Here is a 113834-nt window from a genome sequence, read left to right on the forward strand (position 1 = left end):
CTTCATAATAATAAAAAAAACATACAATTTATTGTTTAAATAGCTTAGCTCTCGAGACTACATCTTAAAACTTACTAACATTCTTCATTTGTAAAGTGGAGGTTAAGTATTTCGAGTGTTTACGTTTGTTGCACTATGTGATAAGAATACAAATAACATTGGCAGATATATTTGTTATATAATGATATCATTACTTTGAGAAAATCAAATACATGTATTCATTATATCATAAACTTCTTATACATACCGTCATATTAAAATGTATTGTTGTTTTGTCATATGAGTCTTCTGGATGAAAATGAATAAACATGAAACTTGGTAAATGTGTTTTCATGGTTTAACCAACAGAAACTATTTCGTTATTTACTTAGCTTCGTGCGTCCTTAAATTTCAAAAATATACACTAGGAAATTTTAGTAAGAAAAAACTTCGACTATTAATTCGAATCTACTGAAACATTTCTCTAGTATAAAAAAAAGAAGTAAAATTGTAAATTAGAAAGAAAACAGCCCACTCTCTTTTATGAAACTTCCTTTTTATGCACTATGAGATGATACAAGTGACACCGAGCAAGCATTAAACGCCTATATGAAATAAATTCCTTTGCTTCATATGAGCAAATTAAATTTTGAAAGTGTGAAATTGTTACCAGCAATATTTCTAATTACCAAAAAAAACAACTATTTTTTGTTGGTTTTATTTTTCAAATATTTTTGCAAAAGTGATCGTAAAGAAAACCAAATAAGGACATCTTACGGGTAAAGCCACATTCCAAAACCCCAGCCTCCCCAAAACACAGTATTACCTCTACAGCACAATACTACCACACAGCGACAAAGACAAGGCAAATGCAAGAGGACAAACGAACAAATAAAGGAACACAGTAGGGGACCGCCTCGGAACGGTCAGTGGCAAAACCGAAACTCGGGACCTTAAACCGGTTTATGGTGCACAACTACCCTCACTCTTATGTTTCAAAAACATAGGGCAGTGTAAATAAAAGAAAAGTAATAATCCCCGCCAGGTGAATCCCTACCACGCAACAGAAAGTACGGCATGTAAAACAGTGGCATTTCAAAACTGCCTATCATAAAGTCTTCTGCCTGTTCCGTCAGAGAAATCAAATAGGAGGGAAGAGTAGCGTTCAACTGTAAAAGGACTGAACACTAAACATGTGATGTGTCTCAAAACAGTGGTGTCCAAACTTTTTTTAATTAAACGTTTCGTAACTTTACCAAATACAGTTTGAAAATTACCACGACCAAAGTCGTAAGAAGTCTGTTGATCACATCTCCATAACAATCCGGTTTTCATATACCTGTACCTAGCACAACATAAGACAATCGAGAATCTTCAGTCTGTCTGGTGGTAAACAGGAGTGACTTGCGAGAAAAGAAACTGGAACGAGAAAAATATTTAAATTGCAGCACAATCTAATGATCTGACATCTAAGGCCTAATAAAAATTCTTTGTTTTTGGTAACATGCTCAAACGATCAGGGTAGGTAGGTCGGAATTTTTTTTATTATTATTATTATTATTATGGGAGACTTTTCTGAAACAATTTTTATGTCAAAAAATGAAATGAATGCAAATAAGGGGGTACTGCCTTTAGAGCATCAGTAAGTTGATTTCTAACATCACTGGACATGTTTAAAGCATAAAAAGTGCAGTTTTGTTTAAAAAGTTGAAAAAAAAGATTCTCCAAGGCCAAAAAAAAACGAACATTTAGGGTCGTGCCAAAAATTTAGGGTAGTTCAGGATACAATTTTGTAGCCTAACAATGATGTCGTACAATATTGTGCAAAATAGTATTATACAATATGTTATGACGCAAATTGTTTGGACTTCAATTTGCATATCTAAAAATCTGCAGTTGTTAATTGCTATAAACTGTTTTAAATATAAAAACAAATGTAATAAAGTCTGAGAAAATATCTTTTGGAAGCATAGAGCGCAACAATAACTCGGTTTTTTAAAATTACTGAGTCTGTTCATGAGAAGAAATGAAATGTGTAACACCCCTCATGCTTCCTACAACTTGCTTAACTGGAATTCTATAATAGTGAAAATGAGTACACTGCATGATCCAAAAGGTCCAGAAAATATAACAATACTATGTCCAAGAGTACGGGAAGACTGTTTACAGCCGCCACACGGCACTTAAACAATGTTGTTGATAAAATCTGTGCAAAGATGAAAGTAATTTTGGGGAAAACACCAATAATTTTTCAGTTGTGTTCATATCAAACATCAACTTGCGATGCTGAATACTGATACTTCTGATTAAATATCAATGTGTAGATGAACACGTTACAAATTGGACGCAAAAAAAGAGATTTTGTCTCATTATTTTATGCATTCATGCCAAATGATATCAAAAGTTCGGTATATTGGGTAACTTCACTCAAGCTATGTTACTTAAATCAAAACTCAAGAAACTATTCTAAAATTAGTAGTACGGGGGCCAATGAGGTCTACCATGCACGCCCCCCTAGACTTTTTTCATAGGTACCAAATTGTTCGGCAGGACCAACTCTTTCAAAATAAAAATGTTCCCATGAAAAAGACTCTTTTGAACTATATATGATTTCACTGTTTCCATGGCAACCATTTAATTTTGAAAAGGACGACTATATAGAAGATAAAACAATAAAAATGGTGTCAAAATGGAGGTAAGACATTGGCCTTTGAAAAGCAGCATTTGTATGTTAATTAACTAATTTGCATATTCTTGAATATTAATGAGAATGTTAAAAAATAGCAAAATTTTGTTAAAAAAAAGTTTCAAATCAATTTAAATGTACTAATCAGCTTTGTTCTGGTCTTAAAGTCTCTCGATGTTTTGTAAGATATTAGTTTGTTACTTTTATGGCACATTTGTTTACTCAAAACTGGATGTGCTCAGCTAATTTGCATAAAATGAACCAGTGTCACAAACAACGAATAAAACTCTGAAACCTGAAACCCCTAAAACTGAATAAAATGATAATATTAATTGTTATCAATGAAAACCCAACTTTTATGTGGTCTATAATGTTTGTAGACATAGAATTAACACTTTATTAAAGAAAGAATAAAAATGTAACATACGTAACATTTTACGTTACCATTCAACGACGTTGTTGTGTTAATTCAATTATTCAGAAAATATTCCATAAACATGATTAATATTACTTATTTTGTACTATGATAATACAGTATACTTCTTTACTTGTCCGAGAGTGTGATATTTTTTCCGTAACACACTTTAAAATACGTTACCACTACCATTGCTTTTTAAAAAAGATATTTAAAAAGAAGTTGAAGCCCAAATTGTCGCATACTGATTTATTTAAACTGTTAGTTGTTAGTTTTAAAATGGTTTTCTTCTGTTATTTCAGAAATAGCCTAAATATATATTGCACCCTCCATATAACTCTAATTGTAGATGGAATTTCAATAAAACACGTAATAATATCCATCTGTGCATCCATAATATTATGATCATAGAGCTGATATTTTCAGTCCTCCTGTTAGTAAAAGTCAAGTTTTATAAAAAAAAAAGTACGTTTTGAATTTTAGAAAAGTAGCATTAAAAGAACATTTACAAAACCAACACTAGCTTTATAGGATGAATCATAGGGTCCTGAGTCAGATATCTGGATGAGACCCTTGCTCTCCATGACGATTAAATAAAGACATCGTGTCTGAAGTCAGCTTAGTAGAAGAAGACTTACACCCACCTGTACAATACGGAGAACTTAGCACTTGCCTGCAGAGAACTGAGTAGTACAGAATCCATGGACACTTGTTAGGTTAACTGCTCAATATTACATGACTGAATTTCTTTTACAAAGTGGTGCTAAACCAAAACTAATAAACAAAAGAAAATATGCTGGTATCTAAAGTAAAAACTTTAGATTTAAAACTAAAACCAGCTGGACAAAATTGTTTTAGTGATACCAAATCAAGATAAAAGAAATATATATAAAACTTTTTGTTCAATACAGCTTTTCAACAGTGAATATTTTACCAATAAGCCCATGAATATCCCAATGCGATCCATGTGTTTCTGAAACTAAAAACAAAATGCAGTAAATAACTGCATTGATGCACTTCACAATAACACAAAACGAAATAAATATTCCATTAAAACAATTTCCATGGCAGGAAGCCCCAAATTGTAACCCTGTTATCAGTGTCTGAATGTTAGCAGGGATGTATACATTATTAATATATATAGAATATATAGTTACATAAAATATATAATCAATGTAAAATGTAAGTATTGACAACAATTTTGAAACCATCAAATCAAAGAACAACATATTTAAGAAACAGATATTAGTATAATTAAACTGATAGATGCATTAATTCAAAATGAAAAAAGGAACATTGTATGAGTAATGAATGTTTCAGATGATTTCTTTGTTCACAAAAGTGAAGAAAGAATGTTAGAATTAATACTTTAAAGTTATAACAAATCCATGATATCATAATATTGAAATCAATGGTTCAGATTTCTTCATATATATTTCTAAATACAGCAAAGTACAGTGGTAACGTACTTTAAAGGGCCGTTATGGAAAAAATCTTATTGCTTGGAAAGTATGGAGCTGTACTATTTTGTAGAAGACTGAGTATTTAACAACTTGATAACTAAATATCCCTTAACCATTTTCTGAGAAAATTACGATGCAATAAAACAAGATTACTGGAATGGTAACGTAACATGTGTTAAGTATGTTACAAATAGATTCCTCCTTCAAATAAATATTTACATTATATTTTCATGTGCTTCAGCTCAAATAACACAAGTTTATTGATCACAGTTTAGTTCATCATGTTGTTCAGTTTTAGTTATATCTTGTTTTCAGAGATGTCTGTTTCAGCATTGATTAATTTATGCAAATTTTCTAAAATACCTAATGTAGAAATATTTTTACCTTCACAGTAATAAAATACTATTCTTGGAAAACACCGAGAGACATTAAGACCAGATCAAAGCTGTTTGATCTATATTTTCTAAATAATTGATGTAACAAAACAAGGTTATTGAAATGGTAACGTAGCATGTGTAAAGTATGTTACATACTGACTCCTTCTTCAAAAAGGTGTTCAAACTTCATTTCCAAACAATATAGCACACATAATTGTTATTTCATTGATAACATTTAATTATATCATTTTATTAAATTTTAATGGTATCTTGTTTCCTGAGATGTTGGTTGTCCTTATGGTTAATATTATGCAAATTAGCTAAACATACCTATTTTGGAGTAAAACATTTACCATTAGTGTAACAAAATAGTATTTAAGAAAACACTGAGAGACTTTCAGAACAGATCAAAACTGTTTGGTACATTTAAATTGATTTAAAACTTAAAAAATATTATTTTCTAATAAAATTTTGTCATTTTCTAATATTCTCATTAATATTCATGAATATGCAAATTAGTTAATTAATATACAAATGCTGCTTTATAAAGGCCAATGACTTAACTCCATTTTGAAACCATTTTTATTGTTTTATCACCAAAACTGACCAAGATATGACTGATTATCCTCTATATGGTCGTAATTTCCAAAAATGAGCGGTTGCCATGGAAACAGTGAATTCTTATATAGTTCAAAAGAGTTTTTTCATGGGAACATTTTTTATTTCGAAAGGGTTGGTCCTGCCGAACAATTTGGTACCTATGAAAAAAGTCTAGGAGGGGGGGGGGGGGGGTTAGGGGTACATGGTAGACCCTATTGGCCCCCTACCTACATGTACCTCGTGATATAACTTACTCCATAGAAAATATACCCGCACTAGGTATACAATATACTAGTATCTAGTAAAAGGTTTGCTACTAAGTTAATAACAGGTAACATTACTCATTTTATACACATTGTAAAGTTATTATAATCAAATTAGTTATACATCTTGTATTACTAAACTACCTTAGTTCATTAACTTGAATCAGATTTTTTTATACATTAACAGTATTTACTATTCATTAAACTTTTCAAATTGTGACTTTTGTCAGCTCAGATTCCAAAGCGTTGTACCTTCAAGTAAAAAGTTCCAATTCTATATTCATTTTGAACAGTCATAACAGTTTAACCAAAGATAGCAACTGTGCTTATTTTTGAGCAAATTATGGTACATGAAACTGATTGGTTGAAAACAAAATCGGAGATGCTTTCAGCTAAGGTGTCTGGCAGACGTAATTAATGGTATCAGGCCTCTGTCCTCAGATTACCTATGTTAGAGATTTTTGCACTAAATTAGCAAAATAATCATCGATTTAAAGTGCTTTATGGCTCTAGAAAGACTTAAAAGATTGGAATTTAGTTATGAAGATAAAGGACCTAACAAAATGAATAAGGGAATACTTTAACAATTCATTTCAATTCAATACGATTCGTTTATTTCTCTCAATTCATGACAACATGACATAATGAGGCAAAATACATACTATACTATATTTAACTTTTTGCATTGACAATCAACAGGTATAATATTAGTATGAAGTTCTGAAACATGTATGGGAATCATAATTATGATATTGTTTATGTTTATGTTCATGCGGGAGAGTTGCACTTTTGCAACAGTGCACAATACAAATATGACTTAAATAAAATGATAAGTCCGCAAAGGGGGGGTGGGGGTCCCAGTTAGGTGTCTGCGCAAAATGTTTTGTTATTTTATTTATACTTTTTGGTAATATACCTACATGTATTAAGTTGCATTAACAAGTGTTACTGTTACCAGTTGTGACTTACTTTTATAGATATTCACATTAAAAGCGGGTAGGGTAATCTGACATGTAACCAGCCAGGAACACAATTTCCGTTATTTTTTAAAAAATGGTTTTAACTTTTTACCTGAAACTTTCATGGTAAAATAACTATGCAATGGACATTCACACAACATGTTGCTTTTTAAATTGTACTGAATACTTTTTTCATCACAGAGCCACAAATTGGTCCAATCAAATTTACTGATTTTCAATGGACGAACTTCACCCAAAAACTAAAACATTTTTTATTAGTTGAGATATTAAGGTGTTATTTTCAGCAGACATTGTAAATTAAATAAACATAAAAATGACAGAGTATCAGTATACTCTGATTAATATTGGAAGAGAGGTACACTCTCAAACTGGGTAAAAGTGGGTGGGGTAAATAAATATTCGAAGCAACACTACAAAAATTGTACAGTTGTTAAGAAATGGCCTCAGATTGTCTATTTCTATCTTAATTTGTATTAAACACAGACTTGGTTGATAAATTTTAACAAACAAATTTTCCTCTTTATACATGTGTGCCATGGAAAAATCATGGACCTTGAACATGACATGTAGACAAACAAATTAACCCTAAAAGCTCAAAGTATTTAACAAGAGGTTTTGCCTGAGGCAGTATATTTTGAGGAAAGCTATTGTTTAAATTAAGATTAAATTTTCTGCATTTGCAATTTCAATGTAGTTTAGAATATATATGAATATAGGTCTTCTAACTGGTAACTTTGACAGTCTCTTTCAGGTGGCCTCAGTGCATGTAGTTTTAGTATTCTATCTGTTTTGTCAATACCTGCATAAAATATGCAGTACAGGCACTGTTAGTTCCAAATAGGAACATATTCATATTTCAACGAACGGAACAGTTTTTATCTGTTCCAACCGGGAACTAACAATAAAATATACAGTACAGGCACTGCAGTCAGTGGTCATTTACCTGCATGTACATAACAGACAGGACCATACAGCAATCTAGGTATTGCTAGTCCCAGGTAGGAACATATACCAGTTGCACTCAATAAGCAACTATAAGTTCCAGGAAGGAACGGACACTGTAAGTTTCCAAAGAGAATGGACAGATTATTCAAAACAAGCACAAAAGTTACATCACACATACAACTAGTCTTGTTAGTTCCAAACAGGAACATACTCATATTTCAACGGAACAGTTTTTATCTGTTACTACCGGGTGCTAACAGAATTTACTTTATAAAGGATATAAGTATGTGTTCCTGTATAAGATTTTAAATTCCTAGGGGGAACAACTGATTACCACAAGTGACCTTCATTTATGAGTTGATAGTTTACAGCAGAAACAAATACTTAGATATTGTATATAGTTAGTACTGTTAGTTTCCGGTAGGAACAGATAAAAACTGTTCCGTTGAAATATGAATATGTTCCTATTTGGAACTAGCAAGGATAGCTATATATATGTATGATGTAACTTTTGTACTTGTTTGGAACAATCTGTTTGTTCTCTTGAAACTTACAGTGTCTGTTCCTTCCTGGAACTAAAAGTGGCTTACTGATTGCAACTGGTATATGTTCCTACCTGGAACTAACACTACCTAGATTGCTGTATGTTCCTTCCTTGGAACAAGTGTAGATAATGTGTTTGTTCCTTCCTGGAACCTACATGATGAGTTCCTTCCTGGAACTAACAGTGTCAAAGTACAAAATTTAATTGCAATTACATGTATAAGTATTTGTTCCTTCGTAGAACAAAAGTACTTGAGGCTTGGTGCAGATTTATGTTTCTGCCTATGAATTGATAATTTATGTGTTATGTACACAACTGACAGCAGCTACTGACAAACTAGATAGAATATTAAAACTACCTGCACTACGGCTACCTGAAAGAGACTGTCAAAGCAACCAGGTAGAAGACCTATATTCCTGTATATTCTAAACTACATTGAAATTGCAAATGCAGAAAATTTAATCTTAATTTGAACAATAGCTTTTCTCAAAATATACTGCCTCATGCAAAACCTTTTGTTAAATACTTTGAGCTTTCAGGGCTAATTTGGTTTGTCTACATGTCATGTTCAAGGCCCATGCTTTTTCCATGGCACACATGTATAAGGTGGGAAATGTTTTGTTAAAATTTATCAATCAATGCTGTATTTAATAAAATTAAAATAGTAATAGACAATCTGAGGCTATTTCTTAACAACTGCACAATTTTTGTAGTGTTGCTTCGAATATTTATTTACCCCACCCACTTTTACCCAGTTTGAGAGTGTACCGCTATTCCAATATTAATCAGAGTATACTGATATATTGTCATTTTTATGTTTATTTAGTTTACAATATCTGCTGAAAATAACACCTAAATATCTCAATTAATAAAAAATGTTTTAGCTTTTTGGTAAAGTTCGTCCATTGAAAATCAGACCACTTTGTGGTTCTGTGATACAAAAAAAAGTATTCAGTACATTTATTATGCAACATGTTGTGTGAATGCCCATTGCTTAGTTATTTTATCATGAAAGTTTCAGGTAAAAAGTTAGAACCATTTTTTAAAAAATAACATAAATTGTGTTCCTGGCTTGTCACATGTCAGATTACCCCACCCACTTTAAATGTGAATATCTATAAAAGTAGGTCAAAACTGGTAACAGTAATACTTGTTAATGAAACTTATAGAACAGAACAGAAAAGATATTTTAGTATAGGTCTACATCGTCTCAACAACTCAACAATACAATGTACATGTTCCATGATTTAGTGGATTGTTATTTTGAATTTCTTCATAACGTCCAACAATTGCATCATTCTTAACTCGGCAATAAAAGGGCATTGTCTGACAACTTTGCTTACAACTGTTCTTTCATTCGCAGTTCTTCCTGTTCGTCTACAGATAAATAAATTTCGGGTTATTTTTTGTAAAATGAATGATACCTAGCCTAAACGATTCATCAGGTCATTTTATTTAAGTTTATATTAACTTATAAGCATTCATAACGCTAATTTTGCAACTTTATTAAACTAACGAAATCAACATTTTATGCTAAAAGGGTGTAAGTGGTAAATATATATCACTTCGTTTTCACTGTTCTCGAATTTTTCTAGGTAATATCTGCTACTTATTACCTTTTAGCATGATTTTTTATGCGTGTAAAACAAGAAGTTGAAGACTGCTTGATGGATTTTCATCATATTTGGTCTGTACCGGTATCATCATTATAATGTATATTTATTTGATCGAGGGCAAATGGTCCCGTTTTGTGGGCCATTGGAGCTAAAACTTTAAATAATTGTGATCAACTTCTTCTGATGAACGTTTGATTGATCTTCATCAAATTTGGTCTGGTTTTTTGGTTAGGTCTTCTCCAAACATTGTTCAAATTGGAGCAATTGGCACTTTTTTGTGCGCCACTATAGTTAAAAATATAAAATTAATATGTCTCATGAACTGTTTGGTACGTCTCCAACCAGCTTGGTGTATAGCACCATTGTAAGGTTCTCTACCAAATTTGTTCAAATGGAGTCGATTGGCCTCTTTTTCAGGGTTTCTAGAGCTAAAAATACAAATACCTTTAAATGACTTTTTTTTTTCTTTTTCTTTTGTAGTTTCAAAACATTTGGATTGAGCTTTTGATTAACATTTTAATTACAAATCAAAGGATGGTTTAATGTAAACTTTAATTTTAATGTAAACTTTAATGATATATGATATTTAGTTTCTTGCCTTCCTTTTCTTATGAAATCGTTTATTGTATATTCTAACACGATCAGCAAATAATCTATATACATGTAGAGCAAAATCTATCTCGGGTTAGTTTGCAATAAACCACTCGCGTGCAATGACGTCATCCGATCCAGGTGCGTAGCACGGTCACAAAAAATAGTTACCTTTTTTTTTCTAACACTTTTGATACTAGTATGTCGTGTTAGAATCGAAATAAAAAGTTTCGAAGTGTGAATTATCGTAGAATAAAATCTGCAAAAGGTGATATATTCTTACGCATAAGAACTCAAAACCCGGGTTATTCAACGATAAACCACGTTTGGGAACTTATTATTTCTTAAATATGTAAGACAAAAGAAAAAGAAGAAATGACACTTTTTCATAACAGGTAATATTCATATTAATGTCACTTTAGTAACCCTATTACTCATCAACGGTTATTAACAAATAACATATTTGTTATATAATTAAACAGATTGCGAACAGCTGACTACATTTTTATTAGTAGTAATCGTTGAATATCATAAAGAAAAATAATTTCTCAACATTTGAAAATTGACAAACAAGCGAATTAAAAGAGCGTATTAGGTACCGTATTAATTAAAACAGAGTAAGAAACAGATGTTAGTAAACACATTCAAAACTTTGTAATTTGTAACGTAATTGTTAGAAGTCGCGCAAATAACATTGCAATCAATGAAAAATGGGATCGAAATATTATACGCTTGGAAATAACCTGAAAATAGAAAAAAATCTTGAAAAGAAAACAAAGAAAGTAACTTGAATTAAACGTTATAGAAAATGTAAAACAATATGATATATGCTAAACATATGATCACCGCCGCGACTGACCGTTACGAGAGTGTGGACGAGATCTATAAATATTTATAAGTATAGTAAGTAAAGACATTTGGTGCATTTAATCGTACAAATTATAAAAAAAATAATTCTCTCAAAACGTAAGAATTAAATAGACACCAGGGTGCCTCGTGGCCGACTTCCAGGATCCATGGAGTCTGTCCATCGCAACGCGCGGTGTTCGCTGCCTTCGGGAACCACCTGAAATATTCGGTATGAGCACCCGTTGCGGGGGTCAATAAAAACGGACACGTTAAATTGAATTGCGGCGATGGATGTTCAAATGAAGGTTGAGCGCTGGCTGTACTGTAGTTCTGAGAATAAGGCTCATCGCTCCTGGTTAATGGGAATATCAAGAGTAATACCTCTTAAGCCCTTAACAATATCGAGGCTGGAACTGGTTGCCACTACGCTTTCAGTAAATACAGGGAATTTGTTACAACAAGAGATAAAGTACGGGAATGTGAAGAACATATTTTGGACGCAGAGTGACATTGTTATTTGCTACATCGGTAATGTAGCTCGCCGGTTCCACATTTTTTGTTGCAAATAGGGTTCAGCGAATTAGAAACCATTCTGAGCCATCTCAGTGGCATTACCTTGTAACAGAAGAAAATCCTGCGGATATTGTGTCTAGTGGGATCTGCCAATGAGCTAATTGGTAACAAACTTTGGTTTGATGGTTCATCTTTTCTGTGGGAATCAAATTTGCAACTGACTTAACGGAACTTAATTAGAATGACATTGAGGTTAAGAAAACGCAAAGTTTCCTTGTTATTCATACAAGAGCAAACCAGCTGTTTCGCTAATGCACTTTGTTTGCGACAGAAAACTAAACTGCGCCAAAATGCACGTCATGATAACATTACAAAGTATGTCTCTTCGTTACCGCCATTCAGTCTTCATAAATTACAAGAGTCAGAACTAATTATTTTCAAGGCTGTTCAATCAGCTAATTTTAAGGACGAAATTGAGCAATTGGGGTTGCACAGTGTTGCTAATGTTCCCTCAAGAGTAGATGGTCGGATTCAAAATACAAAGGAATCTAGGTCTTTCAAACATCCAATGTTGCTACCTAGAAGAGGGCAATTAACGGAACTAATTTTTCGACACTTACATGAACGGTGTTTTCACCAAGGACGTGGCTTGTCAATAAATGGAATACGTCAAAATGGATTTTGGATAATTGGTAGCAGTAGTGTCGTTTCTACTATTATTTCAGCATGTCGTATTTGCAGAGGCTGAGCGCAATTACTCAAGACCAAACAAATTGCAAATTTACCGGATGATCGGTTAGAGGCGGTCCCACCGTTTAGTTATTGCGCTGTTGACCTTTTTGGACCTTTCATTATTGAAGAAGGCCGCAAGGCATTCAGCCTGTATGAAATTTTATACATGTAAAAGACCTGTAATTTTGTTCTAAATAACAGTCATGATGATTTCAAATTTACATCTGTAGCTTTTATATAACAACATTGATTTTACAGCTGTATAATTCAATTTACAGCAGTAAAACGACTATAATAAAGTTCGAATGATGCAAATGAGGTACGGTTGTAGAAAGATTTACAGCTGTAAAAATGAAAAAGTTACAGCTGTGAATTTCCCTGAAAGTTACAGCTGTAGAAATATTACAGGTGTTGAAAAAGAAGGCTTTATCTCAAGGGACGAAATCAGGTAGGACGAATTGTATTTCTCTAGAAAGGTTAGCAATTACTACAAAAAAAATGCAAAATAAATGATCTAGTTAGTAAAGAACGGTATGAAATAAATATGTGTACAGTACAAAGCAATTGCAAAATTAATTCAAGAATAGGATACAAAGTAGAAATTACGCATCAGATCTTGTTTATAAAGCTTTTGTTGTCATAAAAACATATGACAATCTTGTAGTCATTTCTTTTTAACTTATCAGCCTCAAATATATAGAGTAAATAGTTAATGTATGTACTTATATATGTCCTGTTACAACTATATTAAATCATTAAACATGTGCACCTACTCCATAACAGTTAAAATTCCAATATTTTAGAAGACGTGGTGTCTCTGTGAATTACAGTTATATCCCGCCAAAATGCATTCAATATGGGTGACAATACTCATGTTTCCCTCCAAAAAAGTTACACCTGTAATTTTGAGACATGACCATTTTACAGCTGTAACTTTCAATTGTATTTTTACAGCTGTATTTTTCAGACCTGCATATTTTACACCTGTAAATTGAAACTGTATTTCTGGTCATTTTCCATTAACAGGTCTTTTACAGCTGTAATATCTAAATACAGGTCTTTAAAAGACGTTTTACAGCTGTAAAACAGGTCCTATTTTCGTACAGGGAAGAGATACGGTGTTTTGTTTACTTGCTTGGGGTGTTGAGCGATTCATGTCGAAACGGCAAACTCATTAGAGACTTATTCTTTCGCCGGATAGCTGCGCCGTTTTATTTCATTTTCGTTGTCCTATTCAACAATTTAGATCTGATAGAGGAACCAACTTCGTTGGTGCTGAGAATGGGTTGAATCAAGCTAATAATATTCTGCCATTTAGATAATGAGAAGATATCAGTTTTTTCTTTCACAAAATTGTGATTACTTTCTATTTAAAATGAATGTATCTGCATCCAGCCATGGGCAGCGTTTGGGAACCGTGAGGTCAACCCGTTCGGTACTGATGTATCTGCTGGAAAGTCGTGGTTTGCTACTGGATGATGAGAGTTTAAGGACATTCTTATATGAGGCAGCAGCTGTAGTTAATTGTTGCCCTCTTACCGTAGAAAAAAAAAAACATGATCACCTTTCAGCTACTCCTCTAACTCTCAACCACTTGCTCCCTCTGAAATCCAAGGTTATTTAAGATAGTTTCCTTTAAAATCTGGATCTGTAATTTGGGTCAAATTACTTCTTATTTAAAATTTTCATAAAAAAGATTTAGCTCATTCATGTGTACAGAACTCGGGCAAATTACTCAACACAGAATGTATACAGTATCTATATAAAAAAGAAATTATCTTTGGTTTACTCTGGAAAAAAATATTCTGAAAAACATATTCTGACTTTCATAGAAGGCAAAAATTGTTTGCAAATCTATGCGTTTATCTACAAAATCTGTTGGTTTATCTGTGAAATACGATTTTAGCTATATAATACCGGTCTAGGTACGGTTACCTCCCTTATAAAACTCGGTTGTATCTCAAAAACTTCTTAACAGACAGACAATACTACCTAAAGGTTAACGGTTACATATCTGAAGAGCGGACATCAAAAGTTGGAATACCTCAGGGATCTGTTTTAAGTCCTACATTATGCAATTATATACAAATGATTCCCTTGATGCTGTAGAAGGAAAACATGTGGAATATGCAGATGATGCAAGCTTACTGAATCAAGCATTAGAGATAAAAGATGTGATACAGAAAACAAATGAGGACCTAGACAAAATTTGTAAATGGTGCAGTAAATGGAATATGAAAGTTGCTCCTGAAAAAACACATGCCATGATCTTTTGCAAAAATAGAGATGAAATACAGGATACATGTACAGAAATTAACATCAAACTAGACAACAAGAAAATTGGTATTAAACGCAGTGGCAAACTACTTGGAGTTACCCTAAATGATAAACTGACTTTCCAAGAACATATTGCTGAAAAAACTAAATCAGCATATGCAGCACTGAGAAATATTGATATTTTCGTCAATCAAAATACAGGTTGTTCACAATCTAACTATATGAGATTGTACAAATATTTGGTATTCCCAGTAATAGACTATGGAGCACCTTTACTTGTTACAGCAACTGACAGTTATTACAGACAGTTTAATGGAATCCAGAAAAGCGCTATGCTGAAAGCAACTGGATGTGTATCAAGTACCAGAACAGACACACTAGAAGTCCTGACATTGAACTGCATATGAAATTAAGGCAGTGTCAAGGGTTGATAAGAATAGCTGAGAAACGAGAGACAGATCCTTTGAATTTAATGCATGGATGGCAGAATGTCATAACCACAGAGGAAGACCAAAAATATTCCAGAACTTTACTAGTCAGTAGATTTAATGAGGTTAGAGAAGATGTGAGATTAGAACATTGAAAAAGAATTTGAACACAGTAAAGAACATTTTGGGCTGTCTGGAGCCAAAGAATATATACATGTAGAAACATTTCATGACTAAGGAAATATAGGTGGCCAATATAAAAGAAGTATTAGGGTCTTGTAAAGACAATTGTATTTTAGCCTTCACAGATCGGCAATAGGGAACCCTGGCCCAACAGGAGCTGGAGCAGCAATTCCTCACTGTAGGTAAAAACACCTGCATCAAAAAATATTCACATCTTCACTGACTGTCAGGCTGCAATCACCTCAGTATTTTGTAAAGAGGTCCCTACTCAAATGATTGAAAATATTCTAACCATCAAGAAATATTTGTCAGTCCTACAAGACAAAAAGTACAAAATTGAAGTTAACTGGATTCCAGGCCATAAAAACATAACAGGAAACGCCCTTGGGCGTAAAAAAAGTCTTGTTTCTGGTCACCTGACCGACCGTAATTTTTTACCCCTGACCGTAATTTTTTTCGGCCAAAAAAGATCAGTCTACGTAAAAAACGAGGAGCCACAGACCCGCTAAAATTGAGAAAAACTGGTATATGTTTACAGAAATTTTTTATTTTGTATTTCATGGTAAAAATGGACACATTGAACTGTTTTCATACCTACATGTTATTTTCAGTACTAAATTTAAAACATGCTTTTTATGAAAACTCGCCAATAATCGGTACATGTACACACTTCATTAAAAACAACTTGTTTTATAGGTTAGAAAGCTTGTTTGATCTGTAAACCAGTAAAATGCATGTTTGTATTCATTTGTACACAAAAACTTTTCACTGTATCTAATATCATGAATATACTATTACAGGGTTCGAATTCAGCCAGATTTTGAAAAACCCGCGACTTGTCACTTTATTAGAACATTAACACAAACATCCACGTGACGAGTCCAGCCAATCGTATTTGCGCTATATAAATAGTAACTTATTATAGATTACCAAAAAACCCACCGGATGCGGTAAACGTCATCAAAATTGGTGCAGGTACTTGTTAACAGTTGAAAAGACATGCGCACGGGACATGTATCGAGTGTAAACTTCCGTTTATGACGAAAGATGAAAGAGTGCTCCGAAATCCGTTCTGCAAATGACAATGCGCTGCAATGACCGCGAGTTGTTAAAGAAAGAACAGTGTAATATCAAGACGACCGTTAGAAATGCACATTATTCGGCCAAAAATTTTCACTCACAAAAAAATGCTGGTGGCTGAAATCTCACCTCGCAGTTAAAAATTTGCTCGCGCATTTCGCGAGTATGCGAGCTTAAATTAGAACCCTACGACTGTTACTAAAAAAAATATAAATTTAGTGTATGCCTGGTTAAAATGCTTTGATAAAATTCTGAAATAGTCCTTCCCTAGATCATAATAGTCAGGGGGCGTTGTTTGATAAAAAAAAGTCTGAGTAGTTAGCCACCATCCACTTACAATTCTTGATATAGGCTTCATTTTTAGCTTGACTTTTCGAAAAAGTAGAGCTATTGGGCTATTCCAGATAATATCTGAACCCCCCCTATGGAAGGCACTTTTTTTTGTCCAAGGGGGGTATTTCCTGGCAGTTGTCCAGGGGGGGGGGTCTGTCCAGGGGGGTGTTCTGGAAGCGGTTTGTCCAGGGGGGTCTTTTGAGATGGCTTGTCCAGGGGTGATGTTTTTCAGAAAAAATGCCTTCCATAGGTTGTCCAGGGGGTGTCTGTCCAGGGGGCTCTTTTGAGACTGCTTGTCCAGGGGGGTCTTTTTGAGATGGCTTGTCCAGGGGGGTCTTTTTGAGACGGCTTGTCCAGGGGGGGTGTTTTTCATGAAAAATGCCTTCCATAGGTTGTCCGGGGGTGTCTGTCCAGGGGGGTCTTTTGAGACTGCTTGTCCAGGGGGGTCTTTTGAGACGGCTTGTCCAGGGAGGTATTTTTCAGAAAAAATGCCTTCCATAGGTTGTCCAGGGGGTGTCTGTCTAGGGGGGTCTCTGGAGACGGCTTGTCCAGGGGCGTGTTTTTCTGGAAAAATGCCTTTCATAGGTTGTCCAGGGGGTACACTGTGTAATAATTTCTTTGTCCAGGGGGGTGCTTTCCCTACTTATGCTTGTCCAAGGGGGGTGTTTTAGAGGTGTGTCCAAGGGGGGTATTTGGGGGTTGAAATGCCTTCCATAGGGGGGTGCGGATATTTTCTGGAATAGCCCATTGCACTTGCCCTGGTCACTGCTGGTGTTGCCATTGGCGTCGCCATTGCTTAAAGTTTTTGATAAAGTCAAATATCTCTCTTACTATCAAAGCTATTGACGTGAAACTTAAAATATTTATTTACTATCAAAGTCTGCACCGGGACAAACAATTCGCATAACTGTGATTTGAATTTTGACAGAGTTATGCCCCTTTTTAAATTAGAATTTTTTGGTTAAAGTTTTTGATAAAGCTTTTGGCTTGAAACTTAAAAAAAAGTTATTTATAGGGATGGGAATGAATATTCGAATATTCAAAAATTGATCAAATATTCGAATATGAAAATCAAATTCGAATATTCGTGAATTATTGTATTTTTTTTTCAAAATAAGTATCATTGATTTGGGTACAGAATAAAACCATATGTCATGTTTGCTTATCGCGTATCAAAAGATGTCCAATTAACAAGAAAATAGCAATTAATGCATAATTGGCAGGGGCAATTGTTACGGATTAATAGTTTGCAACAGGCGTCAATGTGTCAGATGCATGTCAAAAGATGTCAAATTAACAAGAAAATTGCAATGCATAATTATCTGGGGTCATCGTTATGGATTAACAGTTTGTATTAGGCGTAAATGTGATACCTTTTTATCTTATGTTCATTTTTATTGGCGCCTGTTTTATGTAACAAGTTTTAGAACTTTTTTTTTTTGAAAACAATACCAAACTTGTAGATACTGTCGATCGTTTTACAATATTTTGTACGACGTTTCAGACCATCCGCAGAATCGGTTTTCATCCGCAGTCGGCCGTATTAGAATTAAATTTTGAAGTACTTTATTTATAATAAAATCACGAAATAACATAATATTATGATTGATGCATATGAGGGGCGTTCAATATGTAATGTTACTCCATATGTAGTTCCGTAACCACTGGTTATATTTAGATGCGGTTTTCGGCACATTATAGAGCAATTTATTGGAAACACAGTGCTATATAAATTATAAAAATCGACATGTTCAAAGTTAAAATTTAATCATTTTAGTGAGGTGTACTCAGGTATACTGGACATTAATTAAAATTTAGGTTTGTCCTAGGCATACAGAGTCTCAGAGAAATATAATAACTTGTAAAATCACAAAATTCTATCATTTTTCTACGAGGTATAGCAATTTGTGATGAGTTTGTGTTTGTTTTAAACTATTTATTGCATTTTTAATTTTACAACAGAGCTAAAAATATCTAATAACTCGAGGTTGATTCCATTTGGAATGGGTGTTGTGACCGATTAATCAAAGTTGTAAGAACTAGTTTCGCAATCGAGAAGTAAGATACTAGTATCAACTTACGATACAAGATTTTTTTAAATGATGATTATCGCGCCTGACAAAATTGCAGAGGCTTATTGTACTCAACTTATCATTTTTCGAGTAAAAATATACACACTCAATTTAATACTGTTATAAACTTTTTTCTTTTAGTTTTCAAATATTATTGTGAAGATCATGATTTGTTTTATCTGTTTAAACTGAAAATTGAACTATAGTTCTAGTGTTGAATAATAGAATCAAGGAATTGCATATTACAATCTCAATATTTTGGACATAAAATTGCCCAGTATACCCGAGTACACCTCACTAAAATGATTTTATTCAGGCTTTCAAGTGGCCCTAAAATTCCTAAAAAATCCTAATTTTTTCAGGCCTCCCTAAAATTCCTAAAAAAACACTCAGAAATGGCCAAATTCCTAAAAAAGCCCTTATTTTTTTAAATTATCCCTAATTTTTTATAATTTCTGTCCGAACTTAAATTCTTAAAATTTAGGCTCAAAAAAACGCACCAGAGGTCAACATACTATACCTTTATTTAAAAATTAAACCCCTCCAGTACCTCAAAATTTAGATGAAAAGTGCACCAGAAACCACCATTTTATACCTGTATTTCAAAATTTTCCAGATGGAGAGTCCCCTCATCCCCCACTTAAAATTACAAGGAATATTATTATTATTATACCAGATTTGTTGAGCGCCCTTTTCATATGGAATATACGTTCAAAGGCGCTTTACAATTAAACATGGGACACATCGCAGATATGTAGGAAAATAACAAAACATGACATATGCAATCACAAAACTGAAACTGAACAATTTGATTAAACGCCTTTTTATGCCCTCACTTTTGGGGGTGGGGGGAGGGGGGCATATAGATTTGCTCTTGTCCGTCCGTCTGTCCGAGCTCACATTTGCATACTTAGGTGGCTATAGGAACAATAGGTAACTGTACTTTTTCTTTGATGTCATTCATTCCGTAAGGCTTTTATGTGGCTATTTTTCTCTTACGTGGCTAAAAGAACAATAGAGAGAACAAAAGAGTAGCCACATAGGTATCCATATGTAGGAACGTCCGTCCGTCCTTCCGAGAATTTTGTGTCGCGCCTAGCTCCAAAAGTATTTGACGTAGAGTCACAAAACTTTACAGGAATGTTGGTCAGCATGTGTAGTTGTGCACCTGGGGTTTCGCGTCCGGATTCATTCAGTCATGTAGAAGTTATGGCCCCTGACTTTGTAAAAATTGGTCATTTTAGTGTTGTGTCGTGCCTAGCTCCAAAAGTATATGACATAGAGTCACAATACTTTACAGGAATGTTGGTCAGCATGTGTAGTTGTGCACCTGGGGTTTCGCGTCCGGATTCATCCAGTCGTGTAGGAGTTATGGCGCCTGACTTAGTAAAAAATTGGTCATTTTAATGTTGTGTCGCACATAGCTCCAAAAGTATTTGACCTAGAGTCACCAAAGTTTACAGGAATGTTGGTCAGCATGTGCAGTTGTGCACCTAGGGTTTCGCGTCCAGATTCATTCAGTCTTGTAGGAGTTATAGCCCCTGACTTAGTTAAAAATTGGTCATTTTAATGTTGTGTCGTGCATAGCTCCAAAAGTATTTGACCTAGAGTCACCAAAGTTTACAAGAATGTTGGTCAGCATGTGCAGTTGTGCACCTGGGGTTTCGCGTCCGGATTCATTCAGTCGTGTAGGAGTTATGGCCCCTGACTTACTTAAAAATTGGTCATTTTAATGTTGTGTTGCACGTAGCTCCAAAAGTATTTGACCTAGAGTCACCAAAGTTTACAGGAATGTTGGTCAGCATGTGCAGTTGTGCACCTGGGGTTTCGCGTCCGGATTCATTCGGTATTGTAGGAGTTATGGCCCCTGACCTGGGAAAAAATTGTCATTTTAATGTCATGTAGTGGGGGCATCTGTGTCCCATGGACACATTTCTAGTTTTATAAATGATATATTCAATGGCGTTGTACATAATAATAAAAAATAATAGTTATTACAACAATATCATAAATGAACAATCATAATATTTACAGCCTTATTGTAACAAACAGCCATGACCGCACCCCCACCCTTGAGGTCTTGTTACCCCTATTGCCAATACCAGTGCTTTAAACATCTGGTACGCCCAGACGGGCTGCATATAGCGGTTCAACCTCCCGGTAACTGGTGCCATCATGTACTGTATTAGATAGAAATACCACACACTTCAAGTGAAACTCAAGTCCTGCGAAAAACACACACACAGAACGTCATAACCCTTAAAATGTGACATGATGAAATAAAAGCTGGATTGTCAATTTAGTTAATTACATGATGAATTGTACAGTTAAGAGATTTTCGTCAGCGACGAATGACTTGCCGTAGTTCCGTATTACAAAAATAACAATGGCACATTTATTATGGGTAGAAACAGTCACAGTTGGTATCTATGTGTTGTAGAAAATTTTGAAAAGGTGTGTTTTGAGAGCTCTTTTGAATGAATTAAGTGATGAATCTTTTCTGAGATTGTCAGGGAGAGAGTTCCATAGTTTTGCGGCGGCAACCCTGAAACTTCTATCCCCGTAGGTAACCACTTAAACCAGTCGACTTTTTTGTGGCACAAGGGTTGTTGCTGCACTTGCTGACCTCAGATTTCTAGTTGGCACGTACACCTCCAGTAAGTCTCTCATATACACCGGCAACTGTCTATGCAAGGCCTTGAATGTTTGAATGAGAATTTTGTATTTGATTCTATCTTGTATTTGAAGCCAATGAAGATCTTTAAGGATTGGTGTTATATGTTCAAAACGGGTTGTTTTCGTAATAAGACGTGCAGCTGTGTTTTGGACATTTTGCAGTTTGCTCGTTGTTGATTTTGGCACGCCGTACAAAAGAGCATTGCAGTAATCTAATCGTGAGGTCACAAGCGAATTTATCAGGGTTTTTGTGGCTTCAGTTGTCAAATATGGTCGAATATGAATACCCGCTCCCACACATAAAAATTAAGAACAAAAAATACACCAGTGCCCACCATTTTGCACCTGTATTTCAAAATTTTCCAGCGGGAGAGCCCCCCGGCCCCCCCCCCCCCCCCCCCCCACCCCCAAGCTTAAGAGGAGTACCCCATTAGTACCTCAACATTTAGACAAAAAAAATGCACTAGTGGCCACCATTCATACATGTATATCAAAAGCTGTTAGGGGGAGACCCAATTCCTCCCAACACTGGCAGAGGCCTTACTCCCTGTACCTACCCGCTCTCAGTGCTTATGCACCTAGTCGGTGACGATCCGGACTGGGTGATAATGAAAAGCAACAATATATATGGTCAAAGGGTGGGCTCGACATGTTGCCTGTGGGCATTTAGTCCTAATTTAACCCTTATTTTTGGCAAAAATAGCCCTAATTTTTCACAAAAAGAGCCCTAATTTTGAACAGCCCTAATTTTTTTCCAGATAGTGCTTGAAAGCCTGTTTTATTTTTACTTTAAATCTACCGATTTTTATAATTTATATAGCATTGCGTTCCTAATAAATTGCTCTATAAGGTCCCGAAAACCGCATCTAAAAATAACAAGCGGTTACGGAACTACATACGGAGTAACATTACATATTGAACGCCCCTCGTAAGTTCATGTTGAAGGAGGTTTAAGTTTGCCTTACTTGCGACGATTTTTACACGCCGATTGAAAATTTTCAAAATGGCGGCGATAATACAACAGTGCGTCACGTGTTTACGTGTTTAAATTGGACGACATGCTATTTTTAGATAAAATTGCGACAGTCTTAATTATAATCGTTTTGAATTTTTGTACCATTTTGAAGCTGAGACACTGAATAAGTTAAATATGTTCATAATTATACAGACAAAATCGTGAAATAAAATGCTAGGGTCGGCGGGTTTTACTAGGTAGGGTCTGGTTACCTGAAACAAAAATTTTTTGGCCTTATTACGTACGATGATTCACGCTTTAAACAAATGAATACATTGTGCATATGCCAATCACTTAATATGAATTTAAAGCTTCCATTAAAACAAACTGAATATTCGAATATGGCAAACTGAATATTCGAATATTGGTTTCAGTATTCGTTCCCATCCCTAGTTATTTACCATCAAAGTCTATACCAGGAGAATTAATCCCCATAACTCTGGTTTGAATTTTGACAGAGTTATGCCCCTTTTTAACTTAGAATTTTTTGGTTAAGTTTTATAAAGTTTTAACTGGCAAAGCTCTAATCCAGAGTCAGACACTGAGACTTGAGCGTTTACTGCTTGATTTGAAGAAATAGAAATCTCCGACACTGGGTGAACTTGGTATGCAATAAACTACATGCATGTGTTATTTTTAGGACATTTGAGAGCCATCAAGTCTACAAATATTTATTATTTAATACCTTTTTGAAAATAAAAAATGTTTCTGAAACATTAATTATAATAAGTGAGTATTTTTTACATTACAGTGAAAGTACTGAATGTTATGGCAGAATCTGAAAGACATCACATGAGGGCATGTTTTGGTCCAAGTGACCAGCTGGTTTTAGTTCTACCAAATAAGCCATCTAATGGGCAGCCTGCAACTGTAGAGATTCATGATGCTCAAAGACTTGAAGAGCAAAACGAGTTTGAATGTCGGAGTCTATTCGCTGGACCTTTAGTGAGGTAAGTTCAAAATCAACTCTTAAGTTCACTCAGGAGACAATTTAATTTTCTGTCTTACCTACATGAAACCTATTCAAAATACAAAATGCCTGTCTAATAAAGTTCAGAAGTTGGTCATCTGGGCTTAAAATTTAGGCCATTATGTCAAGTAATAGAAAAAAGCTTTGTTTACATCCTAGAGCTGATCTGCATGATCAAAAGAAGTCAGAATGTCTGTCTAAAATGTGAAATCTAGATTAATTTTTCAGATGGGTCATCAGAGGTCAAAATTAGGTCAGATGAATGATACAGCATCTAAATAGCCCTGTTGTGACAAGGTCTTAGTAGCCCTTTTGTTGTACTTAATTTTTAGCTTGACTGTTTGAAAAATAAATAGTACTAGAGCTTTTGTAATCACTGTTGTTGTTGTCAGCTTCCCTGTCACGAAAGGTTAAAGTCTTTCATATAAGCAATATTCTCAGAAACTACCAGGCCAAGCTTTCAAACTTCCCACATGTCTTTGGCATTTTTGAGTTGAACTCCTAGAATAAGTTACATAACTCTAGCTTTTATTTTGTCAAAATTATGCCTCTTTTTAACTTAGAATTTCAGGTTTAAGTTTTGCATATAAGCAGGTTTCTCAGAAACTGCTAGGCTAAATGCTTTCAAAATTCACACATGTCTTTGTAATCTTGAGGTGACTTCACAGGACAAGTAACATAACTCTAACTTTTATTTTGTCAAAATTGTGCTTTTTTAGCTCACCTGTCATATAGTGACAAGGTGAGCTTTTGTGATCACCCGTCATCTGTGCGTGCGTCCGTCCGTCAACAATTTCTTGTCTGCACGATAGTGGTTTCATTTATGATTTTATGTTAACCAAACTTGCACACAACTTGTATCATCATAAGATCTCGGTTCCTTTCTTGAACTGGCCAGATCTCATTATGGGTTCCAGAGTTATGGCCCCTGAAAGGGCCAAAATTAGCTATTTTGACCTTGTCTGCACAATAGCAGCTTTATTTATGATTTGATTTTTACCAAACTTGCACACAACTTGTATCACCGTAAGATCTTGGTTCCTTTCTTGAACTGGCCAGATTCCATCATGGGTTCCAGAGTGATGGCCCCTGAAAGGGCCAGAATTAGCTATTTTGACCTTGTCTGCACAATAGCAGCTTCATTTATGATTTGAATTTAATCAAACTTGCACAAAACTTGTGTCACCATAAGATCTTGGTTCCTTTCTTGAAGAACCTGTCAGATCCAATCGTAGGTTCCAGAATTATTTTATATCTTACTACCTCCCCTGATTGTAATCAAAATGGATTTATATCAGTAAGTACTTATAGGACTTATTTGAAATTTCATTATTGTTATTAGTTGGACTGAGACAATCAGGGTAGATAACTATGGACTGATTTTATGTCAAATTACCTCCCTTTATTTCAAATTAAAATGGGTATATTTTCATAACTAATGAAGATACTGATCTGAAATTTCATTTATGTCAACAGATGGACTTGGACAATCAGTGAAGATACATATTGACTGAATTTATGACAGATTACCTCCTTTATTATTTATCTAAATGAATACACCTTAGCAGCTTCTAATGAGATTGGTTTGAAACGATCATATCATTTTGAGCAATAGTACTCAGGTGAGCGACACAGGGCCATCATGGCCCTCTTGTTTGGAATTTCAGTTTACAGTTTTGCATGTATAAAGGGTTCTCATCAATGACTAGGCCAACTGCTTTTAAACTTTAAACATGTCTATGGTATCATGAGATGACCTCAGAGGGCAAGTTAATAACTCTAGCTTTTATTTTATTAAAATTATGCCCGTTTTTGACATAGAAATTGTGTGACAGTTTTACATATAAACATGTTTCTCTGGAATCACTCAAATGTTTTCAGACTCTCCATAAGTTTTTGCCAACATGAGATTACATCATGGGACAAGGTACATAATGCTAGCTTTTATTTTGTTAAAATTATGCCTGTTTCAGCTCTAATATAATTATGAAGTGTGGAGAGCTGTCCTACTCGACGCAGTGTCAGCATCGGCACGTGAATCAGCTTCCCTCCGCATCCACACATTAGTTAAAGTTTTGATGCACTTTCTCTATATCTCTGTAATCACTTGATGGATTTGATTAAAAGTTAAAATAGTTATTCCTTATCATCATCCACATCATATGGTACAAGGATCGTAACTCTTGCACAAATATTTCATGTATTGTGCCCCCTTTTTAGCTCACCTGAGCAGGTGAGCAATGCTCAGGTGAGTTTTTCTGATCGCTCGATGTCCGGCGTCCGTCATCAGATTCTGTCTGTCTGTCTGTCGTCTGTCATCTGTCAACATTTAGCTTGTGTATGCGATAGAGGCTATATTTTTCAACTGATCTTCATGAAATTTGGTCAGAATGATAGCCATGATGAAATCTAGGCCGAATTCGAAAAATGGGTCATCTGGGATCAAAAACTAGGTCAAATCAAAGAAAAACCTTGTTATGCGATAGAGGCTGTATTTTTCAACTGATCTTCATGAAATTTGGTCAGAATGATAGCCATGATGAAATCTAGGCCGAGTTCGAAAAATGGGTCATCTGGGATCAAAAACTAGGTCACTAGGTCAAATCAAAGAAAAACCTTGTTATGCGATAGAGGCTGTATTTTTCAACTGATCTTCATGAATTTTGGTCAGAATGATAACCTTGATAAAATCTAGGCCGAGTTCAAAAATGGGTTATCTGGGATCAAATCTAGGTCACTAGGTTAAATCAAAGAAAAACCTTGTGCATGCGATAGAGGCTGTATATTTCAATTGATCTTCATGAATTTTGGTCAAATGATAAAATCTAGGTCAAGTTTCAATATGGGTCATCTGGGGTCAAATATTAGGTCACTAGGTCAAATCAAAGAATAACCTTGTGTATGCAATAAGGGCTGCATTTTACTCTGGATCTTGATGAAACTTGATCAGAATGTTTGTCTGAATGAAATCTAGGTCAGATTTGAATATGGGACATCTAGGGTCAAAAACTAGGTTAATAGGTCAAATTAAAGAAAAACCTTGTGCACACAATAGGGGCTACATTTTACACTGGATATTCATAAAATTTAGTCAGAATGATTGCCTTGATGAAATCTAGGTCTAGTTAGAATATGGGTAATTTGTGGTCAAAAACTAGGTCACTAGGTCAAATCAAAGAAAAAGCTTGTGTATGCGATAGCGACTGTATTTTTCAATTGATCTTCTTGAAATTTGGTCAGAATGATAGCCTTGATGAAGTTAATGTCGGTTTCGATTATGGGTCATCTATGGTCAAAAGCTAGGTCGCTAGGATAACTCAAAGAAAAACATTTTGTATGTGATAGAGGCTATAATTTTCAATTAAGGTTCATGAAATTTGGTCAGAATGATTGCCTTGACCAAATCTAGGTCAAGTTTGAATGTAGGTCATCTTGGCTAAAAAACTAGGTCACTAGGTCAAATTGAAGAAAAAATTGTTTACACTTAAGAGACCACATTTTTGTATCCCCCGACAACAAAGTTGTAAGGGGGGGTATACTGGTTTCAGGTTGTCTGTCTGTCTGTCCGTAGACGCAATCTTGTGCCCACCATCTCTCCTTATCCCCTTGACAGAATTTAATGAAACTTCACACAAGTGATCAGTACCAACAGTAGTTGTGCATGGGGCATGTTAGGTTCTTTTAGAAAAAAAATTTGCAGAGTTATGGGACTTTGTTTTTTTGTTACTATACTATATACATAGACACAATCTTGTGCGCACCATCTCTCCTCATCCCCTTGACACAATTTAATGAAACTTCACACAAGTGATCAGTAACAACAGTAGTTGTGCATGGGGCATGTTTGGTTCATTCAGCGACAAAAATTGCAGAGTTATGGGACTTTGTTTCTTGTTAACATACTATGTACATACAGTCTGCATATGCAATCTTGTGCGTGCCTAATCTACCAAACCCTTGCACACAATTTAATGAAACTTCATACAAGTGATCAGTACCAACCCTAGTTGTGCATGGTGCATGTTACATTCTTTTAGATAAATATTCTGCATAGTTATGGGACTTTGTTTTTTGTTACTATACTGTATACATACAGTCTATATACATACAGTCCACATAATTATGCAATAATTATGTGGACTATATACATACAGTCCACATAATTATGCAATCTTGTGTGCGTCAAATTGCAATGTACTGTGTCAGTGCATGCGGGGGGTACATTCATCACCTTTAGTGATAGCTCTAGTTGGTCCAATCTTAATGAAAATTGGTCAGAATATTTGTTTCCACGAAACCACTAGGTCAAACATGTTTACACTGTTATGATGTGTTTCTCAGGTGAGCGACCTAGGGCCATCTTGGCCCTCTTGTTACTTAGAAGTTCAAGTTGTGATGGATTTTTGCTCTATCTCAGTTATTACAATATAGATTTGATTCAAACTTGAAATGGCTGTTCCACATTATTAGTCACATGACATGTGATGCATTACTTGCAGAAATTTTCTATGAATTATGTCCCTTTTATACTCATTTAATGTTTAGGTACACTTTATCTCTGTAATTACTGAATACATCTGACACAGACTTATCTTTATCTCTATTATTACTTAATAATACATTTGATACAGACTTAAGCTATTGTCCAATCTCTTCATCAACATTGGAGTCATTGAACACTTAATTGACAGCTCCAGCTTTCTCAGACGTGCCCAATTTCACTAACTAGCATTGTATAGTCGAGCGCACAGTCTCCTGTGAAAACTCTTGTTTATCTTATTTAGTGTAAGCATTTTGCTTAAGTTTTTAGTGTAAACATGTTTCTCAGGAATGACATGACCAGATGTTTTCAGATTCTCCACATGTCTGTGGCATCATGGGATGACATCAGCTGGTCAAGTTCCATAACTCTGGCTTACATTTTAGCAAAATTATGCCCCTTTTTCTACTTAAAAAATGTTGCTAAAGCTATTGTATATAAGCTAGTATTAAGTGGAAGGGCCTCAAATAGACAGCTTTTGTTTTATTTTTTGCACTAATTCTGCTGCAGTTAAAAGATGTAAAAGATATTTTACATAATGATAAGTAGTGAGAGAAAGTGGCAGATTATTTGCTTTTAAATTTTTAGCTGGGACTATTCTGAAGAAATTGACTTGTGTCTGCTCTCTAACAGTTCTTATCTTATGTTCACCAAACTTGGTCAAAATGTTTAGGGGCATGATATCTCAGCCAGTTTCGATAACCAGCTAGATCATCTAAATCTTTCTTGAGTTATGGCCCTTGAATTACTCAAAATTGTGAAAATTGACAGTGTCCTCTCTCCAACTTGTTCCACCCAGTTCTTTTCTGATGTTCACCAAACTTGGTCACAATGTTTATGGGTATAATATCTCAGGCAGCAGCTCAATACTCTTTAAGTTACGGCCCTTGAATTGTGAAAATTGACTATGTTCACTCTCTGAATTGAGTAGTTCTTATCCAGTGTTCACCAGACTTGGACACAGTGTTTAATATCCAGCTGGATACTCTTAGTTGCTCTTAAGTTGTGGCTCTTGAATGCCAATTATTTAAAATCACAAAAATTGACAGTGTCCACTTAATCAGTTCTTACCCAATGTCCATCAGACTTGGTCACAATGTTTATGGGCGTAATATCTCAGACAGGTTCGATAACCAAGTGGATACTTACAGTAGCTCTTGAGATACGGCCTTTGAATTTGTTAAAATTGTGAAAATTGACATTGACCACTTAATAACTTATGTAGTTATTATCCAGTGTTCACCAAACTTAGAATGTTTATTAACATAATTATTATCTTGCCAAGTTCATTATGTCTCCCACCACGCAGTGGTGTGGGAGACATATTGATTTACTCCAGTCGCTGTGTGTGTCTGTGTGTCTGTCACAAAGCTTGTCCACGCTCTAAGTCGAACATTTCTCATCTGATTTTCACCAAACTTGAACAAAATGTGTTTGACCATAAGACCTCGACCAAGTTCGATAACTAGTCAAATCGGTCCAGGCATATTGGGGTAATGGCCCTTGAATTACCAAAATTCGGGCCTTTTACTCTTGTCTGCACTCTTAAGTCGAACATTTCTCATTCGATCTTCACCAAACTTGAACAAAATGTGTTTGATCATGAGACCTCAGCCAAGTTCGATAACTAGCCAAATCAGTCTAGGCATTTAAGAGTTATGGCCCTTGAATTACCAAAAATCGGGTTTTTACTCTTGTCTGCACTCTAGTCAAACATTTCTCATCCAATCTTCACCAAACTTGAACAAAATGTGTTTGAACATGAGACCTCAGCCAGGTTTGATAACTAGCCGTAACGGTCCAGGCATTTTGGAGTTAAGGCCCTTGAATTACCGAAAAATCGGCCTTTTTACTCTTGTCCGCACTCTTATGTCAAACATTTCTCATTCGATCTTCACCAAACTTGAACAAAATGTGTTTGACCATAAGACCTCGGCCAAGATTGATAACTAGCCAAATCGGTCCTGGCATTTTGGAGGTATGCCCCATGAATGACCGAAAAATCAGCCTTTTTATGCCTCCAGCATCTACTGATGCGGGAGGCATAAGTTATAGTGATTGTCCCATCCGTCCGTCCGTTCGTTCGTCTGTCCGTCTGTCTGTCCATCCGTACAAGGTTAAATAAATGGGACCGTTTCGTCTAGCATCAATACCCCTTACTAGAATGACTTGATACTACTGCAGATGTAACCTGTGACCATTCTTCATCTTCAGACATCACCTGACCTCAGTTTGACCTTGACCTCATTTTGGACTTAGGTTGCTTTATATGAGCCATCTCTTGGTTAACCAAATGGGACCGTTTCATCTAGCATCAATACCGCTTACAAGAATGAATTGATACTAATACAGAGGTAACCTGTGACCATTCCTCATCTTCAAGGATCACCTGACCTCAATTTGACCTTGACCTCGTTTTGGACTTAGGTTGCTTTGTATCGACAAGGATGCCACCGGGGGGCATCAAGCATTTAATGAACACAGCAGCCCAGCTCCTTGTTACTCTTGTCCGCACTCTAAGTCAAACATTTCTCGTCCGATCTTCACCAAACTTGAACAAAATGTGTTTCAGCATAAGACCTTGGACAAATTTGATAATGAGCCAAATTAGTCCAGGCATTTTGGAGTTCTGGCCCTTGAATTGTAGTGAGTAAACAGGTTATAAAGGCTGACTTGCTATTTAGATGATTAGGCAGTTGTGGGAGACATTTGCTTTTCTCAAAAGCAGCTCTAGTTTAATAGTCAGATTCATTAAATAGCCAGATCTGATCATCTGTGTTGCTCTTGAGTTATGGGCCTTGAATTAGTTGAAATTGAGGAAATTGATAACCTGTCTGCTTAATAGGTTGTCAAAAGTAATTTGCTGTGATTTGTGTCAGTTTTCCACTTTTGCTGTCTTAATGCAAATATTCAGGGTTCCACTTTTAGCCCTTTTCTCATTCCAGATTGGATGCACCAAATTACAAGCTTTTCTACCAGTGCAAGAAGTGGATGACAGGTACACAAAATATTGTTGAAGAGGACAGAGACTCTTTTGAACTAATTGGGAATTTCCTGGAACATCATATTAAGCAAAATGGAGTAAGTGAATATTTGTATTGTAAATTACTTTTGATTTCCTCTGCATAACATTTTGGGTCTTTGACCAAAGTGGCTACTTTGTGGATATATGAATTTTTTGATTTCCAATTTTCTTGATCAGGTTAAATTAGTAGCAGTTTTATTGTACAGTTAGTTAAAAATGTCGAACTCATTAAAAATGTCACTTTTAAGCTTACCTAAGGACACAGGCAGTCTTTGGGACTGTGGCACAACATGGAGAGCTCAAGAGTTCACTGTTGTGTTCATCCTAGATGACTGGTGTGTCTGCCTTCAGAATGAACCGTAGTGTAGCATTTAAGGTCTTGATTATGTCATCCACATGTAGTGTGGGGGAGATATATAGATTGACTGCTGTCTGTGTGTCTGTATGTCACAAAGTTTGTCCACTCAACTTCTCCGACATCATTGGGCAGATTTAAACCAAACTACACAAGAGTGATCATTGCCAAGCCTAATTATGCATTTCATCAGCACTTCCCTGTTTGGTGATTTTTAGCAAAGTTATGGCCCATGATTCATCAAAAGATGTTTTGGCCACTTCTCTTATATAATAGGGTGGATTTCCACTTAACATTAATACAGAAATGATCAGTGTCAAGTCTATTTATGCATTTTATTAGCAAGGTCTGGTTCAGTGATTTCCTTAGTAGTAGTTATGGCCCTTTATTTGTCAAATTTTATGATGTTTTGGCAACTTCTCTTACACCATTGGGCAGGTTTCCGTCAAACCTTACAGGAACCAAACTAAGTTATGCCTATAATTGGCATATTCCAGTTCAGTGATTTTCAGCAAAGTTATGGCACTTGATTTGTCATATTTTACAGTGATTACACTTCTTGCTATATATCAGTAAGTTGAATTTCACCAAACGTCACAAGTGATTAGTGTGAAGTGTAGTTGTGCACATGATCAGCAGATTATTTAATGATTTTCAATAGTGTCATTGCCCATGATTTGTCAAAAATTCTTTGATCTGTGCAACTTCTCTTATACTACTGGATGGAATTCCATGAAACTTCACAGGAGTTACCACTGCAAATCCTTGTTGTGTATATCATTAGAATCTTTTGATTCAGTGATTTTCCCTTGAGTTATTGCTTTTAATTTGTGGCATATTTCAATTTCTGCATGGTATTGGTAAGTGGTGGGAGACAGACATTTTTCATGAAAAACAGTTTCTAGTTTTAGAAAAAAACAAACTTATGCACCAGTTGCATTAATAAGGACAAAGTACCGTACTGCATTTCATTGCATCAGTACCAGTTTTCATTTGTCAGTACTTACTTAAACACTCCAGAGAGAAAAATTGGATGAATGTACACTTTATTATTTTAGGTAATGGTGAGAAAGAACCTTATTGACCTAATTTTGAAAGGTCATGAGACAACCACCACCATACAGCCCAATTCAGATGAAGAGGAAAGTGATGACCGAGTGAATAAGATATTTGCACAGGGCTTGGAAGAAATTGATCAGCCATTTAGAGTGGATAGATCAATAATGTCACTTAAAGAAGTAGCAGATCACTTCAGACATCTATTGATGTATGGCTGGAAGAAGGTATACTGTATGATCTTATTTCTGTACAACTTGAATTAAGAGACCACCTAAAGCAAAGGGGGAAAAGTGGTCTCTTAGTACAACATAATTTATTCTTGTGTATTTTGTGTTGCATATGTTGTCTTGTTTGTCTCGAAAACTAATAGGCCAAATCTTTCAAACTTCACACATATCTTCATAGTCATTAGAAGATATCACAGGGCAATTTGCATAACTCTAGCTTTAATTTTTTGTTCCCCTTTTTAACATAGAAATTCTGTGAAGTTTTGCAAGTGAGCACTTTCTCAGGAACTACTTTACCAAATTCTCCGTACATTTTTAGCATCATTAGATGGCTTCATATGGCAAGTTCCTTAACTTTGCTTACATTTTGACAAAATTATGCCCCTTTTTAAACTGAGAAAATTTTGCTAAAGCTTTTGTATGTAAGCTAGTATTAGGTAGAAGGGCTTCAAATAGTGGAGTGTGCTGTCATTAGAAAGCACTTGTCATGAACCAAATGACTCCTGGCCAGTTTGTTCAAATAGTTTATGTTTCAAGACTGTTTTGAGCAATCAAGAGTTTTTATATAACATTATATGTAAAGTGTAAACGTTTTGCTGCGCATATAATGTATTGGTCTTATTTACTTACAGGATGCATTGGACTGGGCTGTTAAAAGTAAACTTTGGGGTCATGCATTTCTTCTTGCTCACTTTATGGGCAGACAGGCACAAGCGTATGTTATTGGAAGGTAATATTATAGCTATGTAAGCCAGAATACTATAAATGTGCTGAAGGCGACTTATTGTGATACCTATCTGCCGTCAACAATTTAATTGTTTGCTCTCTACAGATCACAATTTTAGCCCAGTCTCAATGAAACTTGTTCAGAATGTTTGTCTTAATAAAATCTCAGAAAAAATTGAAACAGGGTTATCGGGGATCAAATTCTTGGTCACTAGGTCAAATCATGGAAACCCTGTTAACACTTCTCTACTAACAGGTTGTTACAGGTAATCAGATTTTGGCCAAGCAATGAATTCATTTGAAACTTAAACATATTATCTTTTCTACTTACTTTCATTCACTGAGCATTTCATACTTGAAATACTTGAAAGTTAGATACAAGCATAATCAAATCAGACAGCACAGAAACACTCTGCTTAGAGGAGAGCAATGTCGAACATTTACAGAACAAAGAAATTTTTATTTATTCAGTCTTTACTTATTCAAATAGACAATAATTCTCTTTTACTTTATAACAATTTTATTTCTACTGTATCTATAGTGCACATAACATTCTACTTAGTTTTTGTAAAACACTAAATTCTGTTTTTAGCTCACAGTCACATGACTAAAAACACAGGATTTTTGTATCTATGATTAGATGATATTTTTGTACCCAGAAGAAGGCTCTGTAAAAGCCGAAACATTGGTTTTATAGGAAAATTGTTAAACTAAACCAGCTTTGGTTGTGTGGTTACATTACACTTCGATGTCTTATTTTAGCTGAAAGTTAGATTTTTACTGGAGGTATTTTTTAAAACTTGATTTACTTATCCTGCTTGCCCAGGCAAGATAGAATTACTTTATCCTAATTAACTACAAATTTTTCATAGGGAATAATATGAATACAAGATCTATCGTTTTATATAAATTTTGTTAAATATCTACATTAACAACTGTACATCTAGCTAAAATTTGTTAGAAGCAAAAGTTCAAATAATATTACGACCTTTATGCAGCCAAGATGTATTGAATTTATTGGAAAGAAGTGAATTCAGAAGCTGCACACAATTTTAAAATTGCATTTTGGTTCAGATCATTGAAATATCCTAATATTTGTCAAAAAATTAATGCAGATGTAAAGCTTCAACTTATATTATTGACATAAAAAGATATACTCAGCTTTTTAAAACTTTCCTAATAAAGGGCGAGGGATTGTAATTACAATATCTTATTAAAATGAGTAAAACAAACATTTTTAATTTCAGTTTAATTCTGTGGAAGGGATCTTTTGTTTCTTAACCTTTAGCCTGCCAGTTGTAAATAATTCTGCCTTTGCAACCAGTGCAAACCAAGATCAGCCTGCATGTCCATGCAGGCTGATCATTGTGAGCACTATTTGTTATTCAGTCAGTAAAGTTTCAGTGAACACCCTTTTGAATAATGAATGGTACTGCCCAAATTGAATGATGGACCAGTCCGCAGACTAAAGGTTGAATAAACCTTTAAATGCAAAAGCAAAATATAATTCTAAAAAAGATATTGGTTGATAAAATGTAACATGACACCAGTATGGAAATATGACAGATAAAAAAAGGGTCCCATTATGAAACAAAGATCTACATGTAGTATTATGAAAGAATTCTTTAACTTTTTATTTCAGTTCAGAACTGAATATGCATATCTATTCTGTGGAAATGGAGTTATAGAAAATTAATATGTTTTATCATGTCAACATGGTATTTGGAAGCACTGCGCATGTGCATATTCTGTTAAACCTTTACCCTGCTAAGTTATAAAATGGACTGGTCTATCAGTCAATTTGGGATAGCATAGGTGAAGAGTAGGGTCAAAGGTCAGCATAAATTAATTTTGATGCAAACTTACATAAAAATTACATCATTGTACAGTAGGCATAAATGATGTTGAACACAGGGGTCGCAGTTCAAATCCAGGTCCTGGCCTTTCTTTTGTTGTAATAAAATAAGTCGTTTTTTTGGCAAAGGGTCAAGGTCAGAGTCACAGTTTTTAAAAGTAGAATTTTTTATCCATCCCGAAGGGCAAGCATATACTTACTGCTTTGTCTGTCCGTCAGTCAGTCTCTCTGTCACACTTTTGTCAAGAGTATAACTTGAATATTTGTTGGGTTTAATGTCACACCGACACAGTCATAGGTCATATGGTGACTTTCCAGCTTTAATGGTGGAGGAAGACCCCCGGCATGTGCCCCTTCGTGCATTATTTCATCATGAGCGGGCACCTGGGTAGAACCACCGACCTTCCATAAGCCAGCTGGATGGCTTCCTCACATGAAGAATTCAACGCCCCGAGTGAGGCTCGAACCCACATAAATAAGGGGCTTGTGATTTGAAGTCAACGACCTTAACCACTCGGCCACGGAAGCCCTGAGTATAACTTGAAAAGTATTAATGGCATTTGATTGAAACTTCACATAATCATAGAGCCCATTGAGATAAAGTGCAGTGTCAGGGAATCATAACTCTACTTTACCTAGTTTTTCTGATCGCTCGATGTCCGGCTTCTGGCAACAGTCGTCTGTCAACATTTAGCTTGTGTATGCGATAGAGGCTATATTTTTCAACTGATCTTCATGAAATTTGGTCAGAATGATTACCTAGCTGAAATCTAGGCCGAGTTTGAAAATTGGTCATCTGGGGTCAAAAACTAGGTCACTAGGTCAGATCAAAGAAAAACCTTGTGTATGTGATAGAGGCTGTATTTTTCATTTAATCTTCATGAATATTGGTCAGAATGATAACTTTGATGAAATCTAGGCCGAGTTGAAATTTGGTTAGAATGATTGCATTGATGAAATCTAGGTCAAGTTGGAATATGGGTCATCTGGGATCAAAAATTAGGTCACTAAGTTAAATCAAAGAATAACTTTGTGTATGCGATAGAGGCTATATTTTTCAATTGATCTTCCTGAAATTAAGTCAGAATGATTACCTTGATGAAATCTAGGTCAGATTTGAATATGGGTCATCTTGGGTCAGAAAGTAGGTCACTAGGTCAAATCAAAGAAAAACCTTCTGTATGCAACAGAGGCTGTATTTTTCAATTGATCTTCATGAAATTTGGTCAAAATGATTGCCTCGATAAAATCTACGTTAAGTTTGATTTATGGGTCATCTTGGGTCAAAAAGTAGGTCACTAGGTCAGATCAAAGAAAACCCTTCTGTATGCAATAGAGGCTGTATTTTTCAAGTGATCTTCATGAAATTTGGTCAGAATGATTGCCTTAATGAAATCTAGGTCAAGTTCGAATATGGGTCATCTGGGTCAAAAGTAGGTCACTAGGTTAAATCAAAGAAAAACCTTGTGTATGCGATAGAGGCTAATTTTTTTTCAACTGATCTTCATGAAATTTGGTCAGAATGATAGCCTTGATGAAATCTAGGTCAAGTTCGAATATGGGTCATGTAGGTTTAAAAACTAGGTCATTAGGTCAAATCAAAGAAAAACCTTGTGTATGCAATAGGGGCTGCATTTTACACTGGATGTTTATAAAATCTGGTCAGGATGGTTGCCTTGATGAAATCTAGGTCAAGTTCGAATATGGGTCATCTGGGGTCAAAACTAAGTCACTAGGTCAAATCAAAGAGAAATCTTTTGTATGCGATAGAGGCTGTATTTTTCAATTGATCTTCATGAAATTTGGTCAGAATGATTGCCTCGATAAAATCTACGTTAACTTGTGGGTCATCTTGGGTCAAAAAGTAGGTCACTAGGTCAGATCAAAGAAAACCCTTCTGTATGCAATAGAGGCTGTATTTTTCAATTGATCTTCATGAAATTTGTTCAGAATGATTGCCTTGATGTAATCTAGGTCAAGTTCGAATATGGGTCATCTGGGTCAAAAGTAGGTCACTAGGTTAAATCAAAGAAAAACCTTGTGTATGCAATAGAGGCTAATTTTTTTTCAACTGATCTTCATGAAATTTTGTCAGAATGATAGCCTTGATGAAACCTAGGTCAAGTTCGAATATGGGTCATGTGGGTTTAAAAACTAGGTCACTAGGTCAAATCAAGGAAAAACCTTGTGTTATGCAATAGGGGCTGCATTTTACACTGGATGTTTATAAAATCTGGTCAGGATGGTTGCTTTGATGAAATCTAGGTCAAGTTCGAATATGGGTCATCTGGGGTCAAAAACTAAGTCACTAGGTCAAATCAAAGAGAAATCTTTTGTATGCGATAGAGGCTGTATTTTTAGCTCATCGTCTGTCAACATTTAGCTTGTGTATGCGATAGAGGCTGTATTTTTCAATTAATCTTCATGAATATTGGTCAGAATGATAACCTTGATGAAATCTAAGCCGAGTTCGAAAATGGGTCATCTCGGGTCAAAAACTAGGTCACTAGGTCAAATCAAAGAAAAACCTTGTGTATGCGATAGAGGCTGTATTTTTCATTTAATCTTCATGAACATTGGTCAGAATGATAACTTTGATGAAATCTAGGCCGAGTTCGAAAATGGGTCATCTCGGGTCAAAAACTAGGTCACTAGGTCAAATCAAAGAAAAACCTTGTGTATGCGATAGAGGTGGTATTTTTCAATTAATCTTCATGAATATTGGTCAGAATGATAACCTTGATGAAATCTAAGCCGAGTTCGAAAATGGGTCATCTCGGGTCAAAAACTAGGTCACTAGGTCAAATCAAAGAAAAACCTTGCGTATGCGATAGAGGCTGTATTTTTCAATTCTTCTTCATGAATATTGGTCAGAATGATAACCTTGATGAAATCTAGGCCGAGTTCGAAAATGGGTCATCTCGGGTCAAAAACTAGGTCACTAGGTCAAATCAAAGAAAAACCTTGTGTATGCGATAGAGGCTGTATTTTTCAATTGATCTTCATGAATTTTGGTCAGAATGATTGCCTTGATGAAATCTAGGCCGAGTTCGAAAATGGGTCATCTCGGTTCAAAAACTAGGTCACAAGGTCAAATCAAAGAAAAACCTTGTGTATGCGATAGAGGCGGTATTTTTCAATTGATCTTCATGAATTTTGGTCAGAATGATTACCTTGATGAAATCTAGGCAGAGTTCGAAAATGGGTCATCTGGGGTCAAAAACTAGGTCACTAGGTCATATCACGTAAAAACCTTGTGTATGCGATAGAGGCTGTATTTTTCAATTGATCTTCATGAATTTTGGTCAGAATGATTGCCTTGATAAAATTTAGACCAAGTTCGAAAATGGGTCATCTGGGGTCAAAAACTAGGTCACTAGATCAAATCAAAGAAAAACCTTGTGTATGCAATAGAGGCTGTATTTTTCAACTGATCTTCATGAAATTTAGCCAGAATGATTACCTTGATAAAATCTAGGCTGATTTCGAAAATGGGTCATCTTGGGTCAAAAACTAGGTCACAAGGTCAAATCGAAGAAAAACATTGTGTATGCAATAGAGGATGTATTTTTCAATTGATCTTCATGAAATTTGGTCAGAGTGATTGCCTTGATGAAAACTAGGTCGGTTTTGAATATGGGTTATCTGAGGTCAAAAACTAGGTCACTAGGTCAAATTAAAGAAAAATCTTGTGTATGCGATAGAGACTGTTTTTTTCAGTTGATATTTATGAAATTTGGTCAGGTTGATTGCCTTAATGAAATCTAGGTCGAATTTGAATATGGGTCATCTGAGGTCAAAAACTAGGTCACTAGGTCAAATCAAAGAAAAAACTTCTGTATGTGATAGAGGCTGTATTTTTCAGTTGATGTTCATGAATTTTGGTCAGAATGATTGCCTTGATAAAATCTAGGTCGAGTTTGAACATGGGTCATCTAGGGTCAAAAACTAGGTCATATCTAAGAAAATGCTTGTTTTATTGCAAGAGACCAATTTTTTGGTCCAATCTTAATGAAAATTGGTCAGAATATTTGTTTCCATGAAATCACTAGGTCAAACATGTTTTACACTGTTATGGAGTGTTTCTTAGGTGAGCGACCTAGGGCCATCTTGGCCCTCTTGTTCAATTGATCTTCATGAAATTTGGTCAGAATGATAGCCTTGATGAAATCTAGGTCAAGTTCGAATATGGGTCATCTCGGGTCAAAAACTAGGTCACTAGGTCAAATCAAAGAAAATACTTACTTATACTCAAGATTTTTGCTCCAATTTTAATGATAATTAGTCAGAATATTTTTTTCCATGAAATCACTAGGTCAAACATGTTTACACTGTTATGTTGTGTTATGGTGTGTTTCTCAGGTGAGTGACCTAGGGCCATCTTGGCCCTAGTTTTTTAATTATCTCCATTTATTTTACAAAATAATGCTTTTCTGGAGCATTACTTGAAAAGTATTAATGACATTTCATTGAAACTTCACAAAATGATAGAGGCCATTGATGGGAAGTACAGTGTCAAAGAACCATAACTCTACCTTACCTAGGTTTTAGCTCACCTGAGCCAAAAGCTCATGGTGAGCTTTTGTGACTGCTTGATGTCCATCCTGTGTTGTGCGTCTTCTGTCGTGTGCATCAACATTTTCTGAAAAAAAGGTCTTCTTGAAAACCAAAGGTTAATATTACACCAAACTTCACAGGAATGATCCTTGGGTGGCCCCCTTTCAAAATTGTTCAAACAATTGAATTCCATGGAGAACTTTTGATGCCATGGCTACCGAAATGAAAAATAAAAAAAATTGTCTTGTCCAAAACCGCAAGTTGTAGAGCCTTGATATTTGGCATGTGACATCAGCTAATTGTCCTCTATGAAGATTGTTCAAATTGTGCCCCTGGGGTGAAAAGAAGCCCAGCCCTGGGTGGTCCGAAGTTTTACATAGACTTATGTAGGAAAAAACTTTAAAAATCTTCTTGTCTGAAACAACAAGACCTAGGCCTTAGATATTTGGTTTGAAGCAGTGCCTTGTGGTCCTCTACCAAGACTGTTCAAATCATTACCCTGGGGTGAAAAGAGGCCCTGCCTTAGGGGGTCTCTAGTTTAACATATATAGGAAAAACATTAAAAATCTTCTTGCCTAAAACTGCAAGGCATAGGCTTTTGATATTTGGTATGTTACATTGCCTAGTGTTCCTCTACCAAAATTGTTCAAATTATGCCCCTGGGGTGAAAAGAGGCCCTGCCCTGGAGGTCCCAAGTTTAACATAGACTTACATAGGAATTTTTTTTTAAACTCTTCTTGTCTGAAAGTCTAAGGGCTAGGCCTTTGATATTTGATATGTAGCATTGCCTAGTGTGTTCAAATTATATCCCTGGGGTGAATAGAGGCCCCGCCTTGGGGGTCACTTCTTATATCAATTTTATAGGACAAATACTTTCAGTTCATATTTCCTAGACTGTTAAGTTATAATTACCTGATGACCCCAAGTGATTAGGAGTCACCTGACTGTGACCTTACCAACTGACCTACTTTCTTGTTTCTTAAGATGCAGCCTTGAAATTTTGATGACATGTACAGTTTTGCACGTCGATCTTGAAACTGACTTTCGGTGACCATGAATGTGACCTTCTGACCTACTTTCTTAATATTTTAGCATCAGTTTGGTATTTAAAACAGAGCTCATATTACTCAGGTGAGCTATCCAGGGTCATCATGACCCTCTTGTTGAATTATCTCCCTTTATTGTACAAAATAAGGCTTGTCCGGAGCATTACTTGAGAAGTATTAATGGCATTTCAATGAAACTTCACAAAATGATAGATTGATGGGTTGTCCATCCGTCAGACAGTCTGTTCGTCTGTCACACTTTTGTCCGGAGTATAATTTGAAAAGTATTAATGGCATTTGATTGAAACTTCACATAATCATAGAGGTCATTGAGACAAAGTGCAGTGTCAAAGAATCTTAACTCTACCTTACCTGGTTTTTGAATTATCTCCCTTTATTATACAAAATAAGGCTTTTCCGGAGCATTACTTGAAGTTTCTAATACGTTATTCCCCATATTGAGACAAGCACACGCATCAGAGAGCATCATTCAGTTTTACTGATTCCTTGTCTTTCAAGGAGATCATCAAAAAGGTGGTGTCTGCTCAGTTATTTTGATAATGTTGTATGTAATGTTGTCTTGTTTTAGTGGGCAAATGAATTCAGATTTTCTTTGTTCCAGGTTTGATAGCTCAGATTTTGAGGAAAATGATGCTTCTCAAAGATTTTATGAGATACTAAATGCAAGTCCTCCAGCCACTGATGTAAGTTGTTGGGTCTCATTCTGGATGCAGACACTGACTGCAGGGCGATTAGAATAGCTATCCTTATACTTCTGATAAAAATGATAACAGCTGATAAACAGCTGACATATAGAACCTTTAATCTCATACTTGGATACCGTAACAAGTGTTAAGATATGACTAGAGTAGTGTGTTGCTAGGCTATAAACGAGAAATTGTATTGCAATTAGTTTAAAATTTGGTAAACCAAATATGTAACATTACTAAACAAAGAAGAACATATTAGCTATTGCTTATTGTAAACTATGTTTTTAGCTCGGCCATTAAAAGAATAGGTAAAGCTATTGGACTCACTCATGCGTCGGTGTCGGCGTCTTGATTTGGTTAAGTTTTTGTATGTAAGCTGGTATCTCAGTAACCACTAAAGGGAATGGATTGAAACTTCACACACTTATTCACTGTTATAAACTTACTAACATTGCACAGGTTCCATAACTCTATTTTGCTTTTTTTTACAAAACTATGCCCATTTTTATACGCCCGTTTGAAAAACGGGACGTATTATGGAAACGCCCATGGCGGGCGGATGGACGAGCAGGCGGCGTCCACAGACTTTGTCCGGAGCATATCTTCTTCATGCATGAAGGGATTTTGATGAAACTTGGCACAGTTGTTCACCATCATGAGACGGAGTGTCATGTGCAAGAACCAGGTCCCTAGGTCTAAGGTCAAGATCACACTTAGAGATCATGGTCAAATTCAAGAATGACCTTGTCTTGAACATATCTTCTTCATGCATGGAGGGATTTTGATGAAACTTGGCACAGTTGTTCACCATTATGAGTCAGAGTGTCATGTGCAAGAACCAGATCCCTAGGTCTAAGGTCAAGGTCACACTTAGAGATCTTCATGAATATTGGTCAGAATGAAATTTCCTTGATGAAATCTAGGCCGAGTTCGAAAATGGGTCATCTCGGGTCAAAAACTAGGGCACTAGGGCAAATCAAAGAAAAACCTTGTGTATGCGATAGAGGCTGTATTTTTCAATTATTCTTCATGAATATTGGTCAGAATGATAACCTTGATGAAATCTAGGCCGAGTTCGAAAATGGGTCATCTCGAGTTAAAAACTAGGTCACTAGGTCAAATCAAAGAAAAACCTTGTGTATGCGATAGAGGCTGTATTTTTCAATTGATCTTATGAATATTGGTCAGAATGATTGCCTTGATGAGGTCTAAGCCGAGTTCGAAAATGGGTCATCTCGGGTCAAAAACTAGGTCACTAGGTCAAATCAAAGAAAAACCTTGTGTATGCAATAGAGGCTGTATTTTTCAATTGATCGTCATGAATTTTGGTCAGAATGATTACCTTGATGAAATCTAGGCCGAGTTCGAAAATGGGTCATCTGGGGTCAAAAACTAGGTCACTAGGTCAAATTAAGGAAAAACCTTGTGTATGCGATAGAGGCTGTATTTTTCAGCTGATCTTCATGAAATTTAGCCAGAATGATTACCTTTATTATATCTAGGCCGAGTTCGAAAATGGGTCATCTGGGGTCAAAAACTAGGTCACTAGGTCAAATCGAAGAAAAACATTGTGTATGCAATAGAGGCGGTATTTTTCAATTGATCTTCATGAATTTTGGTCAGAATGATTACCTTGATGAAATCTAGGCCGAGTTCGAAAATTGGTCATCTGGGGTCAAAAACTAGGTCACTAGGTCAAATTAAGGAAAAACCTTGTGTATGCGATAGAGGCTGTATTTTTCAACTGATCTTCATGAAATTTAGCCAGAATGATTGCCTTTATAAAATCTAGGCCGAGTTCGAAAATGGGTCATCTCGGGTCAAAAACTAGGTCACTAGGTCAAATTGAAGAAAAACATTATGTATGCAATAGAGGATGTAGTTTTCAATTCATCTTCATGAAATTTGGTCAGAGTGATTGCCTTGATGAAATCTAGGTCGAGTTTGAATATGGGTTATCTGAGGTCAAAAACTAGGTCACTAGGTCAAATTAAAGAAAAATCTTGTGTATGTGATAGAGACTGTTTTTTTTCAATTGATTTTTATGAAATTTGGTCAGGATGATTGCCTTAATGAAATCTAGGTCGAATTTGAATATGGGTCATCTGAGGTCAAAAACCAGGTCACTTGGTCAAATCAAAGAAAAAACTTGTGTATGTGATAGAGGCTGTATTTTTCAATTGATCTTCATGAATTTTGGTCAGAATGATTGCCTTGATAAAATCTAGGTCGAGTTTGAACATGGGTCATCTAGGTTCAAAAACTAGGTCATATCTAAGAAAATGCTTGTTTTATCGCAAGAGACCAATTTTTTGGTCCAATCTTAATGAAAATTGGACAGAATATTTGTTTCCATGAAATCACTAGGTCAAACATGTTTTACACTGTTATGGTGTGTTTCTTAGGTGAGCGACCTAGGGCCATCTTGGCCCTCTTGTTTACTATTTCAGGGGCCATAACTCTAGAAATAGGGGGCGGAGCCAAACGAAAAATAGGAGGTTTGCAAGTTCATATCATTATAAAGACTCATGCAAGATATCATCAATTTATATCAAATACTTTTGGGCTAGGCGTGTCACAAGGTGAAAATGTGCATTTTTTAACTAATTTCAGGGCAGTAACTCTAAAATTAGGGCGGAGTCAGACGAAAAATAGAAAGTGCGCAAGCTCATATCATGATAAAGACTCTTGCAAGGTTTCATCAATTTATATCAAATACTTTTTGAGCTAGGCGCGTCACGAACTTCGGACGGACGCACGGACACACGGACAAGAGCAAATCTATATGCCCCCACCACTCATGGGGGGCACAATTAAGATAGTAATAGACAATCTGAGGTCATTTCGTAACAACTGCACAATTTTTGTAGTGTTGCTTCGAATATTTATTTACCCCACCCACTTTTTCCCAGTTTGAGAGTGTACCACTCTTCCAATATTAATCAGAGTATATTGATATACTGTCATTTTAATGTTTATTTAGTTTACAATATCTGCTGAAAATAACACCTTAATATCTCAACTAATAAAAAATGTTTTAGCTTTTTGGTAAAGTTCGTCCATTGAAAATCAATAAATTTGATTAGACCACTTTGTGGCTCTGTGATGAAAAAAGTATTCAGTACAATTTAAAATGCAACATATTGTGTGAATGCCCCATTGCATAATTTTATTTTATCATGAAAGTTTCAGGTAAAAGGTTAGAACCATTTTAAAAAAATAACAGAAATTGTGTTTCCCGGCTGGTCACATGTCAGATTCCCCCACCCACTTTAAATGTGAATATCTGTAAAAGTAAGTCAAAACTGTAACAGTAACACTTGTAATGAAACTTATACATGTAGGTATATTACCACAAAGTATAAATAAAATCAAAAAACATTTTGCGCAGACACCTAACTGGGACCCCCCCTTTGGTTGATATGGACATTATTTCACACATCACACTTCATTTCCGATCTATAACTGGAGAACCATTTGAACTTTTAAACTTCATAGGGTTGTAGGGCTGCTGGAGTAGACGACCCCTATTGTTTTTGGGGTCACTCTGTTAAAGGTCAAGGTCGCAGGGGCCTGAACATTGAAAACCCTTTCCGATCAATAACTAGAGAACCACTTGACCCAGAATGTTGAAACTTCATAGGATGATTGGTCATATAGAGTAGCTGACTCCTATTGTTTTTGGGGTCACTCCGTCAAAGGTCAAGGTCACAGGGGCCTGAACATTGCAAACCATTTCCGATCAATAACTTGAGTACCACGTGACCCAGAATGTTGAAACTTCATAGGATGATTGGTCATGCAGAGTAGATGACCCCTATTGATTTTGGGTTCACTCTGTTAAAGGTCAAGGTCACAGGGGCCTGAACATTGAAAACCATTTCCGATCAATAACTTGAGTACCACTTGACCCAGAATGTTTGAAACTTCATAGAATGATTGTCATGCAGAGTAGATGACCCCTATTGATTTTGGGGTCACTCTGTTAAAGGTCAAGGTCACAGGGGCCTGAACATTGAAAACCGTTTCCAGTCAGTAACTTGAGAACCACTTGACCTAGAATGTTGAAACTTAATGGGATGATTGTTCATGCAGAGTAGATGACCCCTATCGATTTTGGGGTCACTCTGTTAAAGGTCAAGGTCAAAGGGGCCTGAACATGGAAAACCATTTCTGATCAATAACTTGAGAACTTCTTGACCCAGAATGTTAAAACTTCATAGGGTAATTAGACATGCAGAGGAAATCCCCAATTAAATTTGGGGTCACTCTATTAAAGGTCAAGGTCACAGGGGCCTTAACATGGAACACTGTTTCCGGTCAGTAACTCGAGAACCAATTGACCCAGAATGTTGAAACTTCATAGGATGATTGTTCATGCAGAGTAAATAACCCCTATTGTTTTTAGCTCACCTGAGCACAAAGTGCTCAGGGTGAGGTATTGTGATCGCTCACCGTCCGGCGTCCGTCCGTCCGTTGTACGTCCGTCCACACTTTCCTTTAAATAACGTCTCCTCCTAAACCAACAGGCCAATTTTGATGAAACTTCACAGGATGTTCCTTGGATGGCCCCCTTTCAAATTGTTCAAAGAATTGAATTCCATGCAGAACACTGGTTGCCATGCAACCGAAAGGAAAAACTTTAAAAATCTTCTTCTCAAAAACCAGAAGCCCTAGAGCTTAGATATTTGGTGTGAACATTGCCTAGTGGACCTCTACCAAGTTTTTTCAATTCATGACCCCGGGTCAAAATTGACCCCGCCCCAGGGGTCACTTGATTTTACATAGGAAAATCTTAAAAAATCTTCTTCTGAAAAACCAGAAGCCTTAGAGCTTAGATATTTGACATGTATGCATTGCCTAGTGGACCTCTACTAAAATGTTCAAATCATGACCCCGGGTCAAAATTGACCCGCCCCAGTGGTCACTTGATTTTACATAGGAAAATCTTCAAAAAATTTCTAAAAATAAACCAGAAGGCCTAGAGCTAAGATATTTCACATGTAGCATTGCCTAGTGGAACCTCTACAAAAAGTTTTCAAATCATGGCCCCCGGGTCAAAATTGACCCCGCCCCAGGGGTCACTTGATTTTACATAGGAAAATATTTAAAAAATCTTCTCTCAAAAACCAGAAGCCTAGAGCTTAATATTTGACATGTAGCATTGCCTAGTGGACCTCTACTAAAGTTGTTCAAATTATGACCCGGGGGTCAAAATTGACCCCGCCCTAGGGTCACTTGACTTTACATAGGAAAATCTTCAAAGTTTTCTAAAAATAAACCAGAAGGCCTAGAGCTTAGATATTTCACATGTAGCATTACCTAGGGGACCTCTACAAAATTTGTTCATATCATGACCCCCTGGTCAAAATTGACCCCGCCCCAGGTGTCACTTGATTTTACATAGGAAAATCTTCAAAATTTCTAAAAATAAACTAGAAGGCCTAGAGACTAGATATTTGACATGTAGCATTGCCTAGTGGACCTATACAAAATTTGCTCAAACCTTGTCCCCCGGGGTCAAAATAGACTCCACCCTAGGGTCACTTGATTTTACATAGGAAAATCTTAAAAAAATTCTAAAATAAACCAGAAGGCCTAGATCTTAGATATTTGACATGTAGCATTGCCTATAGACTTTTACAAAGTCTATTCAAAATCATGACCCCTGGGGTCAAATTGACCCTGCCCCATGGGTTACTTGATTGTACATAGAAAAATCTTCAAAATTTTCAAAAATAAACCAGAAGAGCTTAGATATTTGACATGTAGCATTGCCTAGTGGACCTCTACAAAAAGTTTTCAAATCTTGTTTTTAAAGTACTTAAGAAAATTTCAACTAATTTTCTCATAATTCTTTGATTGATTTCTATTATGATCTTTTGACCTTGAAGACTTGTCCTTAAGTGCAATGATAACAGGTGAGCGATATAGGGCCATCATGGCCCTCTTGTTTGGGTCACTCTGTTAAAGGTCAAGGTCACAGGGGCCTGAACATTGATAACCATTTCCGATTAATAACTTGAGAACCTCTTTATCCAGAATGTTGAAAGTTCATAGGATGATTGAACATGCAGAGTAGATGACCCCTATCGATTTTGGGGTCACTCTGTTAAAGGTCAAGGTCACAGGAGCCTGAACATGGAAAACAATTTCTGATCAGTAACTTGAGAACCACTTTACGCAGAATGTTGAAACTTCATAGGATGATTGAACATGCAGAGTAGATGACCCCTATAATGATTTTTGGGTCAGTCTGTTTAAGGTCAAGGTCACAGGGGCCTGGTCATATAAAATCATTTCCGGAAAATAACTTGACAGCCACTCGACCTAGAATGTTGAAACTTAATAGGATGATTGGACATGCAGAGTAGATGACCCCTATTTATTTTGGGATCACTTGATCAAAGGTCAAGGTCACAGGAGCCTGAACAGTGACTTGAGAACCACTAGGCCAAGAGTGTTGAAACTTAGCGGGATGACTGGACATGCCAAGTAGATGATCCCTATTGCAGCCAACCATCAGTGTCTCTTTGACTTTCGCTCCTGACCCCTATTGACTTCTTGCCTATAGGTCTTTGAATTGGGGGAGACATGCGCTTTTTTACAAAAGCAATTTCTAGTTCATTGGGCTAATTGGGATAGCTTATTTCCTGATCTGTTATTTTGAAATTGCCATCCCTCATTGGTTGCCATCCTAAATATCTTTTTGACTAGTGGTCAAGCCTAGAAAACACATACTTACACAATATATGACATTGTTCCTCTTATTGAATGTATTTGTTTTTAGCTCATCTGGTTCTTTGAAAAAAACAAAGATGAATTCTTGTCATCACTTGATTGGTGTCAACGTTGCCTGGTTAAGTTTTATGTTTAGGTCAGCTTTTCTCCTAAACTATCAAAGCTATTGCTTTGAAACTTGCAACTCTTGTTCACCATCAATAGCTGACGCTGTATAGCAAGAAACATAACTCCATCCTTTATTTTGCAAGAATTATGGCCCCTTTTTCTCCTAAACTATCAAAGCTATATTGCGTGAAAACTTGCAACACTTGTTCATCATCACAAGCTGACCCCATACAGCAAGAAACATTACTCCATCCTGCTTTTTAGCTCACCTGTCACAAAGTGACAAGGTGAGCTTTTGTGATCGCGCGGTGTCCGTCGTCCGTCCGTACGTGCGTCTGTATACTTTTGCTTGTGACCACTCTAGAGGTCACATTTTTCATGGGATCTTTATGAAAGTTGGTCAGAATGTTCATCTTGATGATATCTAGGTCAAGTGCGAAACTGGGTCAGTTGCCGTCAAAAACTAGTCAAGGTTAAAAAGCCTTGGACCTCTCTAGAGACCATATATTTCACAAGAATCTTCATGAAAATTAGTCAGAATTTTTTTCACCTGATGATATCTAGGTCAAAATCGAAACTGGGTCACGTGCCATAAAAAAACTAGGTCAGTAGGTCTAAAAATAGAAAACCTTGTGACCTCTCTAGAGGCCATATATTTCACAAGATCTTCATGAAAATTGGTCAAACTTTTCACCTTCATGATATCTAGATCAAGTTTGAAACTGGGTCACGTGCCGTCAAAAACTAGTCAGTAGGTCTAAAAATAGAAAAACCTTGTGACCTCTCTAGAGGCCATATATTTCACAAGATCTTCATGAAAATTGGCAGAACGTTCCCCTTTGATGATATCTAGGCAAGTTCGAAACTGGGTCAAGTGCCATAAAAAACTAGGTCAGTAGGTCAAATAATAGAAACCTTGTGACCTCTCTAAAGGCCATTTTTTTCATGGGATCTGTATGAAAGTTGGTCTGAATGTTCCATTTTAAATGATATCTAGGTCAAGTTCGAAACTGGGTCACGTGCGGTAAAAAAACTAGGTCAGTAGGTCTAAAAATAGAAAAAACACTGACCTCTCTAGAGGCCATATATTTCATGAGATCTTCATGAAAATTGGTCAGAATGTTCACCTTGATGTATCTAGGTCAAGTCGAAAGTGGGTCACGTGCCAAAAAAAACTAGGTCAGTAGGTCAAAAAAAATAGAAAAACTTGTGACCTCCCCAAAGGCCAATTTTTCATGGGATCTGTATGAAAGTTGGTCTGAATGTTCATCTTGATGATATCTAGTCAAGTTTAAAAGTGGGTCACGTGCCATCAAAAACTAGGTCAGTAGGTCAAATATAGAAAACCTTGTGACCTCTCTAAGACCATATTTTTCATGGGATCTGTATGAAAGTTTGGTCTGAATGTTCATCTTGATGATATCTAGGTCAAGTTCGAAACAGAGTCATGTGCGGTCAAAAACTAGGTCAGTAGGCTAAAAAAAAAAACCTTGTGACCTCTCGAGGCCATACTTGTGAATGGATCTCCATAAAAATTGGTCAGAATGTTCATTTTGATGATATCTAGGTCAAGTTAAAATTGGGTCATGTGCCATCAAAACTGGGTCAGTAGGTCAAATAATAAAAAAACCTTGTGACCTCTCTAGAGGCCATACTATTCATGGATCTGTATGAAAGTTGGTCTAAATGTTCATCTTGATGATATCTAGGTTAAGTTTGAAACGGGGTCAACTGCGGTCAAAAACAAGGTCAGTGGGTCAAAAATTTTTAAAATCTTTGACCTCTCTAGGGGTCATATTTTTCAATGGTCTTCATGAAAATTGATCTGAATGTTCACCTTGATGATATCTAGGTCATTTCGAAACTGGGCACTCGGTAAAAAACTAGGCCAGTAGGTATAAAAATAGAAAAAACCTTGTGACCCCCCTAGAGGCCAATTTTTCAAGAGATCTTCATGAAAATTAGTGAGAATGTTCACCTTGATGATAACTAGATAAAGTTCAAAAGAGGGTCACGTACCTTCTAAAATTAGGTCAATAGGTCAAATAATAAAAAAACCCTTGTGCCCTCTCTAGAGACCATATTTTTCAATGGATCTTCATGAAAATTGGTCAGAATTTTTATCTTGATAATATCTAGGCCCAAGTTCAAAACTGGGTCACATGAGCTCAAAAACTAGGTCACTATGTCAAATAAAGAAAAAAACGACGTCATACTCAAAACTGGGTCATGTAGGAAGAGGTGAGCGATTCAGGACCATCATGGTCCTCTTGTTGTAAGAATTATGTTCTTGGTTAAGTTTTATGTTTAGGTAAACTTTTCTTCTAAACTATCAAAGCTATTGCTTTGAAACTTGCATCAGTTGTTTACCATCATAAGCTGACTCTGTATATCAAGAAACATAACTCAATCCTGCTTTTTAGCTCACCTGAGCCAAAGGCTCATGGTGAGCTTTTTTGACCGCTCAATGTCCGTTGTGTGTCGTGTGTTGTGTGTCCGTGAACATTTTCTAAAAAAATCTTTTCCTTGAAAACTACTGGGCAGAATTTCACTAAACTTCTCAGGAATGATCCTTGGGTGGTCCCATTTCAAAATTATTCAAAGAATTCAATTCCATGCGGAACTCTGGTTTCCATGGCAACCGAAAGGAAAAACTTTAAAAATCTTCTTGTCCAAAACCACAAGGCTTAAAGCCCTGATATTTGGCATGTGACATCATCTTATGGTCCTCTATCAAGATTGTTCAAATTATGCCCCTGACTTGAAAAAAGGCCCCGCCAGGGGGTCACAAGTTTTACATTTGAGACTTATATAGGAAAAAACTTTAAAAATCTTCCTGTCTAAAACCACAAGACTTAGACCTTTGATAATTGATGTGTAGCATTGCCTTGTTGTCCTCTACCAAAGTTGTTCAAATTATTACCCTGGGGTGAAAAGAGGCCCCGCATTGGGGGTCCTCAAGTTTTACATAGACTTATATAGGAAAAAACTTTAAAAATCTTCTTGTCTGAAACTATAAGACCTAGGCCTTTGATATTTATGTATGTAGCATTGCCTTATGGTCCTCTATGAAGACTGTTCAAATTGTGCCCCTGGGGTGAAAAGAGGCTCTGCGTTGGGGGTCCCAAGTTTTACATAGACTTATATAGGAGAAAACTTTAAAAAAACTGCAAGGCCTAGGCTTTTGATATTTGGTGTGTTGCATTGCCTTGTGGTTCTCTACCAAAATTGTCCAAATTTTTAAACCCCAGGTGAAAAGAGGCCCTACCGGGGGGTCCCAAGAGTTTAACATAGACTTATAAGGGAAAAAAAATAAAAGTCTTCTTGTCTGAAAGTGAAGGGCCTAGGCTTTTGATATTTGGTATGTATCATTGCCTAGTGGACCTCTAACAGGATTGTTCAAATTTATGCCCCTGGGGTGAGAGGCCATGCCCTGGTGGTTACTTGTTATATGAGTTATATAGGAAAAAATACTTCAAAAATTATCAGATCATATTTCCTGGACTGTTTAAATATATTTACCTGTTGTATCCAAGTGATTATGTGTCACCTTACTGTAACCTTGACCTACTGACCTACTTTCTTGTTTTTTGAGATACAGCCTTGAAATTTGGATGACGTGTACAGTTTTGCATACCGATCTTAAAACTGACTTTCAGATACCATGAATTTGACCTACTGACCTACTTTCTAATATTTTAGCATCAGTTTGCCATTTTTAGCTCACCTGTCACATAGTGACAAGGTGAGCTTTTGTGATCACGCAGCGTCCGTCGTCCGTCCGTCCGTCTGTCCGTAAACTTTTGCTTGTGACCACTCTAGAGGTCACATTTTTTGTGGGATCTTTATGAAAGTTGGTCAGAATGTTCATCTTGATGATATCTAGGTCAAGTTCGAAACTGGGTCACGTGCCTTCAAAAACTAGGTCAGTAGGTCTAAAAAAAGAAAAACCTTGTGACCTCTCTAGAGGGCCATATATTTCACAAGAACTTCATGAAAATTGGTCAGAACGTTCACCTTGATGATATCTAGGTCAAGTTCGAAACTGGGCACGTGCTGTCAAAAACTAGGTCAGTAGGTCAAATAATAAAAAAACCTTGTTTACCTCTCTAAAGGCCAAAATTTTTCTGGATCTGTATGAAAGTTTGTCTGAATTTTTTTCTTGATATATTCTAGGTTCAATTTGAAACTGGGTCACGTGCCTAGTCAAAACTGGTTAGTAGTCTTAAAAAAAGGAAAACTTTGACCTTCTCTAGAGCCATATATTTCATGAGATCTTCATGAAAATTGGTCAGAATGTTCACCTTGATGATAAACTAGGTCAAGTTCGAAAGTGGTCACGGCCTCAAAAACTAGGTCAGTAGGTCCAAATAAAGAAAAACCTTGTGACCTCTCTAGAGGCTATATTTTTCATGGGATCTTATGAAATTGGTCTGAATGTTCTTCTTGATATATCTAGGCCAAGTTTTGAAAGTGGGTCACGTGCCCTTTAAAAAAATAGGTCAGTAGGGCAAATAATAGAAAAACCTAGTGACCTCTCTAAAGGCCAAATTTTTCATGGGATCTGTATGAAATTGGTCTGAATGTTCATTTGATGATATCTAGGTCAAGTTTTGAACAGGGTCATGTGCGTCAAAAACTAGGTCAGTAGGTCTAAAAATTTGAAAAACCTGTGACCTCTCTAGAGGCCATACTTGTAATGGATCTCCAAAAAAATTGGTCAGAATGTTCATCTTGAGATATCTAGTTCAAATTCGAAATGGGTCACGTGCCATCAAAAATAGGTCAGTAGGGCAAATTATGAAAAAAAGGCCATATTTTTCATGGGATTTTTGTATGAAAGTTGGTCTGAAGTTTTATCTTGAAAATGATATAAAGGTCAAGTTTGAAAACTGGGGTCAACTACTAAACAAAAACTAGGTCAGTAGGTCTTGAAATAGAAAAACCTTGTGACCTCTCTGAGGCCATACCGTTGAATGGACTTTCATGAAAATTGGGCAGAATGTTCACCTTGATGATATCTAGGTCATGTTTGAAACTGGGTCATGTTCTTAAAAAACTAGTCAGTAAGGTCAAATAATAAAAAAACCTTTTGACCTCTCAGAGGGCCCTACTTTCATGGGATCTGTATGAAAGTTGGTCTGAATGTTTATCTTGATGATATCTAGGTCAAGTTTGAAACTGGGTCAACTGCGATCAAAAACTAGGTCAGTAGGTTTTAAAATTATTAAAATCTTTTGACCTCTCTAGAGGCCCTATTTTTCAATGGATCTTCATGAAAATTGATCTGAATGTTCACCTTGATGATAAACTAGATCTTTCGAAAGTGGGTCACGTGCGGTCAAAAACTAGGCCAGTAGGGAAAAAATAGAAAAAACCCTTTTGACCTCTCTAGAGGCCATATTTTTCGTGAGATCTTCATGAAAATTAGTGAGAATGTTCACCTTGATGATATCTAGTAAAGTTCAAAACAGGGTCACGTACCTTCGAAAACTAGGTCAATAGGTCAGATAATAGAAAAACCTTGTGACCTCTCTAGAGACCATATTTTTCAATGGATCTTCATGAAAATTGGTCAGAATTTTTATCTTGATAATATCTAGGTCAAGTTCATAACTGGGTCACATGAGCTCAAAAACTAGGTCACGATGTCAAATAATAGAAAAAACGACGTCATACTCAAAACTGGATCATGTGGGAAGAGGTGAGCGATTCAGGACCATCATGGTCCTCTTGTTAAAGCTTTAGCTAGGAAATTTGTTCAAGCAAACAACTCTAATCAGGTGAGTGATATAGGGTCATCATGGCCCTCTTGTTATAAGAATTATGGCCCTTTTTGGACTTAGAAAATCATGGGTAGGAAAATATTTTTATTATACAGAGACAAAAAAATCAGATGAGCGTCTGCACCTGCAAGGCGGTGCTCTTGTTTTAGTTTGATTTGATAAGTAGACCATTATATAATTCTTTGATATAATTATTTGACAGGAGATGGAACAGGACAGATTGATTACTTGGAGGCCTCATTTAGCGATGATTCTCTCTAACCAAGCTGAAAACTCTGACAGAGACAGAACATTTATCAGAACCATGGCAGATGCACTAGGTATGTAGACCTAACCATACACAGATACATTAACATAACAGGAATTTTTGACAGTCAGTGATACTCCTTTTATGTAGTCTAGCTATTCTACTCGCCCTAGCATCGGCGTCACACCTTGGTTGAAGTTTTGCATGCAAGTACGTACGGCTCTCATTTAAAGGCATAATATACCTTTGAAACTTACTTTTTTAGCTCACCTGTCACAAAGTGACAAGGTGAGCTTTTGTGATCGCGCGGTGTCCGTCGTCCGTCGTCCGTCCGTGCGTGCGTGCGTCCGTCCGTAAACTTTTGCTTGTGACCACTCTAGAGGTCACATTTTTCATGGGATCTTTATGAAAGTTGGTCAGAATGTTCATCTTGATGATATCTAGGGCAAGTTCGAAACTGGGTCACGTGCCTTCAAAAACTAGGTCAGTAGGGCTAAAAAAAAGAAAAACCTTGTGACCTCTCTAGAGGCCATATATTTCACAAAATCTTCATGAAAATTGGTCAGAATGTTCACCTTGATATATCTAGTTTAAGTTCGAAACTGGGTTACGTGCCATCAAAAACTAGTCAGTAGGGCTAAAATAGAAAAACCTTGTGACCTCTCTAGAGGCCAATATTTCATAATATCTTCATGAAAATTGGTCAGAACCTTCATCTTGATGATATCTAGGTCAAGTTCGAAACTGGGGCACGTGCCTTCAAAAACTAGGTCAGTAGGTCAAATAATAGAAAAACCTTGTGACCTCTCTAAAGGCCATATTTTTCATGGGATCTGTATGAAAGTTTGGTCTGAATGTTCATCTTGATGATATCTAGGTAAGTTCGAAACTGGGTCATGTGCAGTCAAAAACTAGGTCAGTAGGTCTAAAAAATAGAAAAAACCTTGTGACTCTTTAGAGGCCATAAATTTCATGAATCTTCATGAAAATTAGTCAGAATGTTCACCTTGATGATATCTAGGGCAAGTTCGAAAGTGGGGCACGTGCCGTCCAAAACTAGGTCAGTAGTCAAATAATAGAAAAACCTTGTGACCTCTCTAGAGGCCATATTTTTCATGGGATTGTATGAAAGTTGGTCTGAAATGTTCATCTTGATGATATCTAATCAATTTTGAAAGTGGTCACGTGCCTCAAAAAATAGGTCAGTAGGTCAAATATAGAAAAACCCCTTTTGACCTCTCTAAAGGCCATATTTTTCAAAGGGATCTGTATGAAAGTTGTTCTGAATGTTCATCTTGATGATATCTAGGTCAAGTTTTTAAACTGGGTCAGTTGCGGTCAAAAAGTAGGTCAGTAGGTCTAAAATTATTAAAATCTTTTGACCTCTCTAGAGGCCATATTTTTCAATGGATCTTCATGAAAATTGACCTGAGTGTTCACCTTGATGATATCTAGGTCAGTTTTGAAACTGGGTCACGTGCGGTCAAAAACTAGGCCAGTAGGTATAAAAATAGAAAAACCTTGTGACCTCTCTAGAGGCCATATTTTTCATGAGATCTTCATGAAAATTAGTGAGAATGTTCACCTGATGATATCTAGGTAAAAATTCAAACAGGGTCATGTACCTTCGAAAACTAGGTCAATAGGTCAAATAATAGAAAAACCTTGTGACCTCTCTAGAGACCATATTTTTCAATGGATCTTCTTGAAAATTGGTCAGAAATTTTATCTTGATAATATCTAGGTCAGGTTCAAAACTGGGTCACATGAGCTCAAAAACTAGGTCACTGTGTCAAATAATAGAAAAAACGATGTCATACTCAAAACTGGGTCATGTGGGAAGAGGTGAGCGATTCAGGACCATCATGGTCCTCTTGTTCTTATTCTAGGTCAATTACCAATCTCACTGAGTCAGGTCCCATAACTCTGACATGTTTTTTGCCAAACTTATGTCCCTTTTGACATAGAAAATCCTGGTTAAAGTTTTACCTACATGTTACTATCTCCAAAACTAATGCAGACATAACTCTGACCTGCAATTTGGCCCAATTATGTCCACTTTTGAACTTAAAACTTCTGGTTAAAGTTTTGCATGCAAGGTACTATCTCCAAAACTAATGCCACTACTGGATTGCAACTTTATAGATAATTAACATTTAGGATAATATTCCTGCTTCTTGGACAATTCGAATAGTCCAGAAATGGCTGTCTTGCAGACAGCTCTTGTTTATTAGCTTGTTTGATTTTTAGCTCACCTGTCACAAGGTGAGCTTTTGTGATCGCGTGGCGTCCGTCGTGCGTCTGTAAACTTTTGCCTGTGACCACTGGGATCTTTATGAAAGTTGGTCAGAATGTTCAGCTTGATGATATCTAGGACAAGTTTGAAACTAGGTCATGTGTGGTCCAAAACTAGGTCAGTATGTCTAAAAATAGAAAATCCTTGTAACCTCCCTAGAGGCCATATTTTAAAAAAGATCTTCATGAAAATTTGTCAGAATGTTCACCTTGATGATATCTAGGTTAAGTTCAAAACTGGGTCACGTGCGGTCCAAAACCAGGTCAGTAGGTCTAAAAATAGAAAATTGTAAACTTTGCCTGTGACCACTCTAGAGGTCACATTTTTCATGGGGTCTTTATGAAAGTTGGTCAGAATGTTCATCTTGATGATATCTAGGTCAGTTTCTAAACTGGGTCATGTGCAGTTCAAAGCTAGGTCAGTAGGTCTAAAAATAGAAAATCCTTGTGACCTCCCTAGAGGCCATATTTTTCAATGGATCTTCATGAAAATTGGTCAGAATGTTCACCTTGATGATATCTAGGTCAAGTTCAAAACTGGGTCACGTGCGGTCAAAAACTAGGTCAGTAGGTCTAAAAATAGAGAAATCTTGTGACCTCCCAAGAGGCCATACTTTTCAATGGATCTTCATGAAAATTGTTGAGAATGTTCACCTTGATGATATCTAGTTCAAGTTCGAAACTGGGTCACATGCCATCAAAAACTAGGTCATTAGGTCAAATAATAGAAAAACCTTGTGACCTCTCTAGAGGCGATATTTATCATGGGATCTGTATGAAAGTTGGTCTGAATATTCATCTTGATGATATCTAGGTCAAGTTCGAAGGTCAAATATGCCCCGCCCCTGGGGGTCGCATGGTTTACATAGACTTATATAGGAAAAACCTTGAAAATCTTCTTGTCCAAAACCACAGGGCCTAGGGCTTTGATATTTGGTATGCAGCATCATCTAGTGGTCCTCTACCAAGATTGTTCAAAGGATCCCTCTAGGGTCAAATATGGCCCTGCCCCATGAGTCACATGCTTTATACTGACTAAATAGGGAAAAACTTTGAATATCTTCTTGTCCAAAACCATAGGGCTAGGGCTTGATATCTTGTATGTAGCATCATCAAATTTTCCTCTTAACAGGGTTGTTCAAATTATCCCCCTAAGGTCAAATATGGGTCACATTACTTATACAGGGAAAACTTTGAAAATCCTTTTGTACTAAACCACATAGCCTAGGGCTTTGATATTTAATTTGTAGCATTCTATAGTAGTCATAGATTGTTCAAATTATCTCCCTTGGGTCAAGTATTACCCCGCCTTTATGTTTAGAGTGTAAAATGAGTTGTTCTTCAAACTCTGGGACATGCACAGTTTGTTCAGAATTTCTGAAAAAGTGCTTGATACAAAGTTGTCTAGAGAGTTTCTCTATGTTTTGATTGAGCGCACCTATATCCATTTCACTTGCGTCGGGGCAAAAGTTTAGACCTTTTTAGCTCACCTGTCACAAAGTGACAAGGTGAGCTTTTGTGATCGCGTGGCGTCCGTCATCCGTGCGTGCGTCCGTCCGTAAACTTTTGCTTGTGACCACTCTAGAGGTCACATTTTTTATGGGATCTTTATGAAAGTTGGTCAGAATGTTTATCTTGATGATATCTAGGTCAAGTTCGAAACTGGGTCATGTGCGGTCGAAAACTAGGTCAGTAGGTCTAAAAATAGAAAAACCTTGTGACTTCTCTAGAGGCCATACTTTTTCAATGGATCTTCATGAAAATTGGTCAGAATGTTAACCTTGATGATATCTAGAACAAATTCGAAACTGGGTCACATGCCATCAAAAACTAGGTCATTAGGTCAAATAATAGAAAAACCTTGTGACCTCTCTAGAGGCCATATTTTTCACAGGATCTGTATGAAAGTTGGTTTGAATGTTCATCTTGATGATATCTAAGTCAAGTTCGAAACTGGGTCAGCTGCGGTCAAAAACTAGGTCAGTAGGTCTAAAAATAGAAAAACCTTGTGACCTCTCTAGAGGCCGTACTTTTCAATGGATCTTCATGAAAATTTGTCAGAATGTTCACCTTGATGATATCTAGGTCAGTGTTGAAACTGGGTCACGTGCAGTCAAAAACTAGGTCAGTAGGTCAAATAATAGAAAAACCTTGTGACCTCTCTAGAAGCCATATTTTTCATGGGATCTGTATGAAAGTTGGTCTGAATGTTCATCTTGATGATATCTAGGTCAAGTTCAAAACTGGGTCAACTGCGCAGAAACTAGGTCAGTAGGTCTAAAAGTAGAAAAACCTTGTGACCTCTCTAGAGGCCATACTTTTCAACGGATCTTCATGAAAATTGGTCAGAATGTTCACCTTGATAATATCTAGGTCAAGTTTGAAACTGGGTCACGTGCCATCAAAAACTAGTTCAGTAGGTCAAATAGAGGCCATATTTTTCATGGGATCTGTATGAAAGTTAGTGTGAATATTTATCTTGATGATATCTAGGTCAAGTTCGAAACTGAGTCAACTGGGGTCAAAAACTAGGTCAGTAGAACTAAAAATAGAAAAACCTTTTGACTACTCTAGAGGCCATATTTATCAATGGATCTTCATGAAAATTTGTCTGAATGTTCACCTTGATGATATCTAGATAAAGTTTGAAACTGGGTCACGTGTGGTCAAAACTAGGTCAGTAGGTATAAAAATAGAAAAACCTTGTGACCTCTCTAGAGGCCATACTCTTCATGAGATCTTCATGAAAATTGGTGAGAATGTTCACCTTGATAATATCTAGGTCAAGTTCAAAACTGGGTCATATGCCTTCAAAAACTAGGTCATTAGGTCAAATAATAGAAAAACCTTGTGACCTCTCTAGAAGCCATATTTTGCAATGGATCTTTATGAAAATTGGGTCATGTGGAGACAGGTGAGCGATTCAGGACCATCATGGTTCTCTTGTTCTAAAAGTTTGATGTGGGCTTTAGATAGTGGGAAACTTGAGAGATTTACTACAAACTCAGACGTGTAAGTTTCTGAATCTTTATTGCAGGCATTGTTATTGCCATTAGTGAAACTTTCAAAAAATCGCAGAGCACTAAGAAAGTCCTTATAAGAATTGATTGAATTGTTCATATTCTGTGATTGGAGTGGTCTCTCTGGCGGTTATTGCCGCAACCCCAGTGTTGAGGTCATCCACTTCCGCGACCGTGGTGGTTGTTAAACTTTGTCCTGTTGTTGGGTTGGCCTCTTCTTGGCCTCAGTCCCTTTTGTGGTCTATTGTACCTATTTTGAGATTGTTCCCTGTTAGTTGATTTCTCTGTTTGAGAGGAGTTGGCCAGTTCCAAAGGCTCAGGGTGAGCTATTGTGATCAATCACCATCCGGCGTCCTTAAACCTTTACTTTAAACGACATCTTCTCATAATCCGCTAGGCCGATTTCATCCAAACTTCACAGGAATGTTTCTTGGGTGAAGCTCTACAAAAGTTGTTCAACGAATTGAATTCCATGCAGAACTCTGGTTGCCATGGCAACCGAAAGGAAAAACTTTAAAAATCTGCTTCTCAAAAACCAGAAGCCTAGAGCTTAGATATTTGGTGTGAAGCATTGCCTAGTGGACCTCGACCAAATTTTTACAAACCATGACCCTGGAGTCAAAATTGACGCCGCCCGAGTGGTCATATGATTTTACATAGGAAAATCTTAAAAAGATCTTCTCTCAAAACTCAAAAACCAGAAGCCCTAGAGCTTAGATATTTGACATGTTACTTAGCATTGCCTAGTGGACCTCTACTAAAAATGTTCAAATCGTGACCCCGGGGTCTAAATTGACCCCGCCCCAGGGGTCACTTGATTTACATAGATTTCTATAGGAAAATCTTCAAAAAAATTTAAAAAATAAAGCAGAAGGCCTAGAGCTTAGATATTTGACGTGTAGCATTGCCTAGTGGACCTCTACAAAATTTGTTCAAATCGTGACCTCCGGGGTCAAAATTGACCCCGCCCTAGGGGTCACTTGATTTTACATAGGAAAATCTTCAAAAAATTTCTAAAAATAAACCAGAAGGCCTAGAGCTTAGATATTTAACATGTAGCATTGCCTAGCAGACCTCTACAAAATTTGTTCAAATCATGACCCCCGGGGTCAAAATTGACCCCGCCCCAGGGGTCACTTGATTTTACATAGGAAAATCTTCAAAAAATTCCTAAAAATAAACCAGAAGGCCTAGAGCTTAGATATTTAACATGTAGCATTGCCTAGCAGACCTCTACAAAATTTGTTCAAATCATGACCCCCGGGGGTCAAAATTGACCCCGCACCAGGGGTCACTTGATTTTACATATGAAAATCTTCAAAAAAATTCTAGAAATAAACCAGAAGGCCTAGATATTTGAAATGTAGCATTGCCTAGTAGACTTCTACAAAATTTGTTCAAATCATGACCCCCTGGGTCAAATTGACCCCGCCCCATGGGGTTACTTGATTGTACATAGAAAAATCTTCAAAATTTTCTAAAAATAAACCAGGAGGCCTAGAGCTTAGATATTTGACATGTAGCATTGCCTAGTGGACCTCTACAAAATTTGTTCAAATCTTGACCCCCAGGGTCAAATTGACCCTGCCCCAAGGGTTACTTGATTGTACATAGGGAAATCTTCATAAATTTGCTAAAAATAAACCAGAAGGCCTAGATCTTAGATATATGATATGTAACATTGCCTAGTAGACTTCTACAAACTTTGTTCAAATCATGACCCCCAGGGTAAAATTGACCCCACCCCAGTGGTAACTTAATTGTACATCGAAAAATCTTCAAAAAAATTCTAAAAATAAACCAGAAGGCCTTGAGCTTAGATATTTGACATGTAGCATTGCCTAGAGGACCTCTACAAAATTTGTTCAAATCATGACCCCTGGCATCATATTGGCCCCGCCCCAGGGGTTACTTGATTGTACATAGGAAAATCTTCCAAAAAATGTCTAGAAATAAACTAGAAGGTCTAGAGCTTAGATATTTGGTGGGTAGCATTGCCTAGTGGATCTCTACCGAGTTTGTTCAAATCATGACCCCTTGGTCAAGTTTAAATGCAAATCTTCATAGCAACCATTTAACCAGGTGAGCAATATAGGGCCATCATGGCCCTCTTGTTTGTGCTTGTGACGGTATACGCTGGACAGCCTCTCTTGGATAATGAATTGTAGGAGTGCTTTTGTCCCTGTGTCTTTTTCTTGTTCTGTGCATTGTTGCAACAGTGTTGCTTTGGCTTCAGGGTAAGCCTTTTCCAGTGTCCCTGTTTTTTGGTGATGGTAGGTATGGAGTAAATCCACCAGTTTTTGAGACATGTCTTTTAATATATGGCTCCACTGTCGTAGTAGGTCTTCTTCATTCTTGACTATAGGGTAGAGTTTAATACGCAGACCTCTTGGTATAATATTGCTCTTGTTGCAGGTTAGTAGGTAGTCTTCAATGCCCTGTGACTTTACGTATTTATTAAGGATCTTTCTTGCTTGTATAAGGCATCCGTGTATTGGAGATGTCAAGGGTTTTTCTCATCTTTGGAGTTTCTTCACCGTCACTCTAACGTTCTGCGGCACTTATTGTTAGTGTCCGTGGTAACAATCGTGCTAGTGAAGCTGGATGCAAGTGTGAGGTTGCTTAAACTGTTGCCTTTGCTGGAGTTACTCCCAGATAGTGTGATTCGTAGTTGGAGTTGCTGCGGAGCAGATTCTAGGGCCCAAAGAGGGTTACTTCTAGTTTGATTCAGCAGAGAGTGAGCTGTGGAGGACATGCATATCAAGCAAAACTTGCCCTATCCATACGGTCAAGTCCTCTGAAGAAGTTCACAGCTGCTGAACAGATCCGCTCATGGAAGATGTAAGATCAACAACAGAGCACGTCCTCCGCGGCTCACTCAGCCAAATCAAACCTAAAGTCCTGTGAATGTTTAAACAGAACAAAACTTCATTTTTATTTTCAGAATTTGATGGAAAAGTTCATGCTTCTAACTTCTGTTACCTTATGACAGAGATGTGTTACGGATCATCAGACAACTACAAGATCTGTCTCTCGGCTTCTAGAAACAGCATAGTTCTAAAATTGATAGATAGTGTAAAGAATGTAGTGCATATATACTCTCTTGTGCTTGATTGTCAAGAGAGTATTCCCACCAGACATCAGGTACTCTTATTTTCTTTATTTATAAGATATAATTTCTATAATATTCATTTGCTCACCTGAACTTTGTTCCTGGTCATCTATTAATATAGTACTGCGTTCATTGTTATGCATCAACATTTTTACTTAAACATCTTCACCTGAAACTACTGGTCTGAATTATACCAAACTTGGTTATAGTAGCATCCTGGCTTGGACTTCTCTCATTTATTATGCCCCCCTTCGAAGAAGGAGGGGTATATTGTTTTGCAGATGTCGGTCGGTCGGAATGTAGACCAATCCGTTTCTGGATGATAACTCAAGAACGCTTGGGCCTAGGATCATGAAAGTTGATAGGGAGGTTGATCATCACCAGCAGATGACCCCTATTGATTTTGAGGTCTATATGTCAAAGGTCAAGGTCACAGTGACCCTGAATAGTAAAACGGTTTCCGGATGGTAACTCAAGAACACTTGGGCCTAGGATCATGAAAGTTGATAGGGAGGTTGGTCATTACCAGCAGATGACCCCTATTGATTTTGAGGTCTGTATGTCAAAGGTCAAGGTCACAGTGATCCTGAATAGTAAAACGGTTTCCGGATGATAATTCAAGAACACTTGGGCCTAGGATCATGAAAGTTGATAGGGAGGTTAATAATGACCATCAGATGACCCCTATTGATTTTGAGGTCAGTATGTTAAAGGTCAAGGTCACAGTGACCCTGAACAGTAAAACGGTTTCCGGATGATAACTCAAGAACACTTAGGCCTATGGTCACCAAAGTTGATAGGGAGGTTGGTCATGACCAGCAGATGACCCCAATTAATTTTGCGGTCAGTATGTCAAAGGTCAAGGTCTCAGTGACCAGGAACAGTAAAATGGTTTCCAGGCAATAACTCAAGAACGCTTGGGCCTAGTGTCACGGAAATTGATAGTTAGGTTGGCCATGACCAGCAGATGACACCTATTGATTTTGAGGTCATTAGTTCAAAGGTCAAGGTCACATTGGCCAGGAACAGTTAAATGGTTTCTGATCTTCTTGTCCAAAACCATAGAGCCTAGGGCTTTGATATTTGTTATGTAGCAAAATCTAGTGGTCCTTTACCAAGATTATTCAGATTATTTCCCTGGGGTCAAATATGGCCCCACCCCAGGGGTCACATAGTTTATATAAACTTATATAGGAAAAACTTTGAAAAACCTCTTGACCAAAACCACAGGGCCTAGGGCTTTAATATTTTGTATATGACATCATCTAATGGTCCTCTACTAAGATTGTTGAAATTATTCCCCTAGGGTCAAATATGGCTCCGCCCTGGGGTCACATGGTTTACATAGACTTATATAGGGAAACACTTTGAAAATCTTCTTGTCCAAACCAAAGACTATGGCTTTGATATTTTGTAATGTAGCACCATTTAGTGGTTCTCTACCAAGTTTGTTCAAATTATCCCTCTAGGGTCAAATATGGCCCCACCCCAGGGGTCATATGGTTCATATAGACTTATATAGGGAAAAACTTAGAATCTTCATGTCCATAACTTACATCATTCAAATTTGGACCAAATGTATAGTTTTGAGTGGCAAGATGAACCTTGACATGAGTTGACCTTGATCTTGACCTAGTGACCTACTTCCACATTTCTGTAGCTATAGCCTTCAAATTTGGACCACATGCATAGGTTTGTGTACCGAAAAAAACTTTGACCTTGTTATTGACCTAGTGACCTACTTACACATTTTTGAAGGTACAGGCTTCAAATTTGGACCACTTGCATAGTTTTTTGTGCCAAAATAAAATGTGGCCTTGATTTTGACCTAGTGACCTACTTTCACATTTCTCAAGCTACAGCCTTCAAATTTGAACCACAAGCATAGTTTTGTGTACTGAAATGAACTTTGATCTTGAGATTGACCTAGTGACCTACTTTCACATTTCTCAAGCTACAGGCTTGAAATTTGGACCACTTGCATAGTTTTGTGTTCTGAAATAAAATTTGACCTTGATTTTGACCTAGTGACCTACTTTCACATTTCTCAAGCTACAGGCTTCAAATTTGAACCACCTGCATAGTTTTGTGTACCGAAATTAACTTTGATCTTGAGATTGACCTAGTGACCTACTTTCACATTTCTCAAGCTACAGACTTCAAATTTGGACCGCATGCATATTTTTGTGTTCTGAATTTAAATTTGACATTGATTTTTACCTATTACCTACTTTCACATTTCTCAAGCTACAGCCTCCAAATTTTAAGCACATGCATAGTTCTGTTGACCGAAATGAACTTTGACCTTGAAATTGATCTAGTGACCTGCTTTCACATTTCTCAAGCCACAGCTTTCAAATTTTGACCACATACACATTGTTTTATACCGAAATGAAATTTCACCTTGATTTTGACCTTGAGCTAGTCTTGAAATTTGGAGCATTCAAAAATGGCTCAGTGGATGGAGCCAAGATCACTCTGTAATCTATTGTTAGGTTAATAGGTTAAAGGTCAAGGTCAGATTAAACCAGAATGGTGGAACTTTTGTTTACAGTGAGCATATAATTTCTGTTCCTTGTGCAATTACTGAATGCATCAATGGGGGCATTTCGTGTTCGGCGAGCTCTTGTTCAAATGGCTGTACTTGCCTCTTTTAGGGGTAGCCAAAGCTTAAGTAGAAGAACTTTTAATGAACTTCCTCTCATAAACCACTTGATGGATATTTATCAAACAAACTGTAGCATCCTTGTATAGTCATCAGATGGTCTTGCTTTGTCCCTTTTAAGGGTCACCACAGCTAAAATAGGAAACACCTATGAACAACTTCTTATCATGAACCATTTGATGGATCTTCATCTTATTTGGTCTGTAACATCCTTTTATGGTCCTCTCTCATACTTATGCAGATGGTTTGGCTTGGTCACTTGAAAGGGTTGCCAAAGCTGAAAATTAGAAAATAAAAAATTAACTTCTCATGAATCATGTTATGGATTTTTACCAAACTTGGTCTGAAGCATCCTCGTATAGACCTCTGCCAAGTTTATATAAATGGTTCCTGTAACCCTTTTTGTAGGCCACCTAAGCTGAAAATAGAATAACCTTTAAGAATTTTCTTCTGTGGAACCACTTGATGGATCTTCACCAAATTCGGTTAGTAGCATCCGTTTAAATGGTTTACTTGCAAATTTGTTCAGATTGTTCTGATTATCCACTTTTAAGGACTGCCAGTGCTAAAAATAGAAACAAAAGCTTTCAACAACTTCTTCTCATGAACCACTTGACCGGTCTTCATTAAACTTGGAAGATCTGTGTAGATTTTTGACAACTTGTGTCTTACAACAATTTGAACCACAGTCTTACCCTAATAGTGTATGAACACTAAAAAGTCTTGTTTTCTCTGTATCTCTGATTCCAGCAGGTATAAAAGTTTTGATTCCATACCTGATATTTTTATTTTGATGTAAATGAGATGTGAAACCAAAATGTTTAGACCTGTTTATTGCCATATCCTGAACTGTATTAGTGCTCTGTAAAGTACAAAAAAAATCATATCACCAAACTTTGTCTTTAGTGGCCATCAGAGTTAAAACTAGAAAAGCATTTTAACAACTTCTGATGATGATAACAATCTTCACCAGACATGCTCCATAGCATTCTTGCATGAACCTCTCCCTATTTTATCCATATACTTTGGCTTATTAGGGGGATGCTCAAGCTAAAACTAGAAAAATCTTTGAACTACTAATGAACCATTTGGAAGATCTTCTCTAAACTTTGTTTCTAGTGTCAATTTATGGACCTTTTCTCAATTTTATTCAACAGTTTTCTCTTACTGAAGGTTGGAGCTGCCAGAGTTGAAATAGAAAAATCTTTAAACAACTTCTTTAAATGAACTTGATGGACTTCTCTCAGGTTCGATGTAATGGTTACACATTTTGGGGCTATTGCAGCCAAAAAATAGAAAATGATTCTTTATTACTTTTATTGAACTGCTGAATAGATGTTCACAAAACTTGGTCTGAAGTAAGGTCAGAGTACTCCTCAGGTGAGCAACTTAGGTCCATTTGGGTCTCTTATTTCGGTTTATTGATTTAATTGTTAAAATATGCATGAGAGTATAGACATTTTAGTTGCACTAATTCTCCACTTGATGAATTTTAAAGGGTTCTTATATCATTTTCTCTTTATGGTGACGAAGTGTCCTCTGTGTAAACAGTTTTCTAAGCTTGTGGTCCAGTATGAAAGGCATTGATTTTATTATATACACTTCTGTAAATGAAATAGCGCACACAAAAGCTACACTCACTTAAAATAACATCAGTAAACATTGGAAATTTCATTCGATAACAAAACAACAAACGAAAAGGTGGAGGTATGTAATAAAAAGGTCATTTTAACAATAGCTAGATCTGGGATTCTGCATTCAGCTTTCTTCCCATCACGTGTGATTCTTCCTGGCAAAATCCACTTGAGCCAAATACAGCATCTCCAATCAAGTTACCCTTGTAATAACCCTATTATATTTTCAATGGAGGGCCACTGAAAATGTTTGAACAATATTTGAGCTAATCAATCAAAATATTCCCCCTGAACGGATTACTTACACTCAAAGCATTGCTATCCATATTCGAAAAATAAAAGATTGTGTCAATCCCAGTAAGAGTACTACAATATTCTCAATGCCATTTCCATAGCAGAAAATTCACATTTAATTTGCCTTTACAGGAATTGGTCACAGGGATGCAAACGGACCAGAGAAATCGGCATAGCTCTAGATTGATATCTGGTGAAGATGACTTGCGTGAATTGTATGAACAACAGAAGTCCTTCATTTTGAACAAGGGCATTGATTCACCAGAACTTATACAGACATGTAATGGCATATGCAAACAAATTTTAAAGGAAAATTGGAACATTCTAGATGTAAAAGCTTATTACATAGACAATGGAAGTAACAGTTACAAGATTATGTATGGAATTATTTGTAAGGATGATAACTCTTTTAACACAAGTAAAGCATGTTCAATGGTTTTTGAACTCCTTTGAAGAAACTAAAACTGTTAAGTTTGTTCCGTATTCAAAGGTAAAAATGTTTTCTTATAGGAACAGACAACACAAAAGTACTATAATACACTGCATAAAAAATCACTGTTCTGAATTATTTAAAAAACATCTAAATTTAAAGCACATTTCTCCAAGTCCTTTTAAGGAAATAAAAGGTGAATTTACAAATGAAGCATGCATTGTTATGCACATTTCAAAGAAGGAGTTGATTCCTGTTGGCCAGGGTTACCTTCCAAGAGAACTAGAGTACTTAGAGTCTGAGTGTTTTCCAGTAGATGTTAGATCAACTACATGTAAATATAATTTTGTTTATAGGGCAGATGATTTTTTTCAGAACTTAAGAATGGGCTGTAAGGTTTACAGCCCTATTGCTAATGGTTGTTTCACATTAGGGGGTTTTGTCATTGGGCCAAACAAAAATATATTTTTTGTTGCATGTGCACACTCCCTTTTAATGGAAGAAACTGTTAAAGAAATGGTAGAATGTGGCAGAAGTGTTCACACAGCAGACATTGAGAGTCACAAAGTATGCTTTCAACCAGAACATAAATCTAAATTTCATTGTGGAACACTTACTAAAGCTGTATTCAAAACTGGTACAGCCGATGAGCCAGGTGTTGACTGTGCGCTTATACAGTGCTGCTCTGAAAGGAAACCTGTATGTGGATACTTCCCAGATTCGCCAGGTTTTTTCAACATCCTTGACCTTAACAAGGTTAATAATAAAAAGCAGTATTATGACTCTCCTAGCGAAAATAAAAATGTTTTTATAAGTGGTGAATCATTAGATCAAAATCAAATTCCTGAAAATCCTACAGTGTACAAATTTGGTATTAGAACTGGGTGGACTGAAGGTACATTGGTCTCCACATTTGATAGTGAATTAAACTTCAGTGGTTTTGCCTTGAGAGTGTGTATGCTTGGACAATTTGAAGTGCTAGGCAAAGATAATTGGCCCTTTGCTCTTGAAGGTGACTCTGGTGCCTGGGTATTTATTAGAGATAGAGATGGTAGCTTTAAAGTCATAGGTATGGTTATTGGCTTTGAAGGCAATGTAACCACTGTCACCCCTATTTCTGCTGTATTGGATTCCTTAGGCCTTAATAAAGAGTCAATAATGTCTTTACCTGGTAGTGAATCTGTTGATACAGACAGCTTTGAAGATGATGATGATGATGATGGTCCTCAGTCTCTTCGTAATCTCTTCAAACTGCATTACGAAGATGAAATAAGGAAAGTTATACCAGAACCAGATATTGGTTTTGGAATTACTGGGTTTAATATGCACTAGCTAATAATTTTTGTAAACATGCATTTCTGAAAATTGTAAAATGTAATTTTTATGAAGCAGACAGTCAAGCTAATGGCCCAAAATAAGTTACATCAATATTTTGTATTTTCTTTTACCTGTAAATGGGTAATACTGTTCAACCTTTCTCAGCTCACCTGAGCACATAGTGCTTATTGCCAACCTTAAAAATCATTGAATGTCTGTTGTCAAAGAAGATCAAAACCACAAAGCCAGTTACAAGTAAATTTCACAGGAGTGTCCCTTGTATGGTCCTCTTCAAATTCCTTCAAATCTAGGTCATCCATGCAAAATTTTGATTGCCATGGCAACCAAAAGTAGAATTTTAAACAATTTTACCAAACCCCTGGCCCGATTTCCAAATAAATTCACAACAATGTTTTTTTGGGGGGACTCTACTATATTCCATAAAGTGACCTGAAAAAAATATGGCTGCCTAGAGGCCTGGCTTCTTTTATTTGTATGGCTATATGGAAATTTAAAAAAAAAATCTTCTCTGGCCTGATTTTAAAGTAATTTCAAGCAAATGTTTCTTGGGAAACCCTTTCCTTCAAGTCATGTTGATTTGTTGAAAAAAAAACAACATGGCCACCAGGGGATTGAGTTAGTTGTCTTCATTATGGCTATATGGAAAATTGTGAAAAATTGCTGCCTCTATTTCAAAATTAATTTTACAGCAATAATTCTTTAGGTGACGCTACAACAAATTCACTCAAGCTTTGTTTATTTGTTTAAAAAAAGTCCACCAGTAGGCGGTTTTAGTTTTCTCTATTTTTTTGGCTTTATGGAAATCTTTAAAAATCTTCTCTGAAACTGCTAGCCCAATTTTAAAATAATTTCACTAGTCTAAGAATGATCTTTATTTCACCCTCTTTCAAAATTTTTCAAGCCAGTATCATTTAATACATGTTCACTACTGTAACAGAAGTATTCAGACATAACACTTGTATCTTTGTTTGTCATTTACCAGTTTCGATAATATTCTGATTTCCAGTATTCCTGCATGCAGTATTTACAAGTTATATAAATGCCCACTATTTTTAGCTTGATTGTTCGAGGAATAGTCTGACCAATTGTACTTGCCCTACTGTCAACATCACATCTTAGTGAATGTTTTGCATGCAAGTATGTATGGCTGTCATTTAAAAGTATATAGCTTTGAAACTTTTTTCTTTTTCTAGGTCAGTTACCAACCTCACTTTTAGACTTAGAAAATCCATGTTAAATTTTTGTAATGCAAATATTGAATTGGAATTTCACATTTCTTTGGGTTTTTGAAACTAGGTCATACCGTCAAGTCCCATAACTCTGACTTGTATTTTGCAAAATAATGTCCCCTTTTGAACTTAAAAACTTCTGGTTAAAGTTTTGCATGTAAGTCTCCAAAACTAATGCAGATACTGGATTGAAACTATAGATATTTTAACATTTAGGGTAATATTCCTGCTTCTGGGACAACAGTTTGAATAGTCGAGCATTTGCTACCTTATGAACAGCTTGTTATTATATTTTGTATGTTTGCAAATGAATTTTATTACTTTTATAGAAAACGTAAAAATGCCTAAAATAAACTATTATAAAATTGTCTTGTTGAAAATAGATTAAGTGTCTTGCAGGTTTTATGATTATCTCGACATGGTTTCAGTAACTATTTACTTTGAGGCAGTGTTGGAAAATGCAGAATCATGTATTTTTGTGTCTAATTTAGTTTAGCAGAGAAATTGTATCAGTTACTCTTTTGTAAATATATTCTTCGTTCATGTATATTTCAAGGTTATCTTTTAAATTCCAGATAGTGACACAGCTTATGTTGTTACCAGGGCTTTGGAAATTGCCGAGTTTCTCAGTTTTAGAGCAAGTTTTCATTTTTCGGTACAAATTATAAAATGAAGTTAAAAAATATTGGTTTGAAACATTAAAAGTAAAAAGTTGTCAGAAATCACAGTACACGACAACCTGTCAGCAAGAAATTCTTGAATGTACTTTTTAGCTCACCTGAGCCAAAGGTTCATGGTGAGCTTTTGTGACCGATCAATGTCCGTCGTCAGTCGTGCATCTGTCAACATTTTCTAAAAAAAAGTTCTTGAAAACCACTGGGCAGCATTACACCAAACTTCACAGGAATGATCCTTGGGTGGTCCCCTTTCAAGATTTTTCAAAGAATTTAATTCCATGCAGAACTCATGGCAACCAAAAGGAAAAACTTTAAAAAAAAATTGTCCAAAACCGCAAGGCGTAGAGCCTTGATATTTGGCATGTGACATCATCTTATAGTCCTCTGTCAAGATTGTTCAAATTTTGCCCCTGGGGTGAAGAGGCCTGCCCCGGGAGTCACAAGTTTTACATAGACTTATATAGCAAAACACAAGACCTAGGTCTTTGATATTTTGTATGTAGCATTGCCTTGTGGTCCTCTACCAAAATTATTCGAATTATGCCCCTAGGGTGAAAAGAGGCCTTGCCCCGTGGGGTCTCATGTTTTACATAGACTTATGTAGGAAAAAAAATTTAAAAAATCTTCTTGCATGAACCTGCAAGGCCTAGGCTTTTGATATTAAGTATGTTGCCTTTCCTAGTGTTTCTCTACCAAAGTTGTTCAAATTATGTCCCTAGGGTGAAATGGGATCCTGCTCAGCGGGTACCAAATTTAACATAGACTTACATAGGAAAAAAATTTTAAAAAAAGATCTTGTCAGAAAGTTCAAGGCCTAGTCATTTGATATTTGGTATGTAACATTGCTTGGTGTATCTCTAACAAATTTGTTCAAATTATCCCCCTGGGGTGAAAAGAGGCCCCACTATGGGGGTCACTTGCTATAATCATGACTTATATAGGAAAAAATACTTAAAAAATGATCAGCCCAGACTGTTTAATTATAATTACCTGATGACCAAATCATTTAGGGAGCGCTTGACTGTGACCTTGACCTACTGACCTACTTTCTTGTTTTTAGCTCACCTGTCACGTAGTGACAGGGTTAGCTTTTGTGATCACCCTTCGTCCGTCGTCCACAGTTTCCTTATGAACACGATACAGACCACATTTTGTATTTGATTTTAATCAAACTTGCACTCAGCTTGTATGGGCATAATATCTCGGTTCCTTTCAAAAACAGGCCAGATCACATCATGAGTTCCAGAGTTATGGCCCCTTAAAGGGCCAAAATTTGCTGTTTTTGGCTTGTAAACACAATAGAGACAACATTTTGCAATCAACTTTAATCAAACTTGCACACAACTTGTATTGGCCTAATATCTCGGTTCCTTTTGAAAACTGGCCAAATCCCAGCATGGGCTCCAGAGTTATTGCCCCTTAAAGGGCCAAAATTTGCCATTTTTGGCTTGTGAACACGACAGAGACCACATTTTGCAATCAACTTTAATAAAACTTGCACACAACTTGCATTGGCACAATATCTCAGTTCCTTTTTGAAAACTGGCCGGATCCCATCATGGGTTTCAGAGTTATGGCCAAAATTTGCTATTTTTTGCTTGTGAACACGATAGACAGCATTTTGCAATCAACTTTAATCAAACTTGCACACAACTTGTATTGGCATAATATCTCGGTTCCTTTTGAAAACTGGCCAGATCCCATCATGGGTTCCAGAGTTATGGTCCCTGAAAGGGCCAAAATTTGCTGTTTTTTGGTTTGTGCAGTCATAAAGAGACTTCATTTATGGTTTGATTTGATACAAACTTGAAAAATATCTTCAACAACAATACATTTTTGATTCCATGATGAATCTGTCAGATCCAAACATAGGTTCTGGAGTTATTTTATATCTGGTTACTTCCCCTGATTTTAATCAAAATGAATTTGTATCAGTAAGTACTTTTAGGACTCATTTGAAATTTCATTATTGTCATTAGTTGGACTCAGACAGTCAGGGTAGATAACTATTGACTGATTTTATGTCAAATTACCTCCCTTTATTAACCAGGTTTTCAACGAAAACCTGAGTTATTAGATTGGGGTAGATGTCGGTCGGGCGGGCGGGCGGCGGCGGTGGCGGCGGCGGCGGCGGCGTCAAACTGGTGTTTCCGGTCAATAACTTTTGTTTCGGTAAAGATATTTGAATAAAACTTGGTATGTGTGTAGCTTATATCAAGACAAAGGCTGGGATTGATTTTGGGGTTTCTGGGGTCAAGGTCAAGGTCACTGTTACTAAAAATAGAACAAGGGTTTCCGGTCAATAACTTTTGTTTCGGTAAAGGTATTTGAATAAAACTTGGTATGTATGTAGCTTATATCAAGACAAAGGCTGGGATTGATTTTGGGGTTTCTGGGGTCAAGGTCAAGGTCACTGTTACTAAAAATAGAAAAAGGGTTTCCGGTTAATAACTTTTGTTTCGGTAAAGATATTTGAATAAAACTTGGTATGTATGTAGCTTATATCAAGACAAAGGCTGGGATTGATTTTGGGGTTTCTGGGGTCAAGGTCAAGGTCACTGTTACTAAAAATAGAAAAAGGGTTTCCGGTCAATAACTTTTGTTTCGGTAAAGATATTTGAATAAAACTTGGTATGTATGTAGCTTATATCAAGACAAAGGCTGGGATTGATTTTGGGGTTTCTGGGGTCAAGGTCACTGTTACTAAAAATAGAAAAAGGGTTTCCAGTCAATAACTTTTGTTTCGGTAAAGATATTTGAATAAAACTTGGTATGTATGTAGCTTATATCAAGACAAAGGCTGGGATTGATTTTGGGGTTTCTGGGGTCAAGGTCACTGTTACTAAAAATAGAAAAAGGGTTTCCGGTCAATAACTTTTGTTTCGGTAAAGATATTTGAATAAAACTTGGTATGTATGTAGCTTATATCAAGACAAAGGCTGGGATTGATTTTGGGGTTTATGGGGTCAAGGTCAAGGTCACTGTTACTTAAAATAGAAAAAGTGTTTCCGGTCAATAACTTAACTTAGGAATGAGCTATCATGATGAAACTTGGTGTATAGAAAACTTATATAAAGTTGTAGCTTGGGATTGATTTTGGGGTTTCTGGGATCAAGGTCAAGGTCATTGTTACTAAAAATAGGGTTAGGGTTAGGTTAGGTTAGGGTTAGGGTTAGCATATCTTCTACATGCATGGAGGGATTTTGATGAAAGTTGGCACAATTGTTCACCATCATAAGACGGAGTGTCATGCACAAGAACCAGGTCCCTAGGTCTAAGGTCAAGGTCACACTTAGAGGTCAAAGGATACAAGAATGAAAACTTTGTCCGGAGCATATCTTCTTCATGCATAGAGGGACTTTGATGTAACTTGGCACAATTATACACCATCATGAGACGAAGTGTCTTGCGCAGTTCCCTTCTTTAGAATTACTTCCCTTTGTTGTTACTATAAATAGCTTATATTGTAACTTTTTCATTACTAGACGTAGGGAAAAATCGAGACCACTTTTCCGTAGTACAACATGCATGTTACATCCAATTTTGAGGTGTATTTTGACCAATCTCTACCTGGTAAGGATTTCTGTGTGGACTTACAATTTTTCTTTTTGTATTTTTTTTTTTTTTTTTTTTTTTTTTTTTTTTTTTTTTTTTTTTTAAGATTAACTTCCCTTAGTTGTTACTATAAATAACTTATATTGTAACTTTTTTATAATTGACCGTAGGGAAAAACCAAGACCACTTTTCTGTGGTACAACGTAGTTGTTACTTTCTAATTTTAGGTGTATTTTAAGGTATCTCTACCTGGTAAGGAGTTTTTTTGTGGACTTAGAAAAACAAAAGAATTACAATAATAAACAACCACAAAATTAAAATTACATCTGCAAATACAGGTGCTAGAGTAAAGAAATTTGCTGTGACGGGCGTATATTGTGACATTCTGGCACTCTTGTTTATTCTTATGAAAAGTGTTGAAAACCTGGTTTCGTGGCATTGCCGCATTTCTTGTTTCAAATTAAAATGGGTATATCTCCAAAACTAATGAAGATACTGATCTGAAATTTCATTTATGCCATCAGATGGACTTGGACAATCAGTGAAGATACATATTGACTGATTTTATGACAAATTACCTCCCTTTATCTTTTATGTATTACTAGATAAATATACATAGCAGCTTCTAATGAGATTGGTTTGAAACATTATTTATGTCTTCTATGGTAAGAAATTTCTACTTTAACTTACTTTTCTAATGTATTGTTGTAAAGGCTTGTACTCTGTATCTTCTACATGCATATGCCAATGCATGATTTCCTCGTCTAATTTTAATGAAAATGGATTTATCTCAGTAAGTATTTATAGGACTTATTTGAAATTTCATTATTGTCATTAGTTGGACGGAGACAATCAGGGTAGATAACTCATGGCCCTCTTGTTTAATATATAGCCTTGAAATTTGGATGACATGTACAGTTTTGCACACCAATCTTAAAACTGTCTTTCAGTGACCATGAATGTGACCTACTGACCTACTTTCTAATATTTTAGTCAGTTTTCCATTTGAAACATGTGGGTCATATTACTCGGGTGAGTGATTCAGGGTCATCATGACCTTCTTGTTCATTTTTAATGCCTCTCACACTTAGTCTTTTCTTTATAGCATTGCAAATGTAGTACTTTATTGTGTATAAATATTATGGTGAGATAGAGCCGATTTGAATGAAGTGATTTTGTCTCAGACCAATTGAGTTTTCAAAATTTTCAAAGTCCTGGTTATTATGTAATATTTATTTGTCTTGGACATTGGTTTGCTTCCATCATTTTTCAAGCAGTGCATCATTTGTAAAAGGATGCAGGTTTCAGCAATCAGATCAGATGCAACAGTAACAACTTTATACTCATTAAGGATTGATTTTCACCCAAATTCAAAATGTAATCTGGCTCTGAAGCTTATGTATTAACAGTAAGAAAAATTTCTCTTAATTATGAGCTTATTATAAGAATCAGACTTTAATAAGATAAAAACCTTTAAAACAGCTGAAAATAGTACAATGCAACTAGTCTATTGCTGTCTGTCTTAATTATTTTTAGCTCACCTGAGCCAAAGGCTCATGTTGAGCTTTTGTGACCGCTCAATGTCCGTCGTGCGTCATGTGTCCTTCTACATTTTCTAAAAAAATCTTCTTGAAAACCACTGGGCAGAATTACACCAAACTTAACAGGAATGATCCTTGGGTGGTCCCCTTTCAAAATTGTTCAAAGAATTTAATTCCATGCAGAACTCTGGTTGCCATGGCAACTGAAAGGAAAAACTTTAAAAATTTGCGGCCTAGAGGCTTGATATTTGGCATGTGACATCATCTTATGGTCCTCTATAAAGATTTTTCAAATTGTGCTCCTGGGGTTAAAAGAGGCCCAGCCCAGGGGGTCACAAGTTTAACATAGACTTATACAGTAAAAAACTTTGAAAATCTTCTTGTCTAAAACCACAAGACCTAGGCCATTGATATTTTGTATGTAGCATTGCCTAAATTACCAAAATTGTTCAAATTATGCCCCTTGGGTGAAAAGAGGCCCTGCCTCGGTGGATCTTAGGTTTTACATAGACTTACATAGGAAAAAAACTTTAAAAATCTTCTTGCCTGAAACTGCAAGGCCTAGGCTTTTGATATTAAGTATGTTGCCTTTCCAAGTGTTTCTCTGCAAAAATTGTTTAAATTATGTCCTTAGGGTGAAAAGAGGCCCTGCCCTGGGGGTACCAAGTTTAACATAGACTTATATAGGAAAAAAAATAAAGATCTTGCCTAAAAGTTCAAGGCCTAGGCCTTTGATATTTGGTATGTAGCATTACCTGCTGGATCTCAAACAAGTTTGTTCAAATTATGCCCCTTTGATGAGGGGGGCCCCGCCCTTGGGGTCACTTGTTATAGTTATGGGTTATACAGGAAAAAATACTTTAAAAATTGTCAGATCATATTTCCTAGACTGTTTAATTATAATTACCTGATGATCCCAATTGATTAGGGATCACTTGACTGTGACCTTGACCTACTGACCTACTTTCTTGTTTTTAGCTCACCTGTCACAAAGTGACAAGGTGAGCTTTTGTGATCGCGCAGCGTCTGTCATCTGTGCGTGCGTCCGTGCGTAAACTTTTGCTTGTGACCACTCTAGAGGTCACATTTTTCATGGGGTCTTCATGAAAATTGGTCAGAATGTTCACCTTGATGATATCTAGGTCAAGTTCGAAACTGGGTCACGTGCGGTCAAAAACTAGGTCAGTAGGTCTAAAAAAAGAAAAACCTTGTGACCTCTCTAGAGGCCATATATTTCACAAGATCTTCATGAAAATTGGTCAGAATGTTTACCTTGATGATATCTAGGTCAGTAGGTCAAATAATAGAAAAACCTTGTGACCTCTCTAAAGGCCAAATTTTTCATGGGATCTGTATGAAAGTTGGTCTGAATGTTCATCTTGATGATATCTAGGTCAAGTTCAAAAGTGGGTCACCTGCCTTAAAAAACTAGGTCAGTAAGTCAAATAATAGAAAAACCTTGTGACCACTCTAAAGGCCATATTTTTCATGGAATCTGTATGAAAGTTGGTCTGAATGTTCATCTTGATGATATCTAGGTCAAGTTTGAAACTGGGTCATGTGCGGTCAAAAACTAGGTCAGTAGGTCTAAAAATAGAAAAACCTTGTGACCTCTCTAGAGGCCATACTTGTGAATGGATCTCCATAAAAATGGGTCAGATTGTTCATCTTGATGATATCTAGGTCAAGTTCGAAAGTGGGTCACGTGCCGTCAAAAAGTAGGTCAGTAGGTGAAATAATGAAAAAACGTTGTGACCTCTCTAGAGGCCATATTTTTCATGGGATCTGTATGAAAGTTGGTCTGAATGTTTATCTTGATGATATATAGGTCAAGTTTGAAACTGGGTCAACTGTAATCAAGAACTAGGTCAGTAGGTCTTAAAATAGAACAAGAGCTGTCTCCATAGGATGACACATGCCCCCGATGGCACTTTAAATGAACAGTTATGGCCGATGTTAGAGTTTAGGACCTTTGACCTACGGAGCTGGGTCTTGCGTGCGACACGTCGTCTTACTGTGTCACACATTCATGCGTAGTTATTTTAAAATCCATGCATGAATGACAAAGATATGGACCGGACACGCCCATCAATGCACTATCATGAAAAATGACCTTTAACTTCTAAGTGTGACCTTGACCTTTGAGCTACGGACCTGGGTCTTGCGCGCGACACGTCGTCTTACTGTGGTACACATTCATGCCAAGTTATTTGAAAATCCATCCATCGATGACAAAGATATGGACCGGACACGCCCATCAATGCACTATCCCTTAATGTCTAAGTGTGACCTTGACCTTTGAGCTACGGACCTGGGTCTTGCGCGCGACACGTCGTCTTACTGTGGTACACATTCATGCCAAGTTATTTGAAAATCCATCCATCGATGACAAAGATATGGACCGGACACGCCCATCAATGCACTATGCTTTGATGTCTAAGTGTGACCTTGACCTTTGAGCTACGGACCTGGGTCTTGCGCGCGACACGTCGTCTTACTGTGGTACACATTCACGCCAAGTTATTTGAAAATCCATCCATCGATGACAAAGATATGAACCGGACACGAAAAATGCGGACAGACCGACAGACAGACAGACGGTTCTAAAACTATATGCCTCCCTTCGGGGGCATAAAAACCTTGTGACCTCTCTAGAGGCCATACCCTTGAATGGATCTTCATGAAAATTGGTCAGAATGTTCACCTTGATGATATCTAGGTCAAGTTTGAAACTGGGTCACGTGCCGTCAAAAACTAGGTCAGTAGGTCAAATAATAAAAAAACCTTGTGACCTCTCTAGAGGCCATACTTTTCATGGGATCTGTATGAAAGTTGGTCTGAATGTTCATCTTGATGATATCTAGGTCAAGTTTGAAACTGGGTCAACTGCGGTCAAAAACTAGATCAGTAGGTCTAAAATTAGAAAAATCTTTTGACCTCTCTAGAGGCCATATTTTTCAATGGATCTTCATGAAAATTGGTCTGAATGTTCACCTTGATGTTATCTAGGTCAGTTTCGAAACTGTTTCATGTGCGGTCAAAAACTAGGCCAGTAGGTATAAAAATAGAAAAACCTTGTGACCTCTCTAGAGGCCATATTTTTCATGAGATCTTCATGAAAATTAGTGAGAATGTTCACCTTAATGATATCTAGGTAAAATTCAAAACAGGGTCACATACCTTCGAAAACTAGGTCAGTAGGTCAAATAATAGAAAAACCTTGTGACCACTCTAGAGGCCATATTATATCTTCATGAAAATTGGTCAGAATTTTTATCTTGATAAAATCTAGGTCAGGTTCAAAACTGGGTCACATGAGCTCAAAAACTAGGTCACTATGTCAAATAATAGAAAAAACTACGTCATACTCAAAACTGGGTCATGTGGGAACAGGTGAGCGATTCAGGACCATTATGGTCCTCTTGTTTAAGATACAGCCGTGAAATTTGGATGACATGTAGAGCTTTGCACACCGACTTAAAACTGACTTTCAGTTACATGACTGTGACCTACTGAGCTACATTCTTAATATTTTAGCATCAGCATGCCATTTGAAACATGTGGCTCATATTACTCAGGTGAGCGAACCAGGGTCATCATGACCCTCTTGTTGTGAAATGCAAGTTACTACATTGTAAATTTAAGCAATAATTACATTAATATTACATTAAAAACAGGATTCTGCATGTTGTCTTTGTTTTATCTTTATCTAGTTGGTTATTTTTATGTCCCCTTTTGAAGAAGGAGGGGTATTTTTTGTTTTGCAGATGCCGGTCGGTCGGTATGTAGACCAATTCGTTTCCAGATGATAACTTAAGAACGCTTGGGCCTAGGGTCGTTAAGGTTGATAGGGAGGTTAGTCATGACCAGCAGATGACCCCTATTGATTTTGAGATCAGTAGGTCAAAGGTCAAGGTCACAGTGACATGGAACATTTAAACGGTTTCTGGATGATAACTCGAGAATGCTTGGGCCTAGGATCATGAAAGTTGATAGAGAAGTTAATCATGACCAGCAGATGACCCCTATTGATTCTGAGGTCAGTGCGTCAAAGTTCAAGGTTACAGTGACCCGGAACAGTTAAACAGTTTCCAGACAATAACTCAAGCCCGCCTGCTTAGCTCAGCAGGGAGAGCGTTGGCCTACTGATCGCAGGATCACGACAAGATTTGTTTGTTCAGACCATAACTTTGACATGCATGGAGCAATCTTGTTTTTACTTGGCATGAATGTTAACCTCAGTCAGACAGAGTGTCTTGCGCAAACCATAGGTTCCTATCTTAAAGGTCAAGGTCACAGTTGGAGGTCAAAGGTCATGTCAGGTCTTACCTTGCGCATAATTATGACATGCATTGAGGAATCTTGTTTATATTTGGCACTATTAGGGTCAATCTGTTAAAGTTCAAGGTCACAGGGGCCTGATCATTGAAAACCATTGCCGATCAATAACCCGAGGACCACTTGAATCAAGCATGTTGAAACTTCATACTCGCTGGTATTTGGACATGCAGAGTAAATGACCCCTATTGATTTCTGGGGTCACTATTTAAGGTCAAGGTCACAGGGGCCTGAACATAGAAATCCATTTCTGATCATTCACTTGAGAACCATTTGACCTAGAACCTTCAAACTTCATAGGGCAATAAGACTTACACAGTAGATGAACCCTACTTTATGTGGGGGTCACTCCATCAAAGGTCAAGGCCACAAGGGTCATTTGTCCGTCACACTTTTTCGATCACCTTTTCGATCAATAACTGGGGTCACTCTAGTTAAGGTCAAGGTCACAGGGGCTTGAACATGGTAATCCATTTCTGATCATTAACTCGAGAATCATTTGACCTAGAACCTTCAAACTTCATAGGGTGGTAGGGCTTACAGAGTAGATGACCCCTATTATTTTGGGTGTTACTAAATCAAAGGTCAAACGGGCCTGAACATGGAAAAATTTCTGATCAACAACTTGAGAACCACTTGACCCAGAACCTTCAAACTTAATAGGATGATAGGACTTACAGAGTAGACGACTCCTATAGTTTTTGGGGTCATTTGAGCATGGGTCAAGGTCATAGGGGCCTGAACATGGAAAACATTTTACCATCAATAACTTAAGATCAACTTTGACCCAGAATATTGAAATTTCATTGGATGATTGGAAATGCAGAGTTAATGACCCCTGTTGACTTTGGGGTCGATTGATCAAAGGTCAAGGTCATGGGCCAGACCATGGAAAACCATTTCCAATCCATAACTTAGAACCTCTAAGCCCAGAATGTTGAAACTTTGTGGGATGATTGGACATGCCAAGTAGATGATCTCTATTGCAGCCAACCATCAGTTTCTCTTTGACTTTCGCTCCTGTCCCCTATTGACTTCTTACCTATTACTACTATGCATTGGGGGAGACATGCACTTTTCTACAAAAGCCTCTTCATGTTATTTTTAGCTCACCTGTCACATAGTGACAAGGTGAGCTTTTGTGATCACCCTTCGTCCGTCGTCAGTCCGTGCGTGCGTCCGTCCGTCCGTGCGTCAACAATTTCGTGTCTGCACGATAGTGGTTTCATTTATGATTTTATTTTAACCAAACTTGCACACAACTTGTATCACCATAAGATCTCCGTTCCTTTCTTGAACTGGCTAGATCCCATTATGGGTTCCAGAGTTATGGCCCCTGAAAGGGCCAAAATTAGCTATTTTGACCTTGTCTGCACAATAGCAGCTTCATTTATGATTTGAATTTTATCAAACTTATACAAAACTTGTGTCACCATAAGATCTTGGTTCCTTTCTTGAACCGGCCAGATCCCATTATGGGTTCCAGAGTTATGGCCCCTGAAAGGGCCAAAATTAGCTATTTTGACCTTGTCTGCACAATAGCAGCTTCATTTATGATTTTATTTTAACCAAACTTGCACACAACTTGTATCACCATAAGATCTTGGTTCCTTTCTTCAACTGGCGAAATTCCATTATGGGTTCCAGAGTTATGGCCCCTGAAAGGGCCAGAATTAGCTATTTTGACCTTGTCTGCACAATAGCAGCTTCATTTATGATTTGAATTTAATCAAACTTGCACAAAACTTGTGTCACCATAAGATCTCGGTTCCTTTTTTAAACCGGCCAGATCCCTTAATGGGTTCCAGAGTTATGGCCCCTGAAAGGGCCAAAATTAGCTATTGTCTGCACAATAGCAGCTTCTTCTATGATTTGATTTTAACCAAACTTGCACACAACTTGTATTACCACAAGATCTTGGTTCCTTTCTTGAACTGGCCTGATTCCATCATGGGTCCCAGAGTTATGGCCGCTTAAAGGTCCAAAATTGCCTATTTTGGGTTTTGCAGCCATATAGATACTTCATTTATGGTTTTATTTGATACAAACTTCCAAAATATCTTCAACAATAAATCTTGGATTCCATGACAAATCAGATCCAATCGTAGGTTCCAGAGTTATTTTATATCTGATTACCTCCCCTGATTGTAATCAAAATGGATTTATATCAGTAAGTACTTATAGGACTTATTTGAAATTTCATTATTGTCATTAGTTGGACTGAGCCAATCAGGGTAGATAACTATGGACTGATTTTATGTCAAATTACCTCCCTTTATTTCAAATTAAAACGGGTATATCTTCGTAACTAATGAAGATACTGATCTGAAATTTCATTTATGTCAACAGATTTATTTGGCAGATCCTTCTTTGTTCACTTACAATAATTTTTTTTTTTAATTACTTCCCTTTTACGTTACTATAAATAGCTTATTTTTAGTAACTTTTTTATTATTGGTCGTAGGGAACAACCGAGACCACTTTTCTGTGGTACAACATGGATGGTACCTCCAATTTTTAGGTGTATTTTTTCATATCTGTACCTTGTAAGAATTTTTTTTCTTTTTGGTTAAATTTCTTCCCTTTGTTGTTCCTGTCCTTTGGACTTAGATATTTTGTCTGAGGACCTTCTTGTCCACAAGTGCAATGATAACAGGTGAGCGATATAGGGCCATCATTGCCCTCTTGTATGTATTTCTTATTGCTTGCTAAATCATTCTTGTAACTTAAGAAAAATTGAAAAGAAATCTAGAGCTGTGGTCTTTCTTGACCAAAATTATCAATGTTGCTGAAATATCATTGATAAAAAATAATGTTGTTATCCATTTTCTCCAACACAGATTTAGTAGCAATACAAGCATTAAAGAATAAAAACTCCTAATTACAAGTTTGAAGTATGCAGTATCTTAAACCTAAGATCAGTTTGTAGAGAAAAACAAAGGAATAGTGTGTTTTATTGTTTTATTTCTACAACGGGCTTCTTTATAAAAAATTCTTGATATTCTAAATAAATGAAAAATACCATTTCCAACTAAATATAACTAAAGTATAATAATATATGTATCACAACAGTTTAAAGGTACTGCACCTAGTGGTAATAATATAATGTAGAACAACACATTATATAAAGTATCAACTCTCGTAACAGCTTTAAAAAAAATTAATAAGTTTCAACCTGCCATTTCTAAAATAAGCCCCTGCCTTTGCTACCAGCGCAGACCAAGATCAGCATGTACCTCTGTGTGAAATTCTGACCTGTGATTTTTTGTTTCCATGTAAAATGTTGCTTTACACAAATTAAGATACCCTTGAAGTTTTACAAAAATCCATGAACAAATAGTCAAAAAGAGTAATTTTAAAACTTCTATTAAAATTTCTTTTTGATAATCAATTAAAAATTAATAAAAAAATTTGACAATTGAAAAATATTCTATTACTTTCTCTATTGTGTTTTAAGAAGACTTATAATACAGACAGTATTGTTGTAATATTTAAAACATAATCAAGGAAAACCTAGTGGATTAAACAGTTCTCGTTTTTCTGAATTGCCTTCAACTTTCTAAACACAAGACAACAGCTAATTAGATTAAGTTTTATATAAACAAGAGCTGTTGGAAGACAGCAACGCTTGACTATTCAACAGACTTGTCAGTTGAATGAAAATAAAAGTTGAAAAAGGGAAATAGTTTTGTAAAATTGCAAAACAGGAATATGGAACCTGTAAAATGCATATCAGTTCATGACAATGGACAATTGTGCAAAGTTTCAATCCATTCCCATTAGTGGGTACTGAGATACCAGCTTACATACAAAAACTTAACCAAAAATTGCTAAGTCATTAAAGGGACATTATTTTGTAAAAATGCAAGGTAGAGTTATGTAACCTGCATTACATGTCAGATCATGACAGTGAACAAGTGTGTGAAGTTTCCATCAATTCCCATTAGTGGGTACTAAGATACCAGTTTACATACAAAAACTTAACCAAAGACTGCTAAGTCAAAACAGGGGCATAATTTTGTAAAAATGCAAAGTAGATTTATGGAACTTGTGCACTGCATGTCAGATCATGACAGTGAACAAGTGTGTGATGTTTCAATCCATTCCAATTAGTGGGTACCGAGATACCAGGTTACATATAAAACCTTAACCAAAAATTTCTAAGAAATTAAAAGGGCATTATTTTGTAAGAAAGCAAAACAGAGTTATGGAACCTGTGCAATGTAAGTCAGTTTATCACAGTGAATAAGTGTGTGAAGTTTCAATCTATTTCCATAAGTGGTTACTGAGATACCAGCTTACATACAAAAACTTAACCAAAATAGGACGCTGACGCCGACGCATGAGTGAGTCCAATATCTCTACCTTTTCTTTGAATAGTCGAGCTAAAAAGCATTTTTAAACTTGCATCCTAGAAGCTAGTCTTTAAGAATTTCTAAATGCATTACTGAACACAGTAAATCATTAAAACCAAAGTCATAACCTAAAACATACTTCCTACCACACATCTACTCACGATTTCGCATTATTCTTAGATCATACAAATTATACATCTCATCAAACAAACTCAAATGGCAAATAAATAAACATGCCAACCATGTTAAGATGCCATCCATGCTTTTACTGGTAAAACATAGATTGATTTAATTAATCTTTTCCCTGTTGTTTTCTTTTCTGGACACTTGGGCTTCAGATTACCAGGTATATCAAGACAGACACTTAGCTTACCTATGTAGTATACAGTCATTTTGTGCATAAGCAGCAAAGGTTTTATCTACTTACACATGGTTTTATCACGAAAATGCAAAACAAAGCAGTACAGGTGTAAATACCAGCAGCATAGTTGTAAACACCAATAGTGCAGGTGTTAATACCGGCAACACAGGTGTAAATACCAGCAACACAGGTGTAAATACCAGCAGCATAGTTATAAATACCAATAGTGCTGGTGTTAATACGAACAGCAAAGGTGTAAATACCGGCAACACAGGTGTAAATACCGGCAGCACAGGTGTAAATACCAGTAGCACAGGTGTAAATATCAAGGCGAATAACTTTGTCGCTATATATTGGAAACATTTCCAACATTCTATCACAGACAATATCCAGCTAGAGTCCTAAACTATATATCAACAACAAAATAACTATCCAACAGATGCTCACCAGTCAACAGCCCCTTTTGGATCAACAAATATATGTTTGTATCAGGATTGTAGGCAGTAACAGACTGGCTAGATCAGTTCTTATACCTTTGAATACAGACAGAAGTATTCTATACTATTCTTTAGACAGTATGTCGGAACTCAATGTTCCTAAAAGTTCCTTTTCAGTATAATTTCAGTTTTGTCTTGTCATACAGCACTATGAGTTTTTTGCAACTTTTTCCCTCCCTTCTTCCCTTTCTTTCCCTTCTTTTTCAGTTTCTTTCTCTGTTCTGGTGTCAGTGATGCTAGGAACGCTCGACGTTTTTCCGCTTTCTCCTGCAGATACATCATCTCATTGGCCTTTTCTGAAAAATAAAATGAAAAATTAATGTAAATAACTTGTACTTAGATTTTATATTACTTACTTATAAAAAAAACATACCTGTTTTTCCAACTTACAAGTGGCGAAATTATATATAAATATCATATGGCAGCATGTGTGACATTGATACTGTCAACCCGAGGGCAGAATGTCACCCGAGCCAAAAGCCAAGTCACACAGGTGACATTCTGTTTCGAGGGTTGACAATATCAATTTCACCCATACTGTCGTATGATAATCATTTTATTATACCGAACAAAATAAAGCGCATAAAAAGTTGTTTAATGTTTTTAATTTATTTAATTTAATAGTTTCATCTAGCGCAGTAATCACCTGTGTACACATTGAATAGTGATATCATTACAATATGACATTGTGTACAAGGGAGACAATCATTTGGCTAAACAACTGAAGCAGTTATTTGCCTTTATGACATTCAAAATATCTGCACGGTCACATGACCTGACAGTCCTTTTCCTTCAGGTCACATGTCAAAAAGGTTGAAAATGTTTCTGAAAGTCAAAATATCTTTTTTTCGGGTAATGGGATTTTACCATTGTAGACAAAAGTGAGGAATAATAATACAGAGTTTGCTTCAAGTTTTAAGTATGGAAAGAAGTTCTTAACTTGTTCAATCAAGGATGCACTGCAAATGCACATCTACTGTTTTATTCAAACCAAAACATTTCAACAAATAAGTACTAATAATCACTTGGTAAAGCAAGTATCTTTCTGTAAAACTAAATTTTAAGTGAATAAATATGCAGTATCAGGCCATAGTAGACACATATGTGTAAAAACTATTGTACAGGATTTGTTTAAACATGTTATGTAGCTTTGTAGGAGAAGCACAATGAGATTTACTTGTAGAACATTTATTAGGCTAAATGTAATTCCTTCACAAACCTACTGAATGTGTCTGCAGCAAGGCTTGGTACTGATCATTCCTCTGAAGTTTTAATGAAGACTATCAAGGTAGTTTAGGAGAAATAATCCGAACAATGATCTTTAAGGGACCATTCCTCCATGACCAGTTATTCAGCTAAATAAATGCCAAAATTCTGCATAAATAGTTTTGGTAAATCTACTGAGCCTTCATAGTTTGGTTGAAATCTAAGCAGTAATTTAAGGGGAGAAGTCTTGAAGTTTTCTGACTGACTGACAGGCAGAAAGACAGATGAACTAAACTTTTCACAAATGCATGAGCATGTGGCTACTCTATTTGTTCTCTATAAATTTATTTCAGCCACTTAATAAGCTACATACTGGTAATGAATAGAATTACTTTTATCTACTGTTCCCCTAGCTCCTTAACTATCCTACTATGTGCAGAGAGATGGAAAGAAAACACAAGAGGGTCATGATGACCCTGAATCGTCCATATGAGAACATTGAACCACATGTTTAAAATGGCAAACTGATACTAAAATATAAGAAAGTAGATCAGTAGGTCAAATTTATGGTCACTGAAAGACTGTTTAAAGATTGGTGTGCAAAACTGTTCATGTCATCCAAATTTCAAGGCTGGATCTTAAACTAGAGTGGTCACAAGCAAAACTTTACGCATGGACACACAGACGACGTAGACCTACTGACCTAGTTTTTGACCGCAGTTGACCCAGTTTTGAACTTGACCTAGATATCATCAAGATGAATATTCAGACCAACTTTCATAAAGATCCAATGAAAAATATCGCCTCTAGAGATGTCACAAGGTTTTTCTATTATTTGACCTACTGACCTAGTTTTTGATGGCACGTGACCCAGTTTCGAACTTGAACTAGCTATCATCAAAGTGAACATTCTGATTAATATGAAGATCCACTGAAAAGTATGGACTCTTAGAGAGGTCACAAGGTTTTTCTATTTTTAGACCTACTGACCTAGTTTTTGACTGCAGCTGACCCAGTTTCAAACTTGACCTAGATATGATCAAGGTGAACATTCTGACCAATTTTCATGAAGATCCTTGAAAAATATGGCCTCTAGGGAAGTCATAAGGTTTTTCTATTTTTAAACCTACTGACCTAGTTTTTGACCGCAGTTGACCAAGTTTCAAACTTGACCTAGATATCATCAAGGTGAACATTCTGACCAATTTTCATGAAGATCCATTGAAAATATGGCTTCTAGGGAGGTCACAAGGATTTTCTATTTTTAGACCCACTGACCTAGTTTTGGACCACACATGACCCAGTTTCGAACTTGACCTAGATATCATCAAGATGTACATTCTGACCAACTTTCATAAAGATCCAATGAAAAATGTGACCTCTAGAGTGGTCACAAGCAAAAGTTTACGGACGGACGCACAGACGACGGACGCCGCACGATCACTTTGTGAGAGGTGAGCTAATAAAATCTAAATATCCTCCTACAACGTATTACTGTGAGACATTACTGCCTCCCGGCCAAGTTTTTTTTTTCAAACACAAAGGGTAAATACCCACAGAATTGTTGCATTTGAGTTATCTCACTCCAGCATGAACATCTAAATATCCTTATAAAACCTTTTTAATAAGAGATATATGGTAAAAGACCCAAATGCACATTTGAAAATATGAACAATGACTTAGTGTCTGTGTAAACATAAAGTTAAATGTTTGTATGTATAAACAATACTGTGTGTTAAGTTTTAAAAAAGTAAACACTCCGATAATACATGTGTTCTAAGCTTAGGACAGTATAAATGTGTACTACCACTAATCACTTCCAGTGTTTTAACATCTGACTGTCATACATGGCATTTAACTATGAGTGTAGCTCTACAAACACAGTCAGTTAATACATCTAGTAAAGTTAAATTCATTTGATGAAGGATGAATTTCTACATTTAAAGTTGGACCTAGTATCTAAAAATAAACTATTCTGTAGTGAAAGATGCACACTGGCTGGATATTTTAAAATTTCTCTCATATTTGCCTCATGGAAAAACCCTGCTTTTAATAATTTGTCTATGCATCTTTATTGTTGCTGTGTTTTTGTTTGTTTTGGGTTTAACGCCATTTTTCAACAGTATTTCAGTTATGTAACGGTGGGGAGTTAACCTAAACCAGTGTTCCTGGATTCTGTACCAGTACAAACCTTTTTCTCCGCAAGTAACTGCCAACTTCCCCACATGAATTACAAGAGGTGGAGGACATCACTGGGAACATACCCCCGCCCGGGGATCGAACTCGCGACCCCGTGATCCGTAGACCAACACTCTACTGAGCTAAGTGGGTGGGTGTGTTACTGTGTTAGTATTTACACCATCTAGAACAGCTAGACTGAATGTTTTACAGAGTGTAAGCTTGCACATACCAAGTGTTTTCTCAGCTTTTACAAGTCTTTTGTGCTCCTCAGGTAGCCAGACCTTCGGATGACTCAACAATCTGAAACAAAACAATTGTACAATCCTGACAGGCAGGCCTGACAAGTGATATTCAAAGTCAGTTTGATAAAATGTAATAAATATATACTGCATTTATCAATTCCACTTCATAAACAAGTCCATTTATATAAATTACCTTGTGATAAAAGCTAGCTTTGCCCTAAGAAATGAGAACAATAACAAAGATGTTAAGAGATAAACTAAAGCATGTAACTAGAAATTTAACAATCTTTTCAGGGCAGTAATACTTCAATGTGGACATGTTGTCCATTAAAAACAAATTATCAGCCAAATAGTCTTTGCATAGAAAACAGTGATAAAATGTTAAACTTTCATAAACTCTTTACAGTGTTACTTAAAACAACTTACGAGAGGGAAGGTTTCTGAGGTAGATCTGCAGTTATCTGGTAGTATCTTGACTTTCCGGATGGAGGGTACAGAGCCCTGTGAACAGATTAGATGACTGTGAAATTAAACTTTTTTCACCAGTAACCAATCAACATTCCAGGATTTCTTACCAATACTAACTCAAGTAACTGAAATATTCTTCAAATTAAATAAAGACTGCACAACTACATAAATATTACCATTTATTATACCTCTCTTTTGTCTACAATGATAAAATCCTATTACCTGAGAAAGAGATATTTTGACTATCAAGAACATTTTCAACCTTTTTGACATGTGACCAAGCTTTCGCCTCGGGTGACATTCTGCCCTTGGGTTGACAGTATCAATGTGATAAATGCTGCCACATGATATTTATATAATGTCAATTATTACAATCTGCCTCTACAAGCAGTCTGAACCTTCATACCATGTTCATCTGTCTGCTAAATTTACCAGGCTGGACGTTTTTTTCTAACAGCTGTTTTACTATATCTTCTTCATAAAATACAGTACAAAACAAGTTCAACCTTTTTGTGAAAGGTTATACAGTATACTCCTTCACACTCCAATATCAGACAAAGATTATGTAAATTAAGTACAATGACAAATAACATTTTCATGCTTAACTTCTTATTTGAATTATAAATCAGCTTTATGAAACTTGATTAAAATGAAAATATAACCTGTTTATTTGCAACAAGGGAGGTAACTTCTCATACTTGGGAACATGTTTAAACTTACTTTTGTAGTGTAGCAGCAGATATATGCAATCCTTTCTCTGCAAGTTCTTTCTCCATTTTCTGACAGGCAATATCTTCTTCTGTCTCCTCTTCCTGTAAATGTCAAGATCATTCTAATAAATCTGTTTACACACACAATTAAAACTTCACTTAATTCAGAACATTTCTTTATATATTTTGAGCTGGTACAGGGAATTAAATTTTCCAACAATACTACAACATCAACAGACTGCATCACTACCATACCTTCACATTAAGATTACACAAAGAGTGTAGATATAAATGAGCAACAATGTAACACACCAACAACAGGCCTCTAACCCACCGTGCCACATCTCAATGACACACCAACAACAGGCCTCTAGCCCACCGTGCCACATCTCAATGACATACCAACAATAGGCCTCTAGCCCACCGTGCCACATCTCAATGACACACCAACAACAGGCCTCTAGCCCACCGTGCCACATCTCAATGACACACCAACAACATGCCTCTAGCCCACCGTGCCACATCTCAATGACACACCAACAATAGGCCTCTAGCCCACCGTGCCACATCTCAATGACACACTAACAATAGGCCTCTAGCACACCGTGCCACATCTCAATGACACACCAACAACAGGCCTCTAGCCCACCGTGCCACATCTCAATGTAACACACCAACAATAGGCCTCTAGCCCACCATGCCACATCTCAATGTAACACACCAACAATAGGCCTCTAGCCCACCGTGCCACATCTCAATGACTATCACTTTCATCTAAATAGAATATGCTGGTAGTTTCAAAATTCTTAAACACTACAGAACATTATCCCTAAGATTTTTACTTTCATAAGTGATATGTAAGTCCATTTTTAAAATATCTACAGATGCATTCATATCATCATCTCGTGTAACAGATGCCAGTAAGTCTTTTTTTTTAACACAATCCTACTTATAGAATAAACAGCTGGTATTATTTAAGGTAAAAAGACAAACTTACATAATAAGATGTGTTTGTGTTAATGATACAAGGCTCAGTGAGTACTACTCGTGTTTTACTAGAGGACTTCTTTGGCTTGACAGATCCTGCACTGTTTGTTCGTGAATATGAAGCATAATGTTCTAAAACAAAGAGCAAATAATGCTAACATAAGTTCACATTATCAATGAACATTCCCTTTTCTATTTGAACTAAACATATACAAAATGATATACAAATGTTAATTTCACACTAAATGTTTTACATAGTCATGCAACATAGTAAATACACTCAGTATTACCTTACAATTCATCTATACTTTATTCTAAACTTCCTCATGCACTATTTATACTTTACCCTACAATTCATTATATGCTACAGTAAATCACCAATTGTTTTCAGTTGCAAGGGAATGATCATAATTTTTGCATAATCCAGTTTTCAAGTAATCCACAGGAAACCAGTTGCAGACATACAAGTGGGGTGCTTGTGCCACCAATGCCCTAGCAAGTGGTGTTTTACTGTATCTTTACTTTACCCTACAACTCATCATGTGCTACCTATACTGGGTTTGAATATGCATTAAGTTTAAACTGAGGTAAAGGTGATTAATCTCATCCATCAAACATGTTCTAAACTTACAGATTTTAAATACTTCTTTACTTATTACAATAATAATAACTCACTATGTACTGATGTAGTTGCTGACATTGGTCTCTTGCTGACTGGTGTTTTTGCTGTTGCTTCCTTTGTCCTAAAATTTGTATTTAAGTTTTAGTACAATATGAACATACTTAAAGTAAATTTCATTCACTAAACAATATTTCCAGTAGATCCTCTGTAAGTCAGAGTGTGTGACCTGCTTAAAAATGGCAAAGGAATTTCAAGCTCATTTGCACTGCATTCAGTTTGAAACCAATTTAATCAACAATCTTTCTTTTATGTTGGGTTAAGCATCACATGGACACAAATGAGGTCAACTGGCCACTTACTCAGCTTTTTATAGTAAAGGAAGACCCCAGGTGCCCCTCCAGACACTGGGTACTTGGGTAGAACCTCTGACCTTCTGCAAGCCCGCTGGATAGCTTTCTTGAAAGAAGAATTCTACATCACAAATGAGGTTTTGAGCCCACAACTGGTGAGAGGCAAGTGAACTGAAGCAGCAACCTTAACCACTCTGCCATGGAGGCCCTTTCAGAAATATAATGACTAATAAATTGGCAGAAGCTGCTAAAAAGCTTACTGATATTCAGCTTACAATTGTTCCTAGAGAAATACATAATCCTATACCTTGACAGCAGGCCTACATGTGCAGACAGGGGTCTGGGTTTCCTTTTCTCTGCCACCAGTTTGTCTGTCACACAAATGTCTTCAGTTCCTTGTAATGACTCCTGACAAATACAAAATGTTATAAATAACATAAAATGTTCTCAGTTAGCCTTTTCCACACTGGGAACAAACTGTTTCCATTTAAGGCAGTTCTGCACATTTGATATACTGGAGGTATTGGTGTAACATCATACATCATACATTTATTTATGGCTATGAAAAGTTTCATTAAAATCTACTGGTACATTGTAGAAAATTCCTGTTTACAAAAATGTTACTGAAATTGTGATTTTCCCGTAATTGCCCACGATTATGAAAACTTGTGTGAGGTGTCAGTCTATCAAAAAAGTCAAGCACATGACCCTATCTTTTCTATTTGCCAAAATTTCAAGGCTGTATCTTAAACAAGAGCTGTCACTAATGGTGACATATGCCCCCGCAGCACCTTGACCTTTGACCTGGTGACCTTGATCTTTAACCTGGTGACCCCAAAGTCACTAGGAGTCGTATACTCAATAAGTACTATCAGCATGTGAAGTCTGAAGGTCCTGGGTGCAGTGGTTTGCAAGTAAAGTGCCTTCATGCAAAAAGTTAACATTGTGACGAACGAACGAACTAACGAACGGACGGACAGTTGAAAACTAATATGCCTCCCTACAGGGGCATAAAAACAAGAAAGTAGGTCAGTAGGTCAGGGTCACAGTCAAGTGACCCCTAATCGCATAGGGTCATCAGGTGATTATAATTAAACAGTCTAGGAAATATGATATGATAATTTTTGAAGTATTTATTCCTATATAACTCATATAACAAGTGACCCCAGGGTGGGGCTTCTTTTTACCCCAGGGGCATAATTTGAACAATCTTGTTTGATATCCACTAGGCAATGCTACATACCATATATCAAAGGCCTAGGCCTTGAACTTTCAGACAAGAAGATTTTTTCCTCCCCTATATAAGTCCATGTTAAATTTCGGACACAAGGGGGCAGGGCCTCTTTTCACCCCAGGGACATAATTTGAACAATTTTGGTAGAGGACCACAAGGCAATGCAAGTTATGCAACATACTAAATATCAAAAGCCTAAGCCTTGCAGTTTCAGGCAAGAAGATTTTTAAAGTTTTTTCTTAAATAAGTCTATGTAAAATTTGAGACCCCCTAGGGCAGGGCCTCTTTTCACCCCAGATTTATAATTTGAACAATTTTGGTAGAGGACCACAAGGCAATGCTACATACCAAGTATCAAAGGCCTTCATTCTGTGATTTTAGACAAGAAGATTTTTAAAGTTTTTTCCTATATAAGTCTATGTAAAACTCGTGATCCCCGGCGCAGGGTCTCTTTTCACCCTAGGAGCATAATTTGAACAATCTTTATAGAGGACCATTGAATGATGTCACATGCCAAATATCAAGGCTCTACACCTTGTGGTTTTGGACTAGAAGTTTTGCCTTTTGGTTGCCATGGCAACCAGAGTTCTGCATGGAACTCAATTCTTTGAACAATTTTGAAAGGGGGTCACCCAATGATCATTCCTGTGAAGTTTGGTGTAATTCTGCACAGTAGTTTTCAAGAAGAAGATTTTTTTAGAAAATGTTGATGGACAGATGACGGACAACTGACGACGCACGACAAACGACGGACATTGAGCAGTCACAAAAGCTCACCATGTACCTTTGACTCAGGTGAGCTAAAAAGCCATGTTCCATCTAGTTATGTGCAACTTCAGCACTAGGACATTTTTGCAAATGCATCAAAACAGAGATACATGTATGCAACAGTTCTTTGAAAATGGTGTTTTTAAAGGCAATGAACTGTCAGAAAAGGCGGCCCATTTATGCAGTCCTTTTCAGGAATTCAATGTATATATCAGTAAACTGACATTTGTTTTGTAGAGTTATATGCATGTTTTATATGCTGTTCAAATTCCATATCAAACAATCCTTCCTTTCTATGATTTTGGTAGTGCTTGAATTGTTTTCTTTTCAATGAATGCTAAGCGTTAATCAAATTTTATACTGTAGAAAAGAATTTTGATCTGAATGTGCGGAACTGCCTTAACTATTGCAGCCTGCCTCAGAAGAAACTTGCATGATATCATTTAAAAATTTCATAATTGAGCCGTGCCATGAGAAAACCAACATAGTGCGTTTGTGACCAGCATGGATCCAGACCAACCTGCGCATTTGCCCAATCTGGTCAGGATCCATGCTGTTTGCTTTCAAAGCCTTTTGCAGTTACAGAAACCTTCAGCTAACAGCATCGATCCTGCCCTGGTCTAGATCCATGCTGGTTGCAAACACACTATGTTGGTTTTCTCATAACGCGGCTCATATTTTAACTGAATACATAAAGCTACTACTTATACTTTTAGAAGCAAAACAGCTGATCTACTATGAAATTTTACAAGAAATACCTCTTTGTTTGCTGCTAAACTTTTTGTCCTTTCCAAGAGATTGTCTATAACTTTCTCTCTATCATCTTTGTCTTTCTCTGTCAGTTCTTTATTTTCGTCCTCAGTTTTTTTGGTTTTCAGTTGCGATTTATTTTCTTTATCTTTGACAGCAGATCTAGGCCTTCTGTAGTTTGAAGCTGATGCAGGACGGTTTACTTGCTAAAATGTTAACATGAAAACTGTAAAACACCCCACAGCAATTACCTCCCCTAGCGACAGACACAGGGTGATCACAATAGCTCACCTTCAGATCTCAGCTAATAAATCACACAAAGGCAAGAAAATGAAACAACCTACTTGAATAAATGGTCAAAGAAATGATCTTAATGATTCTCATGAATCCTGGAAAGGTTTTTTATCAAATGACCATGATTTTTGGCTAAATATCTCTAAAACTGACTTTAATATTCAAATATTCGTATTCCTTTACAAAAGAACTGTTTAAGTATCATAATTATTACATCATCATAAAATCTACCTTTGTTTTGTCTACTGATGATTCCTCTGGTGCCATAGCAACAAAACCTAATCTTGAGCCTGGTCTTTCAAGGTCATCCATGGAGTTTATCTTTTTACTGACAGGGGGCTAGAATAGAAAATACACAATAAACAAAAAACAGATTATTACAAGTCAAAATAAGGCATGCAAATTTTTTTAACCATAGTGATCACTCACATATGCAAGAAATTGTAACTTTCTGTCTGTTTGTATGATTTTCAACATCTAAGCTTGAACTTATTCTTTTAAAACCCAGGGACATAGCCAAATACTTAACTTGACAAGATTGGGATGGAAATCTTTGAAAATGTATCATATATATAGATAAAAAATAAACAACATTACATGAGTAACATTATATTTGCAAATATAATGTTACTCATGTAATATTGTTTATTTTTTATTTATAATATACTTGATTCGGTACAAACTTTTGCATTTTTTATATATATATAGATATATATATATCTACATTGTTCCATCTTTTGGGGATTTTTTATGTCATGCATATATACATGTATGAGTCTGCTGAGAGTTTGCAGTGCTATGTGTCTGACGCTGCCTGGCAAACAGTGTAAATGCACATCCTATTCTTCCTTTGTACTCAGGGGCACTAATTGCCAAACAGAACAAGTAAAATACAAGGGAAATCTTTCAATAACCCATAATGCAACTGAAAATTATATCCCTCCATTCTGACAATGCTCAAAAACCAAACACTGTGACATCAGTTATTAAATTTCTGCAGGGGGACTAATTTTTATGGATTTTTCGGTTGTATCAATTTCTATAAACTTAAATCTTAATGAACAAAGAAAATTCCTTTATACCTGCTCTTTAAATCGACAAAAAGCCAGATTTAATAGTCATTTGGCTGAAATCATGATATTCTATGTACTAAATTAAATCATTTTACAGCATCCAATTTGTTTTCAGCTCAATTTATTGTTCAAAACAAGCCCTATTCCTTTCACAAATTAAGTTTGCCTCTTGCAATATCAAGGTTGTCAAATGATTTTCAATAATAACATAACATTTTAAGCAAGAAGGAAATGATTTCTTTTACTATACTTCCCGAGAAACTGACTTGAGACATAAATATAAATTATACCATACCTTTGCACTTGCTGGTCTACTTGTAGATTTTCTATGTTTAATATCTGGACTTGTTGCCAAAAATCTGTCTTTTTCTTTAGTTGACACCATATGTGGATCAATCACACTCTTTATAGATACTTCTTTTGGCTCTACCTTGTCAAATTCTAATGTTTTAGTAGTCTTATAAACACTGCTTTCTCTTGAAAGAGGTCTATCTGGTTCATTTTTAATTTCTCTGTCAGCTATATTAGACAGGCTTGAGTGTCTGGATATTTCATAGTAATTTTTCTCATGCTCAGATTTGCACACAGTTGGAGCTGATATTATTGTGTCGTGTGTTACCTCAGTTTTATTGCTCTCATCTTTTCCCACTACATGACCTTGAGAACTTGCTGTATCAAAATGACCTTGACCTTCATCCTCATTTAAAGCAATTTTCTGCATCATAGTAACAATATCATCTTTCCTTTTTCTTTCTTTCTTTTTATTTCCTTCACTTTTAGATTTTTCCTTCTCAGATTTTTCTATTTCACCGTAGTCTACAGTTACCGTGGTGATGGGTTTTGCTGCACGATTCAATGGTGCACTTGCTGACCTTGGTCTTGTACTGGCAGAGTGTGGTCTGTTACATGATGATGCTGACTGTTCAGTACTGACTTTTGTTGACTGAATATGTGGGGTATTTTTTCTAACACTGTTTTGATAAATAAATTGTTTCGAAACTTTAGAATTTTCTGTTGCCGTGGATTTACCAGATGGAGGTCTGTTAGTTCCCCGTGGCGGTGAACCTCTAGGCGGGGATTTCATTTCTCTCTGTGTGAATTCAGCTTTACTTGTAGATAGGACAGGCTCTACTCTATTTTTTATTTCTATTAAGTCGACAAAATTGTCAGTGGTGTGGGGTACAGGCTTTTTTTTATGATGAAGTTCTTCTACTTTACGACCTATATTCCTTGGAGTAATATTTACTGTTTTAACATCTTCACTAAACTTCACTGCAGATTTTTCTCTTTCTAATATACTTTTTTTATTACTTATATTGCTTGTTTCAAACTCAAGTCCATTTTCAGTAATTATTTCAGAAACCAGCTCTTCTGCTCTTTTCTTGTTGCTAAATTCATCCAAACTGCTTTGTGTAGTTTCTTTGGTGATATCTGGATTGGAATTTTGATTGGACAAATCTGAATGAGTAACGTCTGTTTCCAAGGTTGACACCGGGATATTTTTATTTGAATTAATGATACTCTTTAAGTCAAATTTCTTTGACACAGATTCAGCTTCTGCTAAAAGCCTGGAAAAAGAAACAAAGGATAATGTTCATATTAAATAATGTAACACTGGACACGTTACCTCAAGGATGCGCTGCCAGTTCCCCATAACAGTTAGACCTCTGCTATGCCAAGTGTTTATGTAACAGTTTCTGCAGATGTGTCAGACTGCCATCAAGTGGAACTCTTTGAATAAACTTGAGAGAGAGGTCTTTACAATGATGTTAAGTAACAGAACAAATTTGGTGAGATCCGTTAAGAGACTAATGAGAAAAAATTGTTTAAAGCAGTTTTTTGGCTATTTAGCTGGGGCAGTCCTTAAAAGGATCCAAGTTTGTTTGTTTGCTTTGGGTTTAACACCATTTTTCAACAGTATTTCAGTTATGTAACGGCGGGCAGTTAACCTAACCACTGCCCAGTGTGTTCCTGGATTCTGTACCAGTACAAACCTGTTCTCCACAAGAAAATGCCAACTTCCCCACATAAATCAGAGGTGGAGGACAAATGATTTCAGACAATATGTCTTTTATCAAATCGTCACAGATAACATACGCCTGGCCAAGGGCTCGAACTAATGACCTAAAGATGCATAGATAGCTCTCCCTATTTATTTTTCGGGACAAATCAGAATAATGTGAACAGTCTTGGTAAATCAAGGTCCACTTGTGTGAATTTTTCTAAAATCAGGCCAGCAGTTTAAGATAATTAAACTTCCGAACTTCCGCTATACATATAGGGAAAAGTCTCCTGGAAGCTTTTTTTTTTTGACAATTATTTGAAATAGATGGTCACCTAATGAACATTTCTATGAAATTCTTTCAAAATCAGACCACTGATTAAATAGGATGACAGGTACTTTGAAGATTTTTCTGGCAGCCTCTATGCACATTCAAGCAGAACAGCTTTGAAACCAAACCACCCAAGGAACATTCTAGCAAGTTTCATTAATTCCAACTGATGGTTTCAGAAGAGAAGTCATTTGAGAAAATACTGACAGAACAATGGTTGATATTTGCTGATTTTAGTTTTATTGTGCACTTACACAGTAAACATATTATGGCCCTGAAAAAGGATTCAAAATTTTGGTTTTGCATCTAGGTTAATATGGAAATAGAAGTATGTGGTATAGAATCAAAATTTTATACCTTATGGAATCACAGAGGAACAGCAAAAGCAAGTATTCATACCCTATGAGTTGACTCTTATGATCATGCAAGGGTAAGATAGTAGTTCCAGTTCTTTTCATAAACAAATTTTCCAAGAGCCACATGGAATTGACTAGAAGGATGATGGGTGGATGTACAATGAATTTAAGATGAAAGGATAACATACTGTGAGGGATAACAACAGCTAAGATTTTTCATCATTTTCTTCAATGTTTTCACAAAGTATGAATTTTAGCTATGAGGATTTATGATGATGCCAAAATACATATTATCATCAAAACGGAATTGATAAAATACAACTTTTCAAGAGTATTACCTTTCTGTATCCATATCATCTGTCTCATCATAATCATCATCAGCAATTGGCAGTGATAATTTTAAAGACTCTTTCTCAGGGGTGTGGCTTTCATAATGATTGACATCTTCAGGGGAGTGGCCATCTGTTTGATTGACATATGACTGAGTGTAATCTCTTGGACTGGGTGGGTCAAGAAGATCTTCGTCATCTGAACTTTCTAGCATACCCTCCTCCTCAGATACTTTGTAAGGATCCCCAATAAAGAGTTCAAACACTCTTTTTGTCCTGTTCAAGAAAGCATACAAATAAGTCATTGTCAATGAATTTCTTATTTAAAATACAGCAATCATGACAGAGGAGTCCAGTCTAAAGAGAGCACTGCTTGCTGTTGCAAAAAGACTATATACAGCAAAATGTAGAAAACTGAAAAATTGATTATTATACATCTTCGTACATCATACAGTAGACATTACAATTAGGATAATTATAGAAGTGTATATTTATCAGATCTACCAAAAACTAAAGCAGTTTGTTTCAATGACATATTCTTTCCTGTAAAAATAAAAAAACAAACCTAAAAATAAATCAGTTACCCTAAATTCCTATCTAAACAGTATACTTCAGGAGACTTGGTTCATAAGACTTTATTCTGATGTCAGTCAGTGTTTAAGTTTAATAATGGTCCATCTGCCCTTTCAGACACAATGAAGCATAAAATTGCCACTTAGAGTACAGAATAGGCCGCACATTCTGATGTGACAATTACATGACTTTTTATGTACCTTTCTTCTGGTTCAGGCGATGATGGAGCAGGGGATGTGAAAGGTGGGGGAGGAGCTTCTGGGGTTACTGCTCTGTAATTGGTCATGCCCACATCATCCACAACATTGTCATCTTCAACAGGCAAATCCATCTGCCAGGCAACTCCTGTTGTCATATAAGAAATATCTAAAGGGACCATTTCAATGAGTAGCAATAATTTTCTAGAAGGCTTAATAGTGTGTTCTTAATGTCTTTTACATAAAAAATTGTCTCACAGAAAAATATTAATTTAGTGCTGTAGTAGCATGTATATGGATAATTTCAACAGTTTTTCTTTGAATTTATGTATGATATATTCATCAATAGATAAACAGCTGGATGTTTTCATACTGTATCCTTTGCTGTAAACCTCAGAAAAAGTGAAACAATACTGTAAAATCTGGTAAATAAGCGTGTACGCTTATAATAATTTTACTGACACTTTTATGCACCTATTTTTGATATGCGCTTATACTTAAGCCAAAACTATGCGCTTATATTTGATATGCGCTGGTAGACAAGCCATGTGCGCCTATTTTGGCTATATTAGGAATATTAATAGTGCTCACTTTGGTTGAGAAAACTAAAGTAAAACATGGCCATGGACTTGTGCAGTGAACTACTTCCTTTTATTGCACAGGCCTACAGTATTTATACGTAATGAATTACATAAATTGCAAATATTATGCTCAATCTCTTGGACCACAATGATTGTTCAACACTAAGATTGTAGCATTTTATCCATATCTTTTTCACAGATTTACAAAAGAATGACAAACTGTTATGACAACGCACACATCTTTTCTGTATTCAAACTTTCATAACTGAAAATATTTAACACCCATCGGCTATTCAACAGGTAAGAACACTTGTCACCTGTATTTATCATAAACAATTATCATGGTATAATACCGTTAATAATGTCTTTTTGCTGCATCTGTTGTTTGTTTACCAGGAATCGGATATGCGCCTACTTTCGGGACAAAATTATGGTAAGGGCATAACATGCGCTTATTATCCCATACGGAGTAACAGTAAGGCATATGCGCTTACTTTTCATATGCACTTATATTCAAATATGCACTTATTTACCAGATTCTACAGTATGTTCAAAGTCATTACATATTGTAACAAAAGCTATTTGCTTACCATCAGGAGGCCGGTCTGGGTATTTAAGCCCTGCTGGAGGCCCCACCCAGCCAATAGAGGAGGTATGAGATACACCTTTTGGTGGTCGGCCACTTGGGTCATATTTCGCACCTTTCACTGAAAAAAAAATGGAATGAAATTAGATGTAATTAATATTATTCGTTTCTTACAAAAAGTCTTTTTAACTTGTGTAAAACTTCAGTCAAGTCAAAATAAAAATTTAACCACTAAACTTGTTATAGACTAATTAAGGCCAACTAATCTATTCAGTTCCCCGTACCGTTCTGAGCTTTCTCCCGCTAATCAGAGTTATATAGGAAATATAGCCAAGAGCATTGTTGGTAATTAGCTATCATGTCCGAGCGTTATTACAAATATGGTGATACGACATTCTGCGGACTGCTGAATCTGCATGAATCTGCAATGTATAATGGAAACATGCCAGCGTCCAGTTGGCTACCTGTATGCCTGGTACAGAGAAGAACTGTACTTTGTTAACCTTAGGATAGCAATATACAATTATATATGTATAATATTTCGGAGAAGCAATATTTTAGAATACTGAACTGTTTCTATATAACTTTATAACTATGTCCTGAATTGCCATTACATTACAATTTCCTTTCTTTCTTCTCTTGAAAATAAAATAATAATTTAAGTATGAACATGTCATGATAATAAAGTAAAGCTTAACTGGCCATTACATTACAATTTCCTTTCTTTCTTCTCTTTAGAATAAAATAATAATTTAAGTATGAATCTATTAATTGACATTTGATTAATAGGAAGAACTCCGGTGCACATGATCATTTGTGCCATAGGTATAACACAACTAAAAGTGTTATCAACCTTTATTAGTTTGGGAGTCGTTGTAGACTTACGAATTTATAATTATACACTAAATGCCTATTAAACAATTTGATCTAAATGGGTATAACCGGTGTACATGATCATTTCTCCCTTATGTCGTAGGTTAAACATCACTAAATGTGTTAAAACCGGTGTACATGATCATTTCTCCCTTATGTCGTAGGTTAAACATCACTAAATGTGTTGTGTTTCTGACTGGGAATTCCTGAATTTTTATTTGTTATATTGTTTAAGAACATCCAAAAACAGTCTATTGTAAACTGCCATTGTGTCATTGAAAGACTGATTGTTTTGTGACACGTCTGTGGGGCGACTATTAGATATTGGAGCACTGGTCTGTGTAGGGGCGGGGTGTTCAACTATACTGATGTCCATTTTGTTGTTACTTATGTTTTCTGAAGATGATTGGTGGTCAAGGGTAATTTCTGGTGTCGGTTCCATGAACGACTCCGAAGTACTAGATGCATAATTAATGGTATTAAGGTCACCGTCACCAGATGCATATATTTCGGTATCAGACCCCTGCTCGGTATCAGACCCCTGTGCTGAAACATAATGTTCGGTGTTAGAATTACTTGAATTATGGTCATTATTACTAGAGGCAAGCTCATTTGTAACCTGCATAGGTGTAACAGTGTCACTGTCGTCACTGGAACTAGTTTCATACTCACGGTCGCTTGATGTACTGTCGGTTGGATTTACAACGTATGTTACCCTACGTTTTGTGTGAGGTAACGTGGTTGTGTGTTTTGGCCATTCAAGAAGGTTGGCCTTTCTAATCTGATCTGCATGTACCTTGACAATGGTATTGTCAAGTTGATTTTTGATTAAGTAAGTAAGTGGTGACAATTTCTCAAGAATTCTATAATGAGATTTCCATTTTGGAGATAATTTTCCAGTCGGCCGAAAGTTTTTGTAATAGACAGCGTCATTGACTTCAAAGTTTATGTCCTGAGCATTTTTGTCAGCAAATTTCTTGTTTTTTCGTTTGAGGTGTTTGTAAGCTAGCATGAACGTTTTGTGGGTTTCCTGTAATGCAATTTTAAAATACTCTTCCCCATGATATTTGGCTCTAGGTTTCAAAAGGTTATCTATGGGTAGTACAGGGTCCCGGTTGAACAGAAGATAAAAGGGTGAAAATTTTGAACTGGATGAGACATTATGTCTTATACCACCCAGTGCCAGATTTAAATGTATGTCCCACGTTTTCGTGTCGCCTTGAATAAGTTTGGCTAGGATGTTATTTAAATCTCTATGCATTCGTTCTTGTTTACCGTTTGAAGCAGGGTGATAAGCTGTACACGTAACATTATGTATGTTTAATTCTTTCAGAACTTCAGTGAAGGCCGCGCTGACGAACTCGCCGCCACCGTCGTGAAGAATCTGCAGAGGGCAGCCATAGCGAGGGTAAATTTCATTTAAAAATAAATTTATAACTGTGTTAGTACTTTTATCCGGAGTCGCAAAGGCTTCTGGGTAACCACTGTACATATCCACGAAGCAAACTATATATCTATTTCCGTCATTTGTTGTTTCGTAGGGGCCGCAGAGGTCAATGGAGAGAATAGCAAAGGGGTAGGGGGCGGTGTTGGTTTCTTTTTGGGGAGCCTTTATTCGTTTTAAATTTCTTGCCTGGCAGGGTACATAAGTCGATACATATGTGTACAAGTCTTTGAACATGTTTGGCCAGTAATATTTAGTCTTAATGGTAGCAAACATTCTTTGTGTACCTGGGTGCAAATTCTTATTATGATACTGATCTATGACCAAATTTTTTAAATGCTTTGGCACATGGAGCCGTGGTGTGGGTTCATCATCAGGGTTTGAAATGTAATAGAGAACTTGATTCATCTCTTAAAATTTAAATTTGTCTGAGGATTGACCATGCCTCATTTTTATTTTTAACTGCATGATTTCGGGATCTTTACTTTGTTCGGTTGTCATGTCTAATTCAGAGAATGCAGTGACCGGCTCGATAAAATCTGGTTGCATATCATACTGTTTAGTTGCGAATTCCTTAGGGTTGATTTGGTTCGAATTGATTGCATTAATTGTGAAGCTCTTTTGTATTTGTTTATCTGCTTTTCGAATTGTATGTATAGGCCTGTCAGAGATCGAATCAGTGTGATCCTGTGAAGGGATTTTATATGTGTTGTCATGAATGTCTGGTTCATAGTTTAATTCACTTTCTGATTGTATATTTTCAGAGGCAGGAGGCCGAGAGAAGAAGTCGGCGATAATATTTTGACGACCAGGGATGTGCTCGATCCGGCAATTATACACCAATATGGACAATGCCCATAACTGTATTTTTTTATTTTGAATAGGGCTATGCAATAAATTTATTAATGGTTTATGGTCTGTTTTTATTACGAATTCTGCGTTGTGTAAGTAATGGTCAAGCTTCTGTAATGAATAATATATGCTAAAAGCCTCTTGTTCAATTGTCGCCCATCGTCTTTGTGTGTCACTGAGCTTGTGAGATAGGAAATAGATTGGTCTCTCATTTTGACTGTCAGGTAACTTTGGGTCAGGATTGTCTACCTTTTGAACAAGGCAACTACCTATGTGCGAGTTACTCGCATCCACATATAAGACATATGGCTTATTTATATCAGGATAAGCCAGCATAGGGATTTTTGCTAAGCTATCCTTCAAGGTATCAAAACTGACTTGACAATGTTCAGTCCAATTAAATGTCACATTCTTTTTTGTTAACGTAATTAGTGGTTCAGCTATGTGTGAAAATGAAGGTACAAATCTCCTATAGAAAGACGTTGCTCCTAAAAAGGATCGAACATCCCGAACACACTTAGGTACTGGGAGGGACTTGATGGCTTTGACCTTGTCTGGGTTTGGCCTGATTCCCCTGTGATCAATAATGAAGCCTAGATAGCTCGTTTGGGGTTGTAAGAACTGACACTTCCGAAGTTTAAGTTTAAGTTTGTGTTTGCAAAGGCAATCGAATACAATTTGTAAGTGTTTTTTGTGATCTTCTAAAGTGGGTGAGAATATAAGGACATCGTCTAAATATGCAACTGCAAATGAACTGAGGCCGTCTATGACCCGTGACATTAAATCTTGGAAAACCCCTGGGGCATGAATTAATCCGAAAACCATGACATTAAATTCGAATAAACCACGGTATGTCGTGAAAGCTGTCTTTTCCTTGTCCTGTTCTGCAATAGGTATCTGCCAGTAACCTTGCCTGAGATCTAAGCTAGTGAAATACTTTGAGCGGCCAAGACTGGCCAATATATCATCAATATGCGGTAAAGGATAAGATGTAGGAATTATAACTTTATTTAATTTTCTAAAATCGACACAGAAGCGCATACTATTGTCATTTTTCTTGTCCACCAAAACAACGGGGCTAGCATAGGGACTATGAGAGGGCCGAATAATATTGTCTCTTAACATGCCATCAATCGCTTCACTCATTTTTTGTCTATTGTTTAACGGTACCCGGCAAGGTCGTTGCCTAACTGGCATGTGTTCAGCTGTAGGAATTTTCATAGATATGGTATCTGTCTGTGTCAGTTCAGAGTCATTATTGGCAAACACATCCCGATTATTGTGTATCAGATTAGTGACATAAGATAAATGTTCTGTCGGTGTGATAATCTCTGATTCAGGTAATGGTGTCAATTCCCCAGGTCGAGATTTTGGCTGCTTTCCATTAATCACGGAAGCTATACAATTTGTGTTGATTTGTTCTACGGTAGCTATGACGCATCCCGCTTTAGCTTTATGGTTTTATTTGTGCTGTTTGTAATGATAACTGGAAACCTTCTGTGTTTTTGTAATGTGAATATAGAATTTTCTACCACGATACCTGGTTCAGTGCCAAGATAACCATTTTCTATGCTTTGTAGTTCGTATGTTTGAAAATTTTCTATCCCTGGATTTTGTTTGAGTTTACCATTACAGTAATTAATAGTTTGAGGCTTAAGAACAGTGTCCTTATGAAGTCTTACTATTGAGGCTATATGTCTATCTTCTTCTAAGCTAACAAAATTGTTTCCTACCTTTAGGCAACCTAAATCAAAATAAAGTCTGACGCCGTGTTGCTTTAACCAGTCCCGGCCTAAAATGACATTCCTATTCATGTTTGAAACAACATAAAACATTTGTCTCATATCGGTTCCCCCGATTTTGAAGTGTAAGTTTACACATCCTTCTACATGTAAGGAGTTCCCATTTACAGACTGTAAATGAACCTTTTTGTTTAAAAGTTTTGGTTTTCGTTTTAGAGCTCTGTACGCACTACGGCTGATTAATGAAACTTCAGCGCCTGAATCAACTAGCGCTCGATATTTATTATGATAGATTTTGATCAAACAAGAATTTGGGTTGCCTGCGATAGCTATGTTAAAGGTAGACATATAGTTTTTTCCCCGACCACCGACTTCTACATGGTAGGAGCGTGTTGGTTTAAATGCCTATTTTGACCGTGTTGCTGGTACCCATAACCTTGTTGCTGGTACCTGTTTTGACCTTGTTGGTACCCATAACCTTGTTGCTGGTACCTGTTTTGACCTTGTTGGTACCCGGACCTGTTTGCGTATTGACTCGGGTGTGTGGGAGGGGGTGCATTAAACCTACTACGACATTCCTTCTTAATATGCCCTAATTTCCCACAATGCCAGCATTCAATAGTTTTCTTCCACTTATCTTTATCATCTGGATTTCTCCCAGATCGATCTTGGCCCAAAGCCACGGCGTTTACTTGTCTAATTCTTGTCCGACAATCCTTATGATTATGTCCTACTTTTTTGCAATATGAACATCTTTTAGCGGGACTGAGATAATCGATTTCCATAGGTTCTGGACGATCATAGTGGGGTACAGCGGGAGGGGTGTTGTTTTGAAACCTAAGATTGAATCGTGTCCTAAGGTTTTGTTCTGTCATCGCCGCCGTTACAGCATTATGTAGGGTTCGGGGATTTTGTCTCATTACCTTAATCTTAATTTGGTCGTGTAATAACCCATCTATAAAAAAATTTATTAATTGTCGTTCAATAACTGCTAAATTTGCTTGCTGGTTTTGACCTTGTACCGGAGCCTGTTCAAATGCAGTCTCCGCCAATTCGAGTAACTTTTCTGCAAAGATTTGCACATTGTCCCCTGGTTCCTGTTTTAAATTTCTCAGCAAATAAAAAGCATGATGGTGGTCTTGTATTTCTGAAAATCGTAAATGTAACTCGCCCTTTAATTCTGGCCAAGTACAAGCAGGGTTTTCATTCATATAACGTTGAATGAAATCGGACACAGGTCCCTTTGCGGTTTGGTAACAAATCATTTTCTTTTTTTCATCCGTTGACCCAGTTAAATGCGCATATTTTTCTATGCATTTTATCCAATATTTATATTCGTGTGTTTTCCCTTCAAAAATGGGCACTACTTGGGCAACCCCCTGGGTACCTATCACTGCTGAAACAGCTCCTAACTGATCTGACAAGGCCTGAAAAATTCTGCCAATTTTTTGATCTGACATTTTATAAGCTTACAGTGTCAAAAATCAGTTCACTCACCTTGTATTTTGAGATGCGTTGTATCAGCTGTCCTTCCCGTCTCACAGATTCTAGGTCACGGCGCCAAACAATTGTCACGTAATAAACTCCGGTGACAAAGGAATAGTAAACAACACTTTGAAAGTCTAACAGTTTTTATTTAAAGTTCAACCCAAGTTCTTAAGGAAAAGCGAGACGCACTGACAATGATAGCTAACCCAAGGTGTTTTAGCCCAAATAATTAAAAGAGTCGAATCTATTCAGTTCCCCGTGCCGTTCTGAGCTTTCTCCCGCTAATCAGAGTTATATAGGAAATATAGCCAAGAGCATTGTTGGTAATTAGCTATCATGTCCGAGCGTTATTACAAATATGGTGATACGACATTCTGCGGACTGCTGAATCTGCATGAATCTGCAATGTATAATGGAAACATGCCAGCGTCCAGTTGGCTACCTGTATGCCTGGTACAGAGAAGAACTGTACTTTGTTAACCTTAGGATAGCAATATACAATTATACATGTATAATATTTCGGAGAAGCAATATTTTAGAATACTGAACTGTTTCTATATAACTTTATAACTATGTCTTGAATGGCCATTACATTACAATTTCCTTTCTTTCTTCTCTTGAAAATAAAATAATAATTTAAGTATGAACATGTCATAATAATAAAGTAAAGCTTAACTGGCCATTACATTACAATTTCCTTTCTTTCTTCTCTTTAGAATAAAATAATAATTTAAGTATGAACATGTCATAATAATAAAGTAACAGGCCCACAATAATAAAAGAATAGGCCATTACATTACAGATATATGGTTATAATAGTCTGGCGAATATCGCCAGCCTAAAAATAATTTAAACATGTGTATAGAATTCTATTTTACTTGAACAGTTTTGATTTGGAAAAAAATCCGTCTCCGAAAACAGACAATCTCATGCGATTTTGTAACATAATTGATATTAATGATTGATGTGCGAATGAACTATTATATATAACCGCATGTTTAGGCATAAATATCTTTAAACTATACTAGCAAAATCATATCTGTTAATTTTATAACTAAACAGACCGTCTAACCAACGTCGTTACGACGTTAGGTGTTTACTGGGTGAGCCTCCCCAAAGCGCAATATTTAATCCACAACACAGTATTAACACACATAGACAAACACACATAAAGAGACAAATACAATGCAAATGCACATAAAGGAACACATTAGGGCACCTATTCGGAACGGTCAGTGGCAAAACCGACACTCGGGACCTTAAACCGGTTTATGGTACGCAACTACCCTCACTCTTACCCCGCTATGTTTCAAAGACACAGGGCAGTGTAAATAAAAGAAAAGTAATAATCCCTGCCAGGTGAATCCTTAACACACGCCATAGAAAGCACGGCATGTAAAACACAAAATACTCTTGTAAGTTATAAAGCAATCCTTAAAAACCAAAAACGCATTAACTCTATTTCTAAGCAGAAGACAGATCGCCTTTAAGTGCCCGACGAAAGAGACCAGGAGGCATATATCAAAATAGCACAGTGCCAGTGGCATTTAAAAAAAACTGTCTATTATAAAGTCTTTCGCCTGTTCCGTCAGGAAAGTGTAGCGTCCAGCTGTAAAAGGGTTGAACATTGAACATGTAATGTGTCTCAAAACAGTTGTGTCAAAACCTTTTTTAATAAAACGTTTCATAACTTTACCAAATACAGTTTGAAAATTACCTAGACCACAATCGTAGAAAGTTTGTTGACCACATCTCTATAACAATTGGGTTTTCACATACCTATACCTAACCCAGCTGAAGACAATCGAGAATGTTTGTTTGTCTGTCTGGTAAACAGGATTGACTTTCAAGAATAGTAACTTAAATGAGAAAAATATTTCAATTGCAGCACAATCTAATTATCTGACATCTATCAATGATGTACATACAATATTGTGCAAAATAGTATTATACAATATGTTATGATGCAAATTGTTTGGACTTGACTTGATATCTGAAAACTTGCAGTTTTTAATTGCTGTAACCTTCTTTAAATATAGAACAACAAAATTAATAGAGTCTGTGAAAAGATCCTTTGGAAGCATAGAACACTACCATGCAGCATCTTAGCAAACTCGGTTTGACTGAGTCTGTTGAAGGAAGGTGACCTCTGGCTTAACTGGAAGAATTATATTATAGTTAAAAGGAATATATTACATAATCCCAAAAGGACCACAAAATGTAACAATACTGTGTCCAAGAGTACGGGAAGACTGTTTACAGCCGCCACACGACACTTAAACAATGCTGTTGATAAAATCAGTGAAAAGATTAAAGTAATTTTGTGGAAAAAGCACCAATAATTTTCTAATTGTGTACATATGAAACATCAGCTTGTGATGCTGAATACTGATACTACTGATGCCAAGCTAAATAAATATCAATGTGTAGATGAACACGTCACAAACTGGACGCAAAACAAATGATTTTGTCTCATTGTACTATGCATTTATGCCAAATGATATAAAAAGTTCGGTGTATTGGGTAACTACACTCAAGCTATGTTACTTAAATCAAAACTCAAGAAACCATTCTAAAATTAGTTATACATGTACCTCGTGATATAGCTTATACCCGCACTAGGTATACAATATACTCGTATCTAGTAAAAGGTTTGCTACTTAGCTAATATCAGGTAACATTACTCATTTTATACACATTGTAAAGCTATTACAATCAAATTAGTTATACATCTTGTGTTACTAAACTACCTTAGTTCATTAACTTGAATCAGATCTTTTTTTCATACATTAACAGTATTTACTATTCATTAAACTTTTCAAATTGTGACTTTTGTCAGCACAGATTCCATAGCGTTGTACCTTCAAGTAAAAAGTTCCAATTCTATATTCATTTTTGAACAGTCATAACAACAGTCTAACCAAAGATAGCAACTGTGCTTATTTTTGAGCAAATTATGGTACATGAAACTGATTGGTTGAAAACAAAATCGGAGATGCTTTCAGTTAAGGTGTCTGGCAGACGTACATTAATGGTATTAGGCCTCTGTCCTCAGATTACTTATGTTAGAGATTTTTGAACTAAATTAGCAAAATAATCATCGATTTTAAGTGCTTTATGGCTCTAGAAAGACTTAAAAGATTGGAATTTAGTTATGAAGATAAAGGACCTAACAAAATGAATAAGGGAATATTTTAACAATTCATTTCAATTCAATTCAATACGATTCGTTTATTTCTCTCAATTCATGATAACATGACATAATGAAGCAAAATACATACTATACTATATTTAACTTTTTGCATTGACAATCAACAGGTATAATATTAGTATGAAGTTCTGAAACATGTATGGAAATCATAATTATGATATTGTTTATGTTTATGTTCATGCGGGAGAGTTGCACTTTTGCAACAGTGCACAATACAAATATGACTTAAATATAATGATAAGTCCGCAAATTTTAACCAAATTTGTAGCATTGAACAATATAAATATGACTTTTCGATCAGACAGAAAAATGCTAACAGTTTTCAAACATTTCGTATAATTACTATCAGAAGCACTGGGTGATATTTTTTAACAAAGATACATAATCTTTTTTTTATATTCTACAGTATTGAAATTCAGATTTATGACATTTTCGTAGTCCACCGTTTGTAGTGTAAAATATTCGGAAATCTATGAAACTATAATTTTATATACGTCGTTCTTTCATCAACAAGTGTTGGACATTCTAATAGATAGTGGAATTCGTCACCTTTACTTGAGTTACAGAACAGAACAGATATTTTAGTATAGACTTGTACGAAGTACATCGTCTCAACAACTAAATACAATGTACATGTTCCATGATTTAGTGGATTGTTATTTTGAATTTCTTCATAACGTCCAACAATTGCATCATTCTTAACTCAACAATAAAAGGGCATTGTCTGACAACTTTGCTTACAACTGTTCTTTCATTCGCAATTCTTCCTGTTCGTCTTCAGATAAATAAATCTCGGGTTAATTTTTGTAAAATGAATGATACCTAGCCTAAACGATTCATCAGGTCATTTTATTTAAGTTTATATTAACTTATAAGCATTCATAACGCTAATTTTGCAACTTTATTAAACTAATGAAATCAACATTTTATGCTAAAAGGGTGTAAGTGGTAAATATATATCACTTCGTTTTCACTGTTCTCGAATGTTTCTAGGTAATATCTACTACTTATTACCTTTTAGCATGATTTTTTATGCGTGTAAAACAAGAAGTTGAAGACTGCTTGATGGATTTTCATCATATTTGGTCTGTACCGGTATCATCATTATAATGCATATTTATTTGATCGAGGGCAAATGGTCCGGTTTTGGGGGCCATTGGAGCTAAAACTTTAAATAATTGTGATCAACTTCTTCTGATGAACGTTTGATTGATCTTCATCAAATTTGGTCTGGTTTTTGGTTAGGTCTTCTCCAAACATTGTTCAAATTGGAGCAATTGGCACCTTGAGTTAAAAATATAAATATCTTTGAATGACTTCGTCTCATGAACTGCTTGGTGCGTCTCCATCCAGCTTGGTGTGTAGCATCATTGTTAGGAACTCTACCAAATTTGTTCAAATTGAGTCGATTGGCCTCTTTTTCAGGGTTTCAACAGCTAAAAATACAAATACCTTTAAATGACTTTTTCTCATGAACCGCTTCATGGAGTCTTTTATTTTTTTTAGCTCTGGTGAGTTTTTGTGATCGCTCGATGTCCGGCGTCTGTCTGTCGTCTGTCTGTCTATCGTCTGTCAACATTTAGATTGTGTATGCAATAGAGGCTGTATTTTTCAACTGATCTTTATGAAATTTGGTCAGAATCTTTGCCTTGATGAAATCTAGGTCGAGTTTGAAAATGGGTCATCTGGGATCAAAAACTAGGTCACTAGGTTAGAAAAACCATTTTGTATGCGATAGACGCTGTATTTTTCAATTAGTCTTCATGAATTTTATTCAGAATGATTATCTTGATAAAATCTAGGCCGGTTTTGAAAATGGGTTATCTGGGGTCAAAAACTAGGTCACTAGGTCAAATCAAAGAAAAACCTTGTGTATGCGATAGAGGCTGTATTTTTCAATTAATCTTCAAGATTTTTGGTCAGAATGATTATCTTGATGAAATCTAGGCCGAGTTTGAAAATGGGTTATCGTGGATTAAAAATTAGGTCACTAGGTCAAATAAAAAAAAACCTTGTGTATGTGATAGAGGGTGTATATTTAAATTAATCTTCATGAATTTTGGTCAGAATGAATGCCTTGATGAAATCTAGGCCGAGTTTGAAAATGGGTCATGTGAGGTAAAAAACGTAGGTCACTAGGTTAAATCAAAGAGAAACCTCGTGTATGCGATAGAGGCTGTATTTTTCAACTAATCTCCATGACATTTTGTCAGAATGATAGCCTTGATGAAATCTAGGTCAAGTTATATGAATATGGGTCATCTGGGTTCAAAAACTAGGTCACTAGGTCAAACCAAGGAAAAGCCTTGTGTATGCAATAGGGGCTGCATTTTACACTGGATTTTCATAAAATTTTGTCAGATTGGTTGCCTTGATGAAATCTAGGGGAAGTTCGAATATGGGTAGTCTGGGGTAAAAAACTAGATCACTAGGTCAAATCAAAGAAAAACATTTTGTTTGCGATAGAGGCTGTA

At 36.3% G+C, this 113834-nt stretch overlaps 3 protein-coding genes across 3 annotated transcripts; 2 read left to right on the forward strand and 1 right to left on the reverse strand.

The window, feature by feature from the left end:
* Positions 1-16412: 16412 nt before the first annotated feature.
* On the forward strand, positions 16413-66888 carry LOC128548705 (protein transport protein Sec16A-like). The gene is made up of 9 exons (XM_053524073.1): positions 16413-16565; positions 23369-23567; positions 31073-31208; positions 32566-32790; positions 33426-33523; positions 41600-41681; positions 54525-54642; positions 62829-63028; positions 66835-66888. The coding sequence occupies exons 1-9, from the start codon at positions 16520-16522 to the stop codon at positions 66886-66888; spliced, it is 1158 nt and encodes a 385-aa protein (XP_053380048.1). The 5' UTR covers positions 16413-16519.
* Positions 54525-80043, forward strand: LOC128548919 (uncharacterized). The gene is made up of 3 exons (XM_053524610.1): positions 54525-54642; positions 62829-63028; positions 67722-80043. The coding sequence occupies exon 3, from the start codon at positions 67942-67944 to the stop codon at positions 69349-69351; it is 1410 nt and encodes a 469-aa protein (XP_053380585.1). The 5' UTR covers positions 54525-54642; positions 62829-63028; positions 67722-67941; the 3' UTR covers positions 69352-80043.
* Positions 80044-83651: 3608 nt separating this feature from the next.
* LOC123547266 (uncharacterized) lies at positions 83652-101873 on the reverse strand. The gene is made up of 13 exons (XM_053524611.1): positions 101755-101873; positions 100587-100731; positions 99823-100089; positions 97091-98363; positions 95954-96061; positions 95437-95634; positions 92984-93084; positions 92380-92447; positions 91715-91836; positions 90728-90819; positions 89966-90040; positions 89527-89597; positions 83652-86206 (listed from the first exon to the last, which is right to left on the reverse strand). Exons 2-13 carry the CDS (start codon positions 100715-100717, stop codon positions 86049-86051), a joined length of 2664 nt encoding a protein of 887 aa, XP_053380586.1. The 5' UTR covers positions 100718-100731; positions 101755-101873; the 3' UTR covers positions 83652-86048.
* Positions 101874-113834: the final 11961 nt, after the last annotated feature.

The sequence above is a fragment of the Mercenaria mercenaria genome, chromosome 15 (genome assembly GCF_021730395.1).
Source record: "Mercenaria mercenaria strain notata chromosome 15, MADL_Memer_1, whole genome shotgun sequence".
NCBI classification, from domain to species: Eukaryota; Metazoa; Mollusca; class Bivalvia; order Venerida; family Veneridae; genus Mercenaria; species Mercenaria mercenaria.

Excerpts from the sequence above, each read along its gene's own strand:
- LOC123547266 (XM_053524611.1), bottom strand. The coding sequence starts at position 100,717 with ATGGATTTGCCTGTTGAAGATGACAATGTTGTGGATGATGTGGGCATG. Across the intron at positions 93,085-95,436 it reads GTTTAGCAGCAAACAAAGAG|GAGTCATTACAAGGAACTGA; the intron begins GTATTTCTTGTA and ends TGTATTTGTCAG. Across the intron at positions 90,041-90,727 it reads TCTGCTGCTACACTACAAAA|GGCTCTGTACCCTCCATCCG; the intron begins GTAAGTTTAAAC and ends ATCTGTTCACAG.
- LOC128548919 (XM_053524610.1), top strand. The coding sequence starts at position 67,942 with ATGGAAGTAACAGTTACAAGATTATGTATGGAATTATTTGTAAGGATG.
- LOC128548705 (XM_053524073.1), top strand. The coding sequence starts at position 16,520 with ATGACAATGCGCTGCAATGACCGCGAGTTGTTAAAGAAAGAACAGT. Across the intron at positions 33,524-41,599 it reads CAAGCGTATGTTATTGGAAG|GTTTGATAGCTCAGATTTTG; the intron begins GTAATATTATAG and ends TCTTTGTTCCAG. Across the intron at positions 41,682-54,524 it reads CAAGTCCTCCAGCCACTGAT|GAGATGGAACAGGACAGATT; the intron begins GTAAGTTGTTGG and ends ATTATTTGACAG.